Genomic DNA, 121,896 nt, shown 5'->3' with positions numbered 1-121,896 from the left:
CGTCAGATTGAAGGCTTACACTCTCCATAATGTGTATATGTATTGTCTGTTTAACTCATATTTAATTCAATGCAATTTCTCTTCTATGTTTGCAAGGGTTGTTTTATGGAATAGAAATGGTAAATCTTGGAAAAGAAAGTGCATCTTCTTTGTAAAAGTCCTCCATCTGCATCTGAGCAGTACTTACCAGGACGTCAACATCGCACAAGCACAGGTACGACAAGCACACTGTAGTCCTTCAAACGCTGCTCCCTGGGTCACACAGGGACAGCCCACATGGCAACCCCGGCAGCCCCATAGTGCCCGGCCAGACCTGCCCATTGGAGGTGAGAGTCTCCTCACTTTAAGTCAGCTGAGTAGCAGCCTTTATTGCATCTGCAAGCTTAACCAACTGCTATCATACAAAGGAATATATAAGCCAACTGCAAGGATTAGGAGTCGGACATTTTGGGGCATGATTACTGTGCCCACCCAAGCCAGCGCTGTCTTCAGGGCTCATCTACTCTAAATTCTTTGTTTGTGCCAGTCTCCCTCAAGAGTCCAGAGAAAGCAGTAGACCTGGGGCTGGTGCTGGTGGGCTGGGGGTGTGACGGGGAGGAAGCATCTTCCCTGGAGTTGGCTAGGCAGCAGAACCAGGCAGGATAGGGCCTAGGGCTCTCCAAGGCAGCTGCCGCTGTCTCCCAGGCTGGAGAACGGGCATGAGGGGGAAAGGCGACAGGGGTGCACTGAATGAGGCTGGGCTTCGGCCTTCCTCCTACCCTCTGGGGCACAGATGTATTTCTTTAGCCTATGCCTCAGGCCCTGCCACAGATCTCCCGCTGGAAGTGGATGGCTTGGGGCTGAGCCACGGCCTGTGATGTATGTGTTTCCAGCAACATTATAGTGAGGTACTTGGTCTGAACTGTGGGCTCAGAGGAGGGAAGGGAGCCTGGTAAAAAGTGAATGAGGGGTTGTGCCCATGCCCTCCCACCTCCCCTTCCATGAGCTTCTCCACTTCCTCACCCTGGTGACCACAGTCCCAGGCCCCTCTCTGCCCAAGGGTGGTGCTGATGCTGGTGCTGGCCTTCTCCCTGGGCACAACTTACCTACATGTCTCGGTGGGCAGAAAGCTCAGCTGGAAGGTCTCTGCCAATCTAACTCACTCAAACAACAGCGAGATGTGCTATGCTGCTGCTGCTAAGTCGCTTCAGTCGTGTCCGACTCTGTGAGACCACGTAGACGGCAGCCCAGCAGGCTTCCCGTCCCTGGGATTCTCCAGGCAAGAACACTGGAGTGGGTTGCCATTTCCTTCTCCAATGCATGAGAGTGAAAAGTGAAAGTGAAGTCGCTCAGTCGTGTCCGACTCTAGCGACCCCATGGACTGCAGCCTACCAGGCTCCTCCGTCCATGGGATTTTCTAGGCAAAAGTACTGGAGTGGGGGTGCCATTGCTTTCTCTGAGATGTGCTATACCACCAGGCAATAACCACTGGAGCAGCTGTAAACTAAGTGATCAAGCCCACCTGCTCCAGGGAGGGGTCTGACTGGAAGGAGTAAGTCCCACGCATGTTCTTTTCTGACCCTGAGGTCTGTGACTGTCCCAACCCTCGTGCTCTGTCCACCTGACCTCATGCTATGAGCCCCAGAAGGAAGTCAACGTGAGAATATGGGGGAAGGGCGGACCCAAGTGCTCCCCATTGCTCAGGTGCAGTCACCCCTAACTCCCCACAAGTAACCCAGGTTTGGGGGGGGGTCTCCTGTTTCTAAGATGGGCAGCCATGCCCCCGGAGCCACCTTCCCATTTTCACTCATCCACACCCTCAGCAGTTGGCAGACATCACAGAATCACAAGGTAGGATCCAGTGCCTCCTCCAGCGACTCCAACATTTTGAGATGTCCTGTCCTGAGGTTTGGTGAACTGCATCCTCCCCTTCTATGTTTTGGGAACGTGGCAGCACCCCTTGAATAAAGGAGATCCAACCCTTCCTTTGGCTCACTCAATGCCTTACAGAATCTGGACCAGTCTCTACTTCCATTACTCCCTGATTCACATCTTTCTGCCTCAAGGGGCATTATCCCTGACGGCTTTTATTCACACACAGAGATGCCCAGGCACCGACTTTGAATGTGCATCATACCCTCTTTTGTGAAATAAAACCATGGTCTTTCAGGAAGGGAGTCAGGCAGAACCTACCCTCACTTCACTCAAATACAAATGTGTCTCTCTGAGTCGCAGGCTGGCACAGCCCTGGGGTCTTGGCTGAGAGAAGGAAGTCCTCCCCAAACTTCAGGGCGGGGGGCAGAGCGGGGGTGGAATTGAACATGGATTTCAGACTTAGTCTTGTGTGCCCTAACAAGTAGTCTGGGAGACTGAGCTGGGACACTCTGGGAAGTATCATTTGCAGGAAAATCTATGTCATGGGGCCGGTGGAACAGTATTTGATGGAGACCCTGTAAGAACACAGACTTACCAACCATACTTGTCATAGAGCCTGACGGGCCTGTTTCCACTCAAGGGCAGAGAGACATCCAGGCTGCAGGAGTGTAGGCTGGTCAGCTGGCTAGGGCAGGGAGGCCATGAAAGCTCCAAGGACTGGACCATCCATCTCTAGCTGTCAGGGTGCACTCTGCCCCAGATTGGCACCAGACGCCTCTCCTGACTTCCAGCTCGGCAACTAACCTGAGCTTTTCTCCTGTGTTCCCCCTACCTTCGCTCCTGCTCCCCAGTTCACTGGGTCCAAGATTCATCCTCATGCCCTTTACTGAACCCGAGGAAGGGGAAGCGAAAGTTTTGGTGCCTGAGTCTCGGGGATGAGTGCTAAAGAGGAGAGGGGGAGAGTATGCAGGTTCCTGCTGCAAGGTGGCACCAGGGGGTGGGGTAGGGACTCCACTGAGAGGGGAGGGCCCGGGAAGGGGGAAGATGAGCACACCTGTGCCTGTTACCACCTGCTTAAGTAAACATGCAGGCAAGGTCATCGATGGCAAGCCAGGGGAGGGATCGAGGGTGCTCTGACAGGAAGGCAGAGTGGTCAGGGTAAGCAGGACAATGAGTGCAGTGAGGGAAGGGTGAAAGACTGGAGCTCTGTAAGGGGGTCACGAGTTCCTTCTGACAGGGAGGCAGAATGGCAGCAATGAATGGAAACTGCTAAACCCCAGAGGAGGGTGTTTAGAGAACTAGAAGAGGGCCTTCAGGGAAAAGGGAGGACGTGCCAATGTGGCCAGACAGAGCCCACACAGATGGGCGCGCTCCGCTGGCCTGACGGCCTGGATGGTAGCAGAGGCTGACCCAGAGTCCCCACCACGGATTCCAGAGGTACTGTTCTGGAAAATGTTCTGATGTGGAACAGCTCCCCACCAGGCCTGTCCCACTCCCTTAACCCCTACCCCCCAGAGAGAGGGCAGAACACAGAATAGGAGAAGTCCTTTAATCAGAAACTGCTGTGGCAAAACCAATGCAATATTGTAAAGTAAAATAAATTAATTAATTAAAAAAAAAACACAACTGCTGTGAGACTGGGGCAGAGAGGGGGCAAAACAAGGGGCAGAGGACGCTCTGGTGGAGGCAGAACAAGAGGCAACAGGCTTGGCCACAGCTTGCCGGCCCCGGAGGTAACAGCTGCTCCTCTTGCAGGAAGATACTGGGCTCAACCTGTGAAACAGCAGTCAGGGAAGAGCCTCAAGCCAGGGCCAGCCCACAGCCCTGCTCAACAGCCAACGTTGTGGGGAGGGGTATGGAACGTGTAACACTCACTTCAAGGGATCCGGAACTTCTCAGCCAGGTACTGCAAGGAGGCTGCAACAGGGAGAGGCATAAACAGGTGCTCCAGACAGACGGACATAGAAGCCTGTCCCCCTGTCCCCGTGGGGAACCACCTAGCCCTGCAACCTGAAACCCATGTACCCCCAGCCCTGATGCAAAGAAAGAGCTCTGGGCCCGATCGGGCCCCACTGCCGGAATTAAATGTGGAGCCATTTCCTAAAAGGAAATAAAATGTGCCAGCAGCCCTCAAGCTTGGGGCCACGCCCAAACCATTCAAAAATTGTCTTGCAAAATATCCAACAAGAACCTTAGAGGCCACACCAGATCACCAAGGCATCTCTACAAGTCCTATCAGAAGGAACTCTCTAGGACTCGAATGGCTGGCAGAGTGTGCACGCAGTCCACACAGTACGTTGTTACTTGTCCGCACGCCCAGCCCAACATGCACCGCACGCTCCAGGGGCAGGCTTGCTAGGTTCTCCTCCCCACAGGAATGCTGCTCCCTGCGAGGCCCCCTGCACTTGCAGCCCACCCCACCCCAAGGGCCCACCCCGCTTCTGCACTAAGAACCCGCCGCTCTCTGTCCCTGGTTCCTCATACCAAGTTGCTTCTTAAGGTCGTCTATTTCTTTCTCTAGCACCAGACACTAGGCCAGCAGACACAGGAGGAAGAGAAATGGTTAGTATACACCCGGCTCCCCTCTCCTCCTCCTCCTCTCCTCTCCCCCGGGCCCTCCATCCCAAAGCCAGGTATCCAGACTGGCAAGGGAAAGACTTTCCTCAGTGGAAAGGAGGTGGGCTCCCTCCCTGGGGTATGGGATGGGGCCAGGGGGCAGGCGGGGAGGGGGCCCACACATGTCAGTTGTACTTGGACCCAGATCCCACCATGGGGTTTGGGTGTGCATTTCCAGGAGTCAGAAGAAGCATTACCCGAAGACAGCCGTGCCTTCCGGGTGGCTGCTGCTGCCTTTTCGGTCTTGGGTGATGGTCAGCTGGTTTCTGGTCACCTGACAGGGAAATGACACACAATCCAGCTTCCCAGGCTCCCAGTGAGGTGGAAAGGGCCAAGCAGGGTCTAACGCGAGGTGAGGCAGTACCACCCTCTGCTAGCATCAAGCCTCCCCTGCTCTGCCCGGCAGGCAGCCCAAACCTTTTCTCTGGGCCTGCCCCTCCTATTCCGCAGGGGCAGCCATTTCACCACGATGGTCGCCAAAGACTGTGGTTCTGGGTTCGAGCCTCCCAGAGCGGCAGCCACAGCCAGCACCTGGGAGAGCAATGTGGGCGAACAGCACTTCACAGAAAAGGCTATTAGCCTGCAGGTCTACGCCCAGAGTAGCTGTTGGGGCACTGCCACCAATCACCCCTGCCAAACAAATCCCACACAGAAGGTGATGGGGCCAGGGCCAGCCCTGTTGACACCCTGTTTCCCATGGAGGAAGTGGCCTGAGAGCAAGGCTGAGCCCTCAGAAAAGAGAGAGTGAGTCAGAGACAGAGGTTTCTGCCCTCACCCCTGGTCTCCACCCCCCAAATCAAAACCCAGGACACTCACCTGAGGGGCCAGGCCCTCTGGGCATGACTTCTCCCTTGTTCATGGCCATGCGCTCTGAGTTTCCTGAATCCTGCCCGCCTCTGATGCTGAGGTTGGCGGTGCTGGGTTCTCCATGATGCACCCGTGGACAAGATGGCCACGGCCTGTCAGTGGTCAGCTAAAAACAAAGATTTCTCACTGATCTGGAGTAAGGACGTGTGTGTGTGTATGTGTGTGTGTGTGTGTGTGTGTGCACGCGCGCACGCGCACACATGTGTGTACCAGTGCATTTATGTGTCTTTGTCTGTGTGTGAGAGAGCTCGTATGAGTCAAGACCGAGCTGAGGCAGGGAATTGGAAAGAGAATTGAAAGGCTGATCTCTTTAGCACATTCTCCGTCAGTCAGCCCCAGGCCAGCAGGCAGAGCTGAGCAGGGGACAACAGTGTGGCACTGAGAAAGCCCGGGGTCCCTGCAAGGAAGGTTTGGGGAACAGCCAGGAAGCAGGATTCAGGAAAGTGATGCGTCTCAACACCGAAGCTCTGTGAAGCTTTTAAGGGGTCCCCTCAAATCAATTCCCTTCCACGCCAGCCCCAGCCTCGTGGAGGAGGCTGGAAACAGGCCACGGGTGGAGAACGAGCCCAGCACACCCAAAGTGCTACCTTAATGTTTGTCCCTAGTAAAAGGACCCCAATCTGGCATCCTAATGACCCTGTGACTGAGGGTCACCCAGTGATGACCCCTGAGGAATGGAGAGAGGGGAGCACGGGGTGAAGACGTGTGTCCTGGGGAGGGTGGGAGGGGAAGAGTGGGGAGAGAGGAGGGGCCTGGCCTACTCACTTGGCCCTTTGTGGCTGGGTCTCTATTTGGGTCGTTGTCTTCTCCTGACACCACCGTTGCTGCCACCGACTCCCGGGCCCGCCTAGCCACGGATTTCTTCCTGGCGCCGGTGTGCTTGGACTCTTTGGCTCCCCCAGGGACCAAGGCATACTTCTGGGACCTCCCAGGCAGCGGGATGCCGGAGATTGGGGGTAAGGTGGCCGGAGCCAGGGGAGTGGCCGAACTTCCCCGTCCCCAGGAAGGGAAGGTTCTCCCCAGGGCAGGTTTGGAGACGGCCCCAAGGGATTTCTTCTCCTGGACCCTCTTCCTCCTAGGACTGGGCCGCGGCAGCCTGCCTGTAGCGGCAGCTGCAGTAGCTGCTGCTGCTGCTACTCCCGGGTAGCTGGGCAGGCTGCCCCCCTTCCCCCCGAGTACGCTCTGCATTTTCTTAGGAGGTGAGATGTCCTCCTGCTCTGCATCGCCCTGCTTGCCCTGCCTTTCCACAACCGAAATCAATCCTCGTGGAGCCGAGGACAGGCAAATGCCTGGCAAGTTAGGGAGATTCTCCCTGCCTTGGACTTTCGAGTGTCTGGGTGTGTCCCCAGGATCCTTGGGGCTGTTCAGCTTGGCCTGGCCTCCGTCTTTGGGATAAATGCTCACCCTCATAGGCTGTATCTCACTGCACTCATCAGAGGACTCGGAGTCGGAGAACAGCCTGGCTGGGCTTACTGAGGGGGGCCACGGGCGATCCACAGCCACGTTCAACCTACTCTTAGTGCTTCTCTTAGGGTTCCCCCAGACCCGGCCCGTCCTGGGCCTGCCGACCCGGAGAGGGCTGGCCTCAGCCCGTGCCGCTTCCCCACACCTCTGGGCGGCCGCGCCTCGACTGCCGAGACACGCCTCCATGTCCAGCAAGGCAGACACGTGGCCGACCGCCTGGCTCTCCGGGGACATGTGTCTGAGGATGCCCCGCAAGTCCAGGTCGGCCAGCTGCCGCACGATGGCCTGCAATGACTCGTCAGATAGCTGCAGGGCGTACCCTGTGTCGTCGGCCGGGGAGCCAGGTCGGCCTTCGCAGCCCAACAGCACCGGCCCTCCCGCTTCCAGCACCTCCCGCTCTGACTCGAAGCCCTCAGGGTCTGGGAAGCCATCCCCGCCCTCACCCTCGCCGCTTCGCGGTGCCCCCGGCTCGGGGCCGGGGTCGGGGCCGGGTCCCCGCGGGGCTGTGGAGCCGGCCTCAAGGCCGCTGGTCTGCTCCCCGCACTCTGAGCCAAAATCCGGTCCGCAAACAAGCTCCTTATCATCCGAGGAGCTCATGTCGCGATCTGGGTGGCCTCCGGACCTGGGGCGGTGACGGTTTATCAACCGGGTCGCGGTGGCGGCTGTGATGGCGGTCGGGGCAGCTGCGGCGGGTGGCGTCTGGAGGTGCCGTCAAGCACCACAGGCACCGCACGCGAGAGGTGGTCGCAAACGACGCGAGGCTTTCAGCAGGCCAGCGCTGCCGCCTCCTCATTGGTCTGGTTCCCGCCAACCAGCACGCGCCTTGTTTGCCCGCCCCCTCGAGGTGTAACCAATGGGGTCGAGGGCCTCCTCTGGTTTGTTGCCAAGCCCAAAAGCCATGCCGGCAGTTGGCGAGTTGGCTGGTGAAGGTCATGCTGCGAGTGTATCTCTGTCAAGCCTCTCGTCCCACCTCCTCCTGTCCCACCTCCCCTTTCCGGTTAGAGTCACAGCCCTGAGTTCTGACTGTGTACAAAGTGGGTGGAGCGGGAGGCTGAGGCGGGGTTGGGGCGGGTAGTGAGGGTGCTGGGCGCCTAGCACGTGCTGAAAGCATTTGCCAGCCTTCCTTCCACCACAAGGCTTATGACCCAATGGGAGAATGGGCAGAGGAATCCTGCACTCAGTGATGAGTGGTCGGCGTACTTCTCCCTAAGAGGCCAGAGGACAAAGGGATCGTGGTTTTGTTCTGTAACATCTCTGCCTCAACTGCTCCATCAAACGTTCTTGGCAGGCAGATTTGGGGGACAGACTGGGGTTGACCTCACTCCCTCAGCTCTTTCCCCACTCTGAGGCAATTCAAAGAAGAGAGAGTCTCAGTCAGTGTCCAGTTACACCCGCAAAGATGCTCACCCCTGCTGATCCTGGAGATGTAAACTAAAACCACGGATCGGGCTTCACACACTAGGATGACAAGCTTCCAAGTGCTTAACCATTCTGAGAGTGGGAGAGTTTAGGAGCAAACCTCTGTGGCGGTGGTGCAAGAAATCCATTTGGGAGGTGATTTGGCAGAATCTATGAAAAGCAACTTACACAGCAGAGACCCCGTGCCCTGCACTCTTCTAAGTGCTGTACGTAAATAGTAATGCTTCCTTGTGACACTCCTAGGACTATAATACTAATGATTACCAGCCTCTTACAGGTGAGGAAACAGGTACTGAGAGGTTCGGCCACTGGCCCATGGTCTTTTGGCCCATGGGGATAAGTGGTAGAATTGAAGCCAAGCAATCTGACTCCAGAGTCCTTGCTTTGATCCAAAGATCTAAAAAAGCTATTTTCCCCCCTCTCTCAGGAAGTCCACTGCCTGGCACATCTTCTAAAATTGAGGGTTTATTTCTAAGATGTCTGTTTTACTCCATTGGTCTATGTGTTAATATGGCAGTAACGCACAGTTTTGATTACTGTAGCTTTGTAATGTTTTGAAATCAACAAGTGTGAGTTCTCTACTTTTTCTTTGTCCAAATTGCTTTGCTTATTAAGGATCTCTTTAGATTCTACTTAAATTTTAGGACAAGTTTTTCTATTTCGGTAAAGCATGCTATTGGGATTTTGATAGGGTTTGCAGTGTGTAGATCACTCTGGGTCGTGTGTTAGAAGAACAGATCAAGTGGAGTGTGTGTGTGTGTGTGTGTGTGTGTGTGTGTGTAAAAGAATTGACTCATTCAATTATAGAGGCTGGTAAGTCCCAAGATCTAGAGGGTGAGTTGGCTAGCTGGAGACCCAGAAGGCCAGTGGTTTAGCTCTAGTCCAGGTTAGAAGGCCTAAGAACCAAACCAGTAGAGCTGATATTTCAGTTTGGGTCTAAAGGCAGGAAAAGAAGCTGATGTCCCAGGTTGCCTTTTTGTTTTATTATGACTATCAGCTGATTAGGTAAAGCCCACCCACATTATCAGTGGGGGAGGGGGGGGAATCTGTTTTACCCAGTTGACTGATTTAAATGTTAATCTCATGAAAAAGCACCCTACAGAAACACCCAGAATAATGTTTGACTAAATATCTAGGCACTCTGTGGGACCAGTCAAGCTGACACATAAAATTAACCACCTCAGATAGTTTGGACTTCTTAACAATATTTAGTATTCCAGTCTGTGCAGACAGATGCCTTTCCATTTATTTGTCTTTTTCAGTTTCTTTCAGCAATGTTTTGTAGTTTGCAGTGTACAAGTTTTTTGGCTCCTTGCTTGAGTTTATTCCTCAGTATTTTATCCTTTTTTGCTGCTAATGTCAATGGAATTGTTTTCTTAATTTCCTTTTCAAATTGTTCTTTGTTAGTGTATAGTAATACAACTGAATTTTGCTTTTGGATTTTGTGTCCTACAACTTTGTTGAATTTGTTTACTAGTTCTACCAGTTGTGTGCACGTGTGTGTGTGTGGGCGCGTGTAATCTTTTGAGTTTTGCATGTACAAAATCATGCTCTCTTCAGTAGAGCTAATTTTACTTCTTTCTGATTTGGATGCCTTTTATTTCTTTTGCTTTCCTAACAGCTCTGGCTATGACTTCCAGTTGTTGAATACTAACATAATGGTGAGAGCAGGCTTCCTTGCCTTGTTCCTTACCTTAGAAGAAGAGATTTCAGTTTTTCACCACTGAGGATGATGTTAGTTGTGGCCTTTATTATGTTGAGGTAATTTCTTTCTACTCCTAGTTCTTTGACTGTTTTTTTCTCATGGAGTGATGAATTTTTTATGCATCTATAGAGATGATCATGTGATTTTTGTCCTTCATTCTGTTAATGTGTTTTATTACATTGATTGATTTTTACATGCACCCAAGGGATAAATCCCTTTTGACCATGGTACATGGTCCTTCTAATGTGCCATTGAATTGTTTTGCTAGTATTTTGTTGAGGATTTTTGCATCTGCATTTGTCCGGGAAAGTGGCCTGTAGTGTTCTTTTCTTTTGGTGCCTTTGATATCAGGATAATGCTGGCCTCATAAAATGAGTTTGGAAGTGTTCCCTCTTCTTCAATTTTTTGGAAGCATTTGAGAAAGATTGGTATTAATTCTTTAAATGTTTGCTGGAATTCTCCAGTGATGCTATCAGTTCCTGATTTTGTGTGTGTGGGAGGGAGAGGTTTGTCATTACCAATTCAATCTCATTATTGGTCTATTGGGTTTTCTGTTTCTCCTTGATTCAGTTCTGGTAGATTGTGTGTTTCTAGGAATTTATTCATTTCTTCTAGGTTGTCCAATTTCTTGCCACAATTGTTCATAATATTCTTGTGTAATCCTGTTTGTTATTGTCGCATTGGTTATAATATCCCCTCTTTTATTTATGATTTTAGTAATTTTACTCTTTTTCTCTTAGTTAATCTAGGTAAGTATTTAAAAAAAAATTCTTTGTGTATAAAGAAGTTTGCTCACAACAGTGTTGTTTACAAGGGCAAAAAACCCTGACTGCTACTTACATTTTCATCACAAAAGCTACTAATATCTGTTGAAACTTTACTATGTGCTAGGCCCTCTACATGCATTATGTCATTTAATTCTCACAACAGCCATGTGAGGTAGACACTAATCTTATCCCTATTTTATATACAAGGCACAAACTTGTGATAACTCGTCCGAAGTCAAACATCTAGTAGGTGGTGCAATCAGGATTTAAAGTCTGGTCTTTGGGTTTATATAGATACAAATCTGTGTTATACAACTATTCGAAAAGGAAGCATGTTGCAATAAAAGATATAACTGCACTGTTCTAAGCAAGATTTCAAGAAATCTGCAAGTGCCTAAAAACGTTGTATTGAAACATGAATGTCCAGGATGGGTTTCTGGCAACCAGTGGGTGCAATGGCTCAGAAGCTTTTTTTTTTTTTTTCTTTGGTTATGGGCCCTGTGTTAGTCTGTTCGAGTTGCCAAAACCAAATACCACAGGCTGGATGGCTTAAACAAAAGACATTTAGTTTCTCATAGTTCGGGTTACCAGAAGTCCAAGATCAAGGTGCCAGCAAGTTCAACTCCTGGTGTAGGCACTCCTCTTGTATTGCAGTTGGCCACCTTCCCTCTGTTTCCTCACATGACATTTCCTCTGTGTGTGTATGGAGACAGAGAGAGAGCGCGCGCGAGAGATCTGGTAACTCCTCCTCTTATAAGGACGTCAGGTCCTTTGGGATTAGGGCCCCACTCTTACACCTCTGGATGTGTTGTGCTTGGTCACTCAGTTGTGTCTGACTCTTGGTGACCCCGTGAACTGTGGCACACCAGGCTCCTCTCTCCATGGGAATTCTCCAGGCAAGAATCCTGGAGTGGGTTGCCATGCCCTCCTCCAGGGGAACTTCCCAACACAGGGATGGAACTCAGGTGTGCCACACTGCAGGTGGGTTCGTTACCATCTAGCCACCAGGGAAGCCCAAGAATACTAGATTGGGTAGCGTATCCCTTCTCCAGGGGTACTTCCCGACACGGGAATCAAAACCTATATTGCAGGCAGCTTCTTTACCAGCTCCCTCAGTTAACCCTAATTACCTCTCTAAAGGCTCCATCTCCAAATTCAGTCACATTGAGCGTTAGGGCTTTAAGATAGGCATTTGAGGGCCACACAATTCAGCCCATAATAGGACTCCTTTGAGAATCTATTGAAAGCTCTATACACCCTCCCAAGAAGACTGTATACATTGCCTCCCACAACTCTGCACACAATTTCAGGAAGTTCTTGGAATCCAGGTTGAGAGCCACTGTTCTAGGTCAGCTTCCTCTTTTCCCAGGTGGAGAAACAAGAGCTTCAGAAAGGGGAAGTGCTTTTCGTCAGGTTAGGAGAGAGGTAGGTCTCCTGATTGCTCATCAAGTGCTTTTACTCTGCCTTATGTTAGGCCTGTTAGGTCAACAATCCACGGTGACCCCAAAACACTAGCGATTCTGTGGGTGCAGTGAGGGGGAGTGCTTCACCTGGGATGCTCAAGTGAGTGAACAAGGCTCTAGCTATAACTGACAGTAAATGGGACCGGTTTCATTGTTTCAAATTAGTCAGGAGGTTGGGAAGAAGCTGCCCCAGCTTCAACATACATCCACAAGAGTTCTGAGTGTGAGGCGATGCAGGTGCTTCTGTCCTAACAAACAGCCAAGTGGGGACTGAACAGGTAGAGTTGAACTGCCTGCTGGCCTGGACATGGCACTGTCCCTCTCCTCTCAGATTCCTATTTGTACACCCCTCAGGAGTAGACCTGTTAGATTTCTACATGAGATTATCTAGCTCTAATATTCTGTACGTCTGTGATTCTGGGGCAGGAACCATGCGGGACAAATCAGCTGAGGCATGTGGGTCCTAGTTCAGTTCAGTTCAGTCGCTCAGTCGCGTCCCACTCTTTGCGACCCCATGAATTGCACGGCGCCAGGCCTCCCTGTCCATCCCCAACTCCCGGAGCTTACCCAAACTCATGTCCATCGAGTCGGTGATGCCATCCAGCCCTCTCATCCTCTGTCGTCCCATTCTCCTCCCGCCCCCAATCCCTCCCAGCATCAGAGTCTTTTCCAACGAGTCAACTCTTCGCATGAGGTGGCCAAAGTATTAGAGTTTCAGCTTTAGCATCCGTCCTTCCAAAGAACACCCAGGACTGATCTCCTTTAGAATGGCCCTAGAATCATGGGCAAAACAATTTTTTTTTCAAAATGTCTTCTGATGGTGTCCAAGAATTAGCAATAAAACACATGTAGTTTAAAGAGATGAAAAATCCCGAATAAGCACAAGACCCTTTACACGCTCAGTCATTTAAGGTAAAGTCTCAACAGAAATGTTTCCTCAATTTCTGTTTCAGGTCTATCCTTAAAAAGGGAGGCAAATTATAATAGCTGGAATTCTGAACAACAAGGTTAGAGGGTGGAACAGTATTTATAATGGGAAAAGTTATGTTATCTTTAGGCAGAGGGGTGGCCCCAGAAAATGACTCTTGTTTCATTTCATCAATCAACGAGCATTTACAAAACAAGACATTCTTCCTATTGACCCTATCAATGCCACAAACCAGTGTGGAGCCTTCACTTGGGCCACAAGCCTAGAAACAAAAGCAGGGGCACTCACTGCGGGGTGGAGGCTAACATTTCTGGAAAATTCTTCCAGCTTTGCTCCCTACAAAGAACAAGGGAAGGGCTTGAAGGGCTGTGCACACCCACCTACTGCTTCTGTGCCAGGGGAAGGTGGGAGCACACCCAGTGTAGCACATCAATGGTCTCAGTTTCTGTCTGAGGAGAAAGAGGAAGACTAGAGCTGCTGATGCGGGGAGCAGGGGTGAAGGTTGGCGTTGAGATAGCAGTGTCAAAAGGGCAAGGGAGATGCAGCGCATCCAACCACCAGCACCAGCACCATCCCCATCACCACCATATTGGCACAAATAAGCTCTTCAGTCTCAGGGATTAATAGACGAATCACAAAGAACACGAGGAGCTCCAAAGGCATGGCATCTGGCCCTTCCCAACCAACGGCGTTAACGATACTGCCCTCGCCTGGTCAAATCTGTGTATTACAGCGCAGGCACATTGCTTTGGATTTTTGGCCTTCATTTCTTTTTCTCAGGTTCTTGGTGCTCCACCTCTGAGAGGAAGTGGATGGGGAGGGGAGAAGTCTCTGAGAAATTGTATCCAAATACATCACTTCTGTGAGTTTCAGCACAAGTTCACAATTAAATTCTGAATGATAATGTACTACCTAAATATGGAATATTTATTAAAAACTGAGATTGATATTATAATTATGTAAGCATCACTTTATTTTTTTTCTTTACAAAGGTATGAGTTCTCCAAAATATAGCTATTAATGTAGATGAAATCAGATTTCTAAGCTCAATTAGATATGTTATAAACAAAGAAAGTAACTTTGGTTCTACTTCTGGTTAGAACATAATTACAATATGCTTATACTGGGATGTTATTTCCCTAGGCATTATCTTTTTCCTCAATTATACTGCAATGTAACATAGAGAAGAAGTCACAATATATGTGTGGACTGTAATAATTGATTATCAAGCGTATACCCCCAGGTCACAGAAGAGGATAGTGTTGGCTTCCCCCAAGACTCCTGAAGTTTCCCTGTCTTATCTTAGCCCTATTCCTTATTCAAGGAGAATAGGCACACTCTTCCTTATATACCATCCTTTCTTCCCTTTTCCTCAAAATTTTATAGAGTATATACATGTTCAGTTCAGTTCAGTGGTGTCCAACGCTTTGCGACCCCACGAATCGCACCGCGCCAGGCCTCCCTGTCCATCACCAACTCCCGGAGTTCACTCAAACTCATGTGCATCGAGTTGGTGATGCCATCCAGCCATCTCATCCTCTGTCGTCCCCTTGTCCTCCTGCCCCCAATCCCTCCCAGCATCAGAGTCTTTTCCAGTGAGTCAACTCTTCGCATGAGGTGGCCAAAGTACTGGAGTTTCAGCTTTAGCATCATTCCTTCCAAAGAAATCCCAGGGCTGATCTCCTTCAGAATGGACTGGTTGGATCTCCTTGCAGTCCAAGGGACTCTCAAGAGTCTTTTCCAACACCATAGTTCAAAACCATCAATTCTTCGATGCTCAGCTTTCTTCACAGTCCAACTCTCACATCCATACATGACCACTGGAAAAACCATAGCCCTGACTAGACGGACCTTTGTTGGCAAAGTAATGTCTCTGCTTTTCAATAGGCTATCTAGGTTGGTCATAACTTTCCTTCCACGGAGTAAGTGTCTTTTAATTTCATGGCTGCAGTCACCATCTGCAGTGGTTTTGGAGCCCCCGGAAATAAAGTCTGACACTGTTTCCACTGTTTCCTCATCTATTTGCCATGAAGTGATGGGACCAGATGCCATGATCTTCGTTTTCTGAATGTTGAGCTTTAAGCCAACTTTTTCACTCTCCTCTTTCACTTTCATCAAGAGGCTCTTGAGTTCCTCTTCACTTTCTGCCATAATGGTGGTGTCATCTGCGTATCTGAGGTTATTGATATTTCTCCCAGCAATCTTGATTCCAGCTTGTGTTTCTTCCAGCCCAGCGTTCCTCATGATGTACTCTGCATATAAGTTAAATAAGCAGGGTGACAATATATAGCCTTGACGTACTCCTTTTCCCATTTGGAACCAGTCTGTTGTTCCATGTCCAGTTCTAACTTTTGCTTCCTGACCTGCATATAGGTTTCTCAAGAAGCAGGTCAGGTGGTCTGGTATTCCCATGTCTTTCAGAATTTTCCACAGTTTATTGTGATCCACACGGTCAAAGGCTCCGGCATAGTCAATAAAGCAGAAATGGATGTTTTTCTGGAACTCTCTTGCTTTTTCCATGATCCAGCAGATGTTGGCAGTTTGATCTCTGGTTCCTCTGCCTTTTCTAAAACCAGCTTGAACATCCGGAAGTTCACGGTTCACGTATTGCTGAAGCCTGGCTTGGAGAATTTTGAGCATTACTTTACTAGCGTGTGAGATGAGTGCAATTGTGTGGTAGTTTGAGCATTCTTTGGCATTGCCTTTCTTTGGGACTGGAATGGAAACGGACTTTTTCCAGTCCCGTGGCCACTGCTGAGTTTTCCAAATTTGCTGGCATATTGAGTGCAGCACTTTCACAGCATCATCTTTCAGGATTTGAAATAGCTCCACTGGAATTCCATCACCTCCACTGGCTTTGTTCGTAGTGATGCTTTCTAAGGCCCACTTGACTTCACATTCCAGGATGTCTGGCTCTAGGCATGGCAGACGAGTGCAATTGTCCAATGGTTAGCACATTCTTTGGTACTACTCTTTTTGGGAATTGGGATGTGGATTGACTTTTTCCAGTCCTGTGGCCACTGGTAGGTCTTCCAGGTTTGCTAACACATTGGATGCAACACTTGATGGCATCATCCTTTAGGGTTTTGAGAAGTTCTACTGGAATTCTGTCGCATCCACTAGCTTTATTAAGAGCAGTGCTTCCTAAGGCCCACTTGACGTCACTCTCCAGAATAGGTGGCTCTGGGTGGTGACCACACCATCGCAGTAATCCAGTACATTAAGATCTTTTTTGGACAGTTCTTCTGTGTATTCTTTCCATATCTTCTTGATCTTTTCAGCATCTACTAGGTCTCTTCTGTTTCTGTTTTTGTTGTGCCCATCTTTGGGAAAAATATTCCCTTGATATCTCCAGTTTTCCTGAAGAGATCTCTAGTATTTCCTCTTCTGTTGTTTCTTCTAGTTTTATACACTGTTCGTTGAAGAAGGCCTTCTTGTCTCTCCGTGCTGTTCTTTGGAAATCTGCGTTTAGTTTGGTATACCTGTCTCTTTCTCCCTTGATCTTTGCTTCTCTTCTTTCTTTAGCTATTTGTAAGGCCTCCTGCCACTTTGCCTTCTTGCTTTCCTTTTTCATTTTGATGGTTTTGTGTACAGCCTCCTGTACAGTATAACAGACCTCAGTCCATCGTTCTTCAGACACACTGTTTACAAGTTCTAATCCCTTGAATCTATTTGTCGCCTCTGCTGCATTATCACAGTGGATTTGACTAAGTCATACCTGACTGGTCTAGAAGTTTTCACCACATTTGTAGGTTAAGCTTGAATTTTGCTATGTGAATCTGATGATCCGAGCCACAGTCAACTCCAGGTCTTGTTTTTTTCTGACTATATACGGATTCTCCATCTTCAGTTACAAAGACTGTAATCAATTTGATTTTGGTAGTGACCATTTGGTGATGACCATGCGTAAAACTGTCTCATGTGCTGTTGAAAAAGGGTATTAGTATCTCAATAATATGGAATTATTAAGATACAACTTCCTTACAAGGTCTCTGAGCCACTCTAAGCACATCCTCTTATGGTACCACCACCACAATCGAAACGAAAAACTCTTTCATCACCTGCAAAATTGCTTCTGGGTTTTTGTAGTTTAACCCCTTATGTCAATCCCCAGATGCAGGCAACACTCAATCTGTTTTCTCTCTATATAGTTTGGCCCCCTCAAGAATGTGAAGTAAATGGAATAGGCAGTAGATAGACCTATCCTTGAGGATTCTGTGAGGGAAAAGGATATATAGGTGACTCCTGGATGTGCAATGTACATGGCACCTGAGTATAGTGCCATGGGTTGATCGTTACCTACCTGTTCGTCAGATTGAAGGCTTACACTCTCCATAATGTGTATATGTATTGTCTGTTTAACTCATATTTAATTCAATGCAATTTCTCTTCTATGCTTGCAAGGGTTGTTTTATGGAATAGAAATGGTAAATCTTGGAAAAGAAAGTGCATCTTCTTTGTAAAAGTCCTCCATCTGCATCTGAGCAGTACTTACCAGGACGTCAACATCGCACAAGTGCCGGGGTCCAGCCCCAGCTGATCCAGGGTATTCGAAGGAGAGACGGCGTAGGCGAGGGTCAGGAACAACTGCTTAATTAAACGTTAATTAAGGATATAAAGAGTAATAGAATAAGGATAGCTCAGTAGGAAAATTCAGTGGAGAAAAGAGGCTGAGTAGCTTGGTTTTCGCGGGGGACCAATAAAACTTCAAGACAAGAAGCTTGCACCACTTACGTAGGCCGCAGGAGTCCTTCCGTTCTCCCGAAGGAGAGGAGACACTGAGGCCTCCCCGGTCGGATCTTAGAAGCCCAGGCATAATTAGTAAGCATGGTGGGTTCCGCGCTCCAGATGGAGACTCAACCAGAGTGAGAGAGAGAGACATGGGGAGACCAGTCTTTCGAGGAACTGATCCCCATTCTTTATTTTCCATGGTCTACTTTTATACACTGAGCTGTTATACAAAAGTCACGCGGGGTCAGCAGTCCTGACTTTTATCAAAGTCAGGTGCTTCATACAAATGTATACAGAGGTCTTAGGGGTGTTACATCATCTTCTGGCCAGGGGGCCTGCTGACAATTTACGACCCTCTCCTTGTGACAGCGGTCAGTCAACCAGGACACTTATTTCTCCAGGGGTGATTATTCTTAAAACAGACGCCACCCAAATAAAGTTACATTCCTATAGGGTGAGGGTGTAGTGGGTTTTAGTTAAGGAAAGAATTTACTTAGCCTAAGGTCTAACGTGATTTATATCAAACGTTAATACTTATTTCTTCCATATATTCATTAATGTGTGTAAGGGCAGGGGATATGGAGACTTAGCAACAAACATTGGCTCAACAAATGAAAAACCCTTCACCAATACGATTTCTAATCAGCCCATTACACTTATACTAATAATTTTCTAACTTTTCTAAAGAACCTGTTTTTAGAAGGTTTAAAGCATCTCGTGCCTCTCACAGTTGGGAGGCTGTGAGCAATCACATGTGGCCGGACAAGCCTGTCAGGCAGGCTAGAGAACCTTCAGAGGAGTTTGTAGGTTAAAACACTCCTATCACGCCCAGGAATTATTATTAACTGGAGCTCTAAGTTAACTCCTTCTCCGAAAGAGGTGGTGGGGGACAGCCCCCCGTAAAGCCGGAGGTGTAGGTGAGAGCACAAAGTAGTAAAGTAGGCAGGCTCTGGTTATGGGGGTAGATGCTCGAGGATTTCCAGGGGGACTCCTGAGGCTCGATCCCACCTTTGCGTATGTCAAGCCTCCTTCCTCATGACCTTTGCCATGGGCGGAGTGCCTCACGCTGGCCCCCAACATCTCCCCCTTTTTTATTTCTTAAAACAGCCAGATGCAGCTCAGTCGCGAGCTTCCAAATGCTCTGCCGAAGAATCCTGACAATACAAGGAAGAATGTTTATGAGAAGTAGGATTTGAGCACCAACGACAGCATAACTAGGGATATTAGACAGAATATTTTTTCCAGAAATTAAGTTAGAGAAGGTATGAAAAAAGTCATTAGCTGCTCCAGCGGCGGTAAAATCCCGTCAAGAGTGTTCCAAGGTCTGTATTTGACTATGAAGTTTCCCTAAGTCCAGGCCAATATCAGAACTATTCCAAACACCTGAGATATGATTTTTAATCTTTTCCCATTCATAATCTGTCTCATTTACCTTCAAGGATGTCACGCATATCCACCTGTAATCAGTGTGGCATGTCAAAGCCATCTTCACCTTTAAAGCCTGTAACTCAGTCCCAATATGCATAATTGCTTCTTCTAAGGCGTCTGCTCTCATCTCTAATTTCCTATCTATAGCTTCCTGAGTTGCTAGAGTTAAAGAAACATTTTTAGACATGGTATCAACATATTGGGCAGTATGCACTTGTTGAGTCAATGATATTGCTGCCGCAGTAACAGAACTAATTGCTGCTATTAAAGCTGATATTCCTAAAATAAGTAAGCCCACAAACCGTCGCGATCGCATTAAATCCTGCAGTTGTTGTAACACAGCAAGACCATAGCTATCATATAGGCACCATAAGATAGGATGGGCATTGTAACACCACAAAGGAGCAAACATTACATTGAGGGTTTAAACAAGATGAAAGCATACATTGTTCACAAGTTACCACGTTAGGTCCACCTGAATAATTCATGAATACATTAAGTTTGTTGGAGTCATTAGTAAAAAGGAAAACATAAGGCAAGGGTAGACAAGCTAAAACAGAATAAATAGAATTATTTTTTGGTTGGACTTCACGCTGCAGCAGCCCTGTCAGTCTCGCCGGGATCTCGATGTTTATCTTGTCTCCCCTGCTGGCGGGCGCTGCGCTGGTCTGGATGGCACTTTGCGGGTGCGCTCTCCTCTCTGGCCCTCACTTGCTGCACAAACTTCTTTGCTCTAGGTCGTGGGGTGCAGCGAGGAGGGTGCAGGGCGAGGCTGGAGGCGCGGAGGCGAGAGCTGCCTGGTGGGCGGGGCGAGCGAGCGCGCCCCTCGAACCTGGCCTGTCTAGAACCCAAATTGGTGAATCTGCGTCCTGTGGAAAAATACAAGCACATCCTCGACCGCTAGTTAATAATGGGTCAGGACCCTCCCATTGTCCTGAGAAGAGGTCCTTCCATTTGACTAATGGTTTTGCATTTAATTGCTCTAGGCACCAATGACGAAGCATTGCAGTAGTTCCAGCCAGATCAGTATTTAGAATATTTATTACGAAAAGAGCATGTTTGATGGGGAGATTTGATGGGGAGAGCTATACTTAAACTCCCCTTCTTTTAGTTTTTGAATTTGGATTTTTAATGTTTGATTCGCTCTTTCAACAATGGCCTGTCCCTGGGGATTATAAGGGATGACAGTATTATGTTTAATTTGAAACTTTATACAAAATTCCTGAAAAGACTTAGAAGTGTAAGCAGGAGCGTTGTCAGTTTTCAGAGCTTTTGGCAGGCCCAAATATGAAAAACAAGTAAAGAGATGTTGTATCACATCTTTAACTGCTTCCCCTGTACGAGCAGTTGCAATAATAACGTGAGAAAAGGTATCTACAGTTACATGAACAAAGGACAGTTTTCCAAATGAAGAGACGTGAGTTACATCCATTTGCCAGAGTACGTTAGGTTTGAGACCGCGAGGATTAACTCCCATAGGTAGACTATTATAAACAGTGGGGCAGTGTAGGCAAGAACGCACAATCTCTCGAGCAGTCTCTCTGGGAATTTGGAATTGATATCTTAAGGCAGTAGCATATTGATGATGAAGTGAGTGAGAGGCTCTGGCCTCCTCAATCACAGCAGCCACTGTATTTCTGGTTAACAAGTCAGCCAAGTCATTAAAGGCATTTAAAGGGCCGGGCAATCCGGAATGAGCCCAAATGTGTCCAATGAAAAATATTTTATTTCTTTTCCAAATTTGTTGCTGTAATTTAGTTAACAAATGAAATATAGTAGTTTTATTTTCAGGCAAAACCGCAGTTTCAATATGTGGAAACAACCTGACAATATACTGAGAATCAGAATAAAAGTTAAATTTTTCATCTGCAAACATAGCAAAAGCCTCTATGACTGTTGTTATTTCAGCTCTTTGACCTGAAGTTTCCCGTGTTTTTAAAACCTTTTGGTGATTTTTAGTAACTATGGAGGCTTTACCATTTATTGACCCATCAGTAAAAACTATCTGAGCATTTGGAATAGAAGATTGTTTACATCTGACAGGAAAAATAACTGGATGTCTGGATATAAAATTCAACAAAACATGTGAAGGTAAATGATGCAAAAATTTGACCAAAATAGTTTCCTATAGCAATCTGCCAATTTTCAAACATTAGAAGAGCATCAAGTTGTTTCTTATTATATGGAATTACAATTTCTGCTGGTTCTTTACCGAACAATTCAATGCTCCGTTTTCTCCCTTTTAATATCAACATAGCTATCAGTCCTGGATAAGAGGCCACTATTTCTTTAGCTTGGGCTGGGAGATGGACCCATTCTAGGGGGCCGTTTTGCCATAAAACCAATTTTTTGTCTGGCTACCCCAATTACACCTATGGGGGTTTCATGGTAAAGGAATTGTCAAGCAGTTGTCAATTTAATTTTTTAAATTTTTAAAATTTACATTTTAACAACATAAATTTAGGGATATGTTAATTTAGGTCTAATGTTTAGTTTAGGTCTCTGTATAAATTTAAATAATAAATGTATAAACTCCTTATCTCATTTTGGTATATAGATATGCCTAAATGCAAAATGTATTTATATATGTATTTATATATGGCAACAAGTATAAACTTATTGACATCTAATATATATAAATCAATATACTTGAATTAATCTTTATAATATGTTAATTAATATATATTACAGCAATACAACACATACACAGCTAATACCAACCAACACAAACCAATATACTGTAATAATACATGTCACACATATATAATTATACAGTATATAGAACGTATATCACAGTACATCAATCCATACCAATTAATATCAGCCACTCACACATTATATTACTGCAATATATATTTAATTATACAGTATATATATAATATGCATATATAGTATACATATTAATTTATATACAAATTAATCAAGTATAGATCTATAAATAGAATTAGGTATACCTTTATTATATTTTATTTGTACCCATACCCAATTAGGCAAACTGTAATTAGGCAAATATATTTATATTATGTATTTATAACAATATATAAAGTATTGTTAATTGTACCGCCTGTTGATAACTAAGAAATTGAGAAAACTCCTTCTCTGAGTATCTCCTATTTGAGACAGCACGTCCCTCCCCCATAGGGTAAAGTGGAGCATAGGAACTACATAGGGTTGGAAAGTTCCACAGGTATCCTCAAACTGCCAATCTAACATTTTTGAACTTTTAACTACTGTGGGGGCTTGAGGGCAAATGAAACAAAATTTGACCCCTGAAATCTATCAGGGCAACTTGCCAATCATCACTATTTTGTAAAAGACTTGCAGTTGATCCTTATTGAATGGAATTACTATATTTGTTACTTCTTTTGTAAAAAGTTCCACACTTCTTTTTTCCTCCTTTTATAATTAATTGTGCCACCAAGCTGGGATAAGATAAAACTATTTTTCTTGGGGTCACTGGTAGATGGAACCAATGGGCCTTTTTGTCACAAGCACCCTGTAGGTGTGTGTTTTGTGGCAAGAATAATTTAATCTCATCTTTTGGTAATATTAATCCTAATTAACTGATCATTTAAAGTCTCATCTACTTTAACAAGAGCCGTCTGTCGTCTTAGTCAACTTTTGCTTAGAACTGGAATTAGGATCGCTTTTTAAGTAATCAAACAAAGGCTTTAAATCTGCAGTAGTCAGTTTTAAATGTGGGCGTATCCAATTAATGTCCCCTAATAATTTTTGGAAATCATTTAAAGTTAGTAAACAATCTCTCCGCTTCAAAGGGGCAGTTTTTAAAACTTTTGGCAGACTTAAATATGAGAGGCAAGTAAAGAGGTGTTGCACAACATCTTTATAAGCTTCTCCAGTTATTGTTTTGTAACCTAAATCTGGTCTATAGCTTTTTAGATGACAAGCAATCATCTAATCTTTGCTTGAATACTTCCAGCAATGGGGAACTCACTACTCCTCAAGGTTTTAAACTCTCCCTCACCTTTTTTTCTACAGCATTCCCACCCTGCATACCACTTTCTCTAATCTCACCAACTCATTTTCAATAGTATACGTGGGCCAGGAACTGGGCCAGTTTTTTCCAGCAATGTTAAGAGATGTCTGTTCTTGTGTCTAATAGCCCTGACATTTTATTTTCTTGAATTAAAAAAAATTTTAAAGGCCTAGAAGCTGTAATTTCCTGCACCCAAAAAGCTAGATCACTAAATCCAAATACTCTGTGGCTCCTAGCCTGAGAAGTCAAGTTTTTTTCCTGTCTGATACTAAGGTAAAAAGCAAAAACTGTGTTACTCTTTGACCTTTATTAATTTGCACAGTTTTAGTAGGCGGTGAGGTCAAAACTTTAATTTCTCAATATAATCAGAATCTACTACACCATGCACCACCGAAATTTTTCTTTTCTCTTTTTTTTTCTTTCTTTTTTTTTTTTTTTTCAGAAAGCGAGCTACGCCCTAGCACAAGTCCTACAATGCCCTCAGGTTGGGGGCCAGCCACTCCCATTGGAATTGGAGTAACTGGCTCGTCAGGGGTTAATATTGTTGCTAAATCCCCTTACCGTTTTTCTCTTAGCCTGGGTGAGACCCCCCTGAGGGGGTTTTCTCCAAGGAGCACGCTCTGCATATTGTGCATGCAGTCTGTTTTAAAAGCTCCACTGTTTAAAAAACTTTTTATCTTTTTCAGGCTTAGGCAACACTTTGAGAGGCTTTGGGGGCAAAGTGGGGAACTTTTGGGCCCTGGAAGGCGCCAACGGAGGCGGCGGCTATCGCCCCAAATCAGAAAGTGGTGGATAAGTTTTTGTAAAGGTTTGCGCAGAGGGGGAGGTAGCTCGCCAGGGCGTCTGGCCACAGTGTCCTGTAAGTCCTCTCCTCTCTCCTCTGCTGATTTTTTTTTCCTTCTTCTCTAAATCTTTCTCAAGTTTTCTTTCCCTCACTCTATCTTCTTTCCTTTCTCTTTTTTTTCTCTTTTACTTTCTGTCATTTCCTTCCTGTTTCCCTCTTTCATTCCCCCTTTTTCCTTCTTACTTTCTTTCTCTCTCCCTCTCTTTTTCTCTGTATCTTTTTCTAACTTCCTTTTTTCCTTTTCCTATCTTGCTGCATTCCCTGATTCCTTCTTCCTCCGTTCCTCTCTCCTTTTCACTCTTTAGTTCTTTTTTTAATCTTTAGATCTTTCTCTATTTTCTTTCCTTTTTTCTTTTTCACTTTTTTCTTTTTATTTTTCTCTTTTTTTTTTTTTGCTTGGGTGAGGCCCCCCTGAGGGGGTTTTCTGCAAGGAGCATGCTCTGTATATTGTGTATTCTTTAAAAGCTCCTTTGTTTAAAAGAAAACTTTTTATCTTTTTCAACCTTAGGCAATGTTCTGGGAGGCTTTGGATGTAAACTGGGGAATTCTTAGGCCCTGGGAGGTGCAAGCGGAGGTGTAGTAGTCGCCTTAAATCAGAAATTGTTGGATAAATCTTTAAAGGTTTGTGTAGAGGGAGAGGGGGCTCGCCAGGGCGCCCGGCCGCAGCGTCCTGTAAGCCCTCTCACTCCTCGGGAGGTAGAGCACAGTCTCCCTCCTTTTCCTCATCAATGGCAGAAAATATGATCTGCACAGAAGGTGGAGACCCACTACCATCCACCGCTATAGCCTCTCCCATAGGCTATCCCACGGCCTCATGACGAGGGTTCAGAACATTTTTAATCATATTTATAGGATAAGTTTTTAGTTGTTTTTTTTTTTTTTTTACCTTCACCCAAGTATCTAAATTAACAGTACCCTCTTTAAGTTTCAAGATTACTTGTATAAAGAGTTGGCATTCTTAGTTTCAGTGTTAACCATGTCAGAAAGTTAAGTATAATAGACGATTTTGCTTTTAGCTATCAAAAGATCAGGCCTTTCTTGTCAGCCTTTTTAGAAACCGTTTTTTCTCTCTAACTCTTCAACACTTTCAACACTTTCAACACTTCCCACTCCTCTCGCCCTGTCTATCCTACAGGGGGGTCCACGGCACCCTTGAGTGGGGTCCTAGCCATCCCGAACACTGGAAGAACAATAGGGCTGATGACCCAGATTGTTCCGGGGGAGGAACAGTAGGCTGATGACCCAAACTGTTCCGAGGGAGGAGCAGTAGGGCTGATGACCCAAACTGCTCCGTGGGGGAACAAGAGGGCTGATGACCCAGTTGTTCCGAGAAGGGGGGGCAATAGGGCTGATGACCCTAATTGCAGGGAGCTTACCTTCGAGTATCCTGTCTCGGGCGCCACCTGCCGGGGTCCAGCCCCAGCTGATCCAGGGTATTCGAAGGAGAGACGGCGTAGGCGAGGGTCAGGGAACAACTGCTTAATTAAACGTTAATTAAGGATATAAAGAGTAATAGAATAAGGATAGCTCAGTAGGAAAATTCAGTGGAGAAAAGAGGCTGAGTAGCTTGGTTTTCGCGGGGGACCAATAAAACTTCAAGACAAGAAGCTTGCACCACTTACGTAGGCCGCAGGAGTCCTTCTGTTCTCCCGAAGGAGAGGAGACACTGAGGCCTCCCCGGTCGGATCTTAGAAGCCCAGGCATAATTAGTAAGCATGGTGGGTTCCGCGTTCCTGATGGAGACTCAACCAGAGTGAGAGAGAGAGACATGGGGAGACCAGTCTTTCGAGGAACTGATCCCCATTCTTTATTTTCCATGGTCTACTTTTATACACTGAGATGTTATGCAAAAGTCACGTGGGGTCAGCAGTCCTGACTTTTATCAAAGTCAGGTGCTTCATACAAATGTATACAGAGGTCTTAGGGGTGTTACATCATCTTCTGGCCAGGGGGCCTGCTGACAATTTACGACCCTCTCCTTGTGACAGCGGTCAGTCAACCAGGACACTTATTTCTCCAGGGGTGATTATTCTTAAAACAGACGCCACCCAAATAAAGTTACATTCCTATAGGGTGAGGGTGTAGTGGGTTTTAGTTAAGGAAAGAATTTACTTAGCCTAAGGTCTAACGTGATTTATATCAAACGTTAATACTTATTTCTTCCATATATTCATTAATGTGTGTAAGGGCAGGGGATATGGAGACTTAGCAACAAACATTGGCTCAACAAATGAAAAACCCTTCACCAATACGATTTCTAATCAGCCCATTACACTTATACTAATAATTTTCTAACTTTTCTAAAGAACCTGTTTTTAGAAGGTTTAAAGCATCTCGTGCCTCTCACAGTTGGGAGGCTGTGAGCAATCACATGTGGCCGGACAAGCCTGTCAGGCAGGCTAGAGAACCTTCAGAGGAGTTTGTAGGTTAAAACACTCCTATCACGCCCAGGAATTATTATTAACTGGAGCTCTAAGTTAACTCCTTCTCCGAAAGAGGTGGTGGGGGACAGCCCCCCGTAAAGCCAGAGGTGTAGGTGAGAGCACAAAGTAGTAAAGTAGGCAGGCTCTGGTTATGGGGGTAGATGCTCGAGGATTTCCAGGGGGACTCCTGAGGCTCGATCCCACCTTTGCGTATGTCAAGCCTCCTTCCTCATGACCTTTGCCATGGGCGGAGTGCCTCACGCCGGCCCTCAACACACAAGCACAGGTACGACAAGCACACTGTAGTCATTCAAACGCTGCTCCCTGGGTCACACAGGGACAGCCCACATGGCAACCCCAGCAGCCCCATAGTGCCCGGCCGGACCTGCCCATTGGAGGTGAGAGTCTCCTCACTTTAAGTCAGCTGAGTAGCAGCCTTTATTGCATCTGCAAACTTAACCAACTGCTATCATACAAAGGAATATATAAGCCAACTGCAAGGATTAGGAGTCGGACATTTTGGGGCATGATTACTGTGCCCACCCAAGCCAGCGCTGTCTTCAGGGCTCATCTACTCTAAATTCTTTGTTTGTGCCAGTCTCCCTCAAGAGTCCAGAGAAAGCAGTAGACCTGGGGCTGGTGCTGGTGGGCTGGGGGTGTGACGGGGAGGAAGCATCTTCCCTGGAGTTGGCTAGGCAGCAGAACCAGGCAGGATAGGGCCTAGGGCTCTCCAAGGCAGCTGCCACTGTCTCCCAGGCTGGAGAACGGGCATGAGGGGCAAAGGCGACAGGGGTGCACTGAATGAGGCTGGGCTTCGGCCTTCCTCCTACCCTCTGGGGCACAGATGTATTTCTTTAGCCTATGCCTCAGGCCCTGCCACAGATCTCCCGCTGGAAGTGGATGGCTTGGGGCTGAGCCACGGCCTGTGATGTATATGTTTCCAGCAACATTATAGTGAGGTACTTGGTCTGAACTATGGGCTCAGAGGAGGGAAGGGAGCCTGGTAAAAAGTGAATGAGGGGTTGTGCCCATGCCCTCCCACCTCCCCTTCCATGAGCTTCTCCACTTCCTCACCCTGGTGACCACAGTCCCAGGCCCCTCTCTGCCCAAGGGTGGTGCTGATGCTGGTGCTGGCCTTCTCCCTGGGCACAACTTACCTACATGTCTCGGTGGGCAGAAAGCTCAGCTGGAAGGTCTCTGCCAATCTAACTCACTCAAACAACAGCGAGATGTGCTATGCTGCTGCTGCTAAGTCGCTTCAGTCGTGTCCGACTCTGTGAGACCACGTAGACGGCAGCCCAGCAGGCTTCCCGTCCCTGGGATTCTCCAGGCAAGAACACTGGAGTGGGTTGCCATTTCCTTCTCCAATGCATGAGAGTGAAAAGTGAAAGTGAAGTCGCTCAGTCGTGTCCGACTCTAGCGACCCCATGGACTGCAGCCTACCAGGCTCCTCCGTCCATGGGATTTTCTAGGCAAAAGTACTGGAGTGGGGGTGCCATTGCTTTCTCTGAGATGTGCTATACCACCAGGCAATAACCACTGGAGCAGCTGTAAACTAAGTGATCAAGCCCACCTGCTCCAGGGAGGGGTCTGACTGGAAGGAGTAAGTCCCACGCATGTTCTTTTCTGACCCTGAGGTCTGTGACTGTCCCAACCCTCGTGCTCTGTCCACCTGACCTCATGCTATGAGCCCCAGAAGGAAGTCAACGTGAGAATATGGGGGAAGGGCGGACCCAAGTGCTCCCCATTGCTCAGGTGCAGTCACCCCTAACTCCCCACAAGTAACCCAGGTTTGGGGGGGGGGTCTCCTGTTTCTAAGATGGGCAGCCATGCCCCCGGAGCCACCTTCCCATTTTCACTCATCCACACCCTCAGCAGTTGGCAGACATCACAGAATCACAAGGTAGGATCCAGTGCCTCCTCCAGCGACTCCAACATTTTGAGATGTCCTGTCCTGAGGTTTGGTGAACTGCATCCTCCCCTTCTATGTTTTGGGAACGTGGCAACACCCCTTGAATAAAGGAGATCCAACCCTTCCTTTGGCTCACTCAATGCCTTACAGAATCTGGACCAGTCTCTACTTCCATTACTCCCTGATTCACATCTTTCTGCCTCAAGGGGCATTATCCCTGACGGCTTTTATTCACACACAGAGATGCCCAGGCACCGACTTTGAATGTGCATCATACCCTCTTTTGTGAAATAAAACCATGGTCTTTCAGGAAGGGAGTCAGGCAGAACCTACCCTCACTTCACTCAAATACAAATGTGTCTCTCTGAGTCGCAGGCTGGCACAGCCCTGGGGTCTTGGCTGAGAGAAGGAAGTCCTCCCCAAACTTCAGGGCGGGGGGCAGAGCGGGGGTGGAATTGAACATGGATTTCAGACTTAGTCTTGTGTGCCCTAACAAGTAGTCTGGGAGACTGAGCTGGGACACTCTGGGAAGTATCATTTGCAGGAAAATCTATGTCATGGGGCCGGTGGAACAGTATTTGATGGAGACCCTGTAAGAACACAGACTTACCAACCATACTTGTCATAGAGCCTGACGGGCCTGTTTCCACTCAAGGGCAGAGAGACATCCAGGCTGCAGGAGTGTAGGCTGGTCAGCTGGCTAGGGCAGGGAGGCCATGAAAGCTCCAAGGACTGGACCATCCATCTCTAGCTGTCAGGGTGCACTCTGCCCCAGATTGGCACCAGACGCCTCTCCTGACTTCCAGCTCGGCAACTAACCTGAGCTTTTCTCCTGTGTTCCCCCTACCTTCGCTCCTGCTCCCCAGTTCACTGGGTCCAAGATTCATCCTCATGCCCTTTACTGAACCCGAGGAAGGGGAAGCGAAAGTTTTGGTGCCTGAGTCTCGGGGATGAGTGCTAAAGAGGAGAGGGGGAGAGTATGCGGGTTCCTGCTGCAAGGTGGCACCAGGGGGTGGGGTAGGGACTCCACTGAGAGGGGAGGGCCCGGGAAGGGGGAAGATGAGCACACCTGTGCCTGTTACCACCTGCTTAAGTAAACATGCAGGCAAGGTCATCGATGGCAAGCCAGGGGAGGGATCGAGGGTGCTCTGACAGGAAGGCAGAGTGGTCAGGGTAAGCAGGACAATGAGTGCAGTGAGGGAAGGGTGAAAGACTGGAGCTCTGTAAGGGGGTCACGAGTTCCTTCTGACAGGGAGGCAGAATGGCAGCAATGAATGGAAACTGCTAAACCCCAGAGGAGGGTGTTTAGAGAACTAGAAGAGGGCCTTCAGGGAAAAGGGAGGACGTGCCAATGTGGCCAGACAGAGCCCACACAGATGGGCGCGCTCCGCTGGCCTGACGGCCTGGATGGTAGCAGAGGCTGACCCAGAGTCCCCACCACGGATTCCAGAGGTACTGTTCTGGAAAATGTTCTGATGTGGAACAGCTCCCCACCAGGCCTGTCCCACTCCCTTAACCCCTACCCCCCAGAGAGAGGGCAGAACACAGAATAGGAGAAGTCCTTTAATCAGAAACTGCTGTGGCAAAACCAATGCAATATTGTAAAGTAAAATAAATTAATTAATTAAAAAAAAAACACAACTGCTGTGAGACTGGGGCAGAGAGGGGGCAAAACAAGGGGCAGAGGACGCTCTGGTGGAGGCAGAACAAGAGGCAACAGGCTTGGCCACAGCTTGCCGGCCCCGGAGGTAACAGCTGCTCCTCTTGCAGGAAGATACTGGGCTCAACCTGTGAAACAGCAGTCAGGGAAGAGCCTCAAGCCAGGGCCAGCCCACAGCCCTGCTCAACAGCCAACGTTGTGGGGAGGGGTATGGAACGTGTAACACTCACTTCAAGGGATCCGGAACTTCTCAGCCAGGTACTGCAAGGAGGCTGCAACAGGGAGAGGCATAAACAGGTGCTCCAGACAGACGGACATAGAAGCCTGTCCCCCTGTCCCCGTGGGGAACCACCTAGCCCTGCAACCTGAAACCCACGTACCCCCAGCCCTGATGCAAAGAAAGAGCTCTGGGCCCGATCGGGCCCCACTACCGGAATTAAATGTGGAGCCATTTCCTAAAAGGAAATAAAATGTGCCAGCAGCCCTCAAGCTTGGGGCCACGCCCAAACCATTCAAAAATTGTCTCGCAAAATATCCAACAAGAACCTTAGAGGCCACACCAGATCACCAAGGCATCTCTACAAGTCCTATCAGAAGGAACTCTCTAGGACTCGAATGGCTGGCAGAGTGTGCACGCAGTCCACACAGTACGTTGTTACTTGTCCGCACGCCCAGTCCAACATGCACCGCACGCTCCGGGGGCAGGCTTGCTAGGTTCTCCTCCCCACAGGAATGCTGCTCCCTGAGAGGCCCCCTGCACTTGCAGCCCACCCCACCCCAAGGGCCCACCCCGCTTCTGCACTAAGAACCCGCCGCTCTCTGTCCCTGGTTCCTCATACCAAGTTGCTTCTTAAGGTCGTCTATTTCTTTCTCTAGCACCAGACACTAGGCCAGCAGACACAGGAGGAAGAGAAATGGTTAGTATACACCCGGCTCCCCTCTCCTCCTCCTCCTCTCCTCTCCCCCGGGCCCTCCATCCCAAAGCCAGGTATCCAGACTGGCAAGGGAAAGACTTTCCTCAGTGGAAAGGAGGTGGGCTCCCTCCCTGGGGTATGGGATGGGGCCAGGGGGCAGGCGGGGAGGGGGCCCACACATGTCAGTTGTACTTGGACCCAGATCCCACCATGGGGTTTGGGTGTGCATTTCCAGGAGTCAGAAGAAGCATTACCCGAGGACAGCCGTGCCTTCCGGGTGGCTGCTGCTGCCTTTTCGGTCTTGGGTGATGGTCAGCTGGTTTCTGGTCACCTGACAGGGAAATGACACACAATCCAGCTTCCCAGGCTCCCAGTGAGGTGGAAAGGGCCAAGCAGGGTCTAACGCGAGGTGAGGCAGTACCACCCTCTGCTAGCATCAAGCCTCCCCTGCTCTGCCCGGCAGGCAGCCCAAACCTTTTCTCTGGACCTGCCCCTCCTATTCCGCAGGGGCAGCCATTTCACCACGATGGTCGCCAAAGACTGTGGTTCTGGGTTCGAGCCTCCCAGAGCGGCAGCCACAGCCAGCACCTGGGAGAGCAATGTGGGCGAACAGCACTTCACAGAAAAGGCTATTAGCCTGCAGGTCTACGCCCAGAGTAGCTGTTGGGGCACTGCCACCAATCACCCCTGCCAAACAAATCCCACACAGAAGGTGATGGGGCCAGGGCCAGCCCTGTTGACACCCTGTTTCCCATGGGAGAAGTGGCCTGAGAGCAAGGCTGAGCCCTCAGAAAAGAGAGAGTGAGTCAGAGACAGAGGTTTCTGCCCTCACCCCTGGTCTCCACCCCCCAAATCAAAACCCAGGACACTCACCTGAGGGGCCAGGCCCTCTGGGCATGACTTCTCCCTTGTTCATGGCCATGCGCTCTGAGTTTCCTGAATCCTGCCCGCCTCTGATGCTGAGGTTGGCGGTGCTGGGTTCTCCATGATGCACCCGTGGACAAGATGGCCACGGCCTGTCAGTGGTCAGCTAAAAACAAAGATTTCTCACTGATCTGGAGTAAGGACGTGTGTGTGTGTATGTGTGTGTGTGTGTGTGTGTGTGTGTGTGCACACACGCACGCGCACACGTGTGTGTACCAGTGCATTTATGTGTCTTTGTCTGTGTGTGAGAGAGCTCGTATGAGTCAAGACCGAGCTGAGGCAGGGAATTGGAAAGAGAATTGAAAGGCTGATCTCTTTAGCACATTCTCCGTCAGTCAGCCCCAGGCCAGCAGGCAGAGCTGAGCAGGGGACAACAGTGTGGCACTGAGAAAGCCCGGGGTCCCTGCAAGGAAGGTTTGGGGAACAGCCAGGAAGCAGGATTCAGGAAAGTGATGCATCTCAACACCGAAGCTCTGTGAAGCTTTTAAGGGGTCCCCTCAAATCAATTCCCTTCCACGCCAGCCCCAGCCTCGTGGAGGAGGCTGGAAACAGGCCACGGGTGGAGAACGAGCCCAGCACACCCAAAGTGCTACCTTAACGTTTGTCCCTAGTAAAAGGACCCCAATCTGGCATCCTAATGACCCCGTGACTGAGGGTCACCCAGTGATGACCCCTGAGGAATGGAGAGAGGGGAGCACGGGGTGAAGACATGTGTCCTGGGGAGGGTGGGAGGGGAAGAGTGGGGAGAGAGGAGGGGCCTGGCCTACTCACTTGGCCCTTTGTGGCTGGGTCTCTATTTGGGTCGTTGTCTTCTCCTGACACCACCGTTGCTGCCACCGACTCCCGGGCCCGCCTAGCCACGGATTTCTTCCTGGCGCCGGTGTGCTTGGACTCTTTGGCTCCCCCAGGGACCAAGGCATACTTCTGGGACCTCCCAGGCAGCGGGATGCCGGAGATTGGGGGTAAGGTGGCCGGAGCCAGGGGAGTGGCCGAACTTCCCCGTCCCCAGGAAGGGAAGGTTCTCCCCAGGGCAGGTTTGGAGACGGCCCCAAGGGATTTCTTCTCCTGGACCCTCTTCCTCCTAGGACTGGGCCGCGGCAGCCTGCCTGTAGCGGCAGCTGCAGTAGCTGCTGCTGCTGCTACTCCCGGGTAGCTGGGCAGGCTGCCCCCCTTCCCCCCGAGTACGCTCTGCATTTTCTTAGGAGGTGAGATGTCCTCCTGCTCTGCATCGCCCTGCTTGCCCTGCCTTTCCACAACCGAAATCAATCCTCGCGGAGCCGAGGACAGGCAAATGCCTGGCAAGTTAGGGAGATTCTCCCTGCCTTGGACTTTCGAGTGTCTGGGTGTGTCCCCAGGATCCTTGGGGCTATTCAGCTTGGCCTGGCCTCCGTCTTTGGGATAAATGCTCACCCTCATAGGCTGTATCTCACTGCACTCATCAGAGGACTCGGAGTCGGAGAACAGCCTGGCTGGGCTTACTGAGGGGGGCCACGGGCGATCCACAGCCACGTTCAACCTACTCTTAGTGCTTCTCTTAGGGTTCCCCCAGACCCGGCCCGTCCTGGGCCTGCCGACCCGGAGAGGGCTGGCCTCAGCCCGTGCCGCTTCCCCACACCTCTGGGCGGCTGCGCCTCGACTGCCGAGACACGCCTCCACGTCCAGCAAGGCAGACACGTGGCCGACCGCCTGGCTCTCCGGGGACATGTGTCTGAGGATGCCCCGCAAGTCCAGGTCGGCCAGCTGCCGCACGATGGCCTGCAATGACTCGTCAGATAGCTGCAGGGCGTACCCTGTGTCGTCGGCCGGGGAGCCAGGTCGGCCTTCGCAGCCCAACAGCACCGGCCCTCCCGCTTCCAGCACCTCCCGCTCTGACTCGAAGCCCTCAGGGTCTGGGAAGCCATCCCCGCCCTCACCCTCGCCGCTTCGCGGTGCCCCCGGCTCGGGGCCGGGGTCGGGGCCGGGTCCCCGCGGGGCTGTGGAGCCGGCCTCAAGGCCGCTGGTCTGCTCCCCGCACTCTGAGCCAAAATCCGGTCCGCAAACAAGCTCCTTATCATCCGAGGAGCTCATGTCGCGATCTGGGTGGCCTCCGGACCTGGGGCGGTGACGGTTTATCAACCGGGTCGCGGTGGCGGCTGTGATGGCGGTCGGGGCAGCTGCGGCGGGTGGCGTCTGGAGGTGCCGTCAAGCACCACAGGCACCGCACGCGAGAGGTGGTCGCAAACGACGCGAGGCTTTCAGCGTGCCAGCGCTGCCGCCTCCTCATTGGTCTGGTTCCCGCCAACCAGCACGCGCCTTGTTTGCCCGCCCCCTCGAGGTGTAACCAATGGGGTCGAGGGCCTCCTCTGGTTTGTTGCCAAGCCCAAAAGCCATGCCGGCAGTTGGCGAGTTGGCTGGTGAAGGTCATGCTGCGAGTGTATCTCTGTCAAGCCTCTCGTCCCACCTCCTCCTGTCCCACCTCCCCTTTCCGGTTAGAGTCACAGCCCTGAGTTCTGACTGTGTACAAAGTGGGTGGAGCGGGAGGCTGAGGCGGGGTTGGGGCGGGTAGTGAGGGTGCTGGGCGCCTAGCACGTGCTGAAAGCATTTGCCAGCCTTCCTTCCACCACAAGGCTTATGACCCAATGGGAGAATGGGCAGAGGAATCCCGCACTCAGTGATGAGTGGTCGGCGTACTTCTCCCTAAGAGGCCAGAGGACAAAGGGATCGTGGTTTTGTTCTGTAACATCTCTGCCTCAACTGCTCCATCAAACGTTCTTGGCAGGCAGATTTGGGGGACAGACTGGGGTTGACCTCACTCCCTCAGCTCTTTCCCCACTCTGAGGCAATTCAAAGAAGAGAGAGTCTCAGTCAGTGTCCAGTTACACCCGCAAAGATGCTCACCCCTGCTGATCCTGGAGATGTAAACTAAAACCACGGATCGGGCTTCACACACTAGGATGACAAGCTTCCAAGTGCTTAACCATTCTGAGAGTGGGAGAGTTTAGGAGCAAACCTCTGTGGCGGTGGTGCAAGAAATCCATTTGGGAGGTGATTTGGCAGAATCTATGAAAAGCAACTTACACAGCAGAGACCCCGTGCCCTGCACTCTTCTAAGCGCTGTACGTAAATAGTAATGCTTCCTTGTGACACTCCTAGGACTATAGTACTAATGATTACCAGCCTCTTACAGGTGAGGAAACAGGTACTGAGAGGTTCGGCCACTGGCCCATGGTCTTTTGGCCCATGGGGATAAGTGGTAGAATTGAAGCCAAGCAATCTGACTCCAGAGTCCTTGCTTTGATCCAAAGATCTAAAAAAGCTATTTTTTCCCCCTCTCTCAGGAAGTCCACTGCCTGGCACATCTTCTAAAATTGAGGGTTTATTTCTAAGATGTCTGTTTTACTCCATTGGTCTATGTGTTAATATGGCAGTAACGCACAGTTTTGATTACTGTAGCTTTGTAATGTTTTGAAATCAACAAGTGTGAGTTCTCTACTTTTTCTTTGTCCAAATTGCTTTGCTTATTAAGGATCACTTTAGATTCTACTTAAGTTTTAGGACAAGTTTTTCTATTTCGGTAAAGCATGCTATTGGGATTTTGATAGGGTTTGCAGTGTGTAGATCACTCTGGGTCGTGTGTTAGAAGAACAGATCAAGTGGAGTGTGTGTGTGTGTGTGTGTGTGTGTGTGTAAAAGAATTGACTCATTCAATTATAGAGGCTGGTAAGTCCCAAGATCTAGAGGGTGAGTTGGCTAGCTGGAGACCCAGAAGTGCCAGTGGTTTAGCTCTAGTCCAGGTTAGAAGGCCTAAGAACCAAACCAGTAGAGCTGATATTTCAGTTTGGGTCTAAAGGCAGGAAAAGAAGCTGATGTCCCAGGTTGCCTTTTTGTTTTATTATGACTATCAGCTGATTAGGTAAAGCCCACCCACATTATCGGTGTGTGTGTGGGGGAATCTGTTTTACCCAGTTGACTGATTTAAATGTTAATCTCATGAAAAAGCACCCTACAGAAACACCCAGAATAATGTTTGACTAAATATCTAGGCACTCTGTGGGACCAGTCAAGCTGACACATAAAATTAACCACCTCAGATAGTTTGGACTTCTTAACAATATTTAGTATTCCAGTCTGTGCAGACAGATGCCTTTCCATTTATTTGTCTTTTTCAGTTTCTTTCAGCAATGTTTTGTAGTTTGCAGTGTACAAGTTTTTTGGCTCCTTGCTTGAGTCTATTCCTCAGTATTTTATCCTTTTTTGCTGCTAATGTCAATGGAATTGTTTTCTTAATTTCCTTTTCAAATTGTTCTTTGTTAGTGTATAGTAATACAACTGAATTTTGCTTTTGGATTTTGTGTCCTACAACTTTGTTGAATTTGTTTACTAGTTCTACCAGTTGTGTGCACGTGTGTGTGTGTGGGCGCGTGTAATCTTTTGAGTTTTGCATGTACAAAATCATGCTCTCTTCAGTAGAGCTAATTTTACTTCTTTCTGATTTGGATGCCTTTTATTTCTTTTGCTTTCCTAACAGCTCTGGCTATGACTTCCAGTTGTTGAATACTAACATAATGGTGAGAGCAGGCTTCCTTGCCTTGTTCCTTACCTTAGAAGAAGAGATTTCAGTTTTTCACCACTGAGGATGATGTTAGTTGTGGCCTTTATTATGTTGAGGTAATTTCTTTCTACTCCTAGTTCTTTGACTGTTTTTTTCTCATGGAGTGATGAATTTTTTATGCATCTATAGAGATGATCATGTGATTTTTGTCCTTCATTCTGTTAATGTGTTTTATTACATTGATTGATTTTTACATGCAACCAAGGGATAAATCCCTTTTGACCATGGTACATGGTCCTTCTAATGTGCCATTGAATTGTTTTGCTAGTATTTTGTTGAGGATTTTTGCATCTGCATTTGTCCGGGAAAGTGGCCTGTAGTGTTCTTTTCTTTTGGTGCCTTTGATATCAGGATAATGCTGGCCTCATAAAATGAGTTTGAAGTGTTCCCTCTTCTTCAATTTTTTGGAAGCATTTGAGAAAGATTGGTATTAATTCTTTAAATGTTTGGTGGAATTCTCCAGTGACGCTATCAGTTCCTGATTTTGTGTGTGTGGGGGGTTGTGGGGGAGAAGTTTGTCATTACCAATTCAATCTCATTATTGGTCTATTGGGTTTTCTGTTTCTCCTTGATTCAGTTCTGGTAGATTGTGTGTTTCTAGGAATTTATTCATTTCTTCTAGGTTGTCCAATTTCTTGCCACAATTGTTCATAATATTCTTGTGTAATCCTGTTTGTTATTGTCGCATTGGTTATAATATCCCCTCTTTTATTTATGATTTTAGTAATTTTACTCTTTTTCTCTTAGTTAATCTAGGTAAGTATTTTAAAAAAAATTCTTTGTGTATAAAGAAGTTTGCTCACAACAGTGTTGTTTATAAGGGCAAAAAACCCTGACTGCTACTTACATTTTCATCACAAAAGCTACTAATATCTGTTGAAACTTTACTATGTGCTAGGCCCTCTACATGCATTATGTCATTTAATTCTCACAACAGCCATGTGAGGTAGACACTAATCTTATCCCTATTTTATATACAAGGCACAAACTTGTGATAAATTGTCCAAAGTCAAAGATCTAGTAGGTGGTGCAATCAGGATTTAAAGTCTGGTCTTTGGGTTTATATAGATACAAATCTGTGTTATACAACTATTCGAAAAGGAAGCATGTTGCAATAAAAGATATACTGCACTGTTCTAAGCAAGAATTCAAGAAATCTGCAAGTGCCTAAAAACGTTGTATTGAAACATGAATGTCCAGGATGGGTTTCTGGCAACCAGTGGGTGCAATGGCTCAGAAGCTTTTTTTTTTTTTTTTCTTTGGTTATGGGCCCTGTGTTAGTCTGTTCGAGTTGCCAAAACCAAATACCACAGGCTGGATGGCTTAAACAAAAGACATTTAGTTTCTCATAGTTCGGGTTACCAGAAGTCCAAGATCAAGGTGCCAGCAAGTTCAACTCCTGGTGTAGGCACTCCTCTTGTATTGCAGTTGGCCACCTTCCCTCTGTTTCCTCACATGACATTTCCTCTGTGTGTGTATGGAGACAGAGAGAGCGCGCGCGCGAGAGATCTGGTAACTCCTCCTCTTATAAGGATGTCAGGTCCTTTGGGATTAGGGCCCCACTCTTACACCTCTGGATGTGTTGTGCTTGGTCACTCAGTTGTGTCTGACTCTTGGTGACCCCGTGAAGTGTGGCACACCAGGCTCCTCTCTCCATGGGAATTCTCCAGGCAAGAATCCTGGAGTGGGTTGCCATGCCCTCCTCCAGGGGAACTTCCCAACACAGGGATGGAACTCAGGTGTGCCACACTGCAGGTGGGTTCGTTACCATCTAGCCACCAGGGAAGCCCAAGAATACTAGATTGGGTAGCGTATCCCTTCTCCAGGGGTACTTCCCGACACGGGAATCAAAACCTATATTGCAGGCAGCTTCTTTACCAGCTCCCTCAGTTAACCCTAATTACCTCTCTAAAGGCTCCATCTCCAAATTCAGTCACATTGAGGGTTAGAGCTTTAAGATAGGCATTTGAGGGCCACACAATTCAGCCCATAATAGGACTCCTTTGAGAATCTATTGAAAGCTCTATACACCCTCCCAAGAAGACTGTATACATTGCCTCCCACAACTCTGCACACAATTTCAGGAAGTTCTTGGAATCCAGGTTGAGAGCCACTGTTCTAGGTCACCTTCCTCTTTTCCCAGGTGGAGAAACAAGAGCTTCAGAAAGGGGAAGTGCTTTTCGTCAGGTTAGGAGAGAGGTAGGTCTCCTGATTGCTCATCAAGTGCTTTTACTCTGCCTTATGTTAGGCCTGTTAGGTCAACAATCCACGGTGACCCCAAAACACTAGCGATTCTGTGGGTGCAGTGAGGGGGAGTGCTTCACCTGGGATGCTCAAGTGAGTGAACAAGGCTCTAGCTATAACTGACAGTAAATGGGACCGGTTTCATTGTTTCAAATTAGTCAGGAGGTTGGGAAGAAGCTGCCCCAGCTTCAACATACATCCACAAGAGTTCTGAGTGTGAGGTGATGCAGGTGCTTCTGTCCTAACAAACAGCCAAGTGGGGACTGAACAGGTAGAGTTGAACTGCCTGCTGGCCTGGACATGGCACTGTCCCTCTCCTCTCAGATTCCTATTTGTACACCCCTCAGGAGTAGACCTGTTAGATTTCTACATGAGATTATCTAGCTCTAATATTCTGTACGTCTGTGATTCTGGGGCAGGAACCATGTGGGACAAATCAGCTGAGGCATGTGGGTCCTAGTTCAGTTCAGTTCAGTCGCTCAGTCGCGTCCCACTCTTTGCGACCCCATGAATTGCACGGCGCCAGGCCTCCCTGTCCATCCCCAACTCCCGGAGCTTACCCAAACTCATGTCCATCGAGTCGGTGATGCCATCCAGCCCTCTCATCCTCTGTCGTCCCATTCTCCTCCCGCCCCCAATCCCTCCCAGCATCAGAGTCTTTTCCAACGAGTCAACTCTTCGCATGAGGTGGCCAAAGTATTAGAGTTTCAGCTTTAGCATCCGTCCTTCCAAAGAACACCCAGGACTGATCTCCTTTAGAATGGCCCTAGAATCATGGGCAAAACAATTTTTTTTTCAAAATGTCTTCTGATGGTGTCCAAGAATTAGCAATAAAACACATGTAGTTTAAAGAGATGAAAAATCCCGAATAAGCACAAGACCCTTTACACGCTCAGTCATTTAAGGTAAAGTCTCAACAGAAATGTTTCCTCAATTTCTGTTTCAGGTCTATCCTTAAAAAGGGAGGCAAATTATAATAGCTGGAATTCTGAACAACAAGGTTAGAGGGTGGAACAGTATTTATAATGGGAAAAGTTATGTTATCTTTAGGCAGAGGGGTGGCCCCAGAAAATGACTCTTGTTTCATTTCATCAATCAACGAGCATTTACAAAACAAGACATTCTTCCTATTGACCCTATCAATGCCACAAACCAGTGTGGAGCCTTCACTTGGGCCACAAGCCTAGAAACAAAAGCAGGGGCACTCACTGCGGGGTGGAGGCTAACATTTCTGGAAAATTCTTCCAGCTTTGCTCCCTACAAAGAACAAGGGAAGGGCTTGAAGGGCTGTGCACACCCACCTACTGCTTCTGTGCCAGGGGAAGGTGGGAGCACACCCAGTGTAGCACATCAATGGTCTCAGTTTCTGTCTGAGGAGAAAGAGGAAGACTAGAGCTGCTGATGCGGGGAGCAGGGGTGAAGGTTGGCGTTGAGATAGCAGTGTCAAAAGGGCAAGGGAGATGCAGCGCATCCAACCACCAGCACCAGCACCATCCCCATCACCACCATATTGGCACAAATAAGCTCTTCAGTCTCAGGGATTAATAGACGAATCACAAAGAACACGAGGAGCTCCAAAGGCATGGCATCTGGCCCTTCCCAACCAACGGCGTTAACGATACTGCCCTCGCCTGGTCAAATCTGTGTATTACAGCGCAGGCACATTGCTTTGGATTTTTGGCCTTCATTTCTTTTTCTCAGGTTCTTGGTGCTCCACCTCTGAGAGGAAGTGGATGGGGAGGGGAGAAGTCTCTGAGAAATTGTATCCAAATACATCACTTCTGTGAGTTTCAGCACAAGTTCACAATTAAATTCTGAATGATAATGTACTACCTAAATATGGAATATTTATTAAAAACTGAGATTGATATTATAATTATGTAAGCATCACTTTATTTTTTTTCTTTACAAAGGTATGAGTTCTCCAAAATATAGCTATTAATGTAGATGAAATCAGATTTCTAAGCTCAATTAGATATGTTATAAACAAAGAAAGTAACTTTGGTTCTACTTCTGGTTAGAACATAATTACAATATGCTTATACTGGGATGTTATTTCCCTAGGCATTATCTTTTTCCTCAATTATACTGCAATGTAACATAGAGAAGAAGTCACAATATATGTGTGGACTGTAATAATTGATTATCAAGCGTATACCCCCAGGTCACAGAAGAGGATAGTGTTGGCTTCCCCCAAGACTCCTGAAGTTTCCCTGTCTTATCTTAGCCCTATTCCTTATTCAAGGAGAATAGGCACACTCTTCCTTATATACCATCCTTTCTTCCCTTTTCCTCAAAATTTTATAGAGTATATACATGTTCAGTTCAGTTCAGTGGTGTCCAACGCTTTGCGACCCCACGAATCGCACCGCGCCAGGCCTCCCTGTCCATCACCAACTCCCGGAGTTCACTCAAACTCATGTGCATCGAGTTGGTGATGCCATCCAGCCATCTCATCCTCTGTCGTCCCCTTGTCCTCCTGCCCCCAATCCCTCCCAGCATCAGAGTCTTTTCCAGTGAGTCAACTCTTCGCATGAGGTGGCCAAAGTACTGGAGTTTCAGCTTTAGCATCATTCCTTCCAAAGAAATCCCAGGGCTGATCTCCTTCAGAATGGACTGGTTGGATCTCCTTGCAGTCCAAGGGACTCTCAAGAGTCTTTTCCAACACCATAGTTCAAAACCATCAATTCTTCGATGCTCAGCTTTCTTCACAGTCCAACTCTCACATCCATACATGACCACTGGAAAAACCATAGCCCTGACTAGACGGACCTTTGTTGGCAAAGTAATGTCTCTGCTTTTCAATAGGCTATCTAGGTTGGTCATAACTTTCCTTCCACGGAGTAAGTGTCTTTTAATTTCATGGCTGCAGTCACCATCTGCAGTGGTTTTGGAGCCCCCGGAAATAAAGTCTGACACTGTTTCCACTGTTTCCTCATCTATTTGCCATGAAGTGATGGGACCAGATGCCATGATCTTCGTTTTCTGAATGTTGAGCTTTAAGCCAACTTTTTCACTCTCCTCTTTCACTTTCATCAAGAGGCTCTTGAGTTCCTCTTCACTTTCTGCCATAATGGTGGTGTCATCTGCGTATCTGAGGTTATTGATATTTCTCCCAGCAATCTTGATTCCAGCTTGTGTTTCTTCCAGCCCAGCGTTCCTCATGATGTACTCTGCATATAAGTTAAATAAGCAGGGTGACAATATATAGCCTTGACGTACTCCTTTTCCCATTTGGAACCAGTCTGTTGTTCCATGTCCAGTTCTAACTTTTGCTTCCTGACCTGCATATAGGTTTCTCAAGAAGCAGGTCAGGTGGTCTGGTATTCCCATGTCTTTCAGAATTTTCCACAGTTTATTGTGATCCACACGGTCAAAGGCTCCGGCATAGTCAATAAAGCAGAAATGGATGTTTTTCTGGAACTCTCTTGCTTTTTCCATGATCCAGCAGATGTTGGCAGTTTGATCTCTGGTTCCTCTGCCTTTTCTAAAACCAGCTTGAACATCCGGAAGTTCACGGTTCACGTATTGCTGAAGCCTGGCTTGGAGAATTTTGAGCATTACTTTACTAGCGTGTGAGATGAGTGCAATTGTGTGGTAGTTTGAGCATTCTTTGGCATTGCCTTTCTTTGGGACTGGAATGGAAACGGACTTTTTCCAGTCCCGTGGCCACTGCTGAGTTTTCCAAATTTGCTGGCATATTGAGTGCAGCACTTTCACAGCATCATCTTTCAGGATTTGAAATAGCTCCACTGGAATTCCATCACCTCCACTGGCTTTGTTCGTAGTGATGCTTTCTAAGGCCCACTTGACTTCACATTCCAGGATGTCTGGCTCTAGGCATGGCAGACGAGTGCAATTGTCCAATGGTTAGCACATTCTTTGGTACTACTCTTTTTGGGAATTGGGATGTGGATTGACTTTTTCCAGTCCTGTGGCCACTGGTAGGTCTTCCAGGTTTGCTAACACATTGGATGCAACACTTGATGGCATCATCCTTTAGGGTTTTGAGAAGTTCTACTGGAATTCTGTCGCATCCACTAGCTTTATTAAGAGCAGTGCTTCCTAAGGCCCACTTGACGTCACTCTCCAGAATAGGTGGCTCTGGGTGGTGACCACACCATCGCAGTAATCCAGTACATTAAGATCTTTTTTGGACAGTTCTTCTGTGTATTCTTTCCATATCTTCTTGATCTTTTCAGCATCTACTAGGTCTCTTCTGTTTCTGTTTTTGTTGTGCCCATCTTTGGGAAAAATATTCCCTTGATATCTCCAGTTTTCCTGAAGAGATCTCTAGTATTTCCTCTTCTGTTGTTTCTTCTAGTTTTATACACTGTTCGTTGAAGAAGGCCTTCTTGTCTCTCCGTGCTGTTCTTTGGAAATCTGCGTTTAGTTTGGTATACCTGTCTCTTTCTCCCTTGATCTTTGCTTCTCTTCTTTCTTTAGCTATTTGTAAGGCCTCCTGCCACTTTGCCTTCTTGCTTTCCTTTTTCATTTTGATGGTTTTGTGCACAGCCTCCTGTACAGTATAACAGACCTCAGTCCATCGTTCTTCAGACACACTGTTTACAAGTTCTAATCCCTTGAATCTATTTGTCGCCTCTGCTGCATTATCACAGTGGATTTGACTAAGTCATACCTGACTGGTCTAGAAGTTTTCACCACATTTGTAGGTTAAGCTTGAATTTTGCTATGTGAATCTGATGATCCGAGCCACAGTCAACTCCAGGTCTTGTTTTTTTCTGACTATATACGGATTCTCCATCTTCAGTTACAAAGACTGTAATCAATTTGATTTTGGTAGTGACCATTTGGTGATGACCATGCGTAAAACTGTCTCATGTGCTGTTGAAAAAGGGTATTAGTATCTCAATAATATGGAATTATTAAGATACAACTTCCTTACAAGGTCTCTGAGCCACTCTAAGCACATCCTCTTATGGTACCACCACCACAATCGAAACGAAAAACTCTTTCATCACCTGCAAAATTGCTTCTGGGTTTTTGTAGTTTAACCCCTTATGTCAATCCCCAGATGCAGGCAACACTCAATCTGTTTTCTCTCTATATAGTTTGGCCCCCTCAAGAATGTGAAGTAAATGGAATAGGCAGTAGATAGACCTATCCTTGAGGATTCTGTGAGGGAAAAGGATATATAGGTGACTCCTGGATGTGCAATGTACATGGCACCTGAGTATAGTGCCATGGGTTGATCGTTACCTACCTGTTCGTCAGATTGAAGGCTTACACTCTCCATAATGTGTATATGTATTGTCTGTTTAACTCATATTTAATTCAATGCAATTTCTCTTCTATGTTTGCAAGGGTTGTTTTATGGAATAGAAATGGTAAATCTTGGAAAAGAAAGTGCATCTTCTTTGTAAAAGTCCTCCATCTGCATCTGAGCAGTACTTACCAGGACGTCAACATCGCACAAGCACAGGTACGACAAGCACACTGTAGTCCTTCAAACGCTGCTCCCTGGGTCACACAGGGACAGCCCACATGGCAACCCCGGCAGCCCCATAGTGCCCGGCCAGACCTGCCCATTGGAGGTGAGAGTCTCCTCACTTTAAGTCAGCTGAGTAGCAGCCTTTATTGCATCTGCAAGCTTAACCAACTGCTATCATACAAAGGAATATATAAGCCAACTGCAAGGATTAGGAGTCGGACATTTTGGGGCATGATTACTGTGCCCACCCAAGCCAGCGCTGTCTTCAGGGCTCATCTACTCTAAATTCTTTGTTTGTGCCAGTCTCCCTCAAGAGTCCAGAGAAAGCAGTAGACCTGGGGCTGGTGCTGGTGGGCTGGGGGTGTGACGGGGAGGAAGCATCTTCCCTGGAGTTGGCTAGGCAGCAGAACCAGGCAGGATAGGGCCTAGGGCTCTCCAAGGCAGCTGCCGCTGTCTCCCAGGCTGGAGAACGGGCATGAGGGGGAAAGGCGACAGGGGTGCACTGAATGAGGCTGGGCTTCGGCCTTCCTCCTACCCTCTGGGGCACAGATGTATTTCTTTAGCCTATGCCTCAGGCCCTGCCACAGATCTCCCGCTGGAAGTGGATGGCTTGGGGCTGAGCCACGGCCTGTGATGTATATGTTTCCAGCAACATTATAGTGAGGTACTTGGTCTGAACTGTGGGCTCAGAGGAGGGAAGGGAGCCTGGTAAAAAGTGAATGAGGGGTTGTGCCCATGCCCTCCCACCTCCCCTTCCATGAGCTTCTCCACTTCCTCACCCTGGTGACCACAGTCCCAGGCCCCTCTCTGCCCAAGGGTGGTGCTGATGCTGGTGCTGGCCTTCTCCCTGGGCACAACTTACCTACATGTCTCGGTGGGCAGAAAGCTCAGCTGGAAGGTCTCTGCCAATCTAACTCACTCAAACAACAGCGAGATGTGCTATGCTGCTGCTGCTAAGTCGCTTCAGTCGTGTCCGACTCTGTGAGACCACGTAGATGGCAGCCCAGCAGGCTTCCCGTCCCTGGGATTCTCCAGGCAAGAACACTGGAGTGGGTTGCCATTTCCTTCTCCAATGCATGAGAGTGAAAAGTGAAAGTGAAGTCGCTCAGTCGTGTCCGACTCTAGCGACCCCATGGACTGCAGCCTACCAGGCTCCTCCGTCCATGGGATTTTCTAGGCAAAAGTACTGGAGTGGGGGTGCCATTGCTTTCTCTGAGATGTGCTATACCACCAGGCAATAACCACTGGAGCAGCTGTAAACTAAGTGATCAAGCCCACCTGCTCCAGGGAGGGGTCTGACTGGAAGGAGTAAGTCCCACGCATGTTCTTTTCTGACCCTGAGGTCTGTGACTGTCCCAACCCTCGTGCTCTGTCCACCTGACCTCATGCTATGAGCCCCAGAAGGAAGTCAACGTGAGAATATGGGGGAAGGGCGGACCCAAGTGCTCCCCATTGCTCAGGTGCAGTCACCCCTAACTCCCCACAAGTAACCCAGGTTTGGGGGGGGGGTCTCCTGTTTCTAAGATGGGCAGCCATGCCCCCGGAGCCACCTTCCCATTTTCACTCATCCACACCCTCAGCAGTTGGCAGACATCACAGAATCACAAGGTAGGATCCAGTGCCTCCTCCAGCGACTCCAACATTTTGAGATGTCCTGTCCTGAGGTTTGGTGAACTGCATCCTCCCCTTCTATGTTTTGGGAACGTGGCAACACCCCTTGAATAAAGGAGATCCAACCCTTCCTTTGGCTCACTCAATGCCTTACAGAATCTGGACCAGTCTCTACTTCCATTACTCCCTGATTCACATCTTTCTGCCTCAAGGGGCATTATCCCTGACGGCTTTTATTCACACACAGAGATGCCCAGGCACCGACTTTGAATGTGCATCATACCCTCTTTTGTGAAATAAAACCATGGTCTTTCAGGAAGGGAGTCAGGCAGAACCTACCCTCACTTCACTCAAATACAAATGTGTCTCTCTGAGTCGCAGGCTGGCACAGCCCTGGGGTCTTGGCTGAGAGAAGGAAGTCCTCCCCAAACTTCAGGGCGGGGGGCAGAGCGGGGGTGGAATTGAACATGGATTTCAGACTTAGTCTTGTGTGCCCTAACAAGTAGTCTGGGAGACTGAGCTGGGACACTCTGGGAAGTATCATTTGCAGGAAAATCTATGTCATGGGGCCGGTGGAACAGTATTTGATGGAGACCCTGTAAGAACACAGACTTACCAACCATACTTGTCATAGAGCCTGACGGGCCTGTTTCCACTCAAGGGCAGAGAGACATCCAGGCTGCAGGAGTGTAGGCTGGTCAGCTGGCTAGGGCAGGGAGGCCATGAAAGCTCCAAGGACTGGACCATCCATCTCTAGCTGTCAGGGTGCACTCTGCCCCAGATTGGCACCAGACGCCTCTCCTGACTTCCAGCTCGGCAACTAACCTGAGCTTTTCTCCTGTGTTCCCCCTACCTTCGCTCCTGCTCCCCAGTTCACTGGGTCCAAGATTCATCCTCATGCCCTTTACTGAACCCGAGGAAGGGGAAGCGAAAGTTTTGGTGCCTGAGTCTCGGGGATGAGTGCTAAAGAGGAGAGGGGGAGAGTATGCAGGTTCCTGCTGCAAGGTGGCACCAGGGGGTGGGGTAGGGACTCCACTGAGAGGGGAGGGCCCGGGAAGGGGGAAGATGAGCACACCTGTGCCTGTTACCACCTGCTTAAGTAAACATGCAGGCAAGGTCATCGATGGCAAGCCAGGGGAGGGATCGAGGGTGCTCTGACAGGAAGGCAGAGTGGTCAGGGTAAGCAGGACAATGAGTGCAGTGAGGGAAGGGTGAAAGACTGGAGCTCTGTAAGGGGGTCACGAGTTCCTTCTGACAGGGAGGCAGAATGGCAGCAATGAATGGAAACTGCTAAACCCCAGAGGAGGGTGTTTAGAGAACTAGAAGAGGGCCTTCAGGGAAAAGGGAGGACGTGCCAATGTGGCCAGACAGAGCCCACACAGATGGGCGCGCTCCGCTGGCCTGACGGCCTGGATGGTAGCAGAGGCTGACCCAGAGTCCCCACCACGGATTCCAGAGGTACTGTTCTGGAAAATGTTCTGATGTGGAACAGCTCCCCACCAGGCCTGTCCCACTCCCTTAACCCCTACCCCCCAGAGAGAGGGCAGAACACAGAATAGGAGAAGTCCTTTAATCAGAAACTGCTGTGGCAAAACCAATGCAATATTGTAAAGTAAAATAAATTAATTAATTAAAAAAAAAACACAACTGCTGTGAGACTGGGGCAGAGAGGGGGCAAAACAAGGGGCAGAGGACGCTCTGGTGGAGGCAGAACAAGAGGCAACAGGCTTGGCCACAGCTTGCCGGCCCCGGAGGTAACAGCTGCTCCTCTTGCAGGAAGATACTGGGCTCAACCTGTGAAACAGCAGTCAGGGAAGAGCCTCAAGCCAGGGCCAGCCCACAGCCCTGCTCAACAGCCAACGTTGTGGGGAGGGGTATGGAACGTGTAACACTCACTTCAAGGGATCCGGAACTTCTCAGCCAGGTACTGCAAGGAGGCTGCAACAGGGAGAGGCATAAACAGGTGCTCCAGACAGACGGACATAGAAGCCTGTCCCCCTGTCCCCGTGGGGAACCACCTAGCCCTGCAACCTGAAACCCACGTACCCCCAGCCCTGATGCAAAGAAAGAGCTCTGGGCCCGATCGGGCCCCACTACCGGAATTAAACGTGGAGCCATTTCCTAAAAGGAAATAAAATGTGCCAGCAGCCCTCAAGCTTGGGGCCACGCCCAAACCATTCAAAAATTGTCTCGCAAAATATCCAACAAGAACCTTAGAGGCCACACCAGATCACCAAGGCATCTCTACAAGTCCTATCAGAAGGAACTCTCTAGGACTCGAATGGCTGGCAGAGTGTGCACGCAGTCCACACAGTACGTTGTTACTTGTCCGCACGCCCAGCCCAACATGCATCGCACGCTCCAGGGGCAGGCTTGCTAGGTTCTCCTCCCCACAGGAATGCTGCTCCCTGCGAGGCCCCCTGCACTTGCAGCCCACCCCACCCCAAGGGCCCACCCCGCTTCTGCACTAAGAACCCGCCGCTCTCTGTCCCTGGTTCCTCATACCAAGTTGCTTCTTAAGGTCGTCTATTTCTTTCTCTAGCACCAGACACTAGGCCAGCAGACACAGGAGGAAGAGAAATGGTTAGTATACACCCGGCTCCCCTCTCCTCCTCCTCCTCTCCTCTCCCCCGGGCCCTCCATCCCAAAGCCAGGTATCCAGACTGGCAAGGGAAAGACTTTCCTCAGTGGAAAGGAGGTGGGCTCCCTCCCTGGGGTATGGGATGGGGCCAGGGGGCAGGCGGGGAGGGGGCCCACACATGTCAGTTGTACTTGGACCCAGATCCCACCATGGGGTTTGGGTGTGCATTTCCAGGAGTCAGAAGAAGCATTACCCGAGGACAGCCGTGCCTTCCGGGTGGCTGCTGCTGCCTTTTCGGTCTTGGGTGATGGTCAGCTGGTTTCTGGTCACCTGACAGGGAAATGACACACAATCCAGCTTCCCAGGCTCCCAGTGAGGTGGAAAGGGCCAAGCAGGGTCTAACGCGAGGTGAGGCAGTACCACCCTCTGCTAGCATCAAGCCTCCCCTGCTCTGCCCGGCAGGCAGCCCAAACCTTTTCTCTGGACCTGCCCCTCCTATTCCGCAGGGGCAGCCATTTCACCACGATGGTCGCCAAAGACTGTGGTTCTGGGTTCGAGCCTCCCAGAGCGGCAGCCACAGCCAGCACCTGGGAGAGCAATGTGGGCGAACAGCACTTCACAGAAAAGGCTATTAGCCTGCAGGTCTACGCCCAGAGTAGCTGTTGGGGCACTGCCACCAATCACCCCTGCCAAACAAATCCCACACAGAAGGTGATGGGGCCAGGGCCAGCCCTGTTGACACCCTGTTTCCCATGGGAGAAGTGGCCTGAGAGCAAGGCTGAGCCCTCAGAAAAGAGAGAGTGAGTCAGAGACAGAGGTTTCTGCCCTCACCCCTGGTCTCCACCCCCCAAATCAAAACCCAGGACACTCACCTGAGGGGCCAGGCCCTCTGGGCATGACTTCTCCCTTGTTCATGGCCATGCGCTCTGAGTTTCCTGAATCCTGCCCGCCTCTGATGCTGAGGTTGGCGGTGCTGGGTTCTCCATGATGCACCCGTGGACAAGATGGCCACGGCCTGTCAGTGGTCAGCTAAAAACAAAGATTTCTCACTGATCTGGAGTAAGGACGTGTGTGTGTGTATGTGTGTGTGTGTGTGTGTGTGTGTGTGTGCACACACGCACGCGCACACGTGTGTGTACCAGTGCATTTATGTGTCTTTGTCTGTGTGTGAGAGAGCTCGTATGAGTCAAGACCGAGCTGAGGCAGGGAATTGGAAAGAGAATTGAAAGGCTGATCTCTTTAGCACATTCTCCGTCAGTCAGCCCCAGGCCAGCAGGCAGAGCTGAGCAGGGGACAACAGTGTGGCACTGAGAAAGCCCGGGGTCCCTGCAAGGAAGGTTTGGGGAACAGCCAGGAAGCAGGATTCAGGAAAGTGATGCGTCTCAACACCGAAGCTCTGTGAAGCTTTTAAGGGGTCCCCTCAAATCAATTCCCTTCCACGCCAGCCCCAGCCTCGTGGAGGAGGCTGGAAACAGGCCACGGGTGGAGAACGAGCCCAGCACACCCAAAGTGCTACCTTAACGTTTGTCCCTAGTAAAAGGACCCCAATCTGGCATCCTAATGACCCCGTGACTGAGGGTCACCCAGTGATGACCCCTGAGGAATGGAGAGAGGGGAGCACGGGGTGAAGACATGTGTCCTGGGGAGGGTGGGAGGGGAAGAGTGGGGAGAGAGGAGGGGCCTGGCCTACTCACTTGGCCCTTTGTGGCTGGGTCTCTATTTGGGTCGTTGTCTTCTCCTGACACCACCGTTGCTGCCACCGACTCCCGGGCCCGCCTAGCCACGGATTTCTTCCTGGCGCCGGTGTGCTTGGACTCTTTGGCTCCCCCAGGGACCAAGGCATACTTCTGGGACCTCCCAGGCAGCGGGATGCCGGAGATTGGGGGTAAGGTGGCCGGAGCCAGGGGAGTGGCCGAACTTCCCCGTCCCCAGGAAGGGAAGGTTCTCCCCAGGGCAGGTTTGGAGACGGCCCCAAGGGATTTCTTCTCCTGGACCCTCTTCCTCCTAGGACTGGGCCGCGGCAGCCTGCCTGTAGCGGCAGCTGCAGTAGCTGCTGCTGCTGCTACTCCCGGGTAGCTGGGCAGGCTGCCCCCCTTCCCCCCGAGTACGCTCTGCATTTTCTTAGGAGGTGAGATGTCCTCCTGCTCTGCATCGCCCTGCTTGCCCTGCCTTTCCACAACCGAAATCAATCCTCGCGGAGCCGAGGACAGGCAAATGCCTGGCAAGTTAGGGAGATTCTCCCTGCCTTGGACTTTCGAGTGTCTGGGTGTGTCCCCAGGATCCTTGGGGCTGTTCAGCTTGGCCTGGCCTCCGTCTTTGGGATAAATGCTCACCCTCATAGGCTGTATCTCACTGCACTCATCAGAGGACTCGGAGTCGGAGAACAGCCTGGCTGGGCTTACTGAGGGGGGCCACGGGCGATCCACAGCCACGTTCAACCTACTCTTAGTGCTTCTCTTAGGGTTCCCCCAGACCCGGCCCGTCCTGGGCCTGCCGACCCGGAGAGGGCTGGCCTCAGCCCGTGCCGCTTCCCCACACCTCTGGGCGGCTGCGCCTCGACTGCCGAGACACGCCTCCACGTCCAGCAAGGCAGACACGTGGCCGACCGCCTGGCTCTCCGGGGACATGTGTCTGAGGATGCCCCGCAAGTCCAGGTCGGCCAGCTGCCGCACGATGGCCTGCAATGACTCGTCAGATAGCTGCAGGGCGTACCCTGTGTCGTCGGCCGGGGAGCCAGGTCGGCCTTCGCAGCCCAACAGCACCGGCCCTCCCGCTTCCAGCACCTCCCGCTCTGACTCGAAGCCCTCAGGGTCTGGGAAGCCATCCCCGCCCTCACCCTCGCCGCTTCGCGGTGCCCCCGGCTCGGGGCCGGGGTCGGGGCCGGGTCCCCGCGGGGCTGTGGAGCCGGCCTCAAGGCCGCTGGTCTGCTCCCCGCACTCTGAGCCAAAATCCGGTCCGCAAACAAGCTCCTTATCATCCGAGGAGCTCATGTCGCGATCTGGGTGGCCTCCGGACCTGGGGCGGTGACGGTTTATCAACCGGGTCGCGGTGGCGGCTGTGATGGCGGTCGGGGCAGCTGCGGCGGGTGGCGTCTGGAGGTGCCGTCAAGCACCACAGGCACCGCACGCGAGAGGTGGTCGCAAACGACGCGAGGCTTTCAGCGTGCCAGCGCTGCCGCCTCCTCATTGGTCTGGTTCCCGCCAACCAGCACGCGCCTTGTTTGCCCGCCCCCTCGAGGTGTAACCAATGGGGTCGAGGGCCTCCTCTGGTTTGTTGCCAAGCCCAAAAGCCATGCCGGCAGTTGGCGAGTTGGCTGGTGAAGGTCATGCTGCGAGTGTATCTCTGTCAAGCCTCTCGTCCCACCTCCTCCTGTCCCACCTCCCCTTTCCGGTTAGAGTCACAGCCCTGAGTTCTGACTGTGTACAAAGTGGGTGGAGCGGGAGGCTGAGGCGGGGTTGGGGCGGGTAGTGAGGGTGCTGGGCGCCTAGCACGTGCTGAAAGCATTTGCCAGCCTTCCTTCCACCACAAGGCTTATGACCCAATGGGAGAATGGGCAGAGGAATCCCGCACTCAGTGATGAGTGGTCGGCGTACTTCTCCCTAAGAGGCCAGAGGACAAAGGGATCGTGGTTTTGTTCTGTAACATCTCTGCCTCAACTGCTCCATCAAACGTTCTTGGCAGGCAGATTTGGGGGACAGACTGGGGTTGACCTCACTCCCTCAGCTCTTTCCCCACTCTGAGGCAATTCAAAGAAGAGAGAGTCTCAGTCAGTGTCCAGTTACACCCGCAAAGATGCTCACCCCTGCTGATCCTGGAGATGTAAACTAAAACCACGGATCGGGCTTCACACACTAGGATGACAAGCTTCCAAGTGCTTAACCATTCTGAGAGTGGGAGAGTTTAGGAGCAAACCTCTGTGGCGGTGGTGCAAGAAATCCATTTGGGAGGTGATTTGGCAGAATCTATGAAAAGCAACTTACACAGCAGAGACCCCGTGCCCTGCACTCTTCTAAGCGCTGTACGTAAATAGTAATGCTTCCTTGTGACACTCCTAGGACTATAGTACTAATGATTACCAGCCTCTTACAGGTGAGGAAACAGGTACTGAGAGGTTCGGCCACTGGCCCATGGTCTTTTGGCCCATGGGGATAAGTGGTAGAATTGAAGCCAAGCAATCTGACTCCAGAGTCCTTGCTTTGATCCAAAGATCTAAAAAAGCTATTTTTTCCCCCTCTCTCAGGAAGTCCACTGCCTGGCACATCTTCTAAAATTGAGGGTTTATTTCTAAGATGTCTGTTTTACTCCATTGGTCTATGTGTTAATATGGCAGTAACGCACAGTTTTGATTACTGTAGCTTTGTAATGTTTTGAAATCAACAAGTGTGAGTTCTCTACTTTTTCTTTGTCCAAATTGCTTTGCTTATTAAGGATCACTTTAGATTCTACTTAAGTTTTAGGACAAGTTTTTCTATTTCGGTAAAGCATGCTATTGGGATTTTGATAGGGTTTGCAGTGTGTAGATCACTCTGGGTCGTGTGTTAGAAGAACAGATCAAGTGGAGTGTGTGTGTGTGTGTGTGTGTGTGTGTGTGTGTAAAAGAATTGACTCATTCAATTATAGAGGCTGGTAAGTCCCAAGATCTAGAGGGTGAGTTGGCTAGCTGGAGACCCAGAAGTGCCAGTGGTTTAGCTCTAGTCCAGGTTAGAAGGCCTAAGAACCAAACCAGTAGAGCTGATATTTCAGTTTGGGTCTAAAGGCAGGAAAAGAAGCTGATGTCCCAGGTTGCCTTTTTGTTTTATTATGACTATCAGCTGATTAGGTAAAGCCCACCCACATTATCGGTGTGTGTGTGGGGGAATCTGTTTTACCCAGTTGACTGATTTAAATGTTAATCTCATGAAAAAGCACCCTACAGAAACACCCAGAATAATGTTTGACTAAATATCTAGGCACTCTGTGGGACCAGTCAAGCTGACACATAAAATTAACCACCTCAGATAGTTTGGACTTCTTAACAATATTTAGTATTCCAGTCTGTGCAGACAGATGCCTTTCCATTTATTTGTCTTTTTCAGTTTCTTTCAGCAATGTTTTGTAGTTTGCAGTGTACAAGTTTTTTGGCTCCTTGCTTGAGTCTATTCCTCAGTATTTTATCCTTTTTTGCTGCTAATGTCAATGGAATTGTTTTCTTAATTTCCTTTTCAAATTGTTCTTTGTTAGTGTATAGTAATACAACTGAATTTTGCTTTTGGATTTTGTGTCCTACAACTTTGTTGAATTTGTTTACTAGTTCTACCAGTTGTGTGCACGTGTGTGTGTGTGGGCGCGTGTAATCTTTTGAGTTTTGCATGTACAAAATCATGCTCTCTTCAGTAGAGCTAATTTTACTTCTTTCTGATTTGGATGCCTTTTATTTCTTTTGCTTTCCTAACAGCTCTGGCTATGACTTCCAGTTGTTGAATACTAACATAATGGTGAGAGCAGGCTTCCTTGCCTTGTTCCTTACCTTAGAAGAAGAGATTTCAGTTTTTCACCACTGAGGATGATGTTAGTTGTGGCCTTTATTATGTTGAGGTAATTTCTTTCTACTCCTAGTTCTTTGACTGTTTTTTTCTCATGGAGTGATGAATTTTTTATGCATCTATAGAGATGATCATGTGATTTTTGTCCTTCATTCTGTTAATGTGTTTTATTACATTGATTGATTTTTACATGCAACCAAGGGATAAATCCCTTTTGACCATGGTACATGGTCCTTCTAATGTGCCATTGAATTGTTTTGCTAGTATTTTGTTGAGGATTTTTGCATCTGCATTTGTCCGGGAAAGTGGCCTGTAGTGTTCTTTTCTTTTGGTGCCTTTGATATCAGGATAATGCTGGCCTCATAAAATGAGTTTGAAGTGTTCCCTCTTCTTCAATTTTTTGGAAGCATTTGAGAAAGATTGGTATTAATTCTTTAAATGTTTGCTGGAATTCTCCAGTGACGCTATCAGTTCCTGATTTTGTGTGTGTGGGGGGTTGTGGGGGAGAGGTTTGTCATTACCAATTCAATCTCATTATTGGTCTATTGGGTTTTCTGTTTCTCCTTGATTCAGTTCTGGTAGATTGTGTGTTTCTAGGAATTTATTCATTTCTTCTAGGTTGTCCAATTTCTTGCCACAATTGTTCATAATATTCTTGTGTAATCCTGTTTGTTATTGTCGCATTGGTTATAATATCCCCTCTTTTATTTATGATTTTAGTAATTTTACTCTTTTTCTCTTAGTTAATCTAGGTAAGTATTTTAAAAAAAATTCTTTGTGTATAAAGAAGTTTGCTCACAACAGTGTTGTTTATAAGGGCAAAAAACCCTGACTGCTACTTACATTTTCATCACAAAAGCTACTAATATCTGTTGAAACTTTACTATGTGCTAGGCCCTCTACATGCATTATGTCATTTAATTCTCACAACAGCCATGTGAGGTAGACACTAATCTTATCCCTATTTTATATACAAGGCACAAACTTGTGATAAATTGTCCAAAGTCAAAGATCTAGTAGGTGGTGCAATCAGGATTTAAAGTCTGGTCTTTGGGTTTATATAGATACAAATCTGTGTTATACAACTATTCGAAAAGGAAGCATGTTGCAATAAAAGATATACTGCACTGTTCTAAGCAAGAATTCAAGAAATCTGCAAGTGCCTAAAAACGTTGTATTGAAACATGAATGTCCAGGATGGGTTTCTGGCAACCAGTGGGTGCAATGGCTCAGAAGCTTTTTTTTTTTTTTTTCTTTGGTTATGGGCCCTGTGTTAGTCTGTTCGAGTTGCCAAAACCAAATACCACAGGCTGGATGGCTTAAACAAAAGACATTTAGTTTCTCATAGTTCGGGATACCAGAAGTCCAAGATCAAGGTGCCAGCAAGTTCAACTCCTGGTGTAGGCACTCCTCTTGTATTGCAGTTGGCCACCTTCCCTCTGTTTCCTCACATGACATTTCCTCTGTGTGTGTATGGAGACAGAGAGAGCGCGCGCGCGAGAGATCTGGTAACTCCTCCTCTTATAAGGATGTCAGGTCCTTTGGGATTAGGGCCCCACTCTTACACCTCTGGATGTGTTGTGCTTGGTCACTCAGTTGTGTCTGACTCTTGGTGACCCCGTGAAGTGTGGCACACCAGGCTCCTCTCTCCATGGGAATTCTCCAGGCAAGAATCCTGGAGTGGGTTGCCATGCCCTCCTCCAGGGGAACTTCCCAACACAGGGATGGAACTCAGGTGTGCCACACTGCAGGTGGGTTCGTTACCATCTAGCCACCAGGGAAGCCCAAGAATACTAGATTGGGTAGCGTATCCCTTCTCCAGGGGTACTTCCCGACACGGGAATCAAAACCTATATTGCAGGCAGCTTCTTTACCAGCTCCCTCAGTTAACCCTAATTACCTCTCTAAAGGCTCCATCTCCAAATTCAGTCACATTGAGGGTTAGAGCTTTAAGATAGGCATTTGAGGGCCACACAATTCAGCCCATAATAGGACTCCTTTGAGAATCTATTGAAAGCTCTATACACCCTCCCAAGAAGACTGTATACATTGCCTCCCACAACTCTGCACACAATTTCAGGAAGTTCTTGGAATCCAGGTTGAGAGCCACTGTTCTAGGTCACCTTCCTCTTTTCCCAGGTGGAGAAACAAGAGCTTCAGAAAGGGGAAGTGCTTTTCGTCAGGTTAGGAGAGAGGTAGGTCTCCTGATTGCTCATCAAGTGCTTTTACTCTGCCTTATGTTAGGCCTGTTAGGTCAACAATCCACGGTGACCCCAAAACACTAGCGATTCTGTGGGTGCAGTGAGGGGGAGTGCTTCACCTGGGATGCTCAAGTGAGTGAACAAGGCTCTAGCTATAACTGACAGTAAATGGGACCGGTTTCATTGTTTCAAATTAGTCAGGAGGTTGGGAAGAAGCTGCCCCAGCTTCAACATACATCCACAAGAGTTCTGAGTGTGAGGTGATGCAGGTGCTTCTGTCCTAACAAACAGCCAAGTGGGGACTGAACAGGTAGAGTTGAACTGCCTGCTGGCCTGGACATGGCACTGTCCCTCTCCTCTCAGATTCCTATTTGTACACCCCTCAGGAGTAGACCTGTTAGATTTCTACATGAGATTATCTAGCTCTAATATTCTGTACGTCTGTGATTCTGGGGCAGGAACCATGTGGGACAAATCAGCTGAGGCATGTGGGTCCTAGTTCAGTTCAGTTCAGTCGCTCAGTCGCGTCCCACTCTTTGCGACCCCATGAATTGCACGGCGCCAGGCCTCCCTGTCCATCCCCAACTCCCGGAGCTTACCCAAACTCATGTCCATCGAGTCGGTGATGCCATCCAGCCCTCTCATCCTCTGTCGTCCCATTCTCCTCCCGCCCCCAATCCCTCCCAGCATCAGAGTCTTTTCCAACGAGTCAACTCTTCGCATGAGGTGGCCAAAGTATTAGAGTTTCAGCTTTAGCATCCGTCCTTCCAAAGAACACCCAGGACTGATCTCCTTTAGAATGGCCCTAGAATCATGGGCAAAACAATTTTTTTTTCAAAATGTCTTCTGATGGTGTCCAAGAATTAGCAATAAAACACATGTAGTTTAAAGAGATGAAAAATCCCGAATAAGCACAAGACCCTTTACACGCTCAGTCATTTAAGGTAAAGTCTCAACAGAAATGTTTCCTCAATTTCTGTTTCAGGTCTATCCTTAAAAAGGGAGGCAAATTATAATAGCTGGAATTCTGAACAACAAGGTTAGAGGGTGGAACAGTATTTATAATGGGAAAAGTTATGTTATCTTTAGGCAGAGGGGTGGCCCCAGAAAATGACTCTTGTTTCATTTCATCAATCAACGAGCATTTACAAAACAAGACATTCTTCCTATTGACCCTATCAATGCCACAAACCAGTGTGGAGCCTTCACTTGGGCCACAAGCCTAGAAACAAAAGCAGGGGCACTCACTGCGGGGTGGAGGCTAACATTTCTGGAAAATTCTTCCAGCTTTGCTCCCTACAAAGAACAAGGGAAGGGCTTGAAGGGCTGTGCACACCCACCTACTGCTTCTGTGCCAGGGGAAGGTGGGAGCACACCCAGTGTAGCACATCAATGGTCTCAGTTTCTGTCTGAGGAGAAAGAGGAAGACTAGAGCTGCTGATGCGGGGAGCAGGGGTGAAGGTTGGCGTTGAGATAGCAGTGTCAAAAGGGCAAGGGAGATGCAGCGCATCCAACCACCAGCACCAGCACCATCCCCATCACCACCATATTGGCACAAATAAGCTCTTCAGTCTCAGGGATTAATAGACGAATCACAAAGAACACGAGGAGCTCCAAAGGCATGGCATCTGGCCCTTCCCAACCAACGGCGTTAACGATACTGCCCTCGCCTGGTCAAATCTGTGTATTACAGCGCAGGCACATTGCTTTGGATTTTTGGCCTTCATTTCTTTTTCTCAGGTTCTTGGTGCTCCACCTCTGAGAGGAAGTGGATGGGGAGGGGAGAAGTCTCTGAGAAATTGTATCCAAATACATCACTTCTGTGAGTTTCAGCACAAGTTCACAATTAAATTCTGAATGATAATGTACTACCTAAATATGGAATATTTATTAAAAACTGAGATTGATATTATAATTATGTAAGCATCACTTTATTTTTTTTCTTTACAAAGGTATGAGTTCTCCAAAATATAGCTATTAATGTAGATGAAATCAGATTTCTAAGCTCAATTAGATATGTTATAAACAAAGAAAGTAACTTTGGTTCTACTTCTGGTTAGAACATAATTACAATATGCTTATACTGGGATGTTATTTCCCCAGGCATTATCTTTTTCCTCAATTATACTGCAATGTAACATAGAGAAGAAGTCACAATATATGTGTGGACTGTAATAATTGATTATCAAGCGTATACCCCCAGGTCACAGAAGAGGATAGTGTTGGCTTCCCCCAAGACTCCTGAAGTTTCCCTGTCTTATCTTAGCCCTATTCCTTATTCAAGGAGAATAGGCACACTCTTCCTTATATACCATCCTTTCTTCCCTTTTCCTCAAAATTTTATAGAGTATATACATGTTCAGTTCAGTTCAGTGGTGTCCAACGCTTTGCGACCCCACGAATCGCACCGCGCCAGGCCTCCCTGTCCATCACCAACTCCCGGAGTTCACTCAAACTCATGTGCATCGAGTTGGTGATGCCATCCAGCCATCTCATCCTCTGTCGTCCCCTTGTCCTCCTGCCCCCAATCCCTCCCAGCATCAGAGTCTTTTCCAGTGAGTCAACTCTTCGCATGAGGTGGCCAAAGTACTGGAGTTTCAGCTTTAGCATCATTCCTTCCAAAGAAATCCCAGGGCTGATCTCCTTCAGAATGGACTGGTTGGATCTCCTTGCAGTCCAAGGGACTCTCAAGAGTCTTTTCCAACACCATAGTTCAAAACCATGAATTCTTCGATGCTCAGCTTTCTTCACAGTCCAACTCTCACATCCATACATGACCACTGGAAAAACCATAGCCCTGACTAGACGGACCTTTGTTGGCAAAGTAATGTCTCTGCTTTTCAATAGGCTATCTAGGTTGGTCATAACTTTCCTTCCACGGAGTAAGTGTCTTTTAATTTCATGGCTGCAGTCACCATCTGCAGTGGTTTTGGAGCCCCCGGAAATAAAGTCTGACACTGTTTCCACTGTTTCCTCATCTATTTGCCATGAAGTGATGGGACCAGATGCCATGATCTTCGTTTTCTGAATGTTGAGCTTTAAGCCAACTTTTTCACTCTCCTCTTTCACTTTCATCAAGAGGCTCTTGAGTTCCTCTTCACTTTCTGCCATAATGGTGGTGTCATCTGCGTATCTGAGGTTATTGATATTTCTCCCAGCAATCTTGATTCCAGCTTGTGTTTCTTCCAGCCCAGCGTTCCTCATGATGTACTCTGCATATAAGTTAAATAAGCAGGGTGACAATATATAGCCTTGACGTACTCCTTTTCCCATTTGGAACCAGTCTGTTGTTCCATGTCCAGTTCTAACTTTTGCTTCCTGACCTGCATATAGGTTTCTCAAGAAGCAGGTCAGGTGGTCTGGTATTCCCATGTCTTTCAGAATTTTCCACAGTTTATTGTGATCCACACGGTCAAAGGCTCCGGCATAGTCAATAAAGCAGAAATGGATGTTTTTCTGGAACTCTCTTGCTTTTTCCATGATCCAGCAGATGTTGGCAGTTTGATCTCTGGTTCCTCTGCCTTTTCTAAAACCAGCTTGAACATCCGGAAGTTCACGGTTCACGTATTGCTGAAGCCTGGCTTGGAGAATTTTGAGCATTACTTTACTAGCGTGTGAGATGAGTGCAATTGTGTGGTAGTTTGAGCATTCTTTGGCATTGCCTTTCTTTGGGACTGGAATGGAAACGGACTTTTTCCAGTCCCGTGGCCACTGCTGAGTTTTCCAAATTTGCTGGCATATTGAGTGCAGCACTTTCACAGCATCATCTTTCAGGATTTGAAATAGCTCCACTGGAATTCCATCACCTCCACTGGCTTTGTTCGTAGTGATGCTTTCTAAGGCCCACTTGACTTCACATTCCAGGATGTCTGGCTCTAGGCATGGCAGACGAGTGCAATTGTCCAATGGTTAGCACATTCTTTGGTACTACTCTTTTTGGGAATTGGGATGTGGATTGACTTTTTCCAGTCCTGTGGCCACTGGTAGGTCTTCCAGGTTTGCTAACACATTGGATGCAACACTTGATGGCATCATCCTTTAGGGTTTTGAGAAGTTCTACTGGAATTCTGTCGCATCCACTAGCTTTATTAAGAGCAGTGCTTCCTAAGGCCCACTTGACGTCACTCTCCAGAATAGGTGGCTCTGGGTGGTGACCACACCATCGCAGTAATCCAGTACATTAAGATCTTTTTTGGACAGTTCTTCTGTGTATTCTTTCCATATCTTCTTGATCTTTTCAGCATCTACTAGGTCTCTTCTGTTTCTGTTTTTGTTGTGCCCATCTTTGGGAAAAATATTCCCTTGATATCTCCAGTTTTCCTGAAGAGATCTCTAGTATTTCCTCTTCTGTTGTTTCTTCTAGTTTTATACACTGTTCGTTGAAGAAGGCCTTCTTGTCTCTCCGTGCTGTTCTTTGGAAATCTGCGTTTAGTTTGGTATACCTGTCTCTTTCTCCCTTGATCTTTGCTTCTCTTCTTTCTTTAGCTATTTGTAAGGCCTCCTGCCACTTTGCCTTCTTGCTTTCCTTTTTCATTTTGATGGTTTTGTGCACAGCCTCCTGTACAGTATAACAGACCTCAGTCCATCGTTCTTCAGACACACTGTTTACAAGTTCTAATCCCTTGAATCTATTTGTCGCCTCTGCTGCATTATCACAGTGGATTTGACTAAGTCATACCTGACTGGTCTAGAAGTTTTCACCACATTTGTAGGTTAAGCTTGAATTTTGCTATGTGAATCTGATGATCCGAGCCACAGTCAACTCCAGGTCTTGTTTTTTTCTGACTATATACGGATTCTCCATCTTCAGTTACAAAGACTGTAATCAATTTGATTTTGGTAGTGACCATTTGGTGATGACCATGCGTAAAACTGTCTCATGTGCTGTTGAAAAAGGGTATTAGTATCTCAATAATATGGAATTATTAAGATACAACTTCCTTACAAGGTCTCTGAGCCACTCTAAGCACATCCTCTTATGGTACCACCACCACAATCGAAACGAAAAACTCTTTCATCACCTGCAAAATTGCTTCTGGGTTTTTGTAGTTTAACCCCTTATGTCAATCCCCAGATGCAGGCAACACTCAATCTGTTTTCTCTCTATATAGTTTGGCCCCCTCAAGAATGTGAAGTAAATGGAATAGGCAGTAGATAGACCTATCCTTGAGGATTCTGTGAGGGAAAAGGATATATAGGTGACTCCTGGATGTGCAATGTACATGGCACCTGAGTATAGTGCCATGGGTTGATCGTTACCTACCTGTTCGTCAGATTGAAGGCTTACACTCTCCATAATGTGTATATGTATTGTCTGTTTAACTCATATTTAATTCAATGCAATTTCTCTTCTATGTTTGCAAGGGTTGTTTTATGGAATAGAAATGGTAAATCTTGGAAAAGAAAGTGCATCTTCTTTGTAAAAGTCCTCCATCTGCATCTGAGCAGTACTTACCAGGACGTCAACATCGCACAAGCACAGGTACGACAAGCACACTGTAGTCCTTCAAACGCTGCTCCCTGGGTCACACAGGGACAGCCCACATGGCAACCCCGGCGGCCCCATAGTGCCCGGCCAGACCTGCCCATTGGAGGTGAGAGTCTCCTCACTTTAAGTCAGCTGAGTAGCAGCCTTTATTGCATCTGCAAGCTTAACCAACTGCTATCATACAAAGGAATATATAAGCCAACTGCAAGGATTAGGAGTCGGACATTTTGGGGCATGATTACTGTGCCCACCCAAGCCAGCGCTGTCTTCAGGGCTCATCTACTCTAAATTCTTTGTTTGTGCCAGTCTCCCTCAAGAGTCCAGAGAAAGCAGTAGACCTGGGGCTGGTGCTGGTGGGCTGGGGGTGTGACGGGGAGGAAGCATCTTCCCTGGAGTTGGCTAGGCAGCAGAACCAGGCAGGATAGGGCCTAGGGCTCTCCAAGGCAGCTGCCGCTGTCTCCCAGGCTGGAGAACGGGCATGAGGGGGAAAGGCGACAGGGGTGCACTGAATGAGGCTGGGCTTCGGCCTTCCTCCTACCCTCTGGGGCACAGATGTATTTCTTTAGCCTATGCCTCAGGCCCTGCCACAGATCTCCCGCTGGAAGTGGATGGCTTGGGGCTGAGCCACGGCCTGTGATGTATATGTTTCCAGCAACATTATAGTGAGGTACTTGGTCTGAACTGTGGGCTCAGAGGAGGGAAGGGAGCCTGGTAAAAAGTGAATGAGGGGTTGTGCCCATGCCCTCCCACCTCCCCTTCCATGAGCTTCTCCACTTCCTCACCCTGGTGACCACAGTCCCAGGCCCCTCTCTGCCCAAGGGTGGTGCTGATGCTGGTGCTGGCCTTCTCCCTGGGCACAACTTACCTACATGTCTCGGTGGGCAGAAAGCTCAGCTGGAAGGTCTCTGCCAATCTAACTCACTCAAACAACAGCGAGATGTGCTATGCTGCTGCTGCTAAGTCGCTTCAGTCGTGTCCGACTCTGTGAGACCACGTAGATGGCAGCCCAGCAGGCTTCCCGTCCCTGGGATTCTCCAGGCAAGAACACTGGAGTGGGTTGCCATTTCCTTCTCCAATGCATGAGAGTGAAAAGTGAAAGTGAAGTCGCTCAGTCGTGTCCGACTCTAGCGACCCCATGGACTGCAGCCTACCAGGCTCCTCCGTCCATGGGATTTTCTAGGCAAAAGTACTGGAGTGGGGGTGCCATTGCTTTCTCTGAGATGTGCTATACCACCAGGCAATAACCACTGGAGCAGCTGTAAACTAAGTGATCAAGCCCACCTGCTCCAGGGAGGGGTCTGACTGGAAGGAGTAAGTCCCACGCATGTTCTTTTCTGACCCTGAGGTCTGTGACTGTCCCAACCCTCGTGCTCTGTCCACCTGACCTCATGCTATGAGCCCCAGAAGGAAGTCAACGTGAGAATATGGGGGAAGGGCGGACCCAAGTGCTCCCCATTGCTCAGGTGCAGTCACCCCTAACTCCCCACAAGTAACCCAGGTTTGGGGGGGGGGTCTCCTGTTTCTAAGATGGGCAGCCATGCCCCCGGAGCCACCTTCCCATTTTCACTCATCCACACCCTCAGCAGTTGGCAGACATCACAGAATCACAAGGTAGGATCCAGTGCCTCCTCCAGCGACTCCAACATTTTGAGATGTCCTGTCCTGAGGTTTGGTGAACTGCATCCTCCCCTTCTATGTTTTGGGAACGTGGCAACACCCCTTGAATAAAGGAGATCCAACCCTTCCTTTGGCTCACTCAATGCCTTACAGAATCTGGACCAGTCTCTACTTCCATTACTCCCTGATTCACATCTTTCTGCCTCAAGGGGCATTATCCCTGACGGCTTTTATTCACACACAGAGATGCCCAGGCACCGACTTTGAATGTGCATCATACCCTCTTTTGTGAAATAAAACCATGGTCTTTCAGGAAGGGAGTCAGGCAGAACCTACCCTCACTTCACTCAAATACAAATGTGTCTCTCTGAGTCGCAGGCTGGCACAGCCCTGGGGTCTTGGCTGAGAGAAGGAAGTCCTCCCCAAACTTCAGGGCGGGGGGCAGAGCGGGGGTGGAATTGAACATGGATTTCAGACTTAGTCTTGTGTGCCCTAACAAGTAGTCTGGGAGACTGAGCTGGGACACTCTGGGAAGTATCATTTGCAGGAAAATCTATGTCATGGGGCCGGTGGAACAGTATTTGATGGAGACCCTGTAAGAACACAGACTTACCAACCATACTTGTCATAGAGCCTGACGGGCCTGTTTCCACTCAAGGGCAGAGAGACATCCAGGCTGCAGGAGTGTAGGCTGGTCAGCTGGCTAGGGCAGGGAGGCCATGAAAGCTCCAAGGACTGGACCATCCATCTCTAGCTGTCAGGGTGCACTCTGCCCCAGATTGGCACCAGACGCCTCTCCTGACTTCCAGCTCGGCAACTAACCTGAGCTTTTCTCCTGTGTTCCCCCTACCTTCGCTCCTGCTCCCCAGTTCACTGGGTCCAAGATTCATCCTCATGCCCTTTACTGAACCCGAGGAAGGGGAAGCGAAAGTTTTGGTGCCTGAGTCTCGGGGATGAGTGCTAAAGAGGAGAGGGGGAGAGTATGCAGGTTCCTGCTGCAAGGTGGCACCAGGGGGTGGGGTAGGGACTCCACTGAGAGGGGAGGGCCCGGGAAGGGGGAAGATGAGCACACCTGTGCCTGTTACCACCTGCTTAAGTAAACATGCAGGCAAGGTCATCGATGGCAAGCCAGGGGAGGGATCGAGGGTGCTCTGACAGGAAGGCAGAGTGGTCAGGGTAAGCAGGACAATGAGTGCAGTGAGGGAAGGGTGAAAGACTGGAGCTCTGTAAGGGGGTCACGAGTTCCTTCTGACAGGGAGGCAGAATGGCAGCAATGAATGGAAACTGCTAAACCCCAGAGGAGGGTGTTTAGAGAACTAGAAGAGGGCCTTCAGGGAAAAGGGAGGACGTGCCAATGTGGCCAGACAGAGCCCACACAGATGGGCGCGCTCCGCTGGCCTGACGGCCTGGATGGTAGCAGAGGCTGACCCAGAGTCCCCACCACGGATTCCAGAGGTACTGTTCTGGAAAATGTTCTGATGTGGAACAGCTCCCCACCAGGCCTGTCCCACTCCCTTAACCCCTACCCCCCAGAGAGAGGGCAGAACACAGAATAGGAGAAGTCCTTTAATCAGAAACTGCTGTGGCAAAACCAATGCAATATTGTAAAGTAAAATAAATTAATTAATTAAAAAAAAAACACAACTGCTGTGAGACTGGGGCAGAGAGGGGGCAAAACAAGGGGCAGAGGACGCTCTGGTGGAGGCAGAACAAGAGGCAACAGGCTTGGCCACAGCTTGCCGGCCCCGGAGGTAACAGCTGCTCCTCTTGCAGGAAGATACTGGGCTCAACCTGTGAAACAGCAGTCAGGGAAGAGCCTCAAGCCAGGGCCAGCCCACAGCCCTGCTCAACAGCCAACGTTGTGGGGAGGGGTATGGAACGTGTAACACTCACTTCAAGGGATCCGGAACTTCTCAGCCAGGTACTGCAAGGAGGCTGCAACAGGGAGAGGCATAAACAGGTGCTCCAGACAGACGGACATAGAAGCCTGTCCCCCTGTCCCCGTGGGGAACCACCTAGCCCTGCAACCTGAAACCCACGTACCCCCAGCCCTGATGCAAAGAAAGAGCTCTGGGCCCGATCGGGCCCCACTACCGGAATTAAACGTGGAGCCATTTCCTAAAAGGAAATAAAATGTGCCAGCAGCCCTCAAGCTTGGGGCCACGCCCAAACCATTCAAAAATTGTCTCGCAAAATATCCAACAAGAACCTTAGAGGCCACACCAGATCACCAAGGCATCTCTACAAGTCCTATCAGAAGGAACTCTCTAGGACTCGAATGGCTGGCAGAGTGTGCACGCAGTCCACACAGTACGTTGTTACTTGTCCGCACGCCCAGCCCAACATGCATCGCACGCTCCAGGGGCAGGCTTGCTAGGTTCTCCTCCCCACAGGAATGCTGCTCCCTGCGAGGCCCCCTGCACTTGCAGCCCACCCCACCCCAAGGGCCCACCCCGCTTCTGCACTAAGAACCCGCCGCTCTCTGTCCCTGGTTCCTCATACCAAGTTGCTTCTTAAGGTCGTCTATTTCTTTCTCTAGCACCAGACACTAGGCCAGCAGACACAGGAGGAAGAGAAATGGTTAGTATACACCCGGCTCCCCTCTCCTCCTCCTCCTCTCCTCTCCCCCGGGCCCTCCATCCCAAAGCCAGGTATCCAGACTGGCAAGGGAAAGACTTTCCTCAGTGGAAAGGAGGTGGGCTCCCTCCCTGGGGTATGGGATGGGGCCAGGGGGCAGGCGGGGAGGGGGCCCACACATGTCAGTTGTACTTGGACCCAGATCCCACCATGGGGTTTGGGTGTGCATTTCCAGGAGTCAGAAGAAGCATTACCCGAGGACAGCCGTGCCTTCCGGGTGGCTGCTGCTGCCTTTTCGGTCTTGGGTGATGGTCAGCTGGTTTCTGGTCACCTGACAGGGAAATGACACACAATCCAGCTTCCCAGGCTCCCAGTGAGGTGGAAAGGGCCAAGCAGGGTCTAACGCGAGGTGAGGCAGTACCACCCTCTGCTAGCATCAAGCCTCCCCTGCTCTGCCCGGCAGGCAGCCCAAACCTTTTCTCTGGACCTGCCCCTCCTATTCCGCAGGGGCAGCCATTTCACCACGATGGTCGCCAAAGACTGTGGTTCTGGGTTCGAGCCTCCCAGAGCGGCAGCCACAGCCAGCACCTGGGAGAGCAATGTGGGCGAACAGCACTTCACAGAAAAGGCTATTAGCCTGCAGGTCTACGCCCAGAGTAGCTGTTGGGGCACTGCCACCAATCACCCCTGCCAAACAAATCCCACACAGAAGGTGATGGGGCCAGGGCCAGCCCTGTTGACACCCTGTTTCCCATGGGAGAAGTGGCCTGAGAGCAAGGCTGAGCCCTCAGAAAAGAGAGAGTGAGTCAGAGACAGAGGTTTCTGCCCTCACCCCTGGTCTCCACCCCCCAAATCAAAACCCAGGACACTCACCTGAGGGGCCAGGCCCTCCGGGCATGACTTCTCCCTTGTTCATGGCCATGCGCTCTGAGTTTCCTGAATCCTGCCCGCCTCTGATGCTGAGGTTGGCGGTGCTGGGTTCTCCATGATGCACCCGTGGACAAGATGGCCACGGCCTGTCAGTGGTCAGCTAAAAACAAAGATTTCTCACTGATCTGGAGTAAGGACGTGTGTGTGTGTATGTGTGTGTGTGTGTGTGTGTGTGTGTGTGTGTGTGCACGCACGCACGCGCACACGTGTGTGTACCAGTGCATTTATGTGTCTTTGTCTGTGTGTGAGAGAGCTCGTATGAGTCAAGACCGAGCTGAGGCAGGGAATTGGAAAGAGAATTGAAAGGCTGATCTCTTTAGCACATTCTCCGTCAGTCAGCCCCAGGCCAGCAGGCAGAGCTGAGCAGGGGACAACAGTGTGGCACTGAGAAAGCCCGGGGTCCCTGCAAGGAAGGTTTGGGGAACAGCCAGGAAGCAGGATTCAGGAAAGTGATGCGTCTCAACACCGAAGCTCTGTGAAGCTTTTAAGGGGTCCCCTCAAATCAATTCCCTTCCACGCCAGCCCCAGCCTCGTGGAGGAGGCTGGAAAACAGGCCACGGGTGGAGAACCGAGCCCAGCACAGCCAAAGTGCTACCTTAACGTTTGTCCCTAGTAAAAGGACCCCAATCTGGCATCCTAATGACCCCGTGACTGAGGGTCACCCAGTGATGACCCCTGAGGAATGGAGAGAGGGGAGCACGGGGTGAAGACGTGTGTCCTGGGGAGGGTGGGAGGGGAAGAGTGGGGAGAGAGGAGGGGCCTGGCCTACTCACTTGGCCCTTTGTGGCTGGGTCTCTATTTGGGTCGTTGTCTTCTCCTGACACCGCCGTTGCTGCCACCGACTCCCGGGCCCGCCTAGCCACGGATTTCTTCCTGGCGCCGGTGTGCTTGGACTCTTTGGCTCCCCCAGGGACCAAGGCATACTTCTGGGACCTCCCAGGCAGCGGGATGCCGGAGATTGGGGGTAAGGTGGCCGGAGCCAGGGGAGTGGCCGAACTTCCCCGTCCCCAGGAAGGGAAGGTTCTCCCCAGGGCAGGTTTGGAGACGGCCCCAAGGGATTTCTTCTCCTGGACCCTCTTCCTCCTAGGACTGGGCCGCGGCAGCCTGCCTGTAGCGGCAGCTGCAGTAGCTGCTGCTGCTGCTACTCCCGGGTAGCTGGGCAGGCTGCCCCCCTTCCCCCCGAGTACGCTCTGCATTTTCTTAGGAGGTGAGATGTCCTCCTGCTCTGCATCGCCCTGCTTGCCCTGCCTTTCCACAACCGAAATCAATCCTCGCGGAGCCGAGGACAGGCAAATGCCTGGCAAGTTAGGGAGATTCTCCCTGCCTTGGACTTTCGAGTGTCTGGGTGTGTCCCCAGGATCCTTGGGGCTGTTCAGCTTGGCCTGGCCTCCGTCTTTGGGATAAATGCTCACCCTCATAGGCTGTATCTCACTGCACTCATCAGAGGACTCGGAGTCGGAGAACAGCCTGGCTGGGCTTACTGAGGGGGGCCACGGGCGATCCACAGCCACGTTCAACCTACTCTTAGTGCTTCTCTTAGGGTTCCCCCAGACCCGGCCCGTCCTGGGCCTGCCGACCCGGAGAGGGCTGGCCTCAGCCCGTGCCGCTTCCCCACACCTCTGGGCGGCTGCGCCTCGACTGCCGAGACACGCCTCCACGTCCAGCAAGGCAGACACGTGGCCGACCGCCTGGCTCTCCGGGGACATGTGTCTGAGGATGCCCCGCAAGTCCAGGTCGGCCAGCTGCCGCACGATGGCCTGCAATGACTCGTCAGATAGCTGCAGGGCGTACCCTGTGTCGTCGGCCGGGGAGCCAGGTCGGCCTTCGCAGCCCAACAGCACCGGCCCTCCCGCTTCCAGCACCTCCCGCTCTGACTCGAAGCCCTCAGGGTCTGGGAAGCCATCCCCGCCCTCACCCTCGCCGCTTCGCGGTGCCCCCGGCTCGGGGCCGGGGTCGGGGCCGGGTCCCCGCGGGGCTGTGGAGCCGGCCTCAAGGCCGCTGGTCTGCTCCCCGCACTCTGAGCCAAAATCCGGTCCGCAAACAAGCTCCTTATCATCCGAGGAGCTCATGTCGCGATCTGGGTGGCCTCCGGACCTGGGGCGGTGACGGTTTATCAACCGGGTCGCGGTGGCGGCTGTGATGGCGGTCGGGGCAGCTGCGGCGGGTGGCGTCTGGAGGTGCCGTCAAGCACCACAGGCACCGCACGCGAGAGGTGGTCGCAAACGACGCGAGGCTTTCAGCGTGCCAGCGCTGCCGCCTCCTCATTGGTCTGGTTCCCGCCAACCAGCACGCGCCTTGTTTGCCCGCCCCCTCGAGGTGTAACCAATGGGGTCGAGGGCCTCCTCTGGTTTGTTGCCAAGCCCAAAAGCCATGCCGGCAGTTGGCGAGTTGGCTGGTGAAGGTCATGCTGCGAGTGTATCTCTGTCAAGCCTCTCGTCCCACCTCCTCCTGTCCCACCTCCCCTTTCCGGTTAGAGTCACAGCCCTGAGTTCTGACTGTGTACAAAGTGGGTGGAGCGGGAGGCTGAGGCGGGGTTGGGGCGGGTAGTGAGGGTGCTGGGCGCCTAGCACGTGCTGAAAGCATTTGCCAGCCTTCCTTCCACCACAAGGCTTATGACCCAATGGGAGAATGGGCAGAGGAATCCCGCACTCAGTGATGAGTGGTCGGCGTACTTCTCCCTAAGAGGCCAGAGGACAAAGGGATCGTGGTTTTGTTCTGTAACATCTCTGCCTCAACTGCTCCATCAAACGTTCTTGGCAGGCAGATTTGGGGGACAGACTGGGGTTGACCTCACTCCCTCAGCTCTTTCCCCACTCTGAGGCAATTCAAAGAAGAGAGAGTCTCAGTCAGTGTCCAGTTACACCCGCAAAGATGCTCACCCCTGCTGATCCTGGAGATGTAAACTAAAACCACGGATCGGGCTTCACACACTAGGATGACAAGCTTCCAAGTGCTTAACCATTCTGAGAGTGGGAGAGTTTAGGAGCAAACCTCTGTGGCGGTGGTGCAAGAAATCCATTTGGGAGGTGATTTGGCAGAATCTATGAAAAGCAACTTACACAGCAGAGACCCCGTGCCCTGCACTCTTCTAAGTGCTGTACGTAAATAGTAATGCTTCCTTGTGACACTCCTAGGACTATAGTACTAATGATTACCAGCCTCTTACAGGTGAGGAAACAGGTACTGAGAGGTTCGGCCACTGGCCCATGGTCTTTTGGCCCATGGGGATAAGTGGTAGAATTGAAGCCAAGCAATCTGACTCCAGAGTCCTTGCTTTGATCCAAAGATCTAAAAAAGCTATTTTTTCCCCCTCTCTCAGGAAGTCCACTGCCTGGCACATCTTCTAAAATTGAGGGTTTATTTCTAAGATGTCTGTTTTACTCCATTGGTCTATGTGTTAATATGGCAGTAACGCACAGTTTTGATTACTGTAGCTTTGTAATGTTTTGAAATCAACAAGTGTGAGTTCTCTACTTTTTCTTTGTCCAAATTGCTTTGCTTATTAAGGATCACTTTAGATTCTACTTAAGTTTTAGGACAAGTTTTTCTATTTCGGTAAAGCATGCTATTGGGATTTTGATAGGGTTTGCAGTGTGTAGATCACTCTGGGTCGTGTGTTAGAAGAACAGATCAAGTGGAGTGTGTGTGTGTGTGTGTGTGTGTGTGTGTGTGTGTAAAAGAATTGACTCATTCAATTATAGAGGCTGGTAAGTCCCAAGATCTAGAGGGTGAGTTGGCTAGCTGGAGACCCAGAAGTGCCAGTGGTTTAGCTCTAGTCCAGGTTAGAAGGCCTAAGAACCAAACCAGTAGAGCTGATATTTCAGTTTGGGTCTAAAGGCAGGAAAAGAAGCTGATGTCCCAGGTTGCCTTTTTGTTTTATTATGACTATCAGCTGATTAGGTAAAGCCCACCCACATTATCGGTGTGTGTGTGGGGGAATCTGTTTTACCCAGTTGACTGATTTAAATGTTAATCTCATGAAAAAGCACCCTACAGAAACACCCAGAATAATGTTTGACTAAATATCTAGGCACTCTGTGGGACCAGTCAAGCTGACACATAAAATTAACCACCTCAGATAGTTTGGACTTCTTAACAATATTTAGTATTCCAGTCTGTGCAGACAGATGCCTTTCCATTTATTTGTCTTTTTCAGTTTCTTTCAGCAATGTTTTGTAGTTTGCAGTGTACAAGTTTTTTGGCTCCTTGCTTGAGTCTATTCCTCAGTATTTTATCCTTTTTTGCTGCTAATGTCAATGGAATTGTTTTCTTAATTTCCTTTTCAAATTGTTCTTTGTTAGTGTATAGTAATACAACTGAATTTTGCTTTTGGATTTTGTGTCCTACAACTTTGTTGAATTTGTTTAGTAGTTCTACCAGTTGTGTGCACGTGTGTGTGTGTGGGCGCGTGTAATCTTTTGAGTTTTGCATGTACAAAATCATGCTCTCTTCAGTAGAGCTAATTTTACTTCTTTCTGATTTGGATGCCTTTTATTTCTTTTGCTTTCCTAACAGCTCTGGCTATGACTTCCAGTTGTTGAATACTAACATAATGGTGAGAGCAGGCTTCCTTGCCTTGTTCCTTACCTTAGAAGAAGAGATTTCAGTTTTTCACCACTGAGGATGATGTTAGTTGTGGCCTTTATTATGTTGAGGTAATTTCTTTCTACTCCTAGTTCTTTGACTGTTTTTTTCTCATGGAGTGATGAATTTTTTATGCATCTATAGAGATGATCATGTGATTTTTGTCCTTCATTCTGTTAATGTGTTTTATTACATTGATTGATTTTTACATGCAACCAAGGGATAAATCCCTTTTGACCATGGTACATGGTCCTTCTAATGTGCCATTGAATTGTTTTGCTAGTATTTTGTTGAGGATTTTTGCATCTGCATTTGTCCGGGAAAGTGGCCTGTAGTGTTCTTTTCTTTTGGTGCCTTTGATATCAGGATAATGCTGGCCTCATAAAATGAGTTTGAAGTGTTCCCTCTTCTTCAATTTTTTGGAAGCATTTGAGAAAGATTGGTATTAATTCTTTAAATGTTTGGTGGAATTCTCCAGTGACGCTATCAGTTCCTGATTTTGTGTGTGTGGGGGGTTGTGGGGGAGAGGTTTGTCATTACCAATTCAATCTCATTATTGGTCTATTGGGTTTTCTGTTTCTCCTTGATTCAGTTCTGGTAGATTGTGTGTTTCTAGGAATTTATTCATTTCTTCTAGGTTGTCCAATTTCTTGCCACAATTGTTCATAATATTCTTGTGTAATCCTGTTTGTTATTGTCGCATTGGTTATAATATCCCCTCTTTTATTTATGATTTTAGTAATTTTACTCTTTTTCTCTTAGTTAATCTAGGTAAGTATTTTAAAAAAAATTCTTTGTGTATAAAGAAGTTTGCTCACAACAGTGTTGTTTATAAGGGCAAAAAACCCTGACTGCTACTTACATTTTCATCACAAAAGCTACTAATATCTGTTGAAACTTTACTATGTGCTAGGCCCTCTACATGCATTATGTCATTTAATTCTCACAACAGCCATGTGAGGTAGACACTAATCTTATCCCTATTTTATATACAAGGCACAAACTTGTGATAAATTGTCCAAAGTCAAAGATCTAGTAGGTGGTGCAATCAGGATTTAAAGTCTGGTCTTTGGGTTTATATAGATACAAATCTGTGTTATACAACTATTCGAAAAGGAAGCATGTTGCAATAAAAGATATACTGCACTGTTCTAAGCAAGAATTCAAGAAATCTGCAAGTGCCTAAAAACGTTGTATTGAAACATGAATGTCCAGGATGGGTTTCTGGCAACCAGTGGGTGCAATGGCTCAGAAACTTTTTTTTTTTTTTTTTCTTTGGTTATGGGCCCTGTGTTAGTCTGTTCGAGTTGCCAAAACCAAATACCACAGGCTGGATGGCTTAAACAAAAGACATTTAGTTTCTCATAGTTCGGGATACCAGAAGTCCAAGATCAAGGTGCCAGCAAGTTCAACTCCTGGTGTAGGCACTCCTCTTGTATTGCAGTTGGCCACCTTCCCTCTGTTTCCTCACATGACATTTCCTCTGTGTGTGTATGGAGACAGAGAGAGCGCGCGCGCGAGAGATCTGGTAACTCCTCCTCTTATAAGGATGTCAGGTCCTTTGGGATTAGGGCCCCACTCTTACACCTCTGGATGTGTTGTGCTTGGTCACTCAGTTGTGTCTGACTCTTGGTGACCCCGTGAACTGTGGCACACCAGGCTCCTCTCTCCATGGGAATTCTCCAGGCAAGAATCCTGGAGTGGGTTGCCATGCCCTCCTCCAGGGGAACTTCCCAACACAGGGATGGAACTCAGGTGTGCCACACTGCAGGTGGGTTCGTTACCATCTAGCCACCAGGGAAGCCCAAGAATACTAGATTGGGTAGCGTATCCCTTCTCCAGGGGTACTTCCCGACACGGGAATCAAAACCTATATTGCAGGCAGCTTCTTTACCAGCTCCCTCAGTTAACCCTAATTACCTCTCTAAAGGCTCCATCTCCAAATTCAGACACATTGAGGGTTAGGGCTTTAAGATAGGCATTTGAGGGCCACACAATTCAGCCCATAATAGGACTCCTTTGAGAATCTATTGAAAGCTCTATACACCCTCCCAAGAAGACTGTATACATTGCCTCCCACAACTCTGCACACAATTTCAGGAAGTTCTTGGAATCCAGGTTGAGAGCCACTGTTCTAGGTCACCTTCCTCTTTTCCCAGGTGGAGAAACAAGAGCTTCAGAAAGGGGAAGTGCTTTTCGTCAGGTTAGGAGAGAGGTAGGTCTCCTGATTGCTCATCAAGTGCTTTTACTCTGCCTTATGTTAGGCCTGTTAGGTCAACAATCCACGGTGACCCCAAAACACTAGCGATTCTGTGGGTGCAGTGAGGGGGAGTGCTTCACCTGGGATGCTCAAGTGAGTGAACAAGGCTCTAGCTATAACTGACAGTAAATGGGACCGGTTTCATTGTTTCAAATTAGTCAGGAGGTTGGGAAGAAGCTGCCCCAGCTTCAACATACATCCACAAGAGTTCTGAGTGTGAGGCGATGCAGGTGCTTCTGTCCTAACAAACAGCCAAGTGGGGACTGAACAGGTAGAGTTGAACTGCCTGCTGGCCTGGACATGGCACTGTCCCTCTCCTCTCAGATTCCTATTTGTACACCCCTCAGGAGTAGACCTGTTAGATTTCTACATGAGATTATCTAGCTCTAATATTCTGTACGTCTGTGATTCTGGGGCAGGAACCATGTGGGACAAATCAGCTGAGGCATGTGGGTCCTAGTTCAGTTCAGTTCAGTCGCTCAGTCGCGTCCCACTCTTTGCGACCCCATGAATTGCACGGCGCCAGGCCTCCCTGTCCATCCCCAACTCCCGGAGCTTACCCAAACTCATGTCCATCGAGTCGGTGATGCCATCCAGCCCTCTCATCCTCTGTCGTCCCATTCTCCTCCCGCCCCCAATCCCTCCCAGCATCAGAGTCTTTTCCAACGAGTCAACTCTTCGCATGAGGTGGCCAAAGTATTAGAGTTTCAGCTTTAGCATCCGTCCTTCCAAAGAACACCCAGGACTGATCTCCTTTAGAATGGCCCTAGAATCATGGGCAAAACAATTTTTTTTTCAAAATGTCTTCTGATGGTGTCCAAGAATTAGCAATAAAACACATGTAGTTTAAAGAGATGAAAAATCCCGAATAAGCACAAGACCCTTTACACGCTCAGTCATTTAAGGTAAAGTCTCAACAGAAATGTTTCCTCAATTTCTGTTTCAGGTCTATCCTTAAAAAGGGAGGCAAATTATAATAGCTGGAATTCTGAACAACAAGGTTAGAGGGTGGAACAGTATTTATAATGGGAAAAGTTATGTTATCTTTAGGCAGAGGGGTGGCCCCAGAAAATGACTCTTGTTTCATTTCATCAATCAACGAGCATTTACAAAACAAGACATTCTTCCTATTGACCCTATCAATGCCACAAACCAGTGTGGAGCCTTCACTTGGGCCACAAGCCTAGAAACAAAAGCAGGGGCACTCACTGCGGGGTGGAGGCTAACATTTCTGGAAAATTCTTCCAGCTTTGCTCCCTACAAAGAACAAGGGAAGGGCTTGAAGGGCTGTGCACACCCACCTACTGCTTCTGTGCCAGGGGAAGGTGGGAGCACACCCAGTGTAGCACATCAATGGTCTCAGTTTCTGTCTGAGGAGAAAGAGGAAGACTAGAGCTGCTGATGCGGGGAGCAGGGGTGAAGGTTGGCGTTGAGATAGCAGTGTCAAAAGGGCAAGGGAGATGCAGCGCATCCAACCACCAGCACCAGCACCATCCCCATCACCACCATATTGGCACAAATAAGCTCTTCAGTCTCAGGGATTAATAGACGAATCACAAAGAACACGAGGAGCTCCAAAGGCATGGCATCTGGCCCTTCCCAACCAACGGCGTTAACGATACTGCCCTCGCCTGGTCAAATCTGTGTATTACAGCGCAGGCACATTGCTTTGGATTTTTGGCCTTCATTTCTTTTTCTCAGGTTCTTGGTGCTCCACCTCTGAGAGGAAGTGGATGGGGAGGGGAGAAGTCTCTGAGAAATTGTATCCAAATACATCACTTCTGTGAGTTTCAGCACAAGTTCACAATTAAATTCTGAATGATAATGTACTACCTAAATATGGAATATTTATTAAAAACTGAGATTGATATTATAATTATGTAAGCATCACTTTATTTTTTTTCTTTACAAAGGTATGAGTTCTCCAAAATATAGCTATTAATGTAGATGAAATCAGATTTCTAAGCTCAATTAGATATGTTATAAACAAAGAAAGTAACTTTGGTTCTACTTCTGGTTAGAACATAATTACAATATGCTTATACTGGGATGTTATTTCCCCAGGCATTATCTTTTTCCTCAATTATACTGCAATGTAACATAGAGAAGAAGTCACAATATATGTGTGGACTGTAATAATTGATTATCAAGCGTATACCCCCAGGTCACAGAAGAGGATAGTGTTGGCTTCCCCCAAGACTCCTGAAGTTTCCCTGTCTTATCTTAGCCCTATTCCTTATTCAAGGAGAATAGGCACACTCTTCCTTATATACCATCCTTTCTTCCCTTTTCCTCAAAATTTTATAGAGTATATACATGTTCAGTTCAGTTCAGTGGTGTCCAACGCTTTGCGACCCCACGAATCGCACCGCGCCAGGCCTCCCTGTCCATCACCAACTCCCGGAGTTCACTCAAACTCATGTGCATCGAGTTGGTGATGCCATCCAGCCATCTCATCCTCTGTCGTCCCCTTGTCCTCCTGCCCCCAATCCCTCCCAGCATCAGAGTCTTTTCCAGTGAGTCAACTCTTCGCATGAGGTGGCCAAAGTACTGGAGTTTCAGCTTTAGCATCATTCCTTCCAAAGAAATCCCAGGGCTGATCTCCTTCAGAATGGACTGGTTGGATCTCCTTGCAGTCCAAGGGACTCTCAAGAGTCTTTTCCAACACCATAGTTCAAAACCATGAATTCTTCGATGCTCAGCTTTCTTCACAGTCCAACTCTCACATCCATACATGACCACTGGAAAAACCATAGCCCTGACTAGACGGACCTTTGTTGGCAAAGTAATGTCTCTGCTTTTCAATAGGCTATCTAGGTTGGTCATAACTTTCCTTCCACGGAGTAAGTGTCTTTTAATTTCATGGCTGCAGTCACCATCTGCAGTGGTTTTGGAGCCCCCGGAAATAAAGTCTGACACTGTTTCCACTGTTTCCTCATCTATTTGCCATGAAGTGATGGGACCAGATGCCATGATCTTCGTTTTCTGAATGTTGAGCTTTAAGCCAACTTTTTCACTCTCCTCTTTCACTTTCATCAAGAGGCTCTTGAGTTCCTCTTCACTTTCTGCCATAATGGTGGTGTCATCTGCGTATCTGAGGTTATTGATATTTCTCCCAGCAATCTTGATTCCAGCTTGTGTTTCTTCCAGCCCAGCGTTCCTCATGATGTACTCTGCATATAAGTTAAATAAGCAGGGTGACAATATATAGCCTTGACGTACTCCTTTTCCCATTTGGAACCAGTCTGTTGTTCCATGTCCAGTTCTAACTTTTGCTTCCTGACCTGCATATAGGTTTCTCAAGAAGCAGGTCAGGTGGTCTGGTATTCCCATGTCTTTCAGAATTTTCCACAGTTTATTGTGATCCACACGGTCAAAGGCTCCGGCATAGTCAATAAAGCAGAAATGGATGTTTTTCTGGAACTCTCTTGCTTTTTCCATGATCCAGCAGATGTTGGCAGTTTGATCTCTGGTTCCTCTGCCTTTTCTAAAACCAGCTTGAACATCCGGAAGTTCACGGTTCACGTATTGCTGAAGCCTGGCTTGGAGAATTTTGAGCATTACTTTACTAGCGTGTGAGATGAGTGCAATTGTGTGGTAGTTTGAGCATTCTTTGGCATTGCCTTTCTTTGGGACTGGAATGGAAACGGACTTTTTCCAGTCCCGTGGCCACTGCTGAGTTTTCCAAATTTGCTGGCATATTGAGTGCAGCACTTTCACAGCATCATCTTTCAGGATTTGAAATAGCTCCACTGGAATTCCATCACCTCCACTGGCTTTGTTCGTAGTGATGCTTTCTAAGGCCCACTTGACTTCACATTCCAGGATGTCTGGCTCTAGGCATGGCAGACGAGTGCAATTGTCCAATGGTTAGCACATTCTTTGGTACTACTCTTTTTGGGAATTGGGATGTGGATTGACTTTTTCCAGTCCTGTGGCCACTGGTAGGTCTTCCAGGTTTGCTAACACATTGGATGCAACACTTGATGGCATCATCCTTTAGGGTTTTGAGAAGTTCTACTGGAATTCTGTCGCATCCACTAGCTTTATTAAGAGCAGTGCTTCCTAAGGCCCACTTGACGTCACTCTCCAGAATAGGTGGCTCTGGGTGGTGACCACACCATCGCAGTAATCCAGTACATTAAGATCTTTTTTGGACAGTTCTTCTGTGTATTCTTTCCATATCTTCTTGATCTTTTCAGCATCTACTAGGTCTCTTCTGTTTCTGTTTTTGTTGTGCCCATCTTTGGGAAAAATATTCCCTTGATATCTCCAGTTTTCCTGAAGAGATCTCTAGTATTTCCTCTTCTGTTGTTTCTTCTAGTTTTATACACTGTTCGTTGAAGAAGGCCTTCTTGTCTCTCCGTGCTGTTCTTTGGAAATCTGCGTTTAGTTTGGTATACCTGTCTCTTTCTCCCTTGATCTTTGCTTCTCTTCTTTCTTTAGCTATTTGTAAGGCCTCCTGCCACTTTGCCTTCTTGCTTTCCTTTTTCATTTTGATGGTTTTGTGCACAGCCTCCTGTACAGTATAACAGACCTCAGTCCATCGTTCTTCAGACACACTGTTTACAAGTTCTAATCCCTTGAATCTATTTGTCGCCTCTGCTGCATTATCACAGTGGATTTGACTAAGTCATACCTGACTGGTCTAGAAGTTTTCACCACATTTGTAGGTTAAGCTTGAATTTTGCTATGTGAATCTGATGATCCGAGCCACAGTCAACTCCAGGTCTTGTTTTTTTCTGACTATATACGGATTCTCCATCTTCAGTTACAAAGACTGTAATCAATTTGATTTTGGTAGTGACCATTTGGTGATGACCATGCGTAAAACTGTCTCATGTGCTGTTGAAAAAGGGTATTAGTATCTCAATAATATGGAATTATTAAGATACAACTTCCTTACAAGGTCTCTGAGCCACTCTAAGCACATCCTCTTATGGTACCACCACCACAATCGAAACGAAAAACTCTTTCATCACCTGCAAAATTGCTTCTGGGTTTTTGTAGTTTAACCCCTTATGTCAATCCCCAGATGCAGGCAACACTCAATCTGTTTTCTCTCTATATAGTTTGGCCCCCTCAAGAATGTGAAGTAAATGGAATAGGCAGTAGATAGACCTATCCTTGAGGATTCTGTGAGGGAAAAGGATATATAGGTGACTCCTGGATGTGCAATGTACATGGCACCTGAGTATAGTGCCATGGGTTGATCGTTACCTACCTGTTCGTCAGATTGAAGGCTTACACTCTCCATAATGTGTATATGTATTGTCTGTTTAACTCATATTTAATTCAATGCAATTTCTCTTCTATGTTTGCAAGGGTTGTTTTATGGAATAGAAATGGTAAATCTTGGAAAAGAAAGTGCATCTTCTTTGTAAAAGTCCTCCATCTGCATCTGAGCAGTACTTACCAGGACGTCAACATCGCACAAGCACAGGTACGACAAGCACATTGTAGTCCTTCAAACGCTGCTCCCTGGGTCACACAGGGACAGCCCACATGGCAACCCCGGCAGCCCCATAGTGCCCGGCCAGACCTGCCCATTGGAGGTGAGAGTCTCCTCACTTTAAGTCAGCTGAGTAGCAGCCTTTATTGCATCTGCAAGCTTAACCAACTGCTATCATACAAAGGAATATATAAGCCAACTGCAAGGATTAGGAGTCGGACATTTTGGGGCATGATTACTGTGCCCACCCAAGCCAGCGCTGTCTTCAGGGCTCATCTACTCTAAATTCTTTGTTTGTGCCAGTCTCCCTCAAGAGTCCAGAGAAAGCAGTAGACCTGGGGCTGGTGCTGGTGGGCTGGGGGTGTGACGGGGAGGAAGCATCTTCCCTGGAGTTGGCTAGGCAGCAGAACCAGGCAGGATAGGGCCTAGGGCTCTCCAAGGCAGCTGCCGCTGTCTCCCAGGCTGGAGAACGGGCATGAGGGGGAAAGGCGACAGGGGTGCACTGAATGAGGCTGGGCTTCGGCCTTCCTCCTACCCTCTGGGGCACAGATGTATTTCTTTAGCCTATGCCTCAGGCCCTGCCACAGATCTCCCGCTGGAAGTGGATGGCTTGGGGCTGAGCCACGGCCTGTGATGTATATGTTTCCAGCAACATTATAGTGAGGTACTTGGTCTGAACTGTGGGCTCAGAGGAGGGAAGGGAGCCTGGTAAAAAGTGAATGAGGGGTTGTGCCCATGCCCTCCCACCTCCCCTTCCATGAGCTTCTCCACTTCCTCACCCTGGTGACCACAGTCCCAGGCCCCTCTCTGCCCAAGGGTGGTGCTGATGCTGGTGCTGGCCTTCTCCCTGGGCACAACTTACCTACATGTCTCGGTGGGCAGAAAGCTCAGCTGGAAGGTCTCTGCCAATCTAACTCACTCAAACAACAGCGAGATGTGCTATGCTGCTGCTGCTAAGTCGCTTCAGTCGTGTCCGACTCTGTGAGACCACGTAGATGGCAGCCCACCAGGCTTCCCGTCCCTGGGATTCTCCAGGCAAGAACACTGGAGTGGGTTGCCATTTCCTTCTCCAATGCATGAGAGTGAAAAGTGAAAGTGAAGTCGCTCAGTCGTGTCCGACTCTAGCGACCCCATGGACTGCAGCCTACCAGGCTCCTCCGTCCATGGGATTTTCTAGGCAAAAGTACTGGAGTGGGGGTGCCATTGCTTTCTCTGAGATGTGCTATACCACCAGGCAATAACCACTGGAGCAGCTGTAAACTAAGTGATCAAGCCCACCTGCTCCAGGGAGGGGTCTGACTGGAAGGAGTAAGTCCCACGCATGTTCTTTTCTGACCCTGAGGTCTGTGACTGTCCCAACCCTCGTGCTCTGTCCACCTGACCTCATGCTATGAGCCCCAGAAGGAAGTCAACGTGAGAATATGGGGGAAGGGCGGACCCAAGTGCTCCCCATTGCTCAGGTGCAGTCACCCCTAACTCCCCACAAGTAACCCAGGTTTGGGGGGGGGGTCTCCTGTTTCTAAGATGGGCAGCCATGCCCCCGGAGCCACCTTCCCATTTTCACTCATCCACACCCTCAGCAGTTGGCAGACATCACAGAATCACAGGGTAGGATCCAGTGCCTCCTCCAGCGACTCCAACATTTTGAGATGTCCTGTCCTGAGGTTTGGTGAACTGCATCCTCCCCTTCTATGTTTTGGGAACGTGGCAACACCCCTTGAATAAAGGAGATCCAACCCTTCCTTTGGCTCACTCAATGCCTTACAGAATCTGGACCAGTCTCTACTTCCATTACTCCCTGATTCACATCTTTCTGCCTCAAGGGGCATTATCCCTGATGGCTTTTATTCACACACAGAGATGCCCAGGCACCGACTTTGAATGTGCATCATACCCTCTTTTGTGAAATAAAACCATGGTCTTTCAGGAAGGGAGTCAGGCAGAACCTACCCTCACTTCACTCAAATACAAATGTGTCTCTCTGAGTCGCAGGCTGGCACAGCCCTGGGGTCTTGGCTGAGAGAAGGAAGTCCTCCCCAAACTTCAGGGCGGGGGGCAGAGCGGGGGTGGAATTGAACATGGATTTCAGACTTAGTCTTGTGTGCCCTAACAAGTAGTCTGGGAGACTGAGCTGGGACACTCTGGGAAGTATCATTTGCAGGAAAATCTATGTCATGGGGCCGGTGGAACAGTATTTGATGGAGACCCTGTAAGAACACAGACTTACCAACCATACTTGTCATAGAGCCTGACGGGCCTGTTTCCACTCAAGGGCAGAGAGACATCCAGGCTGCAGGAGTGTAGGCTGGTCAGCTGGCTAGGGCAGGGAGGCCATGAAAGCTCCAAGGACTGGACCATCCATCTCTAGCTGTCAGGGTGCACTCTGCCCCAGATTGGCACCAGACGCCTCTCCTGACTTCCAGCTCAGCAACTAACCTGAGCTTTTCTCCTGTGTTCCCCCTACCTTCGCTCCTGCTCCCCAGTTCACTGGGTCCAAGATTCATCCTCATGCCCTTTACTGAACCCGAGGAAGGGGAAGCGAAAGTTTTGGTGCCTGAGTCTCGGGGATGAGTGCTAAAGAGGAGAGGGGGAGAGTATGCAGGTTCCTGCTGCAAGGTGGCACCAGGGGGTGGGGTAGGGACTCCACTGAGAGGGGAGGGCCCGGGAAGGGGGAAGATGAGCACACCTGTGCCTGTTACCACCTGCTTAAGTAAACATGCAGGCAAGGTCATCGATGGCAAGCCAGGGGAGGGATCGAGGGTGCTCTGACAGGAAGGCAGAGTGGTCAGGGTAAGCAGGACAATGAGTGCAGTGAGGGAAGGGTGAAAGACTGGAGCTCTGTAAGGGGGTCACGAGTTCCTTCTGACAGGGAGGCAGAATGGCAGCAATGAATGGAAACTGCTAAACCCCAGAGGAGGGTGTTTAGAGAACTAGAAGAGGGCCTTCAGGGAAAAGGGAGGACGTGCCAATGTGGCCAGACAGAGCCCACACAGATGGGCGCGCTCCGCTGGCCTGACGGCCTGGATGGTAGCAGAGGCTGACCCAGAGTCCCCACCACGGATTCCAGAGGTACTGTTCTGGAAAATGTTCTGATGTGGAACAGCTCCCCACCAGGCCTGTCCCACTCCCTTAACCCCTACCCCCCAGAGAGAGGGCAGAACACAGAATAGGAGAAGTCCTTTAATCAGAAACTGCTGTGGCAAAACCAATGCAATATTGTAAAGTAAAATAAATTAATTAATTAAAAAAAAACACAACTGCTGTGAGACTGGGGCAGAGAGGGGGCAAAACAAGGGGCAGAGGACGCTCTGGTGGAGGCAGAACAAGAGGCAACAGGCTTGGCCACAGCTTGCCGGCCCCGGAGGTAACAGCTGCTCCTCTTGCAGGAAGATACTGGGCTCAACCTGTGAAACAGCAGTCAGGGAAGAGCCTCAAGCCAGGGCCAGCCCACAGCCCTGCTCAACAGCCAACGTTGTGGGGAGGGGTATGGAACGTGTAACACTCACTTCAAGGGATCCGGAACTTCTCAGCCAGGTACTGCAAGGAGGCTGCAACAGGGAGAGGCATAAACAGGTGCTCCAGACAGACGGACATAGAAGCCTGTCCCCCTGTCCCCGTGGGGAACCACCTAGCCCTGCAACCTGAAACCCACGTACCCCCAGCCCTGATGCAAAGAAAGAGCTCTGGGCCCGATCGGGCCCCACTACCGGAATTAAACGTGGAGCCATTTCCTAAAAGGAAATAAAATGTGCCAGCAGCCCTCAAGCTTGGGGCCACGCCCAAACCATTCAAAAATTGTCTCGCAAAATATCCAACAAGAACCTTAGAGGCCACACCAGATCACCAAGGCATCTCTACAAGTCCTATCAGAAGGAACTCTCTAGGACTCGAATGGCTGGCAGAGTGTGCACGCAGTCCACACAGTACGTTGTTACTTGTCCGCACGCCCAGCCCAACATGCATCGTACGCTCCGGGGGCAGGCTTGCTAGGTTCTCCTCCCCACAGGAATGCTGCTCCCTGCGAGGCCCCCTGCACTTGCAGCCCACCCCACCCCAAGGGCCCACCCCGCTTCTGCACTAAGAACCCGCCGCTCTCTGTCCCTGGTTCCTCATACCAAGTTGCTTCTTAAGGTCGTCTATTTCTTTCTCTAGCACCAGACACTAGGCCAGCAGACACAGGAGGAAGAGAAATGGTTAGTATACACCCGGCTCCCCTCTCCTCCTCCTCCTCTCCTCTCCCCCGGGCCCTCCATCCCAAAGCCAGGTATCCAGACTGGCAAGGGAAAGACTTTCCTCAGTGGAAAGGAGGTGGGCTCCCTCCCTGGGGTATGGGATGGGGCCAGGGGGCAGGCGGGGAGGGGGCCCACACATGTCAGTTGTACTTGGACCCAGATCCCACCATGGGGTTTGGGTGTGCATTTCCAGGAGTCAGAAGAAGCATTACCCGAGGACAGCCGTGCCTTCCGGGTGGCTGCTGCTGCCTTTTCGGTCTTGGGTGATGGTCAGCTGGTTTCTGGTCACCTGACAGGGAAATGACACACAATCCAGCTTCCCAGGCTCCCAGTGAGGTGGAAAGGGCCAAGCAGGGTCTAACGCGAGGTGAGGCAGTACCACCCTCTGCTAGCATCAAGCCTCCCCTGCTCTGCCCGGCAGGCAGCCCAAACCTTTTCTCTGGACCTGCCCCTCCTATTCCGCAGGGGCAGCCATTTCACCACGATGGTCGCCAAAGACTGTGGTTCTGGGTTCGAGCCTCCCAGAGCGGCAGCCACAGCCAGCACCTGGGAGAGCAATGTGGGCGAACAGCACTTCACAGAAAAGGCTATTAGCCTGCAGGTCTACGCCCAGAGTAGCTGTTGGGGCACTGCCACCAATCACCCCTGCCAAACAAATCCCACACAGAAGGTGATGGGGCCAGGGCCAGCCCTGTTGACACCCTGTTTCCCATGGGAGAAGTGGCCTGAGAGCAAGGCTGAGCCCTCAGAAAAGAGAGAGTGAGTCAGAGACAGAGGTTTCTGCCCTCACCCCTGGTCTCCACCCCCCAAATCAAAACCCAGGACACTCACCTGAGGGGCCAGGCCCTCTGGGCATGACTTCTCCCTTGTTCATGGCCATGCGCTCTGAGTTTCCTGAATCCTGCCCGCCTCTGATGCTGAGGTTGGCGGTGCTGGGTTCTCCATGATGCACCCGTGGACAAGATGGCCACGGCCTGTCAGTGGTCAGCTAAAAACAAAGATTTCTCACTGATCTGGAGTAAGGACGTGTGTGTGTGTATGTGTGTGTGTGTGTGTGTGTGTGTGTGTGTGCACGCACGCACGCGCACACGTGTGTGTACCAGTGCATTTATGTGTCTTTGTCTGTGTGTGAGAGAGCTCGTATGAGTCAAGACCGAGCTGAGGCAGGGAATTGGAAAGAGAATTGAAAGGCTGATCTCTTTAGCACATTCTCCGTCAGTCAGCCCCAGGCCAGCAGGCAGAGCTGAGCAGGGGACAACAGTGTGGCACTGAGAAAGCCCGGGGTCCCTGCAAGGAAGGTTTGGGGAACAGCCAGGAAGCAGGATTCAGGAAAGTGATGCGTCTCAACACCGAAGCTCTGTGAAGCTTTTAAGGGGTCCCCTCAAATCAATTCCCTTCCACGCCAGCCCCAGCCTCGTGGAGGAGGCTGGAAAACAGGCCACGGGTGGAGAACCGAGCCCAGCACAGCCAAAGTGCTACCTTAACGTTTGTCCCTAGTAAAAGGACCCCAATCTGGCATCCTAATGACCCCGTGACTGAGGGTCACCCAGTGATGACCCCTGAGGAATGGAGAGAGGGGAGCACGGGGTGAAGACGTGTGTCCTGGGGAGGGTGGGAGGGGAAGAGTGGGGAGAGAGGAGGGGCCTGGCCTACTCACTTGGCCCTTTGTGGCTGGGTCTCTATTTGGGTCGTTGTCTTCTCCTGACACCGCCGTTGCTGCCACCGACTCCCGGGCCCGCCTAGCCACGGATTTCTTCCTGGCGCCGGTGTGCTTGGACTCTTTGGCTCCCCCAGGGACCAAGGCATACTTCTGGGACCTCCCAGGCAGCGGGATGCCGGAGATTGGGGGTAAGGTGGCCGGAGCCAGGGGAGTGGCCGAACTTCCCCGTCCCCAGGAAGGGAAGGTTCTCCCCAGGGCAGGTTTGGAGACGGCCCCAAGGGATTTCTTCTCCTGGACCCTCTTCCTCCTAGGACTGGGCCACGGCAGCCTGCCTGTAGCGGCAGCTGCAGTAGCTGCTGCTGCTGCTACTCCCGGGTAGCTGGGCAGGCTGCCCCCCTTCCCCCCGAGTACGCTCTGCATTTTCTTAGGAGGTGAGATGTCCTCCTGCTCTGCATCGCCCTGCTTGCCCTGCCTTTCCACAACCGAAATCAATCCTCGCGGAGCCGAGGACAGGCAAATGCCTGGCAAGTTAGGGAGATTCTCCCTGCCTTGGACTTTCGAGTGTCTGGGTGTGTCCCCAGGATCCTTGGGGCTGTTCAGCTTGGCCTGGCCTCCGTCTTTGGGATAAATGCTCACCCTCATAGGCTGTATCTCACTGCACTCATCAGAGGACTCGGAGTCGGAGAACAGCCTGGCTGGGCTTACTGAGGGGGGCCACGGGCGATCCACAGCCACGTTCAACCTACTCTTAGTGCTTCTCTTAGGGTTCCCCCAGACCCGGCCCGTCCTGGGCCTGCCGACCCGGAGAGGGCTGGCCTCAGCCCGTGCCGCTTCCCCACACCTCTGGGCGGCTGCGCCTCGACTGCCGAGACACGCCTCCACGTCCAGCAAGGCAGACACGTGGCCGACCGCCTGGCTCTCCGGGGACATGTGTCTGAGGATGCCCCGCAAGTCCAGGTCGGCCAGCTGCCGCACGATGGCCTGCAATGACTCGTCAGATAGCTGCAGGGCGTACCCTGTGTCGTCGGCCGGGGAGCCAGGTCGGCCTTCGCAGCCCAACAGCACCGGCCCTCCCGCTTCCAGCACCTCCCGCTCTGACTCGAAGCCCTCAGGGTCTGGGAAGCCATCCCCGCCCTCACCCTCGCCGCTTCGCGGTGCCCCCGGCTCGGGGCCGGGGTCGGGGCCGGGTCCCCGCGGGGCTGTGGAGCCGGCCTCAAGGCCGCTGGTCTGCTCCCCGCACTCTGAGCCAAAATCCGGTCCGCAAACAAGCTCCTTATCATCCGAGGAGCTCATGTCGCGATCTGGGTGGCCTCCGGACCTGGGGCGGTGACGGTTTATCAACCGGGTCGCGGTGGCGGCTGTGATGGCGGTCGGGGCAGCTGCGGCGGGTGGCGTCTGGAGGTGCCGTCAAGCACCACAGGCACCGCACGCGAGAGGTGGTCGCAAACGACGCGAGGCTTTCAGCGTGCCAGCGCTGCCGCCTCCTCATTGGTCTGGTTCCCGCCAACCAGCACGCGCCTTGTTTGCCCGCCCCCTCGAGGTGTAACCAATGGGGTCGAGGGCCTCCTCTGGTTTGTTGCCAAGCCCAAAAGCCATGCCGGCAGTTGGCGAGTTGGCTGGTGAAGGTCATGCTGCGAGTGTATCTCTGTCAAGCCTCTCGTCCCACCTCCTCCTGTCCCACCTCCCCTTTCCGGTTAGAGTCACAGCCCTGAGTTCTGACTGTGTACAAAGTGGGTGGAGCGGGAGGCTGAGGCGGGGTTGGGGCGGGTAGTGAGGGTGCTGGGCGCCTAGCACGTGCTGAAAGCATTTGCCAGCCTTCCTTCCACCACAAGGCTTATGACCCAATGGGAGAATGGGCAGAGGAATCCCGCACTCAGTGATGAGTGGTCGGCGTACTTCTCCCTAAGAGGCCAGAGGACAAAGGGATCGTGGTTTTGTTCTGTAACATCTCTGCCTCAACTGCTCCATCAAACGTTCTTGGCAGGCAGATTTGGGGGACAGACTGGGGTTGACCTCACTCCCTCAGCTCTTTCCCCACTCTGAGGCAATTCAAAGAAGAGAGAGTCTCAGTCAGTGTCCAGTTACACCCGCAAAGATGCTCACCCCTGCTGATCCTGGAGATGTAAACTAAAACCACGGATCGGGCTTCACACACTAGGATGACAAGCTTCCAAGTGCTTAACCATTCTGAGAGTGGGAGAGTTTAGGAGCAAACCTCTGTGGCGGTGGTGCAAGAAATCCATTTGGGAGGTGATTTGGCAGAATCTATGAAAAGCAACTTACACAGCAGAGACCCCGTGCCCTGCACTCTTCTAAGTGCTGTACGTAAATAGTAATGCTTCCTTGTGACACTCCTAGGACTATAGTACTAATGATTACCAGCCTCTTACAGGTGAGGAAACAGGTACTGAGAGGTTCGGCCACTGGCCCATGGTCTTTTGGCCCATGGGGATAAGTGGTAGAATTGAAGCCAAGCAATCTGACTCCAGAGTCCTTGCTTTGATCCAAAGATCTAAAAAAGCTATTTTTTCCCCCTCTCTCAGGAAGTCCACTGCCTGGCACATCTTCTAAAATTGAGGGTTTATTTCTAAGATGTCTGTTTTACTCCATTGGTCTATGTGTTAATATGGCAGTAACGCACAGTTTTGATTACTGTAGCTTTGTAATGTTTTGAAATCAACAAGTGTGAGTTCTCTACTTTTTCTTTGTCCAAATTGCTTTGCTTATTAAGGATCACTTTAGATTCTACTTAAGTTTTAGGACAAGTTTTTCTATTTCGGTAAAGCATGCTATTGGGATTTTGATAGGGTTTGCAGTGTGTAGATCACTCTGGGTCGTGTGTTAGAAGAACAGATCAAGTGGAGTGTGTGTGTGTGTGTGTGTGTGTGTGTGTAAAAGAATTGACTCATTCAATTATAGAGGCTGGTAAGTCCCAAGATCTAGAGGGTGAGTTGGCTAGCTGGAGACCCAGAAGTGCCAGTGGTTTAGCTCTAGTCCAGGTTAGAAGGCCTAAGAACCAAACCAGTAGAGCTGATATTTCAGTTTGGGTCTAAAGGCAGGAAAAGAAGCTGATGTCCCAGGTTGCCTTTTTGTTTTATTATGACTATCAGCTGATTAGGTAAAGCCCACCCACATTATCGGTGTGTGTGTGGGGGAATCTGTTTTACCCAGTTGACTGATTTAAATGTTAATCTCATGAAAAAGCACCCTACAGAAACACCCAGAATAATGTTTGACTAAATATCTAGGCACTCTGTGGGACCAGTCAAGCTGACACATAAAATTAACCACCTCAGATAGTTTGGACTTCTTAACAATATTTAGTATTCCAGTCTGTGCAGACAGATGCCTTTCCATTTATTTGTCTTTTTCAGTTTCTTTCAGCAATGTTTTGTAGTTTGCAGTGTACAAGTTTTTTGGCTCCTTGCTTGAGTCTATTCCTCAGTATTTTATCCTTTTTTGCTGCTAATGTCAATGGAATTGTTTTCTTAATTTCCTTTTCAAATTGTTCTTTGTTAGTGTATAGTAATACAACTGAATTTTGCTTTTGGATTTTGTGTCCTACAACTTTGTTGAATTTGTTTACTAGTTCTACCAGTTGTGTGCACGTGTGTGTGTGTGGGCGCGTGTAATCTTTTGAGTTTTGCATGTACAAAATCATGCTCTCTTCAGTAGAGCTAATTTTACTTCTTTCTGATTTGGATGCCTTTTATTTCTTTTGCTTTCCTAACAGCTCTGGCTATGACTTCCAGTTGTTGAATACTAACATAATGGTGAGAGCAGGCTTCCTTGCCTTGTTCCTTACCTTAGAAGAAGAGATTTCAGTTTTTCACCACTGAGGATGATGTTAGTTGTGGCCTTTATTATGTTGAGGTAATTTCTTTCTACTCCTAGTTCTTTGACTGTTTTTTTCTCATGGAGTGATGAATTTTTTATGCATCTATAGAGATGATCATGTGATTTTTGTCCTTCATTCTGTTAATGTGTTTTATTACATTGATTGATTTTTACATGCAACCAAGGGATAAATCCCTTTTGACCATGGTACATGGTCCTTCTAATGTGCCATTGAATTGTTTTGCTAGTATTTTGTTGAGGATTTTTGCATCTGCATTTGTCCGGGAAAGTGGCCTGTAGTGTTCTTTTCTTTTGGTGCCTTTGATATCAGGATAATGCTGGCCTCATAAAATGAGTTTGAAGTGTTCCCTCTTCTTCAATTTTTTGGAAGCATTTGAGAAAGATTGGTATTAATTCTTTAAATGTTTGGTGGAATTCTCCAGTGACGCTATCAGTTCCTGATTTTGTGTGTGTGGGGGGTTGTGGGGGAGAGGTTTGTCATTACCAATTCAATCTCATTATTGGTCTATTGGGTTTTCTGTTTCTCCTTGATTCAGTTCTGGTAGATTGTGTGTTTCTAGGAATTTATTCATTTCTTCTAGGTTGTCCAATTTCTTGCCACAATTGTTCATAATATTCTTGTGTAATCCTGTTTGTTATTGTCGCATTGGTTATAATATCCCCTCTTTTATTTATGATTTTAGTAATTTTACTCTTTTTCTCTTAGTTAATCTAGGTAAGTATTTTAAAAAAAATTCTTTGTGTATAAAGAAGTTTGCTCACAACAGTGTTGTTTATAAGGGCAAAAAACCCTGACTGCTACTTACATTTTCATCACAAAAGCTACTAATATCTGTTGAAACTTTACTATGTGCTAGGCCCTCTACATGCATTATGTCATTTAATTCTCACAACAGCCATGTGAGGTAGACACTAATCTTATCCCTATTTTATATACAAGGCACAAACTTGTGATAAATTGTCCAAAGTCAAAGATCTAGTAGGTGGTGCAATCAGGATTTAAAGTCTGGTCTTTGGGTTTATATAGATACAAATCTGTGTTATACAACTATTCGAAAAGGAAGCATGTTGCAATAAAAGATATACTGCACTGTTCTAAGCAAGAATTCAAGAAATCTGCAAGTGCCTAAAAACGTTGTATTGAAACATGAATGTCCAGGATGGGTTTCTGGCAACCAGTGGGTGCAATGGCTCAGAAACTTTTTTTTTTTTTTTTTCTTTGGTTATGGGCCCTGTGTTAGTCTGTTCGAGTTGCCAAAACCAAATACCACAGGCTGGATGGCTTAAACAAAAGACATTTAGTTTCTCATAGTTCGGGATACCAGAAGTCCAAGATCAAGGTGCCAGCAAGTTCAACTCCTGGTGTAGGCACTCCTCTTGTATTGCAGTTGGCCACCTTCCCTCTGTTTCCTCACATGACATTTCCTCTGTGTGTGTATGGAGACAGAGAGAGCGCGCGCGCGAGAGATCTGGTAACTCCTCCTCTTATAAGGATGTCAGGTCCTTTGGGATTAGGGCCCCACTCTTACACCTCTGGATGTGTTGTGCTTGGTCACTCAGTTGTGTCTGACTCTTGGTGACCCCGTGAACTGTGGCACACCAGGCTCCTCTCTCCATGGGAATTCTCCAGGCAAGAATCCTGGAGTGGGTTGCCATGCCCTCCTCCAGGGGAACTTCCCAACACAGGGATGGAACTCAGGTGTGCCACACTGCAGGTGGGTTCGTTACCATCTAGCCACCAGGGAAGCCCAAGAATACTAGATTGGGTAGCGTATCCCTTCTCCAGGGGTACTTCCCGACACGGGAATCAAAACCTATATTGCAGGCAGCTTCTTTACCAGCTCCCTCAGTTAACCCTAATTACCTCTCTAAAGGCTCCATCTCCAAATTCAGTCACATTGAGGGTTAGAGCTTTAAGATAGGCATTTGAGGGCCACACAATTCAGCCCATAATAGGACTCCTTTGAGAATCTATTGAAAGCTCTATACACCCTCCCAAGAAGACTGTATACATTGCCTCCCACAACTCTGCACACAATTTCAGGAAGTTCTTGGAATCCAGGTTGAGAGCCACTGTTCTAGGTCACCTTCCTCTTTTCCCAGGTGGAGAAACAAGAGCTTCAGAAAGGGGAAGTGCTTTTCGTCAGGTTAGGAGAGAGGTAGGTCTCCTGATTGCTCATCAAGTGCTTTTACTCTGCCTTATGTTAGGCCTGTTAGGTCAACAATCCACGGTGACCCCAAAACACTAGCGATTCTGTGGGTGCAGTGAGGGGGAGTGCTTCACCTGGGATGCTCAAGTGAGTGAACAAGGCTCTAGCTATAACTGACAGTAAATGGGACCGGTTTCATTGTTTCAAATTAGTCAGGAGGTTGGGAAGAAGCTGCCCCAGCTTCAACATACATCCACAAGAGTTCTGAGTGTGAGGCGATGCAGGTGCTTCTGTCCTAACAAACAGCCAAGTGGGGACTGAACAGGTAGAGTTGAACTGCCTGCTGGCCTGGACATGGCACTGTCCCTCTCCTCTCAGATTCCTATTTGTACACCCCTCAGGAGTAGACCTGTTAGATTTCTACATGAGATTATCTAGCTCTAATATTCTGTACGTCTGTGATTCTGGGGCAGGAACCATGTGGGACAAATCAGCTGAGGCATGTGGGTCCTAGTTCAGTTCAGTTCAGTCGCTCAGTCGCGTCCCACTCTTTGCGACCCCATGAATTGCACGGCGCCAGGCCTCCCTGTCCATCCCCAACTCCCGGAGCTTACCCAAACTCATGTCCATCGAGTCGGTGATGCCATCCAGCCCTCTCATCCTCTGTCGTCCCATTCTCCTCCCGCCCCCAATCCCTCCCAGCATCAGAGTCTTTTCCAACGAGTCAACTCTTCGCATGAGGTGGCCAAAGTATTAGAGTTTCAGCTTTAGCATCCGTCCTTCCAAAGAACACCCAGGACTGATCTCCTTTAGAATGGCCCTAGAATCATGGGCAAAACAATTTTTTTTTCAAAATGTCTTCTGATGGTGTCCAAGAATTAGCAATAAAACACATGTAGTTTAAAGAGATGAAAAATCCCGAATAAGCACAAGACCCTTTACACGCTCAGTCATTTAAGGTAAAGTCTCAACAGAAATGTTTCCTCAATTTCTGTTTCAGGTCTATCCTTAAAAAGGGAGGCAAATTATAATAGCTGGAATTCTGAACAACAAGGTTAGAGGGTGGAACAGTATTTATAATGGGAAAAGTTATGTTATCTTTAGGCAGAGGGGTGGCCCCAGAAAATGACTCTTGTTTCATTTCATCAATCAACGAGCATTTACAAAACAAGACATTCTTCCTATTGACCCTATCAATGCCACAAACCAGTGTGGAGCCTTCACTTGGGCCACAAGCCTAGAAACAAAAGCCTAGAAACAAAAGCAGGGGCACTCACTGCGGGGTGGAGGCTAACATTTCTGGAAAATTCTTCCAGCTTTGCTCCCTACAAAGAACAAGGGAAGGGCTTGAAGGGCTGTGCACACCCACCTACTGCTTCTGTGCCAGGGGAAGGTGGGAGCACACCCAGTGTAGCACATCAATGGTCTCAGTTTCTGTCTGAGGAGAAAGAGGAAGACTAGAGCTGCTGATGCGGGGAGCAGGGGTGAAGGTTGGCGTTGAGATAGCAGTGTCAAAAGGGCAAGGGAGATGCAGCGCATCCAACCACCAGCACCAGCACCATCCCCATCACCACCATATTGGCACAAATAAGCTCTTCAGTCCCAGGGATTAATAGACGAATCACAAAGAACACGAGGAGCTCCAAAGGCATGGCATCTGGCCCTTCCCAACCAACGGCGTTAACGATACTGCCCTCGCCTGGTCAAATCGGTGTATTACAGCGCAGGCACATTGCTTTGGATTTTTGGCCTTCATTTCTTTTTCTCAGGTTCTTGGTGCTCCACCTCTGAGAGGAAGTGGATGGGGAGGGGAGAAGTCTCTGAGAAATTGTATCCAAATACATCACTTCTGTGAGTTTCAGCACAAGTTCACAATTAAATTCTGAATGATAATGTACTACCCAAATATGGAATATTTATTAAAAACTGAGATTGATATTATAATTATGTAAGCATCACTTTATTATTTTTCTTTACAAAGGTATGAGTTCTCCAAAATATAGCTATTAATGTAGATGAAATCAGATTTCTAAGCTCAATTAGATATGTTATAAACAAAGAAAGTAACTTTGGTTCTACTTCTGGTTAGAACATAATTACAATATGCTTATACTGGGATGTTATTTCCCTAGGCATTATCTTTTTCCTCAATTATACTGCAATGTAACATAGAGAAGAAGTCACAATATATGTGTGGACTGTAATAATTGATTATCAAGCGTATACCCCCAGGTCACAGAAGAGGATAGTGTTGGCTTCCCCCAAGACTCCTGAAGTTTCCCTGTCTTATCTTAGCCCTATTCCTTATTCAAGGAGAATAGGCACACTCTTCCTTATATACCATCCTTTCTTCCCCTTTCCTCAAAATTTTATAGAGTATATACATGTTCAGTTCAGTTCAGTTCAGTTCAGTCGTGTCCAACTCTTTGCGACCACCCATGAATCGCACCGCGCCAGGCCTCCCTGTCCATCACCAACTCCCGGAGTTCACTCAAACTCATGTGCATCGAGTTGGTGATGCCATCCAGCCATCTCATCCTCTGTCGTCCCCTTCTCCTCCTGCCCCCAATCCCTCCCAGCATCAGAGTCTTCTCCAATGAGTCAACTCTTCGCATGAGGTGGCCAAAGTATTGGAGTTTCAGCTTCAGCATCAGTCCTTCCGATGAACACCCAGGACTGATCTCCTTTAGGATGGACTCGTTGGCTCTCCTTGCAGTCCAAGGGACTTGCAAAAGGCTTCTCCAAAACCCCAGTTCAAAAGCATCAATTTTTGGGCGCTCAGAGGTGGAGCCCCAAGAACCTGAGAAAAAGAAACCAAGGCAAAAAATCCGGAGCGATGTCCCTGCATTGTAATACACCGATGTGACCAGCCGAGGGCAGTATCGTCTAAGGCTGTTTATTGTTTGTCCTCAAGCAGAAACGGAGACCATTGATGTGCCAGACTGGGTGTGCTCCCACCTTCCCCTGGCACAGAAGCAGTAGGTGGGTGTGCACAGCCCTTCAAGCCCTTCCCTTGTTCTTTGTAGGGAGCAAAGCTGGAAGAATTTTCCTGAAATGTTAGCCTCCACCCCGCAGTGAGTGCCCCTGCTTTTGTTTCTAGGCTTGTGGCCCAAGTGAAGGCTCCACACTGGTTTGTGGCATTGATAGGGTCAATAGGAAGAATGTCTTGTTTTGTAAATGCTCGTTGATTGATGAAATGAAACAAGAGTCATTTTCTGGGGCCACCCCTCTGCCTAAAGATAACATAACTTTCCCCATTATAAACACTGTCCCATCTTCTAACCTTGTTGTCAGAATTTCTGTTTTTGTGCCAGTACCACACTGTTTTGATGACTGTACCTTTGTAGTATAGCCTGAAGTCCTGCTCTGGCTATTCACGGTCTTTTGCGTCTGCATACAATCTTTGTTCTGGTTCTGTGAACAATACCATTGGTAATTTGATAGGGATTCAATTGCAGCAGTAGGTTGCACTGGGTTGTATAGTCATACTGCCAATATTGATTCTCCCAATCCAAGTGATCTCAGAGAGGCAGCCTGTGAGCTGTGGCTTTAAGTTTTCCCCTTTGAAAAAAGCATTTCTCAAGGAGGCAAAATCTGTGAAAAAGAGGTACAGAGTTTAGAGGTACAGAGTTACAGAGGTACAGGTACAGAGTTAGAGACACAGCACAACAAGTAGGAGAGCACACAGAGAAACGGTTTGCTTAGTTAGGACAGAGAAGGCAATGATACGCACTTGGAGAGAAAAGGTGTGGGCATCTGTCCTAATGAGGAGGAGTGCAGTAAGAGGCAGTTAAGTCATTTATATAGGACAGGCCTTTTCGGTCTTTGTTTACGTTTGGCCAGTTATCCTGTTTCTTTTCTCACACCTGACCTGCCCAAGGACCCTCCACAACATGCAGGAACAACTCTATTCCAAGATGCATGCCAGCCCAGAGACCTATAGGGAGACCCCATAACATCACATGTTATGGGGTGGGGCCCCTTTGTTTTTGACCCCCAAGGAGCCTTTCTGCCCATGTGCAGTGTCTGAGAATGGGACTTATGTGACCTCTTGATCTTTTACTCAGAGAGTAGCTCCTCTGTCTCTGCCAGAGCTGTTATCTTAAAGTGTCCTCAGGAGACAAAGCCTGATTATTTACCCTGTTACTCTTATTCTATTTCAAAGTGCAAGCTGGAGGCTGATTGTAAACACCTGGACTCAAGCCCACTTGCCTCCTTCCTTGCTGCTGCTGCTGCTAAGTCGCTTCAGTCGTGTCCGACTCTGTGCTACCCCATAGACAGCAGCCCACCAGGCTCCTCTGTCCCTGGGATTCTCCAGGCAAGAGCACTGGAGTGGGTTGCCATTTCCTTCTCCAATGCATGAAAGTGAAAAGTGAAAGGGAAGTCGCTCAGTCGTGCCTGACTCTTAGCGACCTCGTGGACTGCAGCCTACCAGGCTCCTCCGTCCCTGGGATTCTCCAGGCAAGAGTACTGGAGTGGGGTGCCATTGCCTTCTCCGGCCTCCTTCCTTAGGAAATGTAAAGCAGAGGCCAGTTGTAAATGCTTGGCCTCACAAGAATACGATATTTCTTTCCATCTGTTTATGTCATCTTCAACAGCTCTCATTAGGATGTTATAGATTAGGATCTTTATCCCTTCCCTACCTCTGCCTTTCCCTTTTGGTAATCATAAGTTTTCAAAGTCTGTTTCCATTTTGTTAATAAGTTCATTTGTACAACTTTTTAGGTTCCACGTGTAAGGGACATTTGTCTTTCTCTTTCTGACCTTCTTCACTCAGTATGGCAATCACTATGTCCATCCATGTTGCTGCAAGTGGCATTATTTCATTCTTTTTATGGTTAAGTAATATTCCACTGTATATATGTACCACGTATTCTTTATCCATTCCTCTGTTGATGGATATTTAGGTAGCTACCATGTCTTGGCAGTTGTAAATGGTGCTGCAATCAACATTGGGGTTCATGCATCTTATAGATTTGTGAGTACAGCTCTTTTGTCTCCTTAGGTTTATTCCTTGGCATTTTATTATTTTGATGTGATGGTAAATGGGATTGTTTATTTAGTCTCTCTTTCTGAAATTTCACTGTTAGCGTGCAAAAATGCAAGAAATTTCTGTGCATTCATTTTGTATCCTGCAGTTTTACTGAATTCATTGATGAGCTCTTAATAGTTTTCTGGCAGCATCTTTAGGATTTTCTATGCATAGTAAACTGCAAGCGGTGACAGCTTTCTTTCTTTTCCAACTTGGATTCTTTTATTTCTTTTTCTTCTTTGATTGCTGTGGTTAGAACTTCCCTGACTATATTGAATAAAAGTGGCGAGAGTGGCCATCCTTCTCTTCTTCCTGATCTTAGAAGAAACGCTGTCTTCTTTTTACCATCGAGTATGATGTTATCGGTAGGTTCGTCAAACGTGGCCTTTTTTATGTTCAGATAGGGTCCCTCTATGCCCACTTTCTGGAGAGTTTTATCAGAAATGGATGGTGGACTTTTTTCTAAAGCTTTCTCTGCATCTGTTGAGGTCTATGGATTTGTGGATATTGAAAACTTCTTGCATCACTTGGATGAATCCCACTTGATCATGTTGTGTGGTCCTTCTAATGTACTGCTGGATTTGGTTTGCTACTGTTCTGTTGAGAATTTGGTGCCTCTGTTCATCACTGACATTGCCCTGTAACTTTCTTCTTTGGTGGTGTATTTGTCTGCTTTTGGTATCAGGATGGCGGTGGCCTCATAGGATGAGTCTGGGGAGTGTTCTTTCTCTGCAAGTTTCGGGAATAGTTTCAGGAGGATGGGTATTGACTCTTCACTAAATGCCTGATGGAATTTGCCTCTGAAGTCATGTGGTCCTGGCCTTCTGTTTTCTGGAAAATTTTAAGTCACGGTTTCAATTTCAGTGCATATGATGTGTTTCTTTGTATTTTCTATTTCTTCCTGGTTCATACTTGGAAAATTGTACCACTCTAATAATTGGTCCATTTCTTCCAAGTTGTCCATTTCACTGGCATATACTTGCTTCCTGTATTCTCTTACAATCCTGTGTATTTCTGTGATGTCAGTTGCAACTTCCTTCTCCACGTCTAATTTTATTGAATTTAACCCTCTCCCTTTTATTCTTGATGGGTCTGGCAAAAGGTCTATCACTTTTGCTTATCCTCTCAAAGAACCAGCTTTTAGTTTTATTCACTTCAGTTCAGTCACTCAGTTGTGTCTGACTATTTGCAACCCCATGGAGTACAGCACGCCAGCCTTCCCTGTCCATCACCAACTCCTGGAGCTTACTCAAACTCATGTCCGTCGCGTCAGTGATGTTCTCCAATCATCTCATCCTCTGTCATCCCCTTCTCCTCTCACCTTCAATCTTTCCCAGCATCATGGTCTTTTCCAATGAGTCAATTCTTCACATCAGGTGGCCAAAGTAGTTTCATTGACCTCATCTATTGCTTTCTTAATCTCTGTTACATGTATCTCTGCTCTGATCTTGGATTTCTTCCCTTCTGTTAACTTTCCATTTTATTTGTTCTTTTTTCACTCATTGCTTTAGGTGTAAGATTAGGTTGTTTATTTGAGGTTTTTCTTGTTTCCTGAGGTAAGATGGTATTGCTATAAAATTCTCTCTTAACTGCTTTTGCTGCATCCCCCAGGCTTTGTGTTTTCCCTTTCATTACTCTATAGGTATATTATGATTTACTCTTTGATTTCTTCAGTGACTTAGCCTCCACATGTTTGTTTTTTTTCCTACAGTTTTTTTTTTGTTTTTTTTTTGGTGCAGTTGATTTCTACTTTTTACCATTGTTTAATAATATGGGTTTGTTGTTGTTGTTCAGTCGCCCAGTCGTGTCTGACTCTTGGTGACCCCATGGGCTGCAGCTTGCCAGGCCTCCGTGTCCCTCACCATCTCCTGAAGTTTGCCTAAGTTCATGTCCATTGCATGAGTGATGCCATCCAGCCATCCAGCCATCCCACCCTCTGATGCCCTCTTCTCCTTCTGTCCTCAGTCTTTCCCACCATCAGGGACTTTTCCAATGAGTCAAGCTGTTCGCATCAGATGACCAAAATACTGGACTTTCAGCTCAGCATCAGTCCTTCCCAATGAGGATTCAGAGTTGGTTCCCCTTAAGATTGACTGGTTTGATTTCCTTGCTGTCCAAGGGCCTCGCAGGAGTCTTCTCCAGCACCACAGTTCAAAGGCATCAGTTCTTTGGTGCTCCACCTTCTTTACGCTCCAGTCTCACAACCGTACATGCCCACTGGGAAGACCATAGCCTTGACTGTATGGATCTTTGTCGGCAGAGTAATGTCTCTGATTCTCAACACACCGTCTAGGTTTGTCATAGCTTTCCTGCCAAGAAGCAAACGTCTTCTGACTTCATGGCTTCAGTGACCATCCGCAGTGATTTTAGAGCCCAAGAAGAGGAAATCTGTCACCATTTCTACCTTCCCGCCTCTATTTGCCATGAAGCAATGGGGTGGGATACCGTGATCATTTTTTTTTTCAATATTTAGTTTTAAGCCGGCTTTTCCCACTCTCCTCCTTCACCCTCATCAAGAGGCTCTTTAGTTCCTCTTCCCTTTCTGCCATTAGAGTGGTATCATCCGCGTATCTGAGGTTGTTGAGGTTTCTCCTGCCTATCTTGATTCCAGCTGGCAAATCATCCAGCCCGGCATTTCTCATGATGTGCTCAGCATATAGAGTAAACAAACAGGGTGACAGCAGACAGCCCTGTCGTACCCCTTTCTCAGTGCTGAACCAGTCAGTTGTTCCATACAGTGTGTGTTTCTTCTTGACCCACATACAGGTTTCTCAGGAGACAGGTAAGATGGCCTGGTATTCCCATCTCTTGAAGAGCTTTCCACAGCTTTTTATGATCCACACAGACACAGGCTTTGGCGTAGTTGATGAACCAGAGGTAGATGGTTTCCTGGAATTCCCTTGGTTTCCCTATGATCCAGCGAATGTTGGCAGTTTGATCTCTGGTTGCTCTTCCTTTTCTAAACCCAACCTGGACATCTGGATGTTCTTGGTTCACATAATGCTGAAGGCTAGCATGCCAGATTTTAAGCATTTCCTTACTAGCATGGCAGTTCAGTTCAGTTCAGTGGCTCAGTCGTGTCCGACTCTTTGCAATCCCAGGAATCACAGCACGCCAGGTGTCCCTGTCCATCGCCAACTCCCGGAGTTCACTCAGACTCACGCCCATCGAGTCAGTGATGCCATCCAGCCATCTCATCCTCTGTCGTCCCCTTGTCCTCCTGCCCCCAATCCCTCCCAGCATCAGAGTCTTTTCCAGTGAGTCAACTCTTCGCATGAGGTGGCCAAAGTACTGGAGTTTCAGCTTTAGCATCATTCCTTCCAAAGAAATCCCAGGGCTGATCTCCTTCAGAATGGACTGGTTGGATCTCCTTGCAGTCCAAGGGACTCTCAAGAGTCTTTTCCAACACCATAGTTCAAAACCATGAATTCTTCGATGCTCAGCTTTCTTCACAGTCCAACTCTCACATCCATACATGACCACTGGAAAAACCATAGCCCTGACTAGACGGACCTTTGTTGGCAAAGTAATGTCTCTGCTTTTCAATAGGCTATCTAGGTTGGTCATAACTTTCCTTCCACGGAGTAAGTGTCTTTTAATTTCATGGCTGCAGTCACCATCTGCAGTGGTTTTGGAGCCCCCGGAAATAAAGTCTGACACTGTTTCCACTGTTTCCTCATCTATTTGCCATGAAGTGATGGGACCAGATGCCATGATCTTCGTTTTCTGAATGTTGAGCTTTAAGCCAACTTTTTCACTCTCCTCTTTCACTTTCATCAAGAGGCTCTTGAGTTCCTCTTCACTTTCTGCCATAATGGTGGTGTCATCTGCGTATCTGAGGTTATTGATATTTCTCCCAGCAATCTTGATTCCAGCTTGTGTTTCTTCCAGCCCAGCGTTCCTCATGATGTACTCTGCATATAAGTTAAATAAGCAGGGTGACAATATATAGCCTTGACGTACTCCTTTTCCCATTTGGAACCAGTCTGTTGTTCCATGTCCAGTTCTAACTTTTGCTTCCTGACCTGCATATAGGTTTCTCAAGAAGCAGGTCAGGTGGTCTGGTATTCCCATGTCTTTCAGAATTTTCCACAGTTTATTGTGATCCACACGGTCAAAGGCTCCGGCATAGTCAATAAAGCAGAAATGGATGTTTTTCTGGAACTCTCTTGCTTTTTCCATGATCCAGCAGATGTTGGCAGTTTGATCTCTGGTTCCTCTGCCTTTTCTAAAACCAGCTTGAACATCCGGAAGTTCACGGTTCACGTATTGCTGAAGCCTGGCTTGGAGAATTTTGAGCATTACTTTACTAGCGTGTGAGATGAGTGCAATTGTGTGGTAGTTTGAGCATTCTTTGGCATTGCCTTTCTTTGGGACTGGAATGGAAACGGACTTTTTCCAGTCCCGTGGCCACTGCTGAGTTTTCCAAATTTGCTGGCATATTGAGTGCAGCACTTTCACAGCATCATCTTTCAGGATTTGAAATAGCTCCACTGGAATTCCATCACCTCCACTGGCTTTGTTCGTAGTGATGCTTTCTAAGGCCCACTTGACTTCACATTCCAGGATGTCTGGCTCTAGGCATGGCAGACGAGTGCAATTGTCCAATGGTTAGCACATTCTTTGGTACTACTCTTTTTGGGAATTGGGATGTGGATTGACTTTTTCCAGTCCTGTGGCCACTGGTAGGTCTTCCAGGTTTGCTAACACATTGGATGCAACACTTGATGGCATCATCCTTTAGGGTTTTGAGAAGTTCTACTGGAATTCTGTCGCATCCACTAGCTTTATTAAGAGCAGTGCTTCCTAAGGCCCACTTGACGTCACTCTCCAGAATAGGTGGCTCTGAGTGGAGACCACACCATCGCAGTAATCCAGTACATTAAGATCTTTTTTGGACAGTTCTTCTGTGTATTCTTTCCATATCTTCTTGATCTTTTCAGCATCTACTAGGTCTCTTCCGTTTCTGTCCTTTGTTGTGCCCATCTTTGGGAAAAATATTCCCTTGATATCTCCAGTTTTCCTGAAGAGATCTCTAGTATTTCCTCTTCTGTTGTTTCTTCTAGTTTTATACACTGTTCGTTGAAGAAGGCCTTCTTGTCTCTCCGTGCTGTTCTTTGGAAATCTGCGTTTAGTTTGGTATACCTGTCTCTTTCTCCCTTGATCTTTGCTTCTCTTCTTTCTTTAGCTATTTGTAAGGCCTCCTGCCACTTTGCCTTCTTGCTTTCCTTTTTCATTTTGATGGTTTTGTGCACAGCCTCCTGTACAGTATAACAGACCTCAGTCCATCGTTCTTCAGACACACTGTTTACAAGTTCTAATCCCTTGAATCTATTTGTCGCCTCTGCTGCATTATCACAGTGGATTTGACTAAGTCATACCTGACTGGTCTAGAAGTTTTCACCACATTTGTAGGTTAAGCTTGAATTTTGCTATGTGAATCTGATGATCCGAGCCACAGTCAACTCCAGGTCTTGTTTTTTTCTGACTATATACGGATTCTCCATCTTCAGTTACAAAGACTGTAATCAATTTGATTTTGGTAGTGACCATTTGGTGATGACCATGCGTAAAACTGTCTCATGTGCTGTTGAAAAAGGGTATTAGTATCTCAATAATATGGAATTATTAAGATACAACTTCCTTACAAGGTCTCTGAGCCACTCTAAGCACATCCTCTTATGGTACCACCACCACAATCGAAACGAAAAACTTTTTCATCACCTGCAAAATTGCTTCTGGGTTTTTGTAGTTTAACCCCTTATGTCAATCCCCAGATGCAGGCAACACTCAATCTGTTTTCTCTCTATATAGTTTGGCCCCCTCAAGAATGTGAAGTAAATGGAATAGGCAGTAGATAGACCTATCCTTGAGGATTCTGTGAGGGAAAAGGATATATAGGTGACTCCTGGATGTGCAATGTACATGGCACCTGAGTATAGTGCCATGGGTTGATCGTTACCTACCTGTTCGTCAGATTGAAGGCTTACACTCTCCATAATGTGTATATGTATTGTCTGTTTAACTCATATTTAATTCAATGCAATTTCTCTTCTATGCTTGCAAGGGTTGTTTTATGGAATAGAAATGGTAAATCTTGGAAAAGAAAGTGCATCTTCTTTGTAAAAGTCCTCCATCTGCATCTGAGCAGTACTTACCAGGACATCAACATCGCACAAGCACAGGTACGACAAGCACACTGTAGTCATTCAAACGCTGCTCCCTGGGTCACACAGGGACAGCCCACATGGCAACCCCGGCAGCCCCATAGTGCCCGGCCGGACTTGCCCATTGGAGGTGAGAGTCTCCTCACTTTAAGTCAGCTGAGTAGCAGCCTTTATTGCATCTGCAAGCTTAACCAACTGCTATCATACAAAGGAATATATAAGCCAACTGCAAGGATTAGGAGTCGGACATTTTGGGGCATGATTACTGTGCCCACCCAAGCCAGCGCTGTCTTCAGGGCTCATCTACTCTAAATTCTTTGTTTGTGCCAGTCTCCCTCAAGAGTCCAGAGAAAGCAGTAGACCTGGGGCTGGTGCTGGTGGGCTGGGGGTGTGACGGGGAGGAAGCATCTTCCCTGGAGTTGGCTAGGCAGCAGAACCAGGCAGGATAGGGCCTAGGGCTCTCCAAGGCAGCTGCCGCTGTCTCCCAGGCTGGAGAACGGGCATGAGGGGGAAAGGCGACAGGGGTGCACCTGAATGAGGCTGGGCTTCGGCTTTCCTCCTACCCTCTGGGGCACAGATGTATTTCTTTAGCCTATGCCTCAGGCCCTGCCACAGATCTCCCGCTGGAAGTGGGTGGCTTGGGGCTGAGCCACGGCCTGTGATGTATATGTTTCCAGCAACATTATAGTGAGATACTTGGTCTGAACTGTGGGCTCAGAGGAGGGAAGGGAGCCTGGTAAAAAGTGAATGAGGGGTTGTGCCCATGCCCTCCCACCTCCCCTTCCATGAGCTTCTCCACTTCCTCACCCTGGTGACCACAGTCCCAGGCCCCTCTCTGCCCAAGGGTGGTGCTGATGCTGGTGCTGGCCTTCTCCCTGGGCACAGCTTACCTACATGTCTCGGTGGGCAGAAAGCTCAGCTGGAAGGTCTCTGCCAATCTAACTCACTCAAACAACAGCGAGATGTGCTATGCTGCTGCTGCTAAGTCGCTTCAGTCGTGTCCGACTCTGTGAGACCACGTAGACGGCAGCCCACCAGGCTTCCCGTCCCTGGGATTCTCCAGGCAAGAACACTGGAGTGGGTTGCCATTTCCTTCTCCAATGCATGAGAGTGAAAAGTGAAAGTGAAGTCGCTCAGTCGTGTCCGACTCTAGCGACCCCATGGACTGCAGCCTACCAGGCTCCTCCGTCCATGGGATTTTCTAGGCAAAAGTACTGGAGTGGGGGTGCCATTGCTTTCTCTGAGATGTGCTATACCACCAGGCAATAACCACTGGAGCAGCTGTAAACTAAGTGATCAAGCCCACCTGCTCCAGGGAGGGGTCTGACTGGAAGGAGTAAGTCCCACGCATGTTCTTTTCTGACCCTGAGGTCTGTGACTGTCCCAACCCTCGTGCTCTGTCCACCTGACCTCATGCTATGAGCCCCAGAAGGAAGTCAACGTGAGAATATGGGGGAAGGGCGGACCCAAGTGCTCCCCATTGCTCAGGTGCAGTCACCCCTAACTCCCCACAAGTAACCCAGGTTTGGGGGGGGGGTCTCCTGTTTCTAAGATGGGCAGCCATGCCCCCGGAGCCACCTTCCCATTTTCACTCATCCACACCCTCAGCAGTTGGCAGACATCACAGAATCACAAGGTAGGATCCAGTGCCTCCTCCAGCGACTCCAACATTTTGAGATGTCCTGTCCTGAGGTTTGGTGAACTGCATCCTCCCCTTCTATGTTTTGGGAACGTGGCAACACCCCTTGAATAAAGGAGATCCAACCCTTCCTTTGGCTCACTCAATGCCTTACAGAATCTGGACCAGTCTCTACTTCCATTACTCCCTGATTCACATCTTTCTGCCTCAAGGGGCATTATCCCTGACGGCTTTTATTCACACACAGAGATGCCCAGGCACCGACTTTGAATGTGCATCATACCCTCTTTTGTGAAATAAAACCATGGTCTTTCAGGAAGGGAGTCAGGCAGAACCTACCCTCACTTCACTCAAATACAAATGTGTCTCTCTGAGTCGCAGGCTGGCACAGCCCTGGGGTCTTGGCTGAGAGAAGGAAGTCCTCCCCAAACTTCAGGGCGGGGGGCAGAGCGGGGGTGGAATTGAACATGGATTTCAGACTTAGTCTTGTGTGCCCTAACAAGTAGTCTGGGAGACTGAGCTGGGACACTCTGGGAAGTATCATTTGCAGGAAAATCTATGTCATGGGGCCGGTGGAACAGTATTTGATGGAGACCCTGTAAGAACACAGACTTACCAACCATACTTGTCATAGAGCCTGACGGGCCTGTTTCCACTCAAGGGCAGAGAGACATCCAGGCTGCAGGAGTGTAGGCTGGTCAGCTGGCTAGGGCAGGGAGGCCATGAAAGCTCCAAGGACTGGACCATCCATCTCTAGCTGTCAGGGTGCACTCTGCCCCAGATTGGCACCAGACGCCTCTCCTGACTTCCAGCTCGGCAACTAACCTGAGCTTTTCTCCTGTGTTCCCCCTACCTTCGCTCCTGCTCCCCAGTTCACTGGGTCCAAGATTCATCCTCATGCCCTTTACTGAACCCGAGGAAGGGGAAGCGAAAGTTTTGGTGCCTGAGTCTCGGGGATGAGTGCTAAAGAGGAGAGGGGGAGAGTATGCAGGTTCCTGCTGCAAGGTGGCACCAGGGGGTGGGGTAGGGACTCCACTGAGAGGGGAGGGCCCGGGAAGGGGGAAGATGAGCACACCTGTGCCTGTTACCACCTGCTTAAGTAAACATGCAGGCAAGGTCATCGATGGCAAGCCAGGGGAGGGATCGAGGGTGCTCTGACAGGAAGGCAGAGTGGTCAGGGTAAGCAGGACAATGAGTGCAGTGAGGGAAGGGTGAAAGACTGGAGCTCTGTAAGGGGGTCACGAGTTCCTTCTGACAGGGAGGCAGAATGGCAGCAATGAATGGAAACTGCTAAACCCCAGAGGAGGGTGTTTAGAGAACTAGAAGAGGGCCTTCAGGGAAAAGGGAGGACGTGCCAATGTGGCCAGACAGAGCCCACACAGATGGGCGCGCTCCGCTGGCCTGACGGCCTGGATGGTAGCAGAGGCTGACCCAGAGTCCCCACCACGGATTCCAGAGGTACTGTTCTGGAAAATGTTCTGATGTGGAACAGCTCCCCACCAGGCCTGTCCCACTCCCTTAACCCCTACCCCCCAGAGAGAGGGCAGAACACAGAATAGGAGAAGTCCTTTAATCAGAAACTGCTGTGGCAAAACCAATGCAATATTGTAAAGTAAAATAAATTAATTAATTAAAAAAAAACACAACTGCTGTGAGACTGGGGCAGAGAGGGGGCAAAACAAGGGGCAGAGGACGCTCTGGTGGAGGCAGAACAAGAGGCAACAGGCTTGGCCACAGCTTGCCGGCCCCGGAGGTAACAGCTGCTCCTCTTGCAGGAAGATACTGGGCTCAACCTGTGAAACAGCAGTCAGGGAAGAGCCTCAAGCCAGGGCCAGCCCACAGCCCTGCTCAACAGCCAACGTTGTGGGGAGGGGTATGGAACGTGTAACACTCACTTCAAGGGATCCGGAACTTCTCAGCCAGGTACTGCAAGGAGGCTGCAACAGGGAGAGGCATAAACAGGTGCTCCAGACAGACGGACATAGAAGCCTGTCCCCCTGTCCCCGTGGGGAACCACCTAGCCCTGCAACCTGAAACCCACGTACCCCCAGCCCTGATGCAAAGAAAGAGCTCTGGGCCCGATCGGGCCCCACTACCGGAATTAAACGTGGAGCCATTTCCTAAAAGGAAATAAAATGTGCCAGCAGCCCTCAAGCTTGGGGCCACGCCCAAACCATTCAAAAATTGTCTCGCAAAATATCCAACAAGAACCTTAGAGGCCACACCAGATCACCAAGGCATCTCTACAAGTCCTATCAGAAGGAACTCTCTAGGACTCGAATGGCTGGCAGAGTGTGCACGCAGTCCACACAGTACGTTGTTACTTGTCCGCACGCCCAGCCCAACATGCATCGTACGCTCCGGGGGCAGGCTTGCTAGGTTCTCCTCCCCACAGGAATGCTGCTCCCTGCGAGGCCCCCTGCACTTGCAGCCCACCCCACCCCAAGGGCCCACCCCGCTTCTGCACTAAGAACCCGCCGCTCTCTGTCCCTGGTTCCTCATACCAAGTTGCTTCTTAAGGTCGTCTATTTCTTTCTCTAGCACCAGACACTAGGCCAGCAGACACAGGAGGAAGAGAAATGGTTAGTATACACCCGGCTCCCCTCTCCTCCTCCTCCTCTCCTCTCCCCCGGGCCCTCCATCCCAAAGCCAGGTATCCAGACTGGCAAGGGAAAGACTTTCCTCAGTGGAAAGGAGGTGGGCTCCCTCCCTGGGGTATGGGATGGGGCCAGGGGGCAGGCGGGGAGGGGGCCCACACATGTCAGTTGTACTTGGACCCAGATCCCACCATGGGGTTTGGGTGTGCATTTCCAGGAGTCAGAAGAAGCATTACCCGAGGACAGCCGTGCCTTCCGGGTGGCTGCTGCTGCCTTTTCGGTCTTGGGTGATGGTCAGCTGGTTTCTGGTCACCTGACAGGGAAATGACACACAATCCAGCTTCCCAGGCTCCCAGTGAGGTGGAAAGGGCCAAGCAGGGTCTAACGCGAGGTGAGGCAGTACCACCCTCTGCTAGCATCAAGCCTCCCCTGCTCTGCCCGGCAGGCAGCCCAAACCTTTTCTCTGGACCTGCCCCTCCTATTCCGCAGGGGCAGCCATTTCACCACGATGGTCGCCAAAGACTGTGGTTCTGGGTTCGAGCCTCCCAGAGCGGCAGCCACAGCCAGCACCTGGGAGAGCAATGTGGGCGAACAGCACTTCACAGAAAAGGCTATTAGCCTGCAGGTCTACGCCCAGAGTAGCTGTTGGGGCACTGCCACCAATCACCCCTGCCAAACAAATCCCACACAGAAGGTGATGGGGCCAGGGCCAGCCCTGTTGACACCCTGTTTCCCATGGGAGAAGTGGCCTGAGAGCAAGGCTGAGCCCTCAGAAAAGAGAGAGTGAGTCAGAGACAGAGGTTTCTGCCCTCACCCCTGGTCTCCACCCCCCAAATCAAAACCCAGGACACTCACCTGAGGGGCCAGGCCCTCCGGGCATGACTTCTCCCTTGTTCATGGCCATGCGCTCTGAGTTTCCTGAATCCTGCCCGCCTCTGATGCTGAGGTTGGCGGTGCTGGGTTCTCCATGATGCACCCGTGGACAAGATGGCCACGGCCTGTCAGTGGTCAGCTAAAAACAAAGATTTCTCACTGATCTGGAGTAAGGACGTGTGTGTGTGTATGTGTGTGTGTGTGTGTGTGTGTGTGTGTGTGTGTGCACGCACGCACGCGCACACGTGTGTGTACCAGTGCATTTATGTGTCTTTGTCTGTGTGTGAGAGAGCTCGTATGAGTCAAGACCGAGCTGAGGCAGGGAATTGGAAAGAGAATTGAAAGGCTGATCTCTTTAGCACATTCTCCGTCAGTCAGCCCCAGGCCAGCAGGCAGAGCTGAGCAGGGGACAACAGTGTGGCACTGAGAAAGCCCGGGGTCCCTGCAAGGAAGGTTTGGGGAACAGCCAGGAAGCAGGATTCAGGAAAGTGATGCGTCTCAACACCGAAGCTCTGTGAAGCTTTTAAGGGGTCCCCTCAAATCAATTCCCTTCCACGCCAGCCCCAGCCTCGTGGAGGAGGCTGGAAAACAGGCCACGGGTGGAGAACCGAGCCCAGCACAGCCAAAGTGCTACCTTAACGTTTGTCCCTAGTAAAAGGACCCCAATCTGGCATCCTAATGACCCCGTGACTGAGGGTCACCCAGTGATGACCCCTGAGGAATGGAGAGAGGGGAGCACGGGGTGAAGACGTGTGTCCTGGGGAGGGTGGGAGGGGAAGAGTGGGGAGAGAGGAGGGGCCTGGCCTACTCACTTGGCCCTTTGTGGCTGGGTCTCTATTTGGGTCGTTGTCTTCTCCTGACACCGCCGTTGCTGCCACCGACTCCCGGGCCCGCCTAGCCACGGATTTCTTCCTGGCGCCGGTGTGCTTGGACTCTTTGGCTCCCCCAGGGACCAAGGCATACTTCTGGGACCTCCCAGGCAGCGGGATGCCGGAGATTGGGGGTAAGGTGGCCGGAGCCAGGGGAGTGGCCGAACTTCCCCGTCCCCAGGAAGGGAAGGTTCTCCCCAGGGCAGGTTTGGAGACGGCCCCAAGGGATTTCTTCTCCTGGACCCTCTTCCTCCTAGGACTGGGCCGCGGCAGCCTGCCTGTAGCGGCAGCTGCAGTAGCTGCTGCTGCTGCTACTCCCGGGTAGCTGGGCAGGCTGCCCCCCTTCCCCCCGAGTACGCTCTGCATTTTCTTAGGAGGTGAGATGTCCTCCTGCTCTGCATCGCCCTGCTTGCCCTGCCTTTCCACAACCGAAATCAATCCTCGCGGAGCCGAGGACAGGCAAATGCCTGGCAAGTTAGGGAGATTCTCCCTGCCTTGGACTTTCGAGTGTCTGGGTGTGTCCCCAGGATCCTTGGGGCTGTTCAGCTTGGCCTGGCCTCCGTCTTTGGGATAAATGCTCACCCTCATAGGCTGTATCTCACTGCACTCATCAGAGGACTCGGAGTCGGAGAACAGCCTGGCTGGGCTTACTGAGGGGGGCCACGGGCGATCCACAGCCACGTTCAACCTACTCTTAGTGCTTCTCTTAGGGTTCCCCCAGACCCGGCCCGTCCTGGGCCTGCCGACCCGGAGAGGGCTGGCCTCAGCCCGTGCCGCTTCCCCACACCTCTGGGCGGCTGCGCCTCGACTGCCGAGACACGCCTCCACGTCCAGCAAGGCAGACACGTGGCCGACCGCCTGGCTCTCCGGGGACATGTGTCTGAGGATGCCCCGCAAGTCCAGGTCGGCCAGCTGCCGCACGATGGCCTGCAATGACTCGTCAGATAGCTGCAGGGCGTACCCTGTGTCGTCGGCCGGGGAGCCAGGTCGGCCTTCGCAGCCCAACAGCACCGGCCCTCCCGCTTCCAGCACCTCCCGCTCTGACTCGAAGCCCTCAGGGTCTGGGAAGCCATCCCCGCCCTCACCCTCGCCGCTTCGCGGTGCCCCCGGCTCGGGGCCGGGGTCGGGGCCGGGTCCCCGCGGGGCTGTGGAGCCGGCCTCAAGGCCGCTGGTCTGCTCCCCGCACTCTGAGCCAAAATCCGGTCCGCAAACAAGCTCCTTATCATCCGAGGAGCTCATGTCGCGATCTGGGTGGCCTCCGGACCTGGGGCGGTGACGGTTTATCAACCGGGTCGCGGTGGCGGCTGTGATGGCGGTCGGGGCAGCTGCGGCGGGTGGCGTCTGGAGGTGCCGTCAAGCACCACAGGCACCGCACGCGAGAGGTGGTCGCAAACGACGCGAGGCTTTCAGCGTGCCAGCGCTGCCGCCTCCTCATTGGTCTGGTTCCCGCCAACCAGCACGCGCCTTGTTTGCCCGCCCCCTCGAGGTGTAACCAATGGGGTCGAGGGCCTCCTCTGGTTTGTTGCCAAGCCCAAAAGCCATGCCGGCAGTTGGCGAGTTGGCTGGTGAAGGTCATGCTGCGAGTGTATCTCTGTCAAGCCTCTCGTCCCACCTCCTCCTGTCCCACCTCCCCTTTCCGGTTAGAGTCACAGCCCTGAGTTCTGACTGTGTACAAAGTGGGTGGAGCGGGAGGCTGAGGCGGGGTTGGGGCGGGTAGTGAGGGTGCTGGGCGCCTAGCACGTGCTGAAAGCATTTGCCAGCCTTCCTTCCACCACAAGGCTTATGACCCAATGGGAGAATGGGCAGAGGAATCCCGCACTCAGTGATGAGTGGTCGGCGTACTTCTCCCTAAGAGGCCAGAGGACAAAGGGATCGTGGTTTTGTTCTGTAACATCTCTGCCTCAACTGCTCCATCAAACGTTCTTGGCAGGCAGATTTGGGGGACAGACTGGGGTTGACCTCACTCCCTCAGCTCTTTCCCCACTCTGAGGCAATTCAAAGAAGAGAGAGTCTCAGTCAGTGTCCAGTTACACCCGCAAAGATGCTCACCCCTGCTGATCCTGGAGATGTAAACTAAAACCACGGATCGGGCTTCACACACTAGGATGACAAGCTTCCAAGTGCTTAACCATTCTGAGAGTGGGAGAGTTTAGGAGCAAACCTCTGTGGCGGTGGTGCAAGAAATCCATTTGGGAGGTGATTTGGCAGAATCTATGAAAAGCAACTTACACAGCAGAGACCCCGTGCCCTGCACTCTTCTAAGCGCTGTACGTAAATAGTAATGCTTCCTTGTGACACTCCTAGGACTATAGTACTAATGATTACCAGCCTCTTACAGGTGAGGAAACAGGTACTGAGAGGTTCGGCCACTGGCCCATGGTCTTTTGGCCCATGGGGATAAGTGGTAGAATTGAAGCCAAGCAATCTGACTCCAGAGTCCTTGCTTTGATCCAAAGATCTAAAAAAGCTATTTTTTCCCCCTCTCTCAGGAAGTCCACTGCCTGGCACATCTTCTAAAATTGAGGGTTTATTTCTAAGATGTCTGTTTTACTCCATTGGTCTATGTGTTAATATGGCAGTAACGCACAGTTTTGATTACTGTAGCTTTGTAATGTTTTGAAATCAACAAGTGTGAGTTCTCTACTTTTTCTTTGTCCAAATTGCTTTGCTTATTAAGGATCACTTTAGATTCTACTTAAGTTTTAGGACAAGTTTTTCTATTTCGGTAAAGCATGCTATTGGGATTTTGATAGGGTTTGCAGTGTGTAGATCACTCTGGGTCGTGTGTTAGAAGAACAGATCAAGTGGAGTGTGTGTGTGTGTGTGTGTGTGTAAAAGAATTGACTCATTCAATTATAGAGGCTGGTAAGTCCCAAGATCTAGAGGGTGAGTTGGCTAGCTGGAGACCCAGAAGAGCCAGTGGTTTAGCTCTAGTCCAGGTTAGAAGGCCTAAGAACCAAACCAGTAGAGCTGATATTTCAGTTTGGGTCTAAAGGCAGGAAAAGAAGCTGATGTCCCAGGTCCAAAGGCTTTCACGCAGGAGGAATTCTCTTACATGAGGAAAGGTTGCCTTTTTGTTTTATTATGACTATCAGCTGATTAGGTAAAGCCCGCCCACATTATCAGTGTGTGGGGGCGGAATCTGTTTTACCCAGTTGACTGATTTAAATGTTAATCTCATGAAAAAGCACCCTACAGAAACACCCAGAATAATGTTTGACTAAATATCTAGCAACTCTGTGGGACCAGTCAAGCTGACTCATAAAGTTAACCACCTCAGATAGTTTAGACTTCTTAACAATATTTAGTATTCCAGTCTGTGCAGACAGATGCCTTTCCATTTATTTGTCTTTTTCAGTTTCTTTCAGCAATGTTTTGTAGTTTGCAGTGTACAAGTTTTTTGGCTCCTTGCTTGAGTTTATTCCTCAGTATTTTATCCTTTTTTGCTGCTAATGTCAATGGAATTGTTTTCTTAATTTCCTTTTCAAATTGTTCTTTGTTAGTGTATAGTAATACAACTGAATTTTGCTTTTGGATTTTGTGTCCTACAACTTTGTTGAATTTGTTTACTAGTTCTACCAGTTGTGTGCATGTGTGTGTGTGTGGGCGCGTGTAATCTTTTGAGTTTTGCATGTACAAAATCACGCTCTCTTCAATAGAGCTAATTTTACTTCTTTCTGATTTGGATGCCTTTTATTTCTTTTGCTTTCCTAACAGCTCTGGCTATGACTTCCAGTTGTTGAATACTAACATAATGGTGAGAGCAGGCTTCCTTGCCTTGTTCCTTACCTTAGAAGAAGAGATTTCAGTTTTTCACCACTGAGGATGATGTTAGTTGTGGCCTTTATTATGTTGAGGTAATTTCTTTGTACTCCTAGTTCTTTGACTGTTTTTTTCTCATGGAGTGATGAATTTTTTATGCATCTATAGAGATGATCATGTGATTTTTGTCCTTCATTCTGTTAATGTGTTTTATTACATTGATTGATTTTTACATGCAACCAAGGGATAAATCCCTTTTGACCATGGTACATGGTCCTTCTAATGTGCCATTGAATTGTTTTGCTAGTATTTTGTTGAGGATTTTTGCATCTGCATTTGTCCGGGAAAGTGGCCTGTAGTGTTCTTTTCTTTTGGTGCCTTTGATATCAGGATAATGCTGGCCTCATAAAATGAGTTTGGAAGTGTTCCCTCTTCTTCAATTTTTTGGAAGCATTTGAGAAAGATTGGTATTAATTCTTTAAATGTTTGGTGGAATTCTCCAGTGACGCTATCAGTTCCTGATTTTGTGTGTGTGGGGGGTTGTGGGGGAGAGGTTTGTCATTACCAATTCAATCTCATTATTGGTCTATTGGGTTTTCTGTTTCTCCTTGATTCAGTTCTGGTAGATTGTGTGTTTCTAGGAATTTATTCATTTCTTCTAGGTTGTCCAATTTCTTGCCACAATTGTTCATAATATTCTTGTGTAATCCTGTTTGTTATTGTCGCATTGGTTATAATATCCCCTCTTTTATTTATGATTTTAGTAATTTTACTCTTTTTCTCTTAGTTAATCTAGGTAAGTATTTTAAAAAAAATTCTTTGTGTATAAAGAAGTTTGCTCACAACAGTGTTGTTTACAAGGGCAAAAAACCCTGACTGCTACTTACATTTTCATCACAAAAGCTACTAATATCTGTTGAAACTTTACTATGTGCTAGGCCCTCTACATGCATTATGTCATTTAATTCTCACAACAGCCATGTGAGGTAGACACTAATCTTATCCCTATTTTATATACAAGGCACAAACTTGTGATAACTCGTCCGAAGTCAAACATCTAGTAGGTGGTGCAATCAGGATTTAAAGTCTGGTCTTTGGGTTTATATAGATACAAATCTGTGTTATACAACTATTCGAAAAGGAAGCATGTTGCAATAAAAGATATAACTGCACTGTTCTAAGCAAGATTTCAAGAAATCTGCAAGTGCCTAAAAACGTTGTATTGAAACATGAATGTCCAGGATGGGTTTCTGGCAACCAGTGGGTGCAATGGCTCAGAAGCTTTTTTTTTTTTTTTCTTTGGTTATGGGCCCTGTGTTAGTCTGTTCAAGTTGCCAAAACCAAATACCACAGGCTGGATGGCTTAAACAAAAGACATTTAGTTTCTCATAGTTCGGGATACCAGAAGTCCAAGATCAAGGTGCCAGCAAGTTCAACTCCTGGTGTAGGCACTCCTCTTGTATTGCAGTTGGCCACCTTCCCTCTGTTTCCTCACATGACATTTCCTCTGTGTGTGTGTGGAGACAGAGAGAGAGCGCGCGTGAGAGATCTGGTAACTCCTCCTCTAATAAGGACGTCAGGTCCTTTGGGATTAGGGCCCCACTCTTACACCTCTGGATGTGTTGTGCTTGGTCACTCAGTTGTGTCTGACTCTTGGTGACCCCGTGAACTGTAGCACACCAGGCTCCTCTCTCCATGGGAATTCTCCAGGCAAGAATCCTGGAGTGGGTTGCCATGCCCTCCTCCAGGGGAACTTCCCAACACAGGGATGGAACTCAGGTGTGCCACACTGCAGGTGGGTTCGTTACCATCTAGCCACCAGGGAAGCCCAAGAATACTAGATTGGGTAGCGTATCCCTTCTCCAGGGGTACTTCCCGACACGGGAATCAAAACCTATATTGCAGGCAGCTTCTTTACCAGCTCCCTCAGTTAACCCTAATTACCTCTCTAAAGGCTCCATCTCCAAATTCAGCCACATTGAGGGTTAGGGCTTTAAGATAGGCATTTGAGGGCCACACAATTCAGCCCATAATAGGACTCCTTTGAGAATCTATTGAAAGCTCTATACACCCTCCCAAGAAGACTGTATACATTGCCTCCCACAACTCTGCACACAATTTCAGGAAGTTCTTGGAATCCAGGTTGAGAGCCACTGTTCTAGGTCACCTTCCTCTTTTCCCAGGTGGAGAAACAAGAGCTTCAGAAAGGGGAAGTGCTTTTCGTCAGGTTAGGAGAGAGGTAGGTCTCCTGATTGCTCATCAAGTGCTTTTACTCTGCCTTATGTTAGGCCTGTTAGGTCAACAATCCACGGTGACCCCAAAACACTAGCGATTCTGTGGGTGCAGTGAGGGGGAGTGCTTCACCTGGGATGCTCAAGTGAGTGAACAAGGCTCTAGCTATAACTGACAGTAAATGGGACCGGTTTCGTTGTTTCAAATTAGTCAGGAGGTTGGGAAGAAGCTGCCCCAGCTTCAACATACATCCACAAGAGTTCTGAGTGTGAGGCGATGCAGGTGCTTCTGTCCTAACAAACAGCCAAGTGGGGACTGAACAGGTAGAGTTGAACTGCCTGCTGGCCTGGACATGGCACTGTCCCTCTCCTCTCAGATTCCTATTTGTACACCCCTCAGGAGTAGACCTGTTAGATTTCTACATGAGATTATCTAGCTCTAATATTCTGTACGTCTGTGATTCTGGGGCAGGAACCATGCGGGACAAATCAGCTGAGGCATGTGGGTCCTAGTTCAGTTCAGTTCAGTCGCTCAGTCGCGTCCCACTCTTTGCGACCCCATGAATTGCACGGCGCCAGGCCTCCCTGTCCATCCCCAACTCCCGGAGCTTACCCAAACTCATGTCCATCGAGTCGGTGATGCCATCCAGCCCTCTCATCCTCTGTCGTCCCATTCTCCTCCTGCCCCCAATCCCTCCCAGCATCAGAGTCTTTTCCAACGAGTCAACTCTTCGCATGAGGTGGCCAAAATATTAGAGTTTCAGCTTTAGCATCCGTCCTTCCAAAGGACACCCAGGACTGATCTCCTTTAGAATGGCCCTAGAATCATGGGCAAAACAATTTTTTTTTTCAAAATGTCTTCTGATGGTGTCCAAGAATTAGCAATAAAACACATGTAGTTTAAAGAGATGAAAAATCCCGAATAAGCACAAGACCCTTTACACGCTCAGTCATTTAAGGTAAAGTCTCAACAGAAATGTTTCCTCAATTTCTGTTTCAGGTCTATCCTTAAAAAGGGAGGCGAATTATAATAGCTGGAATTCTGAACAACAAGGTTAGAGGGTGGAACAGTATTTATAATGGGAAAAGTTATGTTATCTTTAGGCAGAGGGGTGGCCCCAGAAAATGACTCTTGTTTCATTTCATCAATCAACGAGCATTTACAAAACAATACATTCTTCCTATTGACCCTATCAATGCCACAAACCAGTGTGGAGCCTTCACTTGGGCCACAAGACTAGAAACAAAAGCAGGGGCACTCACTGCGGGGTGGAGGCTAACATTTCTGGAAAATTCTTCCAGCTTTGCTCCCTACAAAGAACAAGGGAAGGGCTTGAAGGGCTGTGCACACCCACCTACTGCTTCTGTGCCAGGGGAAGGTGGGAGCACACCCAGTGTAGCACATCAATGGTCTCAGTTTCTGTCTGAGGAGAAAGAGGAAGACTAGAGCTGCTGATGCGGGGAGCAGGGGTGAAGGTTGGCGTTGAGATAGCAGTGTCAAAAGGGCAAGGGAGATGCAGCGCATCCAACCACCAGCACCAGCACCATCCCCATCACCACCATATTGGCACAAATAAGCTCTTCAGTCTCAGGGATTAATAGACGAATCACAAAGAACACGAGGAGCTCCAAAGGCATGGCATCTGGCCCTTCCCAACCAACGGCGTTAACGATACTGCCCTCGCCTGGTCAAATCTGTGTATTACAGCGCAGGCACATTGCTTTGGATTTTTGGCCTTCATTTCTTTTTCTCAGGTTCTTGGTGCTCCACCTCTGAGAGGAAGTGGATGGGGAGGGGAGAAGTCTCTGAGAAATTGTATCCAAATACATCACTTCTGTGAGTTTCAGCACAAGTTCACAATTAAATTCTGAATGATAATGTACTACCCAAATATGGAATATTTATTAAAAACTGAGATTGATATTATAATTATGTAAGCATCACTTTATTATTTTTCTTTACAAAGGTATGAGTTCTCCAAAATATAGCTATTAATGTAGATGAAATCAGATTTCTAAGCTCAATTAGATATGTTATAAACAAAGAAAGTAACTTTGGTTCTACTTCTGGTTAGAACATAATTACAATATGCTTATACTGGGATGTTATTTCCCTAGGCATTATCTTTTTCCTCAATTATACTGAAATGTAACATAGAGAAGAAGTCACAATATATGTGTGGACTGTAATAATTGATTATCAAGCGTATACCCCCAGGTCACAGAAGAGGATAGTGTTGGCTTCCCCCAAGACTCCTGAAGTTTCCCTGTCTTATCTTAGCCCTATTCCTTATTCAAGGAGAATAGGCACACTCTTCCTTATATACCATCCTTTCTTCCCCTTTCCTCAAAATTTTATAGAGTATATACATGTTCAGTTCAGTTCAGTTCAGTTCAGTCGTGTCCAACTCTTTGCGACCACCCATGAATCGCACCGCGCCAGGCCTCCCTGTCCATCACCAACTCCCGGAGTTCACTCAAACTCATGTGCATCGAGTTGGTGATGCCATCCAGCCATCTCATCCTCTGTCGTCCCCTTCTCCTCCTGCCCCCAATCCCTCCCAGCATCAGAGTCTTCTCCAATGAGTCAACTCTTCGCATGAGGTGGCCAAAGTATTGGAGTTTCAGCTTCAGCATCAGTCCTTCCGATGAACACCCAGGACTGATCTCCTTTAGGATGGACTCGTTGGCTCTCCTTGCAGTCCAAGGGACTTGCAAAAGGCTTCTCCAAAACCCCAGTTCAAAAGCATCAATTTTGGGGCGCTCAGAGGTGGAGCCCCAAGAACCTGAGAAAAAGAAACCAAGGCAAAAAATCCGGAGCGATGTCCCTGCATTGTAATACACCGATGTGACCAGCCGAGGGCAGTATCGTCTAAGGCTGTTTGTTGTTTGTCCTCAAGCAGAAACGGAGACCACTGATGTGCCAGACTGGGTGTGCTCCCACCTTCCCCTGGCACAGAAGCAGTAGGTGGGTGTGCACAGCCCTTCAAGCCCTTCCCTTGTTCTTTGTAGGGAGCAAAGCTGGAAGAATTTTCCTGAAATGTTAGCCTCCACCCCGCAGTGAGTGCCCCTGCTTTTGTTTCTAGGCTTGTGGCCCAAGTGAAGGCTCCACACTGGTTTGTGGCATTGATAGGGTCAATAGGAAGAATGTCTTGTTTTGTAAATGCTCGTTGATTGATGAAATGAAACAAGAGTCATTTTCTGGGGCCACCCCTCTGCCTAAAGATAACATAACTTTCCCCATTATAAACACTGTCCCATCTTCTAACCTTGTTGTCAGAATTTCTGTTTTTGTGCCAGTACCACACTGTTTTGATGACTGTACCTTTGTAGTATAGCCTGAAGTCCTGCTCTGGCTATTCACGGTCTTTTGCGTCTGCATACAATCTTTGTTCTGGTTCTGTGAACAATACCATTGGTAATTTGATAGGGATTCAATTGCAGCAGTAGGTTGCACTGGGTTGTACAGTCATACTGCCAATATTGATTCTCCCAATCCAAGTGATCTCAGAGAGGCAGCCTGTGAGCTGTGGCTTTAAGTTTTCCCCTTTGAAAAAAAGCATTTCTCAAGGAGGCAAAATCTGTGAAAAAGAGGTACAGAGTTTATTGTTAGAGACACAGCACAACAAGTAGGAGAGCACACAGAGAAACGGTTTGCTTAGTTAGGACAGAGAAGGCAATGATACGCACTTGGAGAGAAAAGGTGTGGGCATCTGTCCTAATGAGGAGGAGTGCAGTAAGAGGCAGTTAAGTCATTTATATAGGACAGGCCTTTTCGGTCTTTGTTTACGTTTGGCCAGTTATCCTGTTTCTTTTCTCACACCTGACCTGCCCAAGGACCCTCCACAACATGCATGAACAACTCTATTCCAAGATGCATGCCAGCCCAGAGACCTATAGGGAGACCCCCATAACATCACATGTTATGGGGTGGGGCCCCTTTGTTTTTGACCCCCAAGGAGCCTTTCTGCCCATGTGCAGTGTCTCTCCTGCCCTGAGAATGGGACTTATGTGACCTCTTGATCTTTTACTCAGAGAGTAGCTCCTCTGTCTCTGCCAGAGCTGTTATCTTAAAGTGTCCTCAGGAGACAAAGCCTGATTATTTACCCTGTTACTCTTATTCTATTTCAAAGTGCAAGCTGGAGGCTGATTGTAAACACCTGGACTCAAGCCCACTTGCCTCCTTCCTTGCTGCTGCTGCTGCTGCTAAGTCGCTTCAGTCGTGTCCGACTCTGTGCTACCCCATAGACAGCAGCCCACCAGGCTCCTCTGTCCCTGGGATTCTCCAGGCAAGAGCACTGGAGTGGGTTGCCATTTCCTTCTCCAATGCATGAAAGTGAAAAGTGAAAGGGAAGTCGCTCAGTCGTGCCTGACTCTTAGCGACCTCGTGGACTGCAGCCTACCAGGCTCCTCCGTCCCTGGGATTCTCCAGGCAAGAGTACTGGAGTGGGGTGCCATTGCCTTCTCCGGCCTCCTTCCTTAGGAAATGTAAAGCAGAGGCCAGTTGTAAATGCTTGGCCTCACAAGAATACGATATTTCTTTCCATCTGTTTATGTCATCTTCAACAGCTCTCATTAGGATGTTATAGATTAGGATCTTTATCCCTTCCCTACCTCTGCCTTTCCCTTTTGGTAATCATAAGTTTTCAAAGTCTGTTTCCATTTTGTTAATAAGTTCATTTGTACAACTTTTTAGGTTCCACGTGTAAGGGACATTTGTCTTTCTCTTTCTGACCTTCTTCACTCAGTATGGCAATCACTATGTCCATCCATGTTGCTGCAAGTGGCATTATTTCATTCTTTTTATGGTTAAGTAATATTCCACTGTATATATGTACCACGTATTCTTTATCCATTCCTCTGTTGATGGATATTTAGGTAGCTACCATGTCTTGGCAGTTGTAAATGGTGCTGCAATCAACATTGGGGTTCATGCATCTTATAGATTTGTGAGTACAGCTCTTTTGTCTCCTTAGGTTTATTCCTTGGCATTTTATTATTTTGATGTGATGGTAAATGGGATTGTTTATTTAGTCTCTCTTTCTGAAATTTCACTGTTAGCGTGCAAAAATGCAAGAAATTTCTGTGCATTCATTTTGTATCCTGCAGTTTTACTGAATTCATTGATGAGCTCTTAATAGTTTTCTGGCAGCATCTTTAGGATTTTCTATGCATAGTAAACTGCAAGCGGTGACAGCTTTCTTTCTTTTCCAACTTGGATTCTTTTATTTCTTTTTCTTCTTTGATTGCTGTGGTTAGAACTTCCCTGACTATATTGAATAAAAGTGGCGAGAGTGGCCATCCTTCTCTTCTTCCTGATCTTAGAAGAAACGCTGTCTTCTTTTTACCATCGAGTATGATGTTATCGGTAGGTTCGTCAAACGTGGCCTTTTTTATGTTCAGATAGGGTCCCTCTATGCCCACTTTCTGGAGAGTTTTATCAGAAATGGATGGTGGACTTTTTTCTAAAGCTTTCTCTGCATCTGTTGAGGTCTATGGATTTGTGGATATTGAAAACTTCTTGCATCACTTGGATGAATCCCACTTGATCATGTTGTGTGGTCCTTCTAATGTACTGCTGGATTTGGTTTGCTACTGTTCTGTTGAGAATTTGGTGCCTCTGTTCATCACTGACATTGCCCTGTAACTTTCTTCTTTGGTGGTGTATTTGTCTGCTTTTGGTATCAGGATGGCGGTGGCCTCATAGGATGAGTCTGGGGAGTGTTCTTTCTCTGCAAGTTTTGGGAATAGTTTCAGGAGGATGGGTATTGACTCTTCACTAAATGCCTGACGGAATTTGCCTCTGAAGTCATGTGGTCCTGGCCTTCTGTTTTCTGGAAAATTTTAAGTCACGGTTTCAATTTCAGTGCATATGATGTGTTTCTTTGTATTTTCTATTTCTTCCTGGTTCATACTTGGAAAATTGTACCACTCTAATAATTGGTCCATTTCTTCCAAGTTGTCCATTTCACTGGCATATACTTGCTTCCTGTATTCTCTTACAATCCTGTGTATTTCTGTGATGTCAGTTGCAACTTCCTTCTCCACGTCTAATTTTATTGAATTTAACCCTCTCCCTTTTATTCTTGATGGGTCTGGCAAAAGGTCTATCACTTTTGCTTATCCTCTCAAAGAACCAGCTTTTAGTTTTATTCACTTCAGTTCAGTCACTCAGTTGTGTCTGACTATTTGCAACCCCATGGAGTACAGCACGCCAGCCTTCCCTGTCCATCACCAACTCCTGGAGCTTACTCAATCTCATGTCCGTCGCGTCAGTGATGTTCTCCAATCATCTCATCCTCTGTCATCCCCTTCTCCTCTCACCTTCAATCTTTCCCAGCATCATGGTCTTTTCCAATGAGTCAATTCTTCACATCAGGTGGCCAAAGTAGTTTCATTGACCTCATCTATTGCTTTCTTAATCTCTGTTACATGTATCTCTGCTCTGATCTTGGATTTCTTCCCTTCTGTTAACTTTCCATTTTATTTGTTCTTTTTTCACTCATTGCTTTAGGTGTAAGATTAGGTTGTTTATTTGAGGTTTTTCTTGTTTCCTGAGGTAAGATGGTATTGCTATAAAATTCTCTCTTAACTGCTTTTGCTGCATCCCCCAGGCTTTGTGTTTTCCCTTTCATTACTCTATAGGTATATTATGATTTACTCTTTGATTTCTTCAGTGACTTAGCCTCCACATGTTTGTTTTTTTTCCTACAGTTTTTTTTTTTGTTTTTTTTTTGGTGCAGTTGATTTCTACTTTTTACCATTGTTTAATAATATGGGTTTGTTGTTGTTGTTCAGTCGCCCAGTCGTGTCTGACTCTTGGCGACCCCATGGGCTGCAGCTTGCCAGGCCTCCGTGTCCCTCACCATCTCCTGAAGTTTGCCTAAGTTCATGTCCATTGCATGAGTGATGCCATCCAGCCATCCAGCCATCCCACCCTCTGATGCCCTCTTCTCCTTCTGTCCTCAGTCTTTCCCACCATCAGGGACTTTTCCAATGAGTCAAGCTGTTCGCATCAGATGACCAAAATACTGGACTTTCAGCTCAGCATCAGTCCTTCCCAATGAGGATTCAGAGTTGGTTCCCCTTAAGATTGACTGGTTTGATTTCCTTGCTGTCCAAGGGCCTCGCAGGAGTCTTCTCCAGCACCACAGTTCAAAGGCATCAGTTCTTTGGTGCTCCACCTTCTTTACGCTCCAGTCTCACAACCGTACATGCCCACTGGGAAGACCATAGCCTTGACTGTATGGATCTTTGTCGGCAGAGTAATGTCTCTGATTCTCAACACACCGTCTAGGTTTGTCATAGCTTTCCTGCCAAGAAGCAAACGTCTTCTGACTTCATGGCTTCAGTGACCATCCGCAGTGATTTTAGAGCCCAAGAAGAGGAAATCTGTCACCATTTCTACCTTCCCGCCTCTATTTGCCATGAAGCAATGGGGTGGGATACCGTGATCATTTTTTTTTCAATATTTAGTTTTAAGCCGGCTTTTCCCACTCTCCTCCTTCACCCTCATCAAGAGGCTCTTTAGTTCCTCTTCCCTTTCTGCCATTAGAGTGGTATCATCCACGTATCTGAGGTTGTTGAGGTTTCTCCTGCCTATCTTGATTCCAGCTGGCAAATCATCCAGCCCGGCATTTCTCATGATGTGCTCAGCATATAGAGTAAACAAACAGGGTGACAGCAGACAGCCCTGTCGTACCCCTTTCTCAGTGCTGAACCAGTCAGTTGTTCCATACAGTGTGTGTTTCTTCTTGACCCACATACAGGTTTCTCAGGAGACAGGTAAGATGGCCTGGT

The 121,896-nt window shown here is 48.6% G+C and overlaps 6 protein-coding genes and 1 long non-coding RNA gene across 8 annotated transcripts; all 7 read right to left on the bottom strand.

Moving 5' to 3' along the window:
- Positions 1–3,388: 3,388 nt before the first annotated feature.
- On the bottom strand, positions 3,389–7,524 carry LOC129639004 (uncharacterized protein CXorf49 homolog). 2 transcript variants are annotated; one of them, XM_055563797.1, is made up of 6 exons: positions 6,103–7,524; positions 5,287–5,443; positions 4,668–4,744; positions 4,339–4,384; positions 3,730–3,771; positions 3,389–3,627 (listed from the first exon to the last, which is right to left on the bottom strand). In XM_055563797.1, exons 1-5 carry the CDS (start codon positions 7,396–7,398, stop codon positions 3,731–3,733), a joined length of 1,617 nt encoding a protein of 538 aa, XP_055419772.1. In that variant the 5' UTR covers positions 7,399–7,524; the 3' UTR covers positions 3,389–3,627; position 3,730. The 2 variants fall into 2 exon arrangements, with proteins under 2 accessions (XP_055419772.1, XP_055419773.1); XM_055563798.1 differs by lacking the exons at positions 3,389–3,627; positions 3,730–3,771; positions 4,339–4,384 and adding an exon at positions 4,888–5,001.
- A 12,129-nt stretch (positions 7,525–19,653) lies between these two features.
- On the bottom strand, positions 19,654–21,008 carry LOC129639547 (uncharacterized). The gene is made up of 2 exons (XR_008708466.1): positions 20,765–21,008; positions 19,654–20,111 (listed from the first exon to the last, which is right to left on the bottom strand). It is a non-coding gene; the product is annotated as an uncharacterized LOC129639547 (long non-coding RNA).
- An 8,959-nt stretch (positions 21,009–29,967) lies between these two features.
- LOC129638975 (uncharacterized protein CXorf49 homolog) lies at positions 29,968–34,112 on the bottom strand. The gene is made up of 6 exons (XM_055563761.1): positions 32,688–34,112; positions 31,866–32,022; positions 31,247–31,323; positions 30,918–30,963; positions 30,309–30,350; positions 29,968–30,206 (listed from the first exon to the last, which is right to left on the bottom strand). The coding sequence occupies exons 1-5, from the start codon at positions 33,981–33,983 to the stop codon at positions 30,310–30,312; spliced, it is 1,617 nt and encodes a 538-aa protein (XP_055419736.1). The 5' UTR covers positions 33,984–34,112; the 3' UTR covers positions 29,968–30,206; position 30,309.
- Positions 34,113–47,369: 13,257 nt separating this feature from the next.
- LOC129638936 (uncharacterized protein CXorf49 homolog) lies at positions 47,370–51,514 on the bottom strand. Its single transcript, XM_055563695.1, has 6 exons — positions 50,090–51,514; positions 49,268–49,424; positions 48,649–48,725; positions 48,320–48,365; positions 47,711–47,752; positions 47,370–47,608 (listed from the first exon to the last, which is right to left on the bottom strand). Exons 1-5 carry the CDS (start codon positions 51,383–51,385, stop codon positions 47,712–47,714), a joined length of 1,617 nt encoding a protein of 538 aa, XP_055419670.1. The 5' UTR covers positions 51,386–51,514; the 3' UTR covers positions 47,370–47,608; position 47,711.
- A 13,261-nt stretch (positions 51,515–64,775) lies between these two features.
- Positions 64,776–68,928, bottom strand: LOC129638913 (uncharacterized protein CXorf49 homolog). The gene is made up of 6 exons (XM_055563651.1): positions 67,504–68,928; positions 66,674–66,830; positions 66,055–66,131; positions 65,726–65,771; positions 65,117–65,158; positions 64,776–65,014 (listed from the first exon to the last, which is right to left on the bottom strand). The coding sequence occupies exons 1-5, from the start codon at positions 68,797–68,799 to the stop codon at positions 65,118–65,120; spliced, it is 1,617 nt and encodes a 538-aa protein (XP_055419626.1). The 5' UTR covers positions 68,800–68,928; the 3' UTR covers positions 64,776–65,014; position 65,117.
- A 13,245-nt stretch (positions 68,929–82,173) lies between these two features.
- Positions 82,174–86,340, bottom strand: LOC129639002 (uncharacterized protein CXorf49 homolog). Its single transcript, XM_055563795.1, has 6 exons — positions 84,916–86,340; positions 84,090–84,246; positions 83,471–83,547; positions 83,142–83,187; positions 82,533–82,574; positions 82,174–82,430 (listed from the first exon to the last, which is right to left on the bottom strand). Exons 1-5 carry the CDS (start codon positions 86,209–86,211, stop codon positions 82,534–82,536), a joined length of 1,617 nt encoding a protein of 538 aa, XP_055419770.1. The 5' UTR covers positions 86,212–86,340; the 3' UTR covers positions 82,174–82,430; position 82,533.
- An 18,961-nt stretch (positions 86,341–105,301) lies between these two features.
- On the bottom strand, positions 105,302–109,471 carry LOC129638907 (uncharacterized protein CXorf49 homolog). The gene is made up of 6 exons (XM_055563643.1): positions 108,047–109,471; positions 107,217–107,373; positions 106,598–106,674; positions 106,269–106,314; positions 105,660–105,701; positions 105,302–105,557 (listed from the first exon to the last, which is right to left on the bottom strand). The coding sequence occupies exons 1-5, from the start codon at positions 109,340–109,342 to the stop codon at positions 105,661–105,663; spliced, it is 1,617 nt and encodes a 538-aa protein (XP_055419618.1). The 5' UTR covers positions 109,343–109,471; the 3' UTR covers positions 105,302–105,557; position 105,660.
- Positions 109,472–121,896: the final 12,425 nt, after the last annotated feature.

Source organism: Bubalus kerabau, chromosome X, assembly GCF_029407905.1.
Source record: "Bubalus kerabau isolate K-KA32 ecotype Philippines breed swamp buffalo chromosome X, PCC_UOA_SB_1v2, whole genome shotgun sequence".
In the NCBI taxonomy this organism is placed as follows: domain Eukaryota; kingdom Metazoa; phylum Chordata; class Mammalia; order Artiodactyla; family Bovidae; genus Bubalus; species Bubalus kerabau.
The sequence above is the reverse complement of the archived record's forward strand: the minus strand, read 5'-3'. Positions and strand labels throughout refer to the sequence as shown.

Bases quoted from the DNA above. Each gene is read 5' to 3' on its own strand.
- LOC129639004 (XM_055563797.1), bottom strand. From the start codon at position 7,398: ATGAGCTCCTCGGATGATAAGGAGCTTGTTTGCGGACCGGATTTTGGC. The intron at 4,745-5,286 runs GTGAGTGTCCTG...TTTCCCTGTCAG, and splicing joins CAGAGGGCCTGGCCCCTCAG to GTGACCAGAAACCAGCTGAC. The intron at 4,385-4,667 runs GTAATGCTTCTT...CTGCTGGCCTAG, and splicing joins GAAGGCACGGCTGTCTTCGG to TGTCTGGTGCTAGAGAAAGA.
- LOC129638913 (XM_055563651.1), bottom strand. From the start codon at position 68,799: ATGAGCTCCTCGGATGATAAGGAGCTTGTTTGCGGACCGGATTTTGGC. The intron at 66,831-67,503 runs GTGAGTAGGCCA...CTTTGTTTTTAG, and splicing joins ACCCAGCCACAAAGGGCCAA to CTGACCACTGACAGGCCGTG. The intron at 66,132-66,673 runs GTGAGTGTCCTG...TTTCCCTGTCAG, and splicing joins CGGAGGGCCTGGCCCCTCAG to GTGACCAGAAACCAGCTGAC.
- LOC129639002 (XM_055563795.1), bottom strand. From the start codon at position 86,211: ATGAGCTCCTCGGATGATAAGGAGCTTGTTTGCGGACCGGATTTTGGC. The intron at 84,247-84,915 runs GTGAGTAGGCCA...CTTTGTTTTTAG, and splicing joins ACCCAGCCACAAAGGGCCAA to CTGACCACTGACAGGCCGTG. The intron at 83,548-84,089 runs GTGAGTGTCCTG...TTTCCCTGTCAG, and splicing joins CAGAGGGCCTGGCCCCTCAG to GTGACCAGAAACCAGCTGAC.
- LOC129638907 (XM_055563643.1), bottom strand. From the start codon at position 109,342: ATGAGCTCCTCGGATGATAAGGAGCTTGTTTGCGGACCGGATTTTGGC. The intron at 107,374-108,046 runs GTGAGTAGGCCA...CTTTGTTTTTAG, and splicing joins ACCCAGCCACAAAGGGCCAA to CTGACCACTGACAGGCCGTG. The intron at 106,315-106,597 runs GTAATGCTTCTT...CTGCTGGCCTAG, and splicing joins GAAGGCACGGCTGTCCTCGG to TGTCTGGTGCTAGAGAAAGA.
- LOC129638975 (XM_055563761.1), bottom strand. From the start codon at position 33,983: ATGAGCTCCTCGGATGATAAGGAGCTTGTTTGCGGACCGGATTTTGGC. The intron at 30,964-31,246 runs GTAATGCTTCTT...CTGCTGGCCTAG, and splicing joins GAAGGCACGGCTGTCCTCGG to TGTCTGGTGCTAGAGAAAGA. The intron at 30,351-30,917 runs GTATGAGGAACC...TCCCTGTTGCAG, and splicing joins CGACCTTAAGAAGCAACTTG to CCTCCTTGCAGTACCTGGCT.
- LOC129638936 (XM_055563695.1), bottom strand. From the start codon at position 51,385: ATGAGCTCCTCGGATGATAAGGAGCTTGTTTGCGGACCGGATTTTGGC. The intron at 48,726-49,267 runs GTGAGTGTCCTG...TTTCCCTGTCAG, and splicing joins CAGAGGGCCTGGCCCCTCAG to GTGACCAGAAACCAGCTGAC. The intron at 48,366-48,648 runs GTAATGCTTCTT...CTGCTGGCCTAG, and splicing joins GAAGGCACGGCTGTCCTCGG to TGTCTGGTGCTAGAGAAAGA.